At 43.9% G+C, this 120627-nt stretch overlaps 2 protein-coding genes across 4 annotated transcripts; both read right to left on the bottom strand.

The window, feature by feature from the left end:
• Nucleotides 1-9447: 9447 nt before the first annotated feature.
• LOC109253957 (adhesion G protein-coupled receptor E1) lies at nucleotides 9448-96840 on the bottom strand. 3 transcript variants are annotated; one of them, XM_053897429.1, is made up of 28 exons: nucleotides 96702-96840; nucleotides 94289-94438; nucleotides 78994-79149; nucleotides 78764-78883; nucleotides 76965-77111; nucleotides 74542-74691; nucleotides 59241-59396; nucleotides 59011-59130; nucleotides 57209-57355; nucleotides 54795-54944; nucleotides 39319-39474; nucleotides 39089-39208; nucleotides 37287-37433; nucleotides 32600-32740; nucleotides 32377-32514; nucleotides 30669-30757; nucleotides 28960-29043; nucleotides 25557-25734; nucleotides 24621-24740; nucleotides 23211-23422; nucleotides 22305-22475; nucleotides 20626-20820; nucleotides 19124-19359; nucleotides 16035-16101; nucleotides 14705-14796; nucleotides 11816-11984; nucleotides 11602-11706; nucleotides 9448-9808 (listed from the first exon to the last, which is right to left on the bottom strand). In XM_053897429.1, the coding sequence occupies exons 1-28, from the start codon at nucleotides 96733-96735 to the stop codon at nucleotides 9803-9805; spliced, it is 3756 nt and encodes a 1251-aa protein (XP_053753404.1). In that variant the 5' UTR covers nucleotides 96736-96840; the 3' UTR covers nucleotides 9448-9802. The 3 variants fall into 3 exon arrangements, with proteins under 3 accessions (XP_053753404.1, XP_053753405.1, XP_053753406.1); XM_053897430.1 differs by lacking the exon at nucleotides 37287-37433; XM_053897431.1 differs by lacking the exons at nucleotides 59011-59130; nucleotides 59241-59396.
• A 685-nt stretch (nucleotides 96841-97525) lies between these two features.
• LOC128775651 (adhesion G protein-coupled receptor E1-like) lies at nucleotides 97526-114934 on the bottom strand. Its single transcript, XM_053898060.1, has 6 exons — nucleotides 114825-114934; nucleotides 112643-112696; nucleotides 101101-101247; nucleotides 98727-98882; nucleotides 98501-98620; nucleotides 97526-97572 (listed from the first exon to the last, which is right to left on the bottom strand). The coding sequence occupies exons 1-6, from the start codon at nucleotides 114853-114855 to the stop codon at nucleotides 97526-97528; spliced, it is 555 nt and encodes a 184-aa protein (XP_053754035.1). The 5' UTR covers nucleotides 114856-114934.
• Between the last annotated feature and the right edge of the window lie 5693 nt (nucleotides 114935-120627).

Below are 120627 nucleotides of genomic sequence, written 5' to 3'. Positions count from 1 at the left end.
GCTTCTCTTGTGCTCTGTCTCCAACCTAGTTTGACCAATGGTAGCAGTGGAAGGAGAGAATAAGGCTGGAAGAGAGAGAGATGGGAATCTTTATTTTCCAAGCTCCTCCTCTCCTGCAGAGATTGCTCATTAGGGCAATGATTAGATTCTTCTGTCACAGGGTGAGGCATTTTCCAGATTCTCCATCCCCTTGCCCATTTAAGCCAAGGACTGAAAAGACTTCCCTCCTATTGCTAGCAACTTCTCCCCCCAATCCTTTGTTGGTTTCCTTTAGCTCTGCTGTGACATTGTGATTTGTAATAAGAAATACATATTTGGGCTTCATCCTGTTTCTGGCACAGAGCTCCTAAAACCCTTGGAATTTCCTGAGCAGTAAAAGCAATGGGAACATCTTTTGTTATATTCGTAGACACTGAAATGGGTGTCTTGTTATTCATAACAAGAACCTTGTCACCACAACTGGGTTTAAGCTAATGAGGTGACTTTTGAAAAGCACCTAAGGATGGGGGCTGGTTGCCAGGGGGAACCCACCAAAATAGAGGGTTGGAATTTTCAGTCCCATCCCCCAACCTATTGGGAGGAGAGAGGGGCTGGAGATTGCATTCAACCACCAGCCCGCAACGATTTGATCAAGCATGCTTGTGTAATGAAGCCCTTATAAAAACCCAAAAGGATGGGGTACAGGGAGCTTCCAAGTTGGTGAACACGTGGGGATTTGGGGAGCTTGGTGGTGCACCTGCAGAAGGTGGGGAACCCCTTCCCCACATCTCACCCTGTGCGTCTCTTCCGTCCAGATGCTCCTGAGTTATATCCTTTCTTTTAAAAAAAATTTTAATGTTTATTTTTGATAGAAATTAACAGTGCAAGCAAGGCAAGGGAGGGGCAGAGAGTGAGGGAGACACAGAATCTGGAGCGGGCTCCAGGCTCTGAGATGTCAGTACAGAGCCTGATGCAGGGGAGGGTGGGGGGGCTTGAACTCATGGACCATGAGACTATGACCTGAGCAGAAGTTGGATGCTTAACCAACTGAGCCACCCGGGGGCCCCTATATCCTCTCATAATGAGCTGGTGATCTAGCAAATACAATGGCTCTACTCATTCTAACCAGAAGCCAAGTCTTTCTTATTAACTGTCTTGCAAGGGGAAGCCACATTTCAAGAAAAGAAGGAAACATCATCCTTTACCAACATGTAGAGCTGAAGCACAAAACTTAATGCCACTTCCCCTTTTGCTGCCATTTAACCACTGCTAGTTTTGTAAAGTCTTTGTTTATTTTATTTATTTTTTTTCATTTAAGCAGTTTTTTAAAGTTTATTTTTGAGGAGAGAGAGAGAGCAAGCAGGGGAGGGGCAGAGAGAGCGGGAGAGAGAGAGCACCCCAGCAGGGTCCACACTGTCAGCACAGAGCCTGATGTGGGGCTCAAACCCACTCACCCATGATATCATGACCTGAGCAGAAATCAAGAGTTGGACCCTTAACTGGCTGAGCCACCCAGGCATCCTGTTTTTTTTTTTTTTTAAAGTTTAATTAGCTAACATACAGTGCAATATTGGTTTTAGGAGTAGAAATCAGCAATTCATCACTTATATATACCACCCAGTGCTCTTTAATTTTTTTTTGTTTTTAACTAGGCTCCATGCCCAAGGTGGGGCTTGAACTCATGACCCTGAGATTAACAGTCACATGTTCTTTTGACGGAGCTAGCCAGGCACCCCTTTGTGCCCGTCATTTTAAAACAGTTGTTTCTCTGCAAACTTCCCATACTTTGAAATGGTGGTAGTCCATAGGAGCATTGACTGGAAATACAAAACATGGTGAGGCCCTCCACCCTGCAGGAACAGGACACAAGAACCAAGCAGAGCCCAGTGTTTGTGCCGCATCAGAACAGCAGCCTGGACTTAATGCTGAAACAGTTCTGGTCAGCACCTGGTTCCCTGGAAAGCAACCGAACCTTGCCCTTGGAATACACAGTCGACCTTGGAAACAACATGGCTTTGAACCGCGTGGGTCCATTTACACGCAGATTTTTTTTCTAGATATAAATACAGTACGATACTGTAAATGTATTCTCCTTATGACTTTCTTAATGTTTTCTTTTCTCTAGCTCACTTTATGGTAGGAATGTGGTCTATAATGTATATAACATACAGAATATATGGTAATTGATTATTTATGTTATCAGGAAGGCTTCCGGTCAACAATAGGCTGTTAATAGTCATGACTTTGAGGAGTCAGAAGATATACACAGATTTTCGGCTGCATGGGGGTCGGTGCCCCTAAACCCTGTGTCGAAACTACTGTCACTTTTGTTTCAAACAAACCTGTCATGCCCAATGTGCTTGTCACCAGACACGGTTTAACGTGGCCCTGCAGGGTGGCAGTGACACATTTTGACTGTCGTAAAAGCCCTTGAACTATACGCTTTAAACACAGTTGAAATGTGAATTTTATGTTATGTGATTTTAATCTCAATAAAAAATGAAGAAAGGAAGAAATTACTGGTCCCATTCAAGTTTAAACAGGGAACCTGGTTGAACGTGTTTGGATTCTGGCAAAATCATATTCCTACCCATGGATTTGTTGGACCTCAGTTTCCATAAAATCCAGACAACACTGGCCTTTTGTCTTATCTTTATGGTGATCGTGTGGTGATCACAGTGTGTGGGGAAAGCAGGATGTGCAAAGATGAATATTAATTCCCTAAATTTCATAACTGAAGCTTTCTAAATTCTTTTATTTTATGTGGAAATAAAATCACAGGATAGGCTTTGGAGGCTTCAGAATTACACATGTAAAGCTTTTGAGAAAATTTAAGCATGGACATGGAGTAAGAAATTGTGATTGATGAGACTTAGTGTACCAGCTCATGGAGCTCTGTTCTTCATTCAAGGGACAGACAGCCCATGGTGACCCGCAGGAAAAGAGCTAAGAGAACAAATACTCTGACCTCACTCTCCTCCCTTTTCCTGATATCTGTTGGTGTTTCCCATTGGCTAAAACCAATAGGAAGCCAGTAGCCAAGGAAGTTTATCATTATTCTCCAAAGGCGTCAGCATTCTAGGCAGACAACTGGATGTATTTGGAGGGATCAACAGAAGACATCCAGCCCACTCAGAAAAATAAAAACTAAAAAATTTGATGCGTTGAAAAGATGTCTGCAGTGTGACAAGTGAAAAAATAAAGATTTCAAATATTTCACTTTCTCATTTGTTGAATCTCTCCCTGCCATCAGAATGTAAATTCCATGAAAGGAAAGGCAATGTTCGTCTTGCTTAGTATCATAGCCCCAGTCTCTAGAGAGTGGAGACTTAATATTTGTAAGATGAATAAATGACATTGCACAAATTGCTTAACATCTCCAAGACTCCTGAGTTTTCTTATCTATGACTTCTTGGGTGTTTGGGCTGGACAAGACGTAGAATTTAGATGCTTTTGGCAAACAATTGGGATATACCATAACAATACCTCCACAACACCTACCTGCGTGAATGGACACGCATGGAGGTTTTGAGAAGAATCCTCTGGGAGGCAAAAAGAGAGAAGACACAAAGGTGGAGAGTACTGTGTGTCCAGCAGACCTATGTGGGTACTTGGAGGTCCTTTAAGTGAAGAGATAGAATGAGGCGGCTAGATGGTGCCATGTTTATGGGTCAGAAGTGACTCTGTGCCCAAGTAGAACAGCTCTGGGGCCCAGGAGACAATGACAGCCCCAAGCCGGGGAGAGAATATATGCTTCCTACAGCACAGGTCAGGATGAATCTCAGCATTCTGTGGACTGCACCTGGCACGGGGGTGGATCGCTGTGACAGGCCAAAACAGATACTTGGGTAAAGCCTATGAGGAACTTGGACGAGGAGGTCAAAGTAGAGAAAGATGGGAGAAAAACATCCCGAGCAGAGACCAGAAGTCACTTTAGCAGCACCCATAAACTCCCGAGGAGGAATTTTCTGAGAAATGGGGAAGAGGAAGAAAGACGATCTGTGGTCAAAAAGCTAGATATGTAAACCGAGCCAGCCTATGTTTATAGTACAGGCAGATGCTGCTTGAGAATTTCAAACCGCACAGTTTTATCACAGTTGGAAATTACTTATGAAATAAGGTCATGGAAATGAGACATAACCAAGACTGGGTACTGATTATAAAGTGAGGTAATATTCAGGGAGGAAAGTCTCTCATGCTGTACGTTACAGGATTTCAGAGAGAAAGCGTCCCCCCTCCCCGGATAAGCAGTAGAAATGTCTTCTTCTAAAGCTTTTCTTATTTTTTTTTAAAGATGAAAGCACTTGATATGTTTTGGTATATTTGGAAATGTAGACACGATTAAATTCTAGGCTCAATAAAGCCAAATGACAATGGTAAATTGTGAAGGAAGACACATTTTTAGTGATCTTTTAGTAAGTGGAAAGTTTTACCAGAAAGTCTAAGGAGCTGCAGCATCATTTGAAACAAACCTTTTGAAATGCAGTTCAAAATCTCATTAAAATGAGCTTTGAGCAAGTATCGAAGTGATTAATCCAACTTTCTTTTTTATATTTGTTGGTCATGGGGTTGGGGGGAAGTAGTCGATATTGTTGATGTCTGTCCTTAATCTCCTTTTTTAGGCCAGCTGTCCTTTCTCCACATTGGCCTGAGCCAAACAGGAGCTATAACGCACCTTCCCCCCCACGAGGAGAGCAGCACACAGCCAGTGACTGACAGACACAGGGGCATGAAAGGCTGGGCAACTTGCCTCAAAGGGGGGGCAACCCTGAGGTGCAATACAGGCATCAGAGCTCAATGTGGGATTGGGCTGAACCCAGGTCCCTCTCCTACCACATCCTGCTTCCCTCCCTTTCTCTCTTCTCAGAGCACTCCCTCAATAAATCATGGACACCAAAATCCTTGTCTCAGGCTCTGCTTTTAGGAAACCTTCCCTAAGTCACCTATTGTCATTTTAGAAATAGTGCTCGTAATGGAATTAGCATGGAATTGTTACTGGAAGCATAAAAGGGTCCTGTTTTAGTTGTTGGGCAAGAGCAGGAAATGATTTGGAAAACCCAGAGAACTTGTCCTTCAGAGGCCAGAATATCAGAACACTGTCCTGTTACTGTGGAGCAGCACACTCTCCTGGTGCATTCACTCAACAAACATTGTAGATTTGATCTGTGAGCCCAATCTTCTGCTGGGTCATAGGCATACAGAGATAAATCAGACAAGGGACTCATAGGATAGTCAGAGACAAAACACGTGAACATCTGATTATAACAGACCAAAGTTGGTAGCCTTAGCACAATAGAATGGAAAGGTTAAGGCAGGGAGGTGACCAGATGACTCAGAAATGATGACAGAAAGCTTCTCTATGGGTACACCCTAAGTAAACTTCAAATTACTGTGTTTTTAATGGCTTTTTTGATGGTATGGGAAAGTTTTTATGGTTTTGGGACAGTTATGTTTGTTTGTTTTTTTCAACCAGACATTAAGGAAGACATACAAGCTTCTTTCCACGCACAACCTCCTAGTAACCCTTAAAAGCACTTAAGTAGTAGACCATTTTAAATTTAGCTCAAAGACCTTCCTTAAAGCATTGTTTATACTGAAAACTTGGAGATGACAGAGCTCAGATCAAATACATGATGACACATGTATACCACAGATAACCATACAACCATCAACACAAAAGCCTTTTAAAAAGGCTTGATGAATTGAAAAGATGTTAACAATGTGACAAGTGCAAAATAAATAATAAATAAATATTTCACAATAGCATAGGCATACCTGTTCTAGGTCACCCTGGGGTAGGCATGAGACAGCTGTCATGGTCACATTATGGCTTTCCCTTTACATACAGGCAGGTGTGACTAACAGAGTATTATTAATAATCAAGCGTTTTTAAGCAAAACGTGCCAAAGATATCCCATTTCTTGAGAAACTAGCTATAAATCTCGCCCCCAAATGGTCAGGTCACAGTCAGGGCCAGCACAAACGTGAGGAGAAGACAGCACTCAGCACAGTTTTGAAGAAGGGAATCCCTTCAGGAATCGAGAGAAATACTACAACGCAACATTTCAAAACAGCAAGAGTCAGTGCAAGAAAACCCATGATAAGCATCCAGAATACCCAGTACTGTGCCTGGTCATAATGGAACCAGAGGCCAAAGAGAAAAATGTGTGCCCTTACATACACTTTCTTGATGTACTTTTTATTTACTTATTTAAAAATTTTCTTCAAATGTTTTATTTTATTTTTGAGAGAGAGAGAAAAAAATGTGAGCGGGGGAGGGGCAGAGAGAGAGAGAGAGAGAGAGAGAGAGAGACAGAGACAGATAATCTGAAGCAGGCTCTGTGCTGATGCGGGGCTCGAACCCACGAACCGTGAGAGCATAACCTGGGCCGAAGTCAGAGACTCCACTGACTGAGCCACCTACCCCCCCCTCCCCCTTTAGTGTACTTTGATTTTTGGAAATATTATTGAGTTTACTTCCCTTAAAACTAAGAAAGTAAAATTTTAATAAATTCTGGTTTGGGCAAAATTAAAATGTTTAAACTGTTTTCAGCTCCAATACCCTTAACTTTTCAGTTTTTCAATCGTTTTTCACCTACTTTAATGTTCTGGGGGGAGCACACTGTAGATGGTCAACAAATATTTCTTGAATGATGGGATTTTATGTTTATGGGATCTGAGGACTGTGCAGGTTTTGAGTCCCTTTTGTCCCTCTAGTGGAGGTACATGAAGTTGCAGGGGGCAAAGGATTGTACCAAATGTAGCTTGATACGGAAGAAAAATTCTTCCCGTGAAAGCCACAGCTTTTACTTTAGAAATATAGGGTTCCTTAAGGTGACTGTATTTTAGAGCAACATGTAACACTGTCGTAATGACAAAGCTTTGTGCAAGTCTTGTATCAGAAAGAACTTTAAGCATCACAAATGTATAGGTCCTGATAGCGAAGAGGAAATGAAGACCCAAATCCTTCTTCTCGTAGGTTCCAAATTGTTGCAGTTAAATACAAAATGTTGATGATCCATTGGTTACTGTATTTGCAGTGTGATTACTACAAATAACACTTCAGAGCAAACCACATGTGAAACTCCATGCCTTAAAGCAATGATACTTGCTTGCTACTCCTGAGTCTATGGGTTGGCTGAACAGCTCTGCTAATCTTAGCTGGGCTCACTCACGTGGTTACAAGTCAGCCAGCTGGCTGACTGAGGACAGCTCCAGCTGGTATAACGGGATGATGTGGCTCTCCTCCATGTCTCTCACACCCCTCCAGCAGGTGAGTGGGGTATGTTCTCAGGGCGGAGGCAGGGATGCAAGAACAAATAAAACTAATCATGTCGAGAGCAAGAAGGAATGCACACCCAATTTCAAAACCCTCTGTCTTTGATCATTCTCTTGACCAAAGCAGGTGTTAAGGCCAAGCCAGAGTGAGAGCAGAAAGAGGTTACAAAGTAACGGGGAAGGGGTGTGAAGAGATACAGGCCACCTCTTGAGGCCATGGGTGTGATCAACCTACCACAAGTGGTGTTGGGTAGGAGTCCTGCCATCTCTTGCTTCAACACCCCTTAGAACTGTCGCCTCTGTATTGAACACTATGGACAAGCCAAGCCATGAAGACCAACCTACCTTAGATGAACTCATGTATCAGCTTCCTTCTCAAACTGTGACTGCCATAAATAATAAAGACTGAGCCTCCGGGCACCTGGGTGGCTCAGTCGGTTGAACATCTGACTTCGGCTCAGGTCATGAGCTCACGGTTCATGAGTTTGAGCGCTGCGTCGGGCACTGTGCTGATGGCTTGGAGCCTGGAGCCTGCTTTGGATTCTGTGTCTCCCTCTCTCTCTGCCCCACCCCCAATAGCACTCTGTCTCTGCCTCAAAAATAAAATAAACGTTAAAAAATTAAAAAAAATGAAAACATTAAAATTTTTTTAATGTTTGTTTATTTTTGACAGAGAGAGAGAGAGAGAGACAGAGCATGAATGGGGGAGAGAGAGAGGGAGAACCAGAATTCGAAGCAGGCTCCAGGCTCTGCGCTGTCAGCACAGAGCCCGACACACGGCCGGAACTCACGGACTGCGAGATCATGACCTGAGCCAAAGTCGGATGCTCAGCAGACGGAGCCACCCAGGCGCCCCAAAATAAACTTTTTAAAAAAAGACTGAGACTCCATCTACCAAGTTTAATGTTATCAAATTGTCCAACACATGATCATTACTAAGTTAACTGAATCTTAGGTGGTAACTTGATCCAAAGTAAATATCTAGTCTTTCCTCTGTATCCTCAAACTAAAAATTTCTGGGGTCAAAGGAAGAGAAGGAGAGGAACAAGGAGTCTGGAAGAGGAGCTCTGTGGTCAAGAGCTCACAGCCTAGCTCAGCCACCTGAGGCTGTGTGATGTTGAGAAAGTTATTTAACCTCTCTGAACCTCAGTTTCCTTACCCTCAAAATAGAGAGTAATCATTCATTTGCTCATTCATTCAACATACTTAAGGAGAATCTACTAGAATAATTCCCTGTAATTATAGAGCTCACTTTAAGCTGGAGATGCTGGAGAGAAAGAGAAATTTTAATACAGGGCTAGAAAGCATGAAGCCCTCAGGACACACAGAGAGGCACATCTAATCCTACTTCAGAAGATTCATAGAATGCTCCTTCATGGAGTTGATGACTGAGGCTCAAGAAAAAGTAGAAATTAGCCAGATTTTGAGGAAAGGTGTCCTAGGAAGAAGGAATGGCAGATGCAAAGTCCAAAAGCCAAGAAGATACTTGGCTTCTGGTTCTAAGGACAAGCTCTGCTATCATTATGGCAAACTGAAGAATATTCCAGAATATTCTAGAACATTCATTCATTTATGTATACAACACAAATCCCCTGGGGCGTTCATTAAAATGCAAGTTCTGGTTCAGCCAATATGAGGTGGGTCCTGAGATCCTACTTTTCTAACAAGGTGATGCTGATGTATCTGGTCCACAGACCACACTTTGAGTCGGGAGGTATTAGAGTGGTCATGGAAGGGGGGACTCTACATTTCATTGGTCCAATTTTAGTATATGTGCAGCCAAAGCGAGCACAGAGGACACCTACATTTAAAACTTTCATCTCCCTCTTCTCCCTCTGGCAATCAGGACTTTACGGAGGATGGAGGCCAAGGTGGGATGGTAATAACTTTGTGAGCAGTGTGAATCCTAGACGAGTTCCAAGGAAGTTCCTGGAAGGAAGAGAGATGTTGGTTCCCTGAAAGGTTCCAGGAAACCAAAACACTTTCCAAAGGGTGTTGCCATCAAGCACTGCAGCCCTCCATGAAACACTGGGGTCCTGCCCCATCCAGAGCTCCTACTCACCAATAGAGCTCTTGGAAGCGTTTGTGCAAAAGTAGTCTATAGGTCTAAGTGTTTTATTCATACCCTGGGCCACCATTACTGTGACACTGTTTCTTTAAAAGCAGCAGGAATCTTTGTCAAAGGCTAAGTCAGTCAGTCATATGAGAAATAATTTATTGAGGGCTGCTCTGTGTCAGGCACATGATAGGTGCAGGAGAAGTACACTTGGAGCCATACAACAATGAATTTAGAAGAAACCAAAATGGTAGCCAGGTAATCTTGGTCATGCCGTTGCACTGGGATCTGTTGCTTCCACAAAACTCTGGGAACTCAAAGAGCAGAACTGATAATCTGAAACAGAAATTCTTGCTTCCCAGAGAGTTCTGGGGCTGGCAGGATCCCACATCTGCACATTAAGCTGGGAAGAGATTTCAGAGAAGGCTCCGGTAGGTATCTGCTTTCCTCAAATGTTGCTTCATAGCATACTGGCAGTAAGAAAGATCTTTAGCCCTGTGAGAGAGAGATCAGAATTAGAATCAGCAGCAGGACGAGTACAATGTGAGTCTAAGGGTTTTAGAAATACTTGGGTCTTATAAATACAGAGAGAGAAATATGGAAACAAACACTAGAAAGATAAACATTAAAACTTTAACAGGGCAGTCTCTAGCGTGGCAGGCACTGATGGCAAACTCTAAAGCTATTCTCAACCTCTTCACCATGAATAGCTTCCACTCTAGAAGAAAGCCAAATACTTGCTTTGTCAAATTTCTTTAAAACTATGTATGGTCAGGTGATACAGTTCTGACCAATTAGTAGAAGGGAAGCCCAATGAGGGGTTTCTGGGAAAGATTTTATTTCCTGTGGAAGGAGAGTTTGTGGCTTCTCCCTACCCCTCTTCTTGCCTTCAATGTGGTTGTGATGTCCGGAGCTATGGAAACCATCTTACAACAATGAAAATCCTTTGATGAAAAGTCAACAAGCTCATAGTGGAATGCAAAAGTAGAGAAAACCTAGATCCTTTCCAACACCCCTGAGCAACATAACCAATATCAGCAACACCTAACTCTGGGCTTCTATTCTTGCAAAAAAAAAAAAAAAAAAGAGTTTTTTTCCTATTTAATTAAGCCACTGAATCTTAGTTACTTGTTCTTGGAATAAATCAGTGAAAAAAGTAAAAAATTGTAATGGGGGATAGGAGAGCTATTGTGTAAAGTGTAATTTTACAACTCTGTAGATTTTAAATCAATGATAGCAATGCAAAATCGTGGAATTATGTGTAAAAATCAGTCTTGCTTCCATTTGCACATTCATTTCAATGTTTCTGAAATTAAATATGTGTAGTGTAAGTCATGTAATCCATACATTTAAATAATTTGCTTTCATACTATATAATAAGAAATTTTATATATTGTATATCACTGTATAATTATATAATATATAACTTTATAATTATATGTATAATCCTATTTATATTTGTGTTATATATAAAATTATCTTTTTTAAAAATTTTTTTATTTTTAATTTTTTTTTATTTTTTAATTTTTTTTTAACACTTTATTTTTGAGACAGGGAGAGACAGAGCATGAACAGGAGAGGGTCAGAGAGAGGGAGACACAGAATCTGAAGCAGGCTCCAGGCTGGCAGCACAGAGCCTGACGCGGGGCTCGAACTCACGGACCGAGATCATGACCTGAGCCGAAGTCGGCCGCTTAACCGACTGAGCCACCCAGGCGCCCCTATAAAATTATCAACAAGATGTTATAACTGATTCAAAAAAGAATGCAAGGAACAGACCTATGTCTGTTTTATGTAATACATATATATATATATATATATATATATTACATTATATATACGTATATGTATTACGTAAATATATATAATGTATACTATCTATAATGTATGCAATATATAAGATATATATGATACCTCTTACATAATACATAATATACATTACATCATATGTATGTATGTTCTGTGAATTTTCTTTTGAGCCAGTTTAACATCTGCCTCACTTCCTCACTGATTAATGAGTAGAATAAAATCCTTAATGTATTCTCATCTTATATCTATATAAGTCATTTTATCTTCTTTAGTTCACACAGCTACCATGGGGCAAAGCTGGGATTTAAGCCCAGGCTGCCTGGCTCCTGGACCCCAACTCTTGAACCCCACGCTTTGTCGAATGTGCAAATATACGTGGACACACAGCTCACAGCAGGTTCTCCGTGCACAGCACTGGTACTGCTAAGAAGTGGCAATTCCATTTGAATGGAAGCTGCATAGAGCACACTGTCTCTCACCGATTTAGAGGTGGAGGGGACAGAGGACAGTAACATCCCTGAGGTCTGGGACTCAGGGCTACGTTTGGTCTTCCTGGTAATGCACTTCCTGTATTCTTCCCGCACCTGGAGGAAGAGACAGGTCACAAGGAGATGAGTGATTCCTAGATGCAGGCACGTGGCTGACACAGGTGTGTTCCCCAGAAGGACGGGGTCAGGAAGGGCAGTGCTGTACCTGGCGGTTGAGCAGACAGTGAATGATGAAGATAAAGGTCCCCTGCAGGCTGTTGATGATGGTGAACAGGTAGGCCATGATACTGGCCATGGATCCAATCTGGAAAATGCCCAACACCCAGGAGCACCCCAGGATGAAGAGCTGGGCAAACGCCTTGAACGTCAGTAACCTGGGGGGAGAGATTTGCAGAGGATAAGGTTCCTGGAAGTGGCTGTTGTCCTCATGGACCAGGCTGCCACCATATCACCCGCCACCTGGGTGGGAACAAACGTGGGGTAGAGTCTGCAAGCCCAGAGGCAGGGAAATCGAATCCTATTGGTATTTAAAAGGCAGCTGGCCTACAGATACACAATGCACAAAGATGTGTGGATGTATATATAATGCAATATTGTTTAGAGCGATCAAATGCTTGGAGGACCCGCAGGTCCAATAACTGGGGAATGGTGACGCCATAAGTATGAAATACGATGACATTTTTCTTGGAGAAAAACTCACATAACATAAAATGCACTATTTTAACCATTTAAAGTGTGCGATTCAGTGGCATTCGGCACATTCACAGTGCTGTACAAACATCATCACCTCCCAGTTCTAAGACAGTTTTATTGCCCCGAAAAGAAACCTACACCTATGAAGCATTCGTTCCCCACCCCACTCTTCCCCCAACTAAAGCAACCCAAAGGTTCATCTGATGATGAATGGATAAAGCAAAACATGGTCCGTCCATACAGTACAATATTAGCCATAAGAAGGAATGACGGCTGATAACCTGCTACAATGTGGACGAAACTTGAAGACATTATGCTCAGTGAAAGAAGTCAGACGTAGAAGGACACAGAGTATATGCTTCCATTTGTAGGAAATATCCAGACTAGGCAAATCTATAGAGACTAAAAGCAAATTATAGAATCATTTTTTTAAATGAGATGAGAGTGACCATATACTATAGGGGGTAAGGGTACAGGCTCTGAACACCTGTGGATTTGTGCCTCAGTTTCTTCAAGTTGGTATAGAGATAATAATACAATACCTACAGGGTGGTATTAATTGTTCTACAGATTAAATGAGATGGTAAGTCTCTAAGGATGCTTACAGCAGTGTCTGGCAAAAAAACCATTTTTGTTAGTTTTTAACCACAAGTATTGAGATGAAATCAGCTACCTATTATGTAGGGGAAAAAAAAGTTCAGAATGATATGTATACTATCCTATCATTTATGTAATCAGAATGTGGATGTGTAAGCATAGAATATTCTAGAAGGAAGCTCAATTCAAGTGATAATGGCTGCTTAGGGTGGGAGAGATCTGGGAAGAGAGAATTATTTCCCATGTATTCTCTTTTGTACTGATTAATTTTTCTTACCATCGCATGTATTAATTTTGTTTTCAACTTTCTGTATCAACTTTTAAATATTTAAAATTTAAAATTTAAAAATATTTAAATATTCAAATTTTAAGATGGATGAGGGACTGGACACCGATAGGAAAACAAGCAAAGGACATCATATGGTTCCTGACAGTAAAACCTAGACAATGTCTGACTTTGGTAAGTTCTTTTTTTTTAATGTTTATTTATTTCTGACACAGAGAGAGAGTGCATACAAGCTGGGGAGGGGCAGAGAGAGGGGGAGACAGGATCCAAAGCAGGCTCTGCACTGAGAGCAGAGAGCCAAATGTGGGGCTCAAACTCCTGAACCCTGAGACGAAGATCATGAGATCATGACCTGAGACGAAGTCAGACACTTAACTGACTGAGCCACCCAGATGCTCCTGACTTTGGTAGGTTCTTAAAGTGAAGATTAGTTGAGTGATGAAGTTAAAAACACAAATAGTCTATAAGAATATGAAAATGTCCCACATCTGTAATATAGACAAAACTAAAATAATAGGATAGTATATTTCACTATTATATCAGCAAAACATCACAACAAAAATGATAAACCCCAGTGTTGGCTAAGCTGTAGGTAAGCAAGCACAATCCAACCTGTCCTTTAACTCAGGCAATTTCACGCCTACTGTTATGATCAAATAACCACAGATGTGGAAAAAGATCTATCTACAAGGGTATTTGAGACCACACTGCTTATAATAGCCCTCCCCTTCCCCCCTAAAAAAAAAAACAGTAACAACTTGAATGTCCATGAATAAGGCATGATTTAAATAAGTTGTGCTGCATTATTACATTGAAATGCTTTACAAAAAATGAGAAAGATGTTGTCAAAGAATTTTTTTTTTAATTTTTTTTAACGTTTATTTATTTTTGAGACAGAGAGAGACAAAGCATGAACGGGGGAGGGGCAGAGAGAGAGGGAGACACAGAATCGGAAGCAGGCTCCAGGCTCTGAGCCATCAGCCCAGAGCCCGACGTGGGGCTCGAACTCACAGACTGCGAGATCGTGACCTGAGCTGAAGTCGGATGCTCAACCGACTGAGCCACCCAGGCGCCCCAAAGAATTTTTAAATAGAAAAAATATTCATGACATTAAGAGAAAAAATGGCCCTAAAAATTGAGTAGATAGTATGCTTCTATTTTTGTAAATATACACATATAGTTATGTGCAGTAAATGAATTAGAAAATGTATTAATGGTTACAATATATGAAATACTCACCCTTCCTAGTAACTGTATTAATTAATGCTTCATAAGCCACAGTAAGTGGGCAATGTTAATATCCCCAGTATACAGATAAGGAAACAGTTTCAGAGAGGTTGTGTAACTTGCCTAAGGCCACACAGCTTGTAAATGGCAGACCTGGTGTCTGAGACCCCAGATCTAGAAACTGTGCTGTTCTGTCCTGGGCACAGGACTAAGCACACAAAAGGTACTCAGGGAATGTTTGTGGGAAGAATGAAGGAGACTGAGAGAGAGGAGGGGAAGGAAGGACTGTACCTGGTGTCTTTGAGCGTGGAGACCTCAGCATTGACACTGGAAAGCTTCTGCCTCAGGATACACAATGTGCAAGTCAGGAGGATGGAATTGATCTACAGAGTCAAGCAGAAAGGACTGAGATGTTGGGTGTGTACAAATGGGCAATGGCCAGACCACCCGCCAAAAACCCATAGTGTGCGGCTATCACTCCAGGAAGCCAAGTAATAAGCCCTACGGCAATCAACCCTAAACAGCCAGCTGTTGATTGTTGGCTCACAGCCTCCCTAACTTCTGCCCTCATTTCCAACATAGGACCCAAAGGAAAAAGCAGAATGTGATCTTATTTGGAGATAGGGTCTTTACCAGAGGTGATCAAATTAAAATAAGCTCATTAGAGCAGACCCTAATCCCACATAACCTTATAAAACAGGCAGATTTGGACACAGAGGCAGACATGCACAGAGAAAGCCAAACATCTATAAGCCAAGGGACTCCTGAGTCTACCAGTCTCTTGGTTAGAAGACTGGAATGGAGGGGCACCTGGGTGGCTCAGTTGGTTGAGCTACTGACTCTTGATTTAGGCTGAGGTCGTGATCCCAGGGTCGTGGGATTGAGCCCCACATCAGGCTCTATGTTGAGTGTGGAGCCTGCTTGGGATTCTCTCTCCCTCTGTCTCTCTCCACCCCCCGCCCTTCGCCTCTCCCCCTGCCCCCTGTCTCACACAAAATAAAAAATAAAGAAAATAAGACTGGAACAGATCCTTCTCCTGGGCTTCCAGAGGGGACATAGCCCTGCCAACCCATCGATGTTACACTTCCAGCCTCCAAAACTGGAGTGGGAAAGTTCACGGAAGTCTTCCTGGAGGATGCCAAATTCTGTTGTTCTAAGCCACCCGGTTTTGATACTGTGGATACTGTGTTTGTGATACACAATTTTTATTTGTCAGTTATACCTCAATAAAGCTGAAAAAAGCTGAAAAAAATCTCTAGGCTTCCCTTTCTTCCATCCCACTGTTTTCTTCTCACCCCCCCCCCCCACCAATTTCTCTCCATTCCTTCCTTTTCTCTCACTCAACATCTATCCCCAGAAGACATCAACAGACCCATTCTTACTGAAACACAAAAGACAGATAAGATTGTGTTCCCCTCCAGGAAATTTGCATGTTGGCAGAGGAAAGAAAAAAAAAATCACAAGTCAAAGAAATTGCACTCTAATTTGGAAATCTCAAGAACCAGGGATCAGAAGGGAGAATGTTTGGCCTCAGCTATAGGCAACATTCACTGGCACTTCTTGGTTCCTTGGGTTTCCTTGTTTCTGCTCCCGAACACCCTGCACCAAGCAATTTGCTTACCAGGATGATGGTGCAGACTGGTCCCAGGAAGCTCCAGACGAACCCTGTCTCTGTGTTCAGCCAACAGCTACCAAGAGAAACAGGAGTTGGTGCCTGTTTAGTTCTTGACCCTACAGTTACTCAGGCCCCAACAAATCCACTAATGGAGGATATTATAGGCAGCCGACCCTGAGATGCTCTCATGACGGGGCGGGTGACAGTTCAGTTTTCTTTGGCCCACATCTGCTGTCAGACCTTCTTCCTGGGCAAACGTTCCTGAAGTGTTCACACGGTGTCCAGAGTAGAGCTCGCCCTCAGCCCGTAACCTTTGCAACCTCTTCCCTTCTGTTCAGACCTCTTTACTGGCCCACCTGGTCATTCAAATCTCAGCTCTAATGTCATCTCCTCTGAAAAGCCGCTTGGGACCCTCCCTACCCCTCGTCTTTTTCTAGCAGAGCATAATGCTTTTCTTTTTTTATAGCATCTCTCGGTATCATAAATCATGGTGGTTTGTTTCCTTGAAAATTGTCCTTCTCCGCCTTTCCAGACTATGAGCTGTATGAGAATCTGGACCTCGAGCTTTTGTTTGTCTCCAAATACCCAGCACTCAGTGCAAAGCCTGGCATGGATGAGGCATTCCATAATTATTTCTTAAATGAAGGGAGGAAGGACTAGGAGGGAGAGAAGGCATTGCCTCTTTCCTTCAGGCCTCTGGTAGATTTTTGCTGTTTTTACCATCTGACAACCATTCCACCCGTGTTCAGGAACCGCACCCCAATATTCCTTCAGCGGAAGTGTGCCTTGCCCCCACAAGAGAAGGAAAATAATCAAGGTTGGCCAACCAGATGTTCTCTCCCCGGAATGTGAGTCTCCAAGTCGTAGCAATAAAAAAGGTGGAGATTGCACAGAAGAAGCCGTCTCTGCTGTTTCAGGAACAACAGCTTCAGTAAATAACAGCCAATTCCCTTATAAGCTTCTGCAACTCCTCCTGGAAGCATCAGACTGAAAACCCTGGAGAATTAGTTCTCCTGGGAGCAGCCCTCGACCAATGGCTGCTGCGACAGAGATGTATAAATATGCCCCCTGGGTGGGATTTTGGAGGCACACGCCCTACACAGTTTCCCAGGGATACCCGCTGGGATGGAGCCTGTTACCCACAGCTGCACCTGCTCAGAATGCACCCCATGTTTGCTCCTTCTCTCGCCCCACTCCCCGGTGCTTCTTCCTAAGGTCATCTCAAATCCTTCTCAATACTACTCCTGTCTTTCAAAACGTTCTGTGGTTCCCACCACCTGGAAGGTATTCTCCAAATTCCATGCCCCTCCCCCTCTCCCCCCCATCTTTCAGTCCTATCCATCTGCTCTCCAAACACACCTTAAGCCCTCCCTTGGGCAAGCTATTGCCCTCACCTATGTTGCCACGACCTTTCCTCTTTGCCTATGTACGTTTCAATAGAGCTTAAGGCTCATTCAAATTCCACATCCTCTAGGAAGCCTTCCATGAACCTTCCCACCCATATACCATCATCCTTCTCTGGCCTGTGTCAAGGCTTATGTTACCCACATCAACATCAGGCACTTCATCATGGTGGCCTTGCACTGTCACCACCATCCCCTGACAAGGCAGTCAGATCCGAACTCAGCTTGGACATTTATTAGCTGTGTGACCCTGGGCAAATGCGCTGAGCCTCTATTTCCTCTGAAGCTACCATTTATTAAGCTGTTACTTTATGTACCGCCATGTGCAACAGCACAGGTTGCACACTGCACAAATCTGGGGGACATTATTTACACCGTATGCAATGGAGACTCTTAGTCCTCGCACATAGGATTTCTGTTGAGAAGTACCAGAGATAATACCTGTTTGTAAAGCTTACAGGATTTAGATTTGATGAGTGCTCACTTACTATGAATTCCTTTCCCTCACCCCTTATCTCATGGCCTCACCTATAAACCATCAGTAGTAGGCAGGGAGGAAACCTGAATATTTAGTCCCCTAACCACAATTGAGCGATGCCTATAACACAGGGTGATGAGTGCGGGCCCTGGGATTGCAAAGACCTAGATTTGTGTCCTCACGCTGCCCTTTATCAGTGTAATGGCAAGAAAGCTTCACTTTCCTCATCTGTAAATTAGAACAGCACCGCTATCTCAAGGGTCTGTCATATGACGCAGTCACTTAGTCTCTGCCCTAGCCACATACCGCTTATCGTGTCATTTACCTGATTTTATTGTATTTATTTAAAAAAATTTTTTTTAACGTTTATTTATTTTTGAGATAGAGAGAGACAGAGCATGAATGGGGGAGGGTCAGAGAGAGAGGGAGACACAGGATCCGAAACAGGCTCCAGGCTCTGAGCTGTCAGCACAGAGCCCGACACGGGGCTCAAACTCACGGACCGTGAGATCATGACCTGAGCCGAAGTCGGACGCCTAACCGACTGAGCCACCCAGGCGCCCCTCATTTACCTGATTTTAAAAGTTGGTTCATTTTTTTAAAACTTACAAATGGGCTCATGTCTATATCATGAGTTTGGCTGGTATGCTGGCATTTTTTTCCCCTGATGTCCCATAAGATAAATACAAAAATATTTTTTGTATTATACTTACCAGCATACTACCCAAAATCATCTCGCATGCAGCCCTGTGACAAACACCGTTCTAAATGTTTTGCAGGTAATAACTCATTTAACCCTCACAACACTATGATGTAGGCGTTGCTGTTAGCTTCTATTGTATGGATGAGGAAATGGAAGCCTACAGAGGTTAAGTAACTCGCCCAAGGTAGCCCAGCTAGAAGGTGGTGGAACCAGGACTCAAACCCAAGCAGGTTGGCTCCAGAATCCATGATTTTTAAACTGTACAACCGAGTTTCATTGTTTACACCACCACCGTTCACCTGTTCTATAGTGCAAACAGTGGCTCCTGGATTTGTGCAGTGTGCAAGTTGTGCTACTGGACACGGCAGCCCTGAGACCCACAAAGCATAAAGAGCTCAATAAATGGTAGACACAATAACCAGTCATGTTACTGCTTTTCTTGTTGTTCGTGTAATCGTCATCGTGAACCATGACAGCAGGGTCTTCAGGGAGAGAGAAGGATATGACTTACCGATTACGCATCCCATAACCCTGTGGTTGCACACCGGCTGAGACAGCCACCACCAGCCCTGGGAGCCCGTAGCCAAAGGCACAGAGGTACCACATCTTGATGTTGCGAGAGCTGAAGTAATTCATCACCTTCAGGTTCCTGACCATAAGAAAGAGCATCACAGCCTCCACCAGCATCCAGAAGAAGCAGGCGAGGAAAAGGTAGTGCAGGAAGCCTGCAATGATGGCACAGCCTGTCTGGAGAAGAGAGGCACACCCACTCAGGACCCCCGCCCCCTCCAAGGAGCAGGTTCAGGTGACAGGGCGGGGGTGCTACTTTGATTGGAATTCCCAAGTACAGCCTACTCATTCATCCCTTTGGTAGGGTGGCCATTCATCCCTTTGGTAGGGTTTGCCCGGGACTGGTGTCTCCCAGGACATGGGACTTTTCAGTGTTAAAACCGGGAGAGTTTTGAGAACAGATAGCTGATCGCCCTACTTCAGAGGATGTTTGAAGATATTCAGTGTGGGGGTCAGCACACTATAGCCATCAGGCTGGCTGCCGGTTTTGTAAATAATGTTTCACTGGCACAAAGCCACATCCATTTCTGTATTTTCTATGGCAGTTTTCATGCTAAAACAGCAAAGTTGAGTGGCTGTGACAGAGACCCTAGGATCTGCAAAGCGAAAAATATTTATGCCTGCTTCTTTAAAACAGAAGAAGTTTGCTCGCTCCGGGTCAAGTGATGGGAGGGACGTGTGGTACTAGCATTGAGTTCTCAAGGGGTCTGGGACGCTAAACATGTGACAGTAAACTGCACAAAGAGTGATCACCCCAGCCAAAATGTCGATAGTGCTCCTTCTGGAAAAACCCTAAGAACCTACTATGTTTCTGGTATAGCTATAGGGAGTAAATTGGCCAAAGGTCTTGCTGTCATGGGGTTCACAGTCTACTGTGCGTGTGTTGAGGGGGGGAGGAATATACAGCAAGTAAATCAACAAATAATCAATATGGTTTCAAATAAAAGCTGGGAAAGAGAGCAAAATAGACTGATAAGGGACAGAGTTTCTCAGCTGTGGTATTGTTGACATTTGTAACACTATTGCCAGATTATTTTCTTTCATGGGGGCTGTTCTGTGGACTGTAGGGTGTTTGGAAGCATCCCTAGTCTCCACTGGATGTCAGTAGCACCCTCTCCCAGGGATAACCACCGATAATGTCTCTAGATATTGCTGAGTGTCCCCTAGGAGTAAGAATCATCCAAGGTAATAACCAGTTTAAAGAATAATAGGAGAGACCACCCCAATATATAACATGACCAGGGAAATGATTTTAAACTGACACCTATCACAAGAATGAGTAAACCAGGTAAAGAATTGGGGAACAAGTGTTATCAAAAGAGGGTCTAGCACGTGCAAAGGTCCTGAGGTGGGACCTAGCATAGAGATTATTGGGTAGGATGAGCAGGGGCAGATATGGAGATGGTGGGGCTGGGCGAGGACACAGCCTGAGGGATGTGAGACCTGGTTGTCAGTCTTGTCTACACCGGTGAGGAACAGAGTCTTGGCCAAGAAGAGGCACACGCAGAGGTGCAGGTGGAGGTAGGTGTTGTGGTTGTGAATGGCACGACACAGCAGGAAGGTGGCGATGGCCAAGATGAGACACACCAGGGAGATGATCAAACCCACGTGGCTAATGATGTGCAAGGGTAACTCCATCTGTCAGGAAGCAGATACATCATTCACAGAAGGGTCGACATCCCTCCAGGCAGAAAAAAAGAATTATCCAGACTCCTGACCAGGGCAGAAAGGGCTCGGGGACCTTTTCTCCTTCTGACACTCAGAGTGACCGAGATATTGTCCATCGTCATCCTTTGGCATCCATCAACACCCATTCCCACTCCTGTCCTGTGCCCCACCCCCTGTCACATTAGGGCAGGATGTCTATAAACTACATTTCCCATAATGTCCTGGGGGTAGGGTCCTGGATGTTCTTTAGGTTTTCCAATGAGATGTATGCATGAAAATTTTGGAAGGCAGAATGGAGGCAGACACCAGCCTTCTAGACAGGAGCAAGCTATGGCTGGACTCCATGTTCTAGTTGTCCCTTCTTCGATTGGGTGGAGGTGGGGTGATCCGACAGCAGCAATTTCTGACCTCTGGATTACAGCTGCAGAGGGCTGATCTTGAAGCTAAGCCCCAAGTGGCAACCCCTGACTTCAACGCCTCCAACCCTCCCTGTGATTTTGTGGGCATCCGGTTCCCTATTTGAAATACCTAGAGTGATTACCATTTCCTGCACTGAACCAGGCCTGCCATACAGGCGTTCTGAGATGCCCCAATTTCTGCGAGTAGACAGGGCAAGCCGGGTCCTTCCCCTGTGCCATTACACATGACTCATTTAAAAATGTTGAGTTCCTTCTGTGTTAAAGATGTGCCAAAGCACACCATCTCCCGAGCTAGTCCCTATGACTTTGTTACTTTGTTACTTTGTTTTGTGGTGGTTAAGAGAACGGACTGTACTTTTGGCAGCTGCTAGCTGTTCGAGCTTGGGAAAGACACGTGGCTGCTCTGTGCCTCAGCTCCCTCATCTGTTAAGAGAGGATACCAATGAATACGCTAAGCGATACTAAATGAAAATACTTCAAGTGCTCACAGCTATACAGGGAGCATACAAATGCCCTCTGTGTCCTCCCCCTCCACTGCGTCTGCCCACTCACCAAGGCTCACTTCATCCGTCCCCACCCTGACCTATTACCAGCTCTGATGGACACACTTCTGGATTCCTATAGCACAACTTCTCACACCATTTACTTGGTTTTGTGGAAGGAGACCGTCCTGGGTTCAGGTCTCATCCCCAGCCACTTAGATTTCTGAGTAAGTGGGCTAAGGAACCTCAGCCTCCATCCTGTAAAATGGCCTGAAAACATTTAACTGAAAATAAAGGGTCCAACACAGGATAGGCTCTGTAAATGGGATCTGTCATTATTAACCTGTTCAGGGTCATTTCTCCTTTCATATGTGAATGTCACGGCTTCCCAGCCAAACTATGAATTCTCCAAGGGCAGAGGCATTGCACACCCTGCCTGTCCCCCATGACGCCGTCCCACAACACCCAAGGCCATGGGAGACACGCAACGGGTGTTCGTTCAATATTTTCCCCTTGGATTTGGAGAGCCAGAACAAAGAGAATCGGTACTGACCGTGAGCTCCCCAGAAGCCATGATGACGGCCAGGTTCATCATGTGATAACAGCTGCACGTAGTATACATCTCAGAAACTTCATGGATCTCACAGCCAGAGGGTATCCACCTGCCACCCTCCATATCTGTGTCCCAGGAAACACAGATAGGACTCTCAAACATCTGCTTTGGCTGAAAACAAAAGGCTCTGGTCAAACGGATTCAGTATGACCAACTTGAAGAGTCATCTCAAGATGACCCACAAGAAGATGCGGGTAGGTCTGGGAGGGAATGGAGGGCGATGTAATATTTCAATATGCGAGGATGGAGAGAAAGGTTGTGGATACAAGAGATGCCTCTACAACCGAGTTGGTCATGGCCAAGGTAATAAAGTCCCTGTAAATGTTCCTGCATCAACATTCCTCAATCTGAGCCCAATCTTGCCCAGTGAGGAATGGGTGACTATAGGTACTGTATATAATATATGCTATGTAGGGGCTCCTGGGTGGCTCAGTTGGTGGAATTGAGGCTCAGGTCATGATCTCATGGTCTGTGAGTTCGAGCCCCGCGTCGGGCTCTGTGCTGACAGCTCGGAGCCTGGAGCCTGCTTCAGATTCTGTGTCTCCCTCTCTCTCTGCCCCTCCTTTGTTCGTGCTCTGTCTTTGTCTCAAAAATAAATAAACATGAAAATTTTTTTAATATGTGCTATATATATTAAATATACTATATGCTACTTATATATACTATATACATATAATATATATATACGAGAGCCCACTCCTCTGGAGGTGGATTTGGGGGACGGGCTTGACTTGCTAGAAGGTTGATGTCTTCATGGGTCTTTATCAGAAAGGAAAGTTAAGCTCACTGTGGGGTGAAGTGTTCTCAGTAGGTAGATGGGGGTTCGACAGGGACCACTTCACAAACCTCGATGTTCTCCAGCGTGTAAATGACTGGGTTAGAGAACCCATCTTGCTTCTCCCCAGTCATGATGCCCTGCACAACGTGAGAATTCATCTTTAGCCTCCTCTGGGAATTGGCCAAGGGGTTCTGAGGGTCTTGGAAGAAACTCTCATCTAAAAACAACTCCATCCTCGAAAAGGAGACAAAAGCTACCCCGATGGTCCCTGTGATATTCCCTAAGTGCAAACAAAAAAAGAAAAAGGAAAAGGAATAATTTGCTCAGTAGTGATTATCAATGACCCAAAAAGTACACACATATACAGACTCTAATACCCCACGCACCTCCGGACCTCCACGGGCCTGCTCTGAGCATGGCAACATTTGCCTACATTTAAAATTAATACAGGGGCACAGCTGGTTAAGCATCCAACTTTGGCTCAGGTCATGGTCTCACTGTGCGTGGGTTCGAGTCCCATGTCAGGCTCTGTGCTGACAGCTCAGATTCTGTGTCTTCCTCTCTCTCTCTGCCCCTCCTCCACTCATTCTCTCCCCCCCCCCCACTCAAAAATGAATAAACATTAAAATTTTTAAAAACAAATATGAATTTATATCTTTAAGGGATAATCAAACTGAGCAGTGAGGTACAAGTCCCCTCCCACACTGATGGTCAGTCTCGTTCATCTGTTTGGTAAGCTTCCCCTCTCCATGTTGGTGGCCTTGAGGGATGTCCCAGGCCTGCTCCCTGAGCCCTGCACACCAGAGAGTGGGAAACAGCAGCCCATAGGCCAATCTGGTCACTGCCTGTTTCGTGTAAATGAAACTTACTGTAGCACAGCTACGTCTATTCATTTACACGTCGTGTATGAACGTCTTTGTACTTTGAGACTCTTTTGCCCTCCATGCCTGAAATACTTAACTAATCCACCCTCTATAGGACAAGCCTGCCGATCCCTGATACAGATCAGCGCTGTCTGCTAGAATTATAACATGAACCACACAGGTAATTTAAAATTTTCAGGTAGCCAGATTTTACAAAAGTCAAAAACAGGTAAAATAAATTTTAATAATTAATTTTGCAACACATGCAAAATATCATCATTTCAGCCTAGAATCCATATAAGAAGTATGCATGAGATTTTCTCCACCATTTTTTTGTAGCAAGCCTTTGGATTCCGGTGTGTACTTTACCAGGTCATAAAGTACAGCCTGGCCACATTTCACGTGCTCAATCACAAAACATGGCTGGTGGCTGCCGTACCAGCCAGCCAAGGTCTTGGTCGTCCATTATTGGGAGTGTTTATATATTTAATATCTGGCTCCCTGAGGGCAGGGGCCTTACCTCACTGGTCTTGGAACCCAAGAGTTGACTGGTAAATGTTTGCCAATCGGATACACCGCAGCCCCCCTCCCTGGTTCTCAGGAGCAGCTCTGTACCTATGGATTTAGATTCCTTGATTGTAGAGCACCGGATTTTCATCTCATTCCCTTTGGCTTTGAAGTGAAGGATCATGTTCTCTTCAGCACATTCTCCCTGGATGATCTTGCTTTCAATTTCTAAAAGGAGATAGGGAGACTTTGCCCGAGGTCCCCCAGAAAGTGGGTCCTAAATTCGGTTTTCTGCCCCACAAAGTTATACCTACCTAGTTGCAAAGAATAAAAAAGGCCAGTTCATCATGGGAAAGACCTCGAGCCCCGTGGTGAGTGAGTGACGGGAGGATGATAGCCGCAAACAAATGAGAGAAACCCAGGTGGGGCTGCAGGGGTGAGCTCTCACACCTTAGGGGGTGCCTCAGGGAAAGCTGGGGTTGAGGCCAACAGTGATGGAAGGCAACAGAGTCCGGACCCTCTGGCTGCTCTAAATGTAGACAAGTTTTCCAAAGCCAGAGGAAGTAGGAAGGGGCTGGACGAACCCAGCAGAGTGGACAAGGGCTCAGAGGCTGCATTTGCTTCTGCCACTCACCAGCTGTGCAAACACAACCAATGACTTAACCTCTCTGAGTCTCAGGTCTCTCACCTGTGACATGGCACTAATTGCAAGGGTCCCCAGGACAACAAAATAGGCAATGGAACTGGAGGGAGCCCTTTAAAATGTAAGCCAGGTAATCAGTGGCACAATCTCTGTTTCATTTACTAGATCTTTGTTTACTGTGGGGCTCAGATAGTTGTTGAATGAATCAATGACACACACCCTTACCTCAAGGCCAGGCACTCAGTAAATGGGAGATGCTGTTACTATCCTGGGACTTGCTTTTCTGTGAGCTCTGAGGTTTGAAACAGTTGGGGGAAGTAGTGTACGGGAAGGCCATGGGGCATAGCATTGCCCATGGCCCCCCTCAAAAGCAGCACCCAGATGTAACCTTGCCACCTTACCCAAGTGTTCCGTCTGAACAGTCTGAGTGACATTGGCTGAGGGTTTCAGGAAAGCTGCCAGGGTGCTGCTTTTCACACTCTCCAGTATGACGGTGGCCAGGGCAGAGGTCTCCTCTTGGGAGAAGTTGGACCATGTGGATGTTTGTTCGAGCACAGAGGTAAGGCTCTCAGCCGCACTCTGCAAGGAAAGGTGTGTCTGTGCATGTGCACTCTCTTCCTCTTCCCCTGCCCCTGAGACAGCAGCTCTTCTCCCTCTCTCCCTTCTTCTCCCCCTTGTCTCCCTCTCCCTCCTTCTCTCCCTCTCCCTCTTGCTCTCCCCCCCTCTCTCCCCTCCTCCCCCTCTCCTTCTCTCTCTCCCCTTCTCAGCTCCCTCTCTCTCTCCTTCTCTCCTTCTTCCTCTCTCTCCCTCCCTCCCTCTGCCTCTCTCTCTCTCTCCCCTTCTCCTCCTTTCCCTCTCAAATTGGTGTAGCCTTTAAGTCAGCACCTGGAATAGCCCCGCTTATACCTAGCTCTGACCCAGAGGTTTCCCTTCCTGGAATTAGTCCTTCCAGAAATGCTTAAAAACTGTGCAAGGATCTTGTCCAGTGATGTTTATTTCAGTATGGTTTCTGACAACATGAAGTTGGAAAGTCTGAATGTCCAACAGATTGGCTAAATAAATGACTAAATCAAATCACAGAATAATACACAGCTATTAATAAAACAATGATCACACACACACATACACACACACACACACACACACAAACAAGCAAAAAGGTCAGTGAGCTGTTGTTAAGTTAAGCAAATTACAGGATAACATAGATATTATCTCATTTCTCTTAAAAAACAAGTATTTTCATTAACATTTTTGTATTTATGATAGTAATATTTCTGGCACACAGAGATAAAAGTAAGACTTTCTTGTGAGCCAAGTATTAAGTACCTTATGTATGTTAACTTCATTTTAGAAAGAAATCTATGAAGTAGAAACTATGATTTCCATTTTTGTGTGGGGAAACAGAACACGTATAGGAGGTGGGAGAAGCAAGATTTGAACCTTTGTTATCTAGCAGCAGAGGCGGAATCCCTCTAGTAAGTGCTCACTAAATGGCTTCTGTGTGTGTGTGTGTGTGTGTGTGTGTGTGTTTTAGACATACATTCACAAAGTGAAAGGATATGGTTATACATTCAAATGTTAACATTGATTATGTCAGAGGAATAGAGTTAAAGAAATAGCAATAATAATATTGACATTAATGTGAATACAATTCCTTTTATTGATTATTGTCAATAAACTGGCTTATGCAATGACTTTGACCCCAACAACAAAAAAATATGAAAAGGATCCACAACCTAATAAATACGAGGAAGAAAGTAATGGACTCCGGTCATATGGGGAAGGAAATTAACTGAAATCTGAGTAGGAATAACAATTTCTATTTATCCAAATTGGACAATAAAAACATGAAAAGAATTTCAGTAAAACATGGATGAGGGTATAACTTGAGATGTTTGTTCTGGAGAAACAGGACGTGACCATATGCCAGGTGAGTTTGGGGTCCGTCCCCACCGATGTACAGAAAAGTATCAGGTAGAATCATCCTGGGAAAATGTGGTCTTCAATTCTACGGCTGAGGAAATCTTAAAACTCCCTTTGAGGGGGGCCCGGGTGGCTCAGTCAGTTAAGCTTAAGTGTCCAACTTCGGCTCAGGTCATGATCTCATGGTTCGTGAGTTCAAGACCCGCATCCGGCTCTGTGCTGACAGCTCATAGCCTGGAGCCTGCTTTGGATTCTGTGTCTCCCTCTCTCTCTGCCCCTCCCCTGCTCATGCTCTGTCTCTCAAAAATAAATAAATAAATGTAAAAAAAATTTTTTTAAACCCTCCCTTCAAAATGTGAAATCTATTGTTGGCTGGGAAGGTGATTTCATTTCCTTGGGAAAGTAAAAAATTAGTAGGCAAACTAAAACTCCACAGGGTTACCACTTCTGTGCTTTATTTACAAAGTTTTTCCATCTTTGTCATACTCTGAGAAGGGGGTGTTGAAGGGGTTTGGAGCAGTTCCGTATGTTAGAGAAACTAACTGATTAACCACGAGAGTTCGCTGCCTAAAGCATTTAGATGTGAGATGAATATGTGTTTCATATGAACAATTTCAGAGAATGTGGCTGCTGATAAATGGTTTTGAACATTTAAAAATATGAATTATTATATTTATACATTTGGCTGATTGGATTTATAAATCCCTCGAGCGCATAATGACTTTGCTTCTTAGCTCTGTAAATATTCCTCATTAGGTATTCAAAATTTGGTGGGGGGGGGATAAGAATATTCATAAACACAGTATAAAATGAGAGAATTTAACCTAGTTTGTCAGAAGGTTTGTTGCTTATGGAAATTCAGTCTGAAAACCTTATGAATGAATGCACACTTAATGGACAACTATATTATACCCAATAAATTAATTTTAAATCAATCAAATTGCAAAGGAAAGTATCATTCTTGTTTTTGTACAAAAGCAACTGAATTTTTAAATAAAACAACAGCCATAAGTCATAAGCCATAAGCAACATAAAATCTTAAGCATAAGCCATAAGCAACATAAAATCTTAAGAAAAACTAAAATCTTAAGAAAATCTTTTAAAGTCTATCATTGTAAGGACTGAGTAATCCCACCTCTAAGTATTTACCCCATAGAAACAAAAAATCAGGGACACACACACACACACACACAAACTGTACATGAATGTTTATAGCAGAAAAAAACAAGAATTGAGACTACTGATCACAACCTTCATGAATCTCAAAGGCATTATGCTGAGTGAGAGAAGCCACATCCTGTGTGATTCCGTTTATATAACATTCTTGAAAAGACAAAACTCCAATGACAGAGAAGAGACAGGGATATACAGGAGTTGGTGGTGGAGAGAACATCTAACAATGCGGGGGAACCCCAAGAGAATGTTTCGGGAGGAAAAGGAACTGTTCTATATTCTGATTGTGGTGGTGGCTACCCAAATCCACTCAGCTGATAAGACTCATAAAACTGGGTGTCTCTGGGTGGCTCAGTTGGTTGAGTGTCCAACTCAGGGTTGTGGGATTAAGCCCTGCATCAGGCTCTGCACTAAGTGTGGAGCCTGCCGGAGATTCTCTCCCTCTCCCTCTGCCCCTCCCCCCGACAAGTAAAATAAAAATAAAAAAACTCACTAGACAGAGAAGGGAATTTTACTGTATGGTAAATTTTGAAATTTACTGTGTGGTAAATTTTGAAACAGGTTTCAAATTCTGTAAAAATACAGAATTTATTAATTTTGTAATAAATTAAATGTTAATCCATTTAAAGAGGACTTTCTGTGCCCAAAGTGTCCCCCCCACCAAGATGTTTGAAGCTCAAAACACAATTATGAAGACTTTGCTGTTACCTTCAGAGAAACCACGGTGGTTTTGTTTTCACAGGCATTGTCCAGAACACTGAAGGTGGTATTCATTAGTGTGCAGAAGGAACCCTGTGCCCCAGAAGAAGAACATGTGTGAGCACTGATCAATCCATTCCTCAGTGTGTAAAGTACAAATTGGCCATCTAGCCCACCATATGGTTGGTCTTAAACTCCCAAGTTTAAGAGCTGCTAGAAGCAGGCTTTAGAATTCTCAGGAAAATAGAAACTTGCCTTTTCAGCAGAACTGGGACCACAGCACCTTTCTCTTCTGTGAATAAAAGGAGCAAATGGAAAGAAACAGCAAAACTACTTTGTGGGGTCAAAGATGGGGGAAATGTGTGAGTAAACCCCAGTGGTCCAAAAGGAGTATTATTCGGCCACAAAAAGGAGTGAAGCATTGGCAGCTGCTACAATGTGGACGAACCTTGAAAACATCGTGCTCAGTGAGGGAAGCCGCACACAAAACCCCACGTATTCTGTGATTACATTTATATGAAATATCCAGAATGCAGAAACTGATGGACACAGAGAGCAGATTACTGTTTACCAAGACCTGGGCACAGGGGCAGCTGGAGAGCAATGTTGCTGGGGACAGGTTTCTTTTGAGGGGATAAAAATGTCTGAGAGACAGCAGTGGTGGCTGCACACCATTGTGAATATACTGAATGCCACTGACTTGTACACTTAAAAGTGGGTAGAATGGTCAATTTTTAGGTGTATTTCACCTAAATTTCTAAATCACCTAAATTCTTCCAAAAAATAACATTGGTCCAAAGTGCATGGGAATTTTGGGGCACCTGAGTGGCTCAGTAGGTTAAGTGTCGACTTTGGCTCAGGTCATCATGATCTTGCGGTTTCTGGGTTCAAGCCCCACGTCGGGCTCTGTGCTGACAGCTCAGAGCCTGGAGCCTGCTTCGGATTCTGTGGCTCCCTCTCTTTCTGCCCCTCCCCTGCTCGTGCTCTCTCTCTCTCTCTCTCTCTCTCTGTGTCTCTCTTTCTCTGTCTCAAAAATAAATAAACATTAAAAAAATTTTTTTAAAGTGCAGGGAAATTTGAAAGCTAATTTATAAGCTCATATTGAAAATTGTCACGTCAATTCCTGAAGATGCTCATGGAGGCTTTGACCACTGGAACAACTTCGTTAGAGAATCAGGATATCCAAATTCCTTTATGCCTGGCCCAGGGTTTGTGCATCTCCCCTCCCATATCACACAGACACAGCACCAGCACCTTCACTGGTAACGAGACTCCAACATCCCTTCTTCTATTTGGAAAAGAATTCCCAAGTTTTAGATAGACAAATGCCCTCCCTTCTCAGCTTTCCTTGAAGGTACACGTAAGCAGAAGTGATATGGGGTTATACCCTTAAAGAGAAGAACTATACGTTTCACCTCACCTTCCCCCCTGCCCACCATCTGGAATGCAGACGTGATGGCAGGGGCTGGAGCAGCCATCTTGGACCACAAAGTGGGAGGGCTGGTGTTGCTGATGGCAGAGCACTTGCAGAACCATCATATCAACTCTCCACACTGACACCCAGATTGTTACAGAGAGAGAAGGAAACTGCTATACGATTTAGGCCACTGTTATTTTGGCCTTTGTGAAAGCTGCAAAACAACATCCTACTTGAGTGACTTCTAGGCTAGAAGCTCTTCTAGGAACCTCAAGAGCTAGGAAGCCTCAAAAATACTTACATATTCAGCCATCACTGCTTCTCCCACTTGGCATTGCTGGACCCACTCGTTGTTGGGTATCACATCTTCTTTACACTTGAAGGGAATCCCTAGGAAGGAAATGAAAGCTACCAAGTCAGAGCTCAACCACAGCAAGCTGTGATTAAAAGACAAGTCTGATTTCATTATCCCCTGCCTAAAATCTATTCGTCACCATATTACATGACAGTGGAAATGAGCAAACCACAGCTACACGCAGAAACACCACGGACTCTGAGAAGCAGGATACTGAGTGAAAAGAGCAAGTCGGAAAAGACGACACAGAGCACGATGCTATCTTTATAGAGCTCCAAAGCAAACAAAACTAAACAAAGTATTGTTTAGGGATACGTACATGGAGGTCATTTTTTTTTTTAAAGTAGGGGAATTATGACTACAAAGTTCCAAGGAGTCCTCTCTGGGGAGGAGTAGGGAAGATGAAATAGGGAAGGAATATGCATGAAACACACGAAATTGAGGAGATTCTAGCTCTCATGTTGACATACTATTATTGTATAATATTATACATATTATACTTCATTGCCTCCATATAAACTACCTCTATCTTTAATGTATCAAGTAATCTACAATTAAAAAAATTAAGCTGTTGGGGCGCCTGGGTGGCTCAGTTGGTTGAGTGTCCAACTTCGGCTTGGGTCATGAACTCACGGTCTGTGAATTCGAGCCCCGCGTCGGGCTCTGTGCTGACAGCTCAGAGCCTGGAGCCTGCTTCAGATTCTGTGTCTCCCTCTCTCTCTGCCCCTCCCCCATGCACGTGCGTGCTCTCTCTCTGTCAAAAAAAAACAAACAGGGGCGCCTGGGTGGCTCAGTCGGTTAAGCGTCTGACTTCAGCTCAGGTCACGATCTCGCGGTCCGTGAGTTCGAGCCCCACGTCGGCCTCTGGGCTGATGGCTCAGAGCCTGGAGCCTGCTTCCCATTCTGTGTCTCCGTCTCTCTCTGTCCCTCCCCCATTCATGCTCTGTCTCTCTCTGCCTCAAAAATAAATAAACGTTAAAAAAATAAAAAAAAAATAAACATTAAAACATATTTTTTCAATAAAAAAATCAAGCTGTTCAGTTTCCCATTGTTCTCAGCAAAAAAAGAAAAAGAAAAAAAAGAAAGAAAAGAAAGAAAACAAACAAACAGAAAACCCCCCAAACCTTCAAAATTCTTCACGTGGCTCACCAGTTCCTGCAGGACCTGAACTCTGCCCACCTCCTTAGGTATACCTAATGCTTCAGGGCCTTTGCACATGCCACAACCTGGACCACTCAGGTCTCCACTCATCATCTGGATAATTCCTACTCTTGCTTCAAGCTTCAGCTTAAATATCACTTGCCCACAGCATATTAAATATCTCATTACTCATTCCAAAGTACACTATGATTGTTCAATTGCCACACTGATTGTGGTTATTACGTGATTATGTGTGTGTGCTCTACATACATCATCACATTCAGGATTGAATTCTCAGGACCTAGTGCAGGGGCCTGTTTGACTAATTAATAGATGCCCCCCCAATAATTTATCGAATGAGTGAATCAATCTGTGAGTGAATGAATAAATGAGAAAGAGAGGATTGAGGATGAGGCAAAGGTAAAAGGAGGATCCAGAGGTTGGGTGGATGGAGGGGTTTACAACCAAACCAGGATGCAGATTCGACTGCTGAGAGGCACAAGGAGATAATTACTTTTGCAGTTGAAGTTGAAGGAGCCTTCTGGATTGGGACGAAAGCCCTCAATGCAGCTACAGCTGTAGGAGCCCGGGGCATTGGTGCAGACAGAACTGGGGCCACATGGTGATGGGTCCTGGGAGCACTCATCGATATCTGCAAAGGACTCAAGAGTGTCAAACAACCCAGAAGAACGAGGACATACTTCTTTCCAGGGAGAGCCAGCAACCCCTCTTCTCACCTCTGCATTCCACGTCTTGGCCTGTGAAGTTCAGCTGTCCATTGCTTGGTGCAAAGCCAGGAGAGCAGGTGAAGAAGTAGCTCCCAGGGGTGTTGGTGCATGTTGCGTTGGAAAGGCTGATGTAAAGGCACTCATCAATATCTATAGGGTTGAGAATGGGCATGAGGCAGAGCTGGCTAGAAATCCTGCAAAAGTTATGCTTACAAAGCATAGAGTTGTCACCAAAAAAAAAAAAAAAAAAAAATGGTGACCCAACCAGGGACAACATTTCCCAGAACCTTCTGCATCTAGGTTGGGGCCATGTGACTAGTTTTCACTTATGGAATGTGAGCAAGTACATTTGCCACTTCTGGGCTGAGGTGGTTACAAAGTGGGTGTGCCTTCTCCCTCTTTCCCCACCACTGGCTGAACCAGGGATTCCAAAGCCACAAGGCATATAAGGACCAACGGATGTAAGGAAATGGATCCCTATATCACCACGTGGAGAAAGTCTGCCCACTGGCCAGGTGCATCTATATTGGATGGTTATGAAAGTCAGAAGTTGCTATTATATTTAGCTAGTGGTTCTCAACTGAGGGCAGTTTGCACCCCGACCCCCTCCAGGGGACATTGGGCAATGTCTGGAGACATCTTTGGTTGTCATGACTGAGCTGGGGGAGGGGGATGTATTACTATGATCTAGTGGGTAGAAGCCAAAGATATTGCCAAATATCCTGCAGCGCACAGGACAGCCCTCCACCACAAAGAGCCATCTGGCCCAGAATGTCAATAGTGCCAACATTGAGGAGCCCTGGCCAGCTTACTGTGGCAACACGGGATTACCTCTCCTTCTGGGGATCTCTGAGGATCTATGGAATAGAATGTCCTGGGGAAAAAAAATAATCAGGAAGGAGATAAAGGCAAAACTTCTCATATTCCTATGTCAGTTCACAAAACAGGAGGGGTAAACAGGCAGCATCCACTAGTGGCTTGCACAGGTATATGGTTGTTGCACTGGGCGCTACCATGGAGCGCTGGAATGGGAGGTCCTTGTGGGATGAATGCAGACTAACTTCGAGGTCTCGAAAGACAGGAAAATGACCCACGGTTGGGAGGTATGGGGAAGTGATTCTCCTCCTGGTATCACAGAAACGTCTCTGACCAAGGAGCGGGCTTCTAGTTGCAGACTCACTTAAGCATCAGGTAGGTGAACTCTTGTCAGAAACGACGCAAACAGTGGGGCGTCTGGCTGGCTCAGTTGTAAGCATCCAACTCTTGATTTCAGGTCAGGTCATGATCTCACAGTTTGTGAGTTAGAGCCCCGCATGGGGCTCTACGCTGACAGTGCAGAGCCTGCTTGGGATTCCCTCTCTCCCTCTCTGCCCTTCCCCCACTCATGCTTGCGCGCTCTCTCTCTCTCTCTCTCTTTCTCTAAAATAAATAAACTTTAAATGAATGAATAAATGCTTCTTAAAAACAGCATAAATGGAATTTATATTTTGCAAATGGAACCGGACTAGGCATATGATTTTCAAAACATTTTGGCTGAAGAAAGCTTTCACTTCCTGCAAAGTGAAACCTATTTAGGAGGTAAGACAAATAAGAGAGATGATAATCTGACCGAAACAGGGGCTCTGAAGAGATTCCGAAGAACCCACAGTGCTGTATTAATCTACCTCTAAGGTCCCTTTCAAATTTGCCTCACTATTGTTCTGCCTACAAGAATGTCAGAGCTGGTGAACATCAAGGTGAAAAGAAATACAACATGTGTAATGACAAGAAGCGTGCATTTCCCCAGGGGGTTGAAGAATATAAAATGTGCTCTGCAGTATGTTAGATCCTCCAAAGATGACCCCCACCAATTCTTTCATTTCCTGAGTGTACTTGTTGCTTGCCCAGTGATTTGGGGAGTCGATTTCCCCTTCATTTGCCTGTCGGCTGGCCCCATGACTGTGACCAGGAGAACAGAACAGAAGGAACATTCTGGCACTTCCAAGCCCACGCCTTACAAGAACCCACAGTTTCTGCTTTCTTCCTCTTGCAGCTTCCCTTCCTGCAAACCAGCTGCCATGTTCCCAGGAAGCCCAAGCAACCATGAGGAAGGGCCCCTGAGGGAAACCAAGGGGCCCAGCTGAGCTCCCACCCAGAGACCAGCACCAACTACCAGCCATGTAAGTGAGGTCATTTTGGACCTCCCAGCAATCCTATTGCCACCACCACCCCCCCCCTCAAACCATGCAGTCAACCCACAGAGTCATGAACAAGCAGAAAGATGAAAAAGAACCCAGGCAGGCAGGAGCAATGGTATTCCCCCAGGGTGTTGGTACACACTGAGCTGAGGCCACAAAGAGTTGAGTTCCTGGCACATTCGTCCACATCTAAGCAGAAAACTAGGCTGAGTCAAAAGGATAAAGGATGCTGAGGCCATGGCAGTGCACAGCCCCATCCTGACTGAAGCCAGCAGGTCTCCCTGGCTCTGCTCGCACCCTCTTAAACACTGCTGAAAGGAAGTGCAAAGAGCCAGGATTTGACCCACACAAATCTTTTGATGAGGCTCTCCACGCTTCGGGATAAAATCCAAACTCCTCTTTAGAACACATGAGACTCTGAGAGTTTGGACTCACCTAAGCTCACCTAACTCATCTTTCCTTGCTAACCCCTTAGTAATTCCTGATCCAGATTCACTGATTACCTGTAGGTCCAGGAAGGCTCACTGTTTGCTCCCTCAGCCTTGAACTCTCTGGCCCCTGTTCCTTGATACATCTCAATTCCTCCCCCTAAGAAATACTATGTTATCAGTAATAATAATAATGACTGAGAGGCATCCAAGTGGAGGGGTGCAAAGCGTGGACAGCCTGGGCTCAAAGCTTGGCTCTGGCCCTATAGACTGTGTGTTACTGGGTGCTGTGGACTGAAATATGTGCCCCAGATTGATACGTTACATCCCCCACACGGTGAGACGGTATCTGGACAAAAGGCGTTCACAAGATGATTAAGTTGATGAGGTCTTAAGATGGGATTCGTGCCCTGGAGCATCTGGGTGGCTCAGTCAATTAAGCATACAACTCTTGGTTTCTGTTCAGGTCATGATCTCACAGCTGGTGAGTTCAAGCCCTGCATCTGGCTCTGTATAGTCAGTGTGGAGCCTGCTTGGGATTCTCTCTCTCTCTCTCTCTCTCTCTCTCTCTCTCTCTCTCTCTCTCGCTCTCTCACCCACTCTCTCTCTCACTCTCTTACTCTCTCTCTCCCTCTCTGCTCCTACTGTGAGCTCTCTCTTTCTCTCAAAAACAACTAAATAAACTTTAAAAAAGATGGGATTAGTACGCATAAAAAGAGGGAGATAAATCAGAACTCATGTCCATGACCCCAGAATGAAGGCAGTCATCTGGAAGCAAGGAGGACAGCCCTCTTCAGAACCCAGCTGTGGTCTCAGACTTCCAGCCTCCACAATGGAGGGAAAATAGATCTCAATGTTGAAACCACCCTGTCTGCAGTGTTTTGTTCTGGTGGCCCTGAGCTGACAATGCACTGGGCAAGAGAGTTCACCTCTGTGTGTCTCAGTGCCCGCATCTGTCAGATAAGGATAATAATAGTTCTTCCCCCATAGGGTTGTTTGGAGCATTGAATAAGGTGTCATCTGTGAAGGACTCAGAGCAGAGTCTGGAGATTAACAAGTATGAGGTAAGTACTTGTTAGCTAAAATAAAAAATTAACTGCTAATATGTTGAGGTTTTTGTGACAGACACTGAGGAACATCCCTTACATGCACCTGCTCGAGGAATGCTCACGGCAGCCCTGTGAGGTGCACACTAACATTACTTCCACTTTTCTGATGAGGAAACTGAGGCATCACAATTGTGCAGAGTCACACAGCCTGTGAAAGGCACACCAGGATTTAAAATCAGGTTCAGTCTGGTTCTGGACTTCTTAGATGACAGCTTCCCAGGTGGTCTTGAGTCAGAGTCTGGAAATTTGGACTCAAGTCAATGATGGCCAGTTCAGATCCTGACTCCCCTACTTCCTAGCTATTTGACCATGGAAGAGTTGTTTTACCACGGTGGAGGCTCAGGTTCCTCATCTATGAAATGGGCATAAAACACCACTAATACCATCAGGTTGTTGGGCAGACAATGAGTACATGTCCGGAAGAGCTTAGCACCTTGGCTGCGATCCTGCCTCCAGACCTTTGTATCTGCGGTTCCCTCCTCCTGGAACACCCTTCCCCAGATACCCAATATCTCACTCCCTCATATCCTTCACATCTTTTCTCAAATATCAACTTTTCAGTGTGGCCTTTCCTTTCCACTCTCTCTACTAAAAGTTGACCCCTACTCCCAATGCTGCCTATGCACCTTTCCTGCCTTATTTATCTTTATTTCTTTCAGATACTCCTGGCACACATATGGCCATGCATTTATTTTGCTATCTATCTCCCTTAACCCTAGATGATGAGTTCTAGGAGAACAAATCGTTTTGCCTGTGTTATTTGGTGCTGTATCCACCAGCTCTAGAAGAGTGCCTGGCATATAGTAGGTGCTCAGGAAGTATTTGTTGAATGAGTGCATGAGTGAATGGATGAGCAATTTTTGGCATCAGCTTAGCAGATGAGGTCCTTGAGCTCAGCCCAGACATCCTGACCCCTCACCCACCACTGTTGTCTTTGCATGCAGACTTGGACCAAGTTCCCTAACAAACCCTTCCCACCGACCTTCACATATGTCTCCTGGGCCCTGCAAGCTCATGTTTCCACTGCTGGATTCAAATCCTAGGTTGCAGACACAAGAGTAGCTTCCAGGACTGTTGTGACAAGTTGCATGCTCCGGGCAAGTTGTGGGGTCAGCACATTCATCCACGTCTGGTCAGTGGAGATGAAAACCCAAGACAAAGCAGATGAAGACATGAGAATAGGAGACTGCAAACAGAGATTCACTGTGCATGTTCTCCCCTTACTCCTCATCTCCCTTACACTTAGGCTTGGCCACAAGAATAAATTCTGACCCAAAATATATAAGTGGAGGGTGGTGAATAGCTCCAAGACAGATGAACATAGAATGGCTGTGCTCCTTTACTCCTCCCTGCACCCACACCATGGGATGCAGATGGTGTGGTGCAGTGTGACTTTGCCACTCCTCCTCTATGATGGGAGCTTGTTTCCCCACACCTCGAATCCAGCTTGAATCTGGCCTATGACTTTCACTGGCCAAAAGAACACAGCAGAAATGATGTCGTGCCAGTTCCAAGTCTTAGATTTCTAGAGACTTATTTGCTTCTGCTCATTCTTTTAGCCCCTTGCTTCTGCCACATGAACAAGCCCTAGACTCCCCTAATGAAGAAGGAGAGACAAGGTGGAAGAGAGATGGATCATCCCACAGGAGCCCCCGACACGTGAGGCAGCCCAGCCGAGATGAGCAAGCTGACTCACAGCTGACCACAGACACACGAACAAGCCCAGTACAGACGCAAGCAAGTGAACAGCAGAGCCCAACCTGAATTTCCAATGCACAGAACAGAAACCACGTATATGGTGCTTGTCTCTAGCCACTGACTTTCAGGGTGATCTGTTTTTCAGCAATAGCTACTGCTACAAATGTATCAGAAAAATCAGAGAGGACCACAAATATCTCTGACTCCAAGCCCAGGGGATGTGATAAGGGCTGGATCACTCCATGCCTTGCTTGATGGTGTCACCTTCCTTACCAACGAGCATGGAGAACAATAGTTCTCAACCAGATGCAGGGAGATGGAGCCCTTGCTTCTTGTGAGCAAATTCTGGCTGCAGTTTGGAAGGATGGATTCGAGGGGACAAGAATGGAGGAAGGACAGGCCCAGGGAGGACATGGCTAAACTAATGATGAAGCCCGAACCAAGCATGAGGAAGAATGGAGAGATTCAAGACGTATTTAGCAGGTAAATTCCCCAAGCTATGATGACTGATTTAGTATGTAAGGCATGGGGTAGGGGTTGAGGGTAACCCTGAGGTCTTGAACCAAAAACATGATAGGAAATAGTTCTGAATTTTGAGTCTGAGCTCACCCTATCACGCAGTTTCTCTGTCCCAGAATTAAAGACATCTGGGACCAGATTATTTTTGGTTGTAGGGAAGCTGTTCTGTGCATTGTAAGGTGTTTAGCAGCATCTGTGGCCTCTCCTCACTAGACAAGAGGAGCCCATCGCCACCACCAGTTGTGACAATCAAAAATGTTTCCGGGAATTTCCAGCATCCCCCTTGAAAGTTATTGCTCATGGGACACAGCACCCCCCTGCCTCCCGCCATTGCGCTCAAGTATTGTCTGACCTACTGCTGCACTCAGAGTAGACCCTTGACTGGAGTTCCAATCCTGGCTCTTCTACTTAATAGCCGCGTATTTTGGGGGAAGTTACTTCAATGGTCTGAGCCTTAATTTTCTCACCCCCAAAATGAAGAATATAGTCTCTAACCTCACAGGATCATCAAGTGAGGTGGTTGTTAAAAACTGAGTAGCTACATAAAGAAAAGCAGGTCGTCTATACCTTCACAGATCGAGTTGTGAGAGATGAATCCAACCTGGCAGCTGCAATTGTAGCTTCCCAAGGAGTTGATACACTCAGCATGCTCTGGGCAGACCCCATCAGAGAGGCATTCATCGATGTCTGAGGAGCAGTGGAGGAGAGTGAGCAGACCAAAGATTGTGTGGCTAAGGTGAGAGACACTGCCCACTAGTGGTCACTATCCACCCAAGACCCATGCCTGAGAGCATTACCTGTGCATGAGAAATGACCCGGCTTTTCCGGGGTCCAGTCATTTCCAGTGGGAGAAGAGAAACCAGGCAAGCAGCTGCACTTGTATCTCCCCTGCAGGTTTTTGCAGACTGAGTTGGCACCACACGGTTGGGGGCTTTGAGAACATTCATCTATATCTGGACACAGAAAGAGTTTGCTTCATCTTGTGTAGCAGATTGTATTTTCAAAGATGGTGGAAACAACATCTTCCATGCCATATGGCCTTCATTCTATGTGAACTTGTACTCCTTCCAGCAAGCAGTGCCGTCTACATTCCCTTCTTGTGAATCTGAGCATGCTGGGACTCTGAGAGTGGTGGCACTATGTCATAAAGATACTTCGCACCCCTTCCGTAGTCTCTCGAGATGCACATGCTTGGAACTTAGCTGCCATATGTGAGGAAGCCCAACCAGCCATGAAAAAGCAGTTCACATGGAGAAGAACCAACACCTCCAGGCTGAATCCCTGGTGCAGCAATCAGCCCATGGCCAACAGCAGCTTGCCAGCATTGTGTGTATGCTCTCTTTCATGTGGATCTCTAGGGGTGCCTTGTTGGCTCAGTCACTTAAGTGTCTTCGTTTAATTTCAGCTCTGATCATGATCTCACATTTGTGAGATCAAGCCCCACCTTGGGCTCTTTCTGGGTGTGGAGTCTGCTTGGGATTCTCGCTCTCAAGAGTGGAGTTCAGATGGTGGAGTAGTATGGGGACCCTGAGCCTGTCTTGTCCCTGAAACACAGCTAGTTCAGCATCAAACCATTTGAACACCTAGGAAATTGATCTGAGGATTAACACGAAAATCTGCACAATTTGAGCAAAAGAACCTGAAAGGAATATGGTGTGGAGAGCTGCATTGGGGGTGAGAAAAGCCAAGGTTGTGCGGAGGGTAGGGAGATGATTTTATAGACAGAGGATAGAGAAAGAAAGAGAAAAGGGGAGTTTCGCACATTAGAGTCATGCAAGAAAAGCACTCCCCCTGAAAGTAGCTGGAGAGAATGTGAGAAAGAATGAAACCACTCACAGTGGACTGGATAAGAAATCTGTTCCTCAAAACCATTGATGGGAAAAAGGCAGAGGGTTGCAGTACTTCCAGTTTTCTATAAACAGTCTAGTGCAGAAACTGATGTTTCAGTGCTCAGTGCCTGGTGGTGCTCCAGGGAGGAAGCAAAGTAAATCCCTGAGAGAAGGCACCATGGTCTGAGGGACCTGTGTGCCATATGGGGAGAAGCAGTTTCCCTGGTTGGAGTGTGTATGGTAGTGGCAATCAGCCTCCCGTGGGCAAACGTCCCAGCGGGTCCCAGAGAGCTGCCATGTTTACTGATATTGGGCCAAAGAGAACAGCTGATTGCAGCAAAACCTGGCACCAGTTGTGTGTTGTGATTTACCGTAAACTCTGAGCCTCTGTCACTTTGCTACCATGCACACATTTTCTGGGACAAGTTGATACCTGGCCATTGCTCTGCAAGACCTTCCCCCATAAAATCAGCACAGGTCCAAGACCTGGGGTCTCTGAGTTGTGGGGTTTTGAAAACCAGACCCATTGGAGATAAGGAGGGAGGTGCCACCTGGCAGGCAGACAGCTTGGGCATGTACAGGGTAGAGGTGGGGAGTGGACAGAGGCCTGAGACAAAGGAAGTTGTGCTTGATCACATATCTGTGATGGTGCAAAATTCCCACGCCAGAGACAAGAGAGCAGGGTGAAGCCATTTTCACCTCTAGCACACTCACACTGATTCAGTCCAGTGAGCCAGGCAGTGCCACCAAGTGAAAAATGGAACTGTTACACGGACCATTACCCACCTGCGCCCTCCAGGCATATCCCCTAGAAGGCCAGTACAAATCCTTTCCACCCACTTACTCTACACAGTACGGTGTGCTTCAAAGTTTCAGTTCTAAGGGAAACCAGATCTAGCTTCACTTGGGTTTTATTTTGTTTCCTTGCTTATCTGTTTTTGTCTCTGCTTCTGTTTTACTTTATGTTATTTTCTTTTATCATTCTTTACGTTGTCTTTCTTGAATACAGAAAGAGCAAATTTTTTTATTCTATTCTACTTTACTCTATTTTATTATTTAAATTTAAACAAAATTTTAACTTCTTTTTCCTTCTCTATCAAGATTCTCTCAACAAGCAGATCAAAACACACTTAGAATCTAGCTTACTTTATTTGATTTTTTCTTTTGTTTTTAATTTTCAAATTTTTATTCTTTATTTTATTACTTTTTTTCTTCCTCCAAAATGACAAGATGGAGGAATTCACCCCAAAAGATAGAAGAAAGGACACGCAGGGATTTAATCAACACAGACATAAGTAAGAAATCTGAGTTAGAATTTAAAACCACGATTTAGCTAGGGTTGAAGAAAGCATAGAAGACACCAGAGAATCCCTTTCTGCAGAGATAAAATAACTAATATCTAGTCAGTTCAAAATGAAAAATGCTGTAACTGAGATGCAATTTCAAATGGATGCTATGATGGTGAGGATGGATGAAGCAGAACAGTGAATCAGGGATACAGAAGATAAAATTATGGAAACTCATGAAGCAAATAAAAAGAGGGAAACAGAGGAGGATCCAGGGTGGTGGAACAGCATGGAAGTTTTTTTGTGTCTCACACCCATGAAATACAGCCAGATCAACACTAAACCATCCTGCACACCTAGAAATCTTACTTGAGGATTAACACAACAATCTGCACAACCTGGACCACACAACTCAACAGGTACATGGCTCGGAGAGGTAAACTGGGGAGAGAGAAGACTTGGAGGGTAGGGCGCCATTTTTGCTTGCAGAGAGAGGACAGAGATGCGTGGATAGTATGGGAAAAGACACCCCCCCCCCCAAATAACTGGAGAGAAACTGGAAAAGGGGAAACAGCTGCAGGGACTGAACAAAAAAGGCAGAAAGGAGAAAGGAGAGGGTTTAAATCTCACTGAGACTCTATAAACAACAGGGCCATGGTGTGAAACTCTAGCTCAATACCTGGGTACTCTGGTGGGATGGGCGAATCCTTAGGAGCAGAGTGAAGTCCCCATGCCATACAAGGAGAGGTGGTTCCCCTCCTGGGAGAATATTTGGTAGAGTCCGTGTGGCCACCCCAGCAGACCCCAGAGGTCCCAGCAGACCCCAGAAAACAACTACATTCTTGGTGCTAGAACAAGGTCGTTAAGGGTAAAGCCTGGTGCCAGATGTGTGCTGTGATTTTCCATAATCCCTGAACGGCTGCTGCTACACGATCACGTGAACATTTTCTGGGGCAGGTTGCCACCCAGTCAGTCTCTGGGCATCAGCAGCAGCATGGTCCCGAGAACGTTCCTGGGTGTGGCCAGCACCCGGCCATTGCTCAATGAGTTCCTCCCACACAAAGTCTGACCAGGACAATGCCACAGTCTGTCAGAAGTAAGGGGTCAGGAAAAAACAGCTGCATCTGAGGTAAAACTCAGGAGGGAGGTGCCACCTGCAGCCTGATGGCTTGGTCACAGACAATGTAAAAGCAAGGAGCAGATGGAAGCCAGAGACAAAGGAAGGGTACACGATTGCTGGCTGCGGAGAAAAGAGTTCTGATACTAGAGACTGGGTACCTGGGTGATGCCATTTTCACCCCTGCTGTGCATGCGCATACACACCTACAAGCGCCACAACAATCCACACCAGTAAGCTAAGCAGCGCCACCTAGTGGAGAACAGAGCCATTACACCAAGCCCCACCCAACTGGGTCAACCTCACTCTTTAGGAACCACAAGTCTCTCCACCTGCTTAGTTTACACACTATAAAGTGCTTCGTAGTTTGACTTCTAGGGGAAAACGATGTAATTTCAATCGTATTACACTCTGTCTGCTGGTCCATCTATTCAATTTTCTTTTCTTTCTGTCTTTTTCTTGAATATAGGAAGAGAAAAAAATTTCTTTTATTTTCAATTTTATTAAAAATATTTTTCTTTAATTTTGTCCACTATATTTTTTAGTTTTGTATAAATTTTTCAAATTCTATTTTACTTTTATCATTTCATTTTATTCTATTTCATTGTTTTCATTTTCTCAAATTTTCAAACGTTTCCCTTTCTTTTTCCCTTTTTTCTCTCTAATCTATCAAGCCCCTTTCAATACCCAGACCACAAACACAACTAAATCTTGCATCATTTATTTGATTTTTATGTATGCGTGTGTGTTGTTTTTAATTTGTTTTAATTTAATTTTTTTAATTTTAAATTTTGTTTACCTCATTAATTTCTTTCTATCTTCAAAATGACAATGAAGGAATTCACCCCAACAGAAAGAGCAGGAAGAAATGACAGCCAGGGACTAAACCAACGCAGATACAAGCAAGATGTCAGAACAAGAATTTAGAATCACGATAATAATACTAGCTGGAGTCGAAAATAGATTAGAATTCCTTTCTGTGGAGATAAAAGAAGTAAATCTAGTCAGGAATAATTTAAAAATGCTATAACTGAGCTGCAATCTCCAATGCATGCCATGGCAGCAGGGATGGATGAAGCAGAGCAGCAAATCAGCAATATAGAGGAGAAACTTATGGAGAACAACGAAGCAGAAAAAAAGAGAGAGACTAAGGCAAAAGGGTACAATTTAAGAATTAGAGAAATCAGTGACTCACTAAAAAGGAACAACATCAGAATCATAGGGGTCCCAGAAGATGAAGAGAGAGAAACTTGGGTAGAAGAGTTTATGTGAACAAATCATAGAAGAAAACTTTCCTAACCTGGGAAAGACACAGACATCAAAATTCAGGAAGCACAGAGGACTCCAATTAGATTCAACAAAAACCAACCATCAACAACGTATATCACAGTCAAATTCACAAAACACTCAGGCAAGGAAAGAATCATGAAAGCAGCAAGGGACAAAAAGTCCTTAACCTACAAGGGAAGACAGATGAGGTTTGCAGCAGACCTATCCACAGAAACTTGGCAGGCCAGAAGGGAGCGGCAGGATACATTCAGTGTGCTGAATCAGAGAAATACGCAGCCAAGAATTCTTTATCCAGGAAGGCTGGCATTCAAATAGAAGGAGAGGTAAAAAGTTTCCCAGACAAACAAAAATTAAAGGAGTTCATGATCACTAAACTAGCCCTGCACGAAATTTGAAGGAGGACTCTCTGAGGGGAGAAAAGGTAGAAAAAATAATATCAATGAATGAATGAATGAATGAATAAATAAATAGAACCAAAAGCAACATTGACTAGAAAGGACCAGAGAACACCACCAAACACTCCACCTCTACAAGAAACATAATGGCAATAAATTCATATCTTTCAGGAATCACTCTAAACGTCAATGGACTAAATGCTCCAATCAAAAGACAATGGGTAACAGAATGGATAAAAAAACAAGACCCATATATATATATATGCTATTTACAAGAGACACACTTTAGACCTAAAGACACCTGCAGATTGAAAGTAAAGGCATGGAGAGCCATCTATCATGCTAATGGTCGCCAAAAGAAAGCCAGAGTAGCCATACATAAATCAGAGAATTTATATTTTAAAATAAAGGCTGTAACAAGAGATGAAGAAGGGCATTACATCATAATGAAGGGTTCTACCCACCAAGAATACCTAACAATTGTAAACATTTATGTTCCAAATGTGAAACACCCAAATGTATAAATCAATTAAACTCAAACATAAAGAAACTCATTGATAATAATACCATAATAGTAGGGGAACTCAACACCCCACTGACAACAATGGACAGATCGTCTAATCAGAAAATCAACAAGGAAACAATGACTTTGAATGACACTGGACCAGATGGATGTAACAAATATATTCAGAACATTCATCCTAAAGAAGCAGAATATACATTCTTCTCCAGTGCACATGGAATGTTCTCTAGAACAGATCACATACTGGGACACAAATCAGCCCTCAACAAGTACAAAATGATCGACATGATACCATGCATATTTTCAGACCACAACGCTATGAAACTTGAAATCAACCACAAGAAAATTTGGAAAGGTAACAAATATTTGGAGGCTAAAGAACATCCTACTAAAGAACGAATGGGCTAACCAAAAGTTAAAGAGGAAATTAAAAGTACATGGAAGCCAATGAAAATGATAACACCACAGCCCCAAACCTCTGGGACGCAGCAAAGGTGGTCATAGGAGGAAAGTATACAGCAATCCAGGCCTTTCTAAAGAGGGAAGAAGGGTCTCAGGCATACAACCTAAACTTACACCTTAAAGAGCTGGAAAAACCACAACAAATAAAACCAAAACACAGTAGTAAATGGGAAATAATAAAGGTTAGAGCAGAAAACAATGCTATTGGAGCCAAAAAAACAAAAACAAACAAACAAACAAAAAAACGGTAGAACAGATCAATGAAACCAGAAACTGGTGCTTTGAAAGAATTAACAAAATTGATAAACCACTAGCCACTTTGATCAAAAAGAAAAAGGACCCAAATAAATAAAATCAAGAAGGAAAAAAGACAGATCACAACCAATGCAGCAGAAATGCAAACAATAATAAGAGAATATTATGAGCAATTATATGCCAATAAAATGGGTACGCTGGAAGACATGGACAAATTCCTAGAAACATATAAATTACCAAAACTGAAACAGGAAGAAATAGAAAATTTGAACAGACCCATAACCAGCAAAGAAATCAAATTAGTAATACAAAAATCTCCCCCCAAAACAAGAGTCCAGGGTCAGATGGCTTTCCAGGGGAATTCTACCAAACATTTAAGGAAGAGTTAACACCTATTCTCTTGAAGCTGTTCCAAAAATTAGAAATGAAAGGAAAATTTCGAAACTCTTTCTATGAAGCCAGCATTACCTTGATTCCAAAACCAGACAAAGACCCCACAAAAAAGGAGAACTATTGACTAATTTTCCTGGTGAACATGGATGCAAAAATCCTCAACAAGATATTAGCCAACTGGATCCAACAACACGTTAAAAAAATTATTCACCACCACCAAGTGGGATTCATACCTGGGATGCAGGGCTCGTTCAATATCCACAAAACAATCAATGTGATTCATCACATCAATAAAAGAAAGAACAGGAGCCATATGATCCTCTCAATAGATGCAGAGAAAGCATTTGGCAAAATACAGCATGCTTTCTTGACAAGAACCCTCAAGATAGTAGGGATAGAAGGACCATACCTCCAGATCATAAAAGCCATATACAAAAGACCCAATGCTAATATCCTTAATGGTGAAAAACTGAGAGCTTACCCCCTAAGGTCAGGAAAAAGACAGGGATGTCCACTCTCACCACTGTTATTCAACACAGTATTGGAAGTCTTAGCCTCAGTAATCAGACAACACGAAGAAATAAAAGGCATCCAAATCAGCCAGGAGGAGATGAAACTTTCACTCTTCGCATATGATAGGATACTCTATATGGAAAACCCAAAAATTCCACCAAAAAACTGCTAGATCTGATCCATGAATTCAGCAAAGTTGCAGGACATAAAACCAATGCACAGAAATCCGTGGCATTCCTATTTACCAACAATGAGGCAACACAAAGAGAAATCAAGGAATCGATTCCATTTACGATTGCACCCAAACCCATAAAATATCTAGGAATAAATCTAACCAAGAGGTGAAAAATATATACACTGAACTATAGAAAATTTATGAAAGAAATTAAAGAAGACAGAAAAAAATGGAAAAATATTCCATGCTCCTGGATTGGAAGAACAAATATTGTTAAAAATCATTACTACCCAAAGCACCCTATGTATTCAATGCAATCCCTATCAAAATAACACCAGCATTCTTCACAGAGCTAGGACAAACCATCCTAAAATTTGTATGGAACCAGAAAGGACCCCGAATAGCCAAAGCAATCCTGAAAAAGAAAACCAAAGCAGGAGGCATCACAATCCCGGACTTCAAGCTGTATCACAAAGCTTTAATCATCAACACAGTATGGTACTGGCACAAAAACAGACACTCAGATCAATGGAACAGAATAGAGAACCCAAAAATGGACCCACAAACGTATGGCCAACTAACCTTTGACAAAGCAGGAAAGAATATCCAATGGAATAAAGACAGTCTCTTCAGTAAGTGGTGCTGGTAAAACTGGACAGCGACATGCAGAAGAATGAACCTGGACCACTTTTTTACACCATGCACAAAAATAAACTCAAAATGGGTGAAAGACCTAAATGTAAGACAAGAAGCCATCAAAATCCTCAAGGAGAAAAAAACCTCGAGGAGAAAGCAGGCAAAAACCTCTTTGACCTCGGCCACAGCAATTTCTTACTCAACACATCTCTGGAGGCAAGGGAAACAAAAGCAAAAATGAGCTATTGGGACCTCATCAAAATAAAAAAACTTCTGTGCAGTGAAGGAAACAATCAGCAAAACTAAAAGGCAACCAACGGAATGGGAGAAGATATTTGCAAATGACATATCAGATAAAGGGTTAGTATCCAAAATCTATAGAGAACTGATCAAACGCAACACCCCAAAAAACAAATAATCCAGTGAAGAAATGGGCAAAAGACATGAATAGACACTTCTCCAGAGAACACATCCAGATGGCCAACCGACACATGAAAACATGCTCAACATCACTCATCATCAGGGCAATACAAATCAAAACCACAATGAGATACCACCTCACACCTGCCAGAATGGCTAACATTAACAACTCTGGCAACAACAGATGTTGGCAAGGATGCAGAGAGAGAGGATCTCTTTTGAACTGCTGGTGGGAATGCAAGCTGGTGCAGCCACTCTGGAAAACAGTTAAAAATAGAACTACCCTATGGCCCAGAAATTGCACTACTAGGTATTTACCCGAGGGATACAGGTATGCTGTTTCGTAGGAGCACATTCACCCCAATGTTGATAGCAGCACTATCAATAATAGCCAAAGAGTGGAAAGAGCCTAAATGTCCGTCAATGGATGAATGGATAAAGAAGATGTGGTATATATGTGTGTGTATATATATATATATATATATATATATATATATACACACAAATACACATATACATGTATGTATATACATATATACATATGTATATGTATATACACAATTACATATATACATGTATGTATATACATATACATATATATATATATATATATATATATATACACACACATACATACACACACACACACACACACACACACAATGGAGTATTTCTCGACAATCAAAAAGAATGAAATCTTGCGATTTGCAACTATGTGGATGGAACTAGAGGGTATTATGCTAAGCGAAATTAGTCAGAGAAACACAAATATCATATGACTTCATTCATATGAGGACTTTAAGATACAAAACAGATGAACATAAGGGAAGGGAAGCAAAAATAATATAAAAACAGAGAGGGAGACAAAACGTAAGAGACTCTTAAATATGGAGAACAAACAGTGGGTTACTGGAGGGGTTGTAGGAGGGAGGATGGACTCAATGTAAGGGGCATTAAGGAATCTAGTCCTGAAATCATTGTGGCAGTATACGCTACTAACTTGGATGTAAATTTTAAAAATAAGAATAAAAGAAAAAAAGAAAGGGAAACAAAGGCAAAAGATTGCAATGCAAGACTTAGAAAACTCAGCAACTTACTCAAGAGGAATAACATTTGTAACAAGGAGTCCCAGAAGATGAAGAAAGAGAAAAAGGGGCAGAAGGTTTATGTGAGCAAATTATAGCTTAAAACTTCCCTAATCTGGGGAAGGACACAGACATCAAAGTCCAAGAAGCACAGAGAACTCCCATTAGATTCAACAAAACCCAACCATCACTAAGTCATGTCACAGTCAAATTCACAAAATACACAGACAAGGAAAGAATCATGGAACTAGCAAGAGTACAAAAGTCCTTAACTTACAAGGGAAGACAGATGAGGTTCACAGCAGATCTGTTCACAACAATCTGGCAGGCCAGAAAGCAGTGGCAGGATGTATTCAATGTGGGAAAAATATGCAGCTAAGAATTCTTTATCCAGCAAGGCTGTCATTCAGAATAGAAGGAGAGATAAAGACTTTCCCAGACAACCATAAACTAAAGGAGTTTGTGACCACTGAGCCAGCCCTGCAAGAAATTTTAAGAGGTACTCTTTGAGGGGAGAAAATCAAAACAAAAAGACCAAGAGCAACAAAGACTAGAAAGAGAGTATCACCAGAAACACCAACCGTAGGCAACACAATGGCACTAAGTTCATATCTTTCAATAATCCCTCTGAACGTAATGGTCTAAATGCTCCAATGAAAAGACAGTATCAGAATGGATAAGAAAAACAACATCCACCTATATGCTGCCTACAAGAGATTTATTTTAGACCCAAGAGCACGTGCAGATTGAAAGCGAGGGGATGGGTAACCATCTATCAAGCCGATAGATGTCAAAAGAAAGCTGGAGTAGCCATACGTACATCATACAAACTAGATTTTAAAATAAAGACTGTAACAAGAGATGAAGAAGGGCATTATGTCATAATGAAGGGGTCTATCCACCAATAAGATCTAACAATTGGGAAATTTTATGCCCCCAACTTGACAGCAGCCAGACATGTAAATCAATTAATCACACATATAAAGAAACTCATTGATAATAATACCATAATAGTAGGGGGCTTTAACACCCCACTTATGGCAATGGACACATCATCTAAGCAGAAAATTAGCAAGGAAACAATGCCTTTGAATGACACACTGGACCAGATGGACTTAACAGACGTATTTAGAACATTTTATCCTAAAGGTAGAATATACATTCTTCTCAAGTGTACATGGTACATTCTCCAGGATGGATCACAAATCAGCCATCTGCAAGTATGAAAAGATCGAGATCATACCACGTGTAGTTTCAGACCACAATGCTATGAAACCTGAAATCAACCATAAGAAAAAATGTGGAAAAACTACCAATACTTGGAGGTTAAAGAACATCCTATTAAAGAACGAATGGGTTAACCAAGAAATTAAAAAAGAAATTAAAAAGTATATGGAAACCAATGCAAATGAAAACACAACAGTCTAAAATGTCTGGGATGCAGTAAAGGTGGTCATAAGACAGAAGTATATAGCAATCCAGGCCTTCCTAAAGAAGGAAGAAAGGTCTCAAATACACAACCTAATCTCACACCTAAGGGGACTAGAAAAAGAACAGTAAATAAAGCCCAAAACCAGCAGATGAAGGAAAATAATAAAGATTAGAGCAGATATCAATTATATTGAAATTGAAAAAGCCGGTAGAACAGATTAATGAAACTAGGAGCTGGTTTTTTGAAACAGTTAACAAAACTGAAAAACCCCTAGCCAGGCTCATCAAAAAGAAAAAGGAAAGGACCCAAATAAATAAAATCACAAATGAAAGAAGAGAGACCACAACCAACACCGCAGAAATACAAACCATAATAAGAGAATATTATGAGATAGTGTATGCCAACAAATTGGGCAACCTAGAAGAAATGGATAAATTCCTAGAAACATATAAACTACCAAAACTGAAACAGGAGGAAATAGAAAATTTGAACAGACCCATAGTCAGTAAAGAAACTGAATCAGTAATCAAAAATCCGCCAATAAACAAGGTTCCAGGGCCAGATGGCTCCCCAGGAGAATTCTATCAAACATTTAAAGAAGAGTTAAATCTATTCTTTTGAAGCTATTCAAAAAAATAGAAATGGAAGAAAACTTCCAAACTCATTCTAGGAGGCCAGCATTTCCTTGATTCCAAAACCAGGTAAAGACCCACTGAAAAAGAGAATTACAGACCAGTTCCCCTGATGAACATGGATGTAAACATTCTCAACAAGATACTGGCGGATCAAATCCAACAATACATTAAAAGAATTATATACTGCGATAAAGTAGGATTTCCTCCTGGGCTGCAGGGCTGGTGCAATATCTGAAAATCATTCAACTTGATACATCACGTTAATAAAAGAAAGGATAAGAGCCACATGATCCTCTCAATAGATGCAGACAAAGCATTTGAGAAAACACAGCATCTTTTTTGATAAAAACCCTCCAGAAAGTCAGGATAGGAGGAACATAGCTCAACATCATAAAGGCTACATACAAGTGACCCACAGCTCATTTCCCTCATTTTCAATGGGGAAAAACTGAGAGCTTTCTGCCTAAGGTCAGGAATATGACAGGGATGTCCGCTCTCACCATTGTTGTTAAACATAACACTGGAATTCCTAGCCTCAACAATCAGACAGTACAAAGAAATCAAAGGCATACGAATTGACAAGGAGGAGGTCAAACTTTCATTCTTCACACATGACATGATACTTTATGCGGGAAACCCAAAAGACACCACCAAAAATCTGCTAGAGCTGATACAGGAACTCAGCAAATTCACAGAAGATGAGATCAGCATACAGAAATCATTAGCATTTCAATACACCGATAATGAAGCGGCAGAAAGAGAAATCAATGAATCAATCCCATTTGCAATTGCACCAAATATCATAAGATACCTAGGAATAAACGTAACCAAAGAGCTAAAAGATCTGTACGTTGGAAAGTATAGACAGCATATGAAAGAAAATGAAGAAGACACAAAGAAATGGAAAAGCATTCCATGCCCAAAGATAGGAAGAACAAATATTAAAATGTTGATGCTACCCAAAGCAATCTACACATGCAATGCAATCCCTGTCAAAATAACAAGAGTATTCTTCACAGAGCTAGAACAAACTATTCTAAAATTTGTATGGAAGCAGAAACGACTCCAAATAGTAAATATTTTGGAGGTTGCAAGCTGTGTGATCTCTGTTATGACCACTCAATACTCCAGTTGTAGTGCGAAAGCAGCCAAGGATGATACACAAATGAATAAATGTGTTTGTTGCAATAAAACTTTATTTATACCAACACGTGGTGGGCTGGATTTGGCCCATGAGCTCTAGTTCACTGGGTGCTGAATAAGGTTATTCATTTCTATTGTTATGGTATCCAGGAGACCTCAAATCCTTCTTTCTCTTTGAGTTACAGCTCATGGGTCATTTGGCAAGCTACAGTAGTCCTGATAGACCCCGGTTTTTCATTTTGGGTTGAAATCAATATTCCCCATCTAGAGGATAATGGATACTACAGCAAGGATTTCATCCCCTTTATGCCTTTGTCTCCGGTTTGGTGCCTAAGACATTGTGAGTATTCGATAGATATTTGTTGAACGAAGGAGCACATTACCTTATTCTTTATGTCAACTCTAGTTTTCATCATCAGTTATCAGTTGTTTCTAATGTTTTACTACCTCAAACAAAGGTGGAGTGAACATTCCTGTGTTCTGATCTTGATGTCCAGGGGCAGCTCCAGATTTCTGTCTAGAAGTACAGTTTTCTGGGAGGAGCTGTAAGAGACGTGCCTTGAGGTTGTGTTTGCATGACAAGTACATAGCAAGTGTTTAGGCGACGTGACCAGGGCTGGAGGAGACTTGAGCTGGGCCTCCCCATGGCACCAAGACAACTCAATTTTATGGGTCCCTCAACTCCTTTGCAAGTAATTCTTCATTATCTAGTCCTGGGGAGATACTCAACTACATCAAACTTAGACATCAAAACTGAATGTCTCAAAAGAATGACAGTCATTCATTTTGTTCATGAATGTATCTGCCATTTGAGTTGAGTTCAGTGAGTATGGCTGGTCTCTGTTCCGTACAGTCTCAGCTGAGTTGGCTTAAGTGGGGGCTAGAGGATCCACTTTAAAGGCAGCATACACACAAGGCTGGCATCTGCTGCTGGCCGTGGGCTGGCTGCTCCACCAGGGCTGTGGGCTGGAGGTCTTGGTTCTTCTCCAGGTCAGCTGCTTTTTCATGGCTGGTTGGGCTTCCTCACATATGACAGCTAAGCCCCAAGAATGAGCATCTCAAGAGAACAGGGAGGGGGTGCATGGTATCTTTATGACCTAGTACCACTCCCAGAGTCCCAGCAGGCTCAGATTCTAGAGAAGGGAACAAAGACACCACTGCTTGCTGGAAGAAGTACAAATTCATAAAATGAAGGGTATATAGCATGGAAGACGTTGTTTCCACCATCTTTGAAAATACAATCTGGTACACAAGATGAAGCAAATTAGTGGCTCCCTGGATACCATAACAATAGAAATGCATAACCTTATTCAGCACCCAGTGAACTAGAGCTCATGGGCCAAATCCAGCCCACCACGTGTTGGTATAAATAAAGTTTTATTGCAACAAACACATTCATTCATTTGTGTATCATCTTTGGCTGCTTTCGCACTACAACTGGAGTATTGAGTGGTCATGACAGAGATCACACAGCTTGCAACCTCCAAAATATTTACTATTTGGCCCTTTGCATTAAAAAGTTCAATGATCCCTGGTCTTAGGCAGAGGTACAATCAGATCTTGACTGTCAAGGGGAGAATTGGGATATAAACACAAGAATTAGAGACACAGAATGTCACTCATTCTGGGGATTATTTCCATTTACATTACATGTAAGTATTAGCTCTTGGGAGCATACATGTGCCTAGCACACTACGTACTTCATTGCACTTAATTTTCCCAACTGTCCTTGGAGGTCGGTACTCTTATACGCTCATTCGGCAGATGGAACCATTGAGGCCTAGAGAGGGTAAATACGTTTCCCCAACACGGCACAACTAGAGTGTGGCAAAGAGTTGACTTGGTTCAGAAACTGCTGTGAGAGTTGGAAAGACTTGGTTTGGAGGCCAGCCCAACCACACAGCCGTGAACAGCTCATTCCAGCACTCCAAGCCTCAGTGTCCTCATCTGTACAGTGGAGATCATCAGGATGCCTACACTCAATTTAATGTAAAAATGCACATAAATCCCTTCACTGGGGGCCTGGTGCTCAGCGAATGTTAAAAGTTCTTGTTTCCTTCATGGAGAGACAACCAAAAGATTTCCCAAAATGAAATCAGTGGTTAATTCTGGATATTGATTTTCACTCCTATTTTCATCTTTATGTCAGCTCCAAATGGTTAGAATTTTTAGTGAACAGGAATCATTGTCACTATGGAAAAAGAATGGAAAGAAGGCAGGGAAGGAGAGGGAGAGAAAATAACGTTTGGGACACAAAAAAGTACGTACATCCACTGCCCAGCCAGCTTCCACCTCATTATCCTACAAAATGGCGGAGGGTTTTGAGGGGGTGCGTACTCAACTTTTCATGTCACTCCTGGGTTCCTGAACTGCATCGGTCCATTGTTGGCCAGAAAGCCTCGATTGCAAGTGCAGTAGTAACCATCCAAAATTTTGGTGTGGACAGGCCCATGAGGAAAACTGAAGGGCCCAGCTGAGCTCACACCCAGAGCCAAGCACCAACTACAAGCCATATAAGTGAGGCCATTTTAGACCTCGTGCCATCATAGTGCCCACCCCCGCCTTCAAAAACCATGCAGTCAACCCACAGGATCATGAGCAAGCAGAAAGGGTTGTTTGTAAGCCACTCTCTTCAGGGTACGTTGACATCCATTAAAAGTCCTCAGCATGGCTGGGAGCATTACCTGTACATCTGAAATCCTCTGGTTTCTCAGGGGTCCACTCAACAGGTGAAAAGAACCCAGGCAGGCAGGAGCAATGGTATGCCCCCAGGGTGTTGGTACACACTGAGCTGAGGCCACAAAGAGTTGAGTTCCTGGCACATTCGTCCACATCTAAGCAGAAAACTAGGCTGAGTCAAAAGGATAAAGGATGCTGAGGCCATGGCAGTGCACAGCCCCATCCTGACTGAAGCCAGCAGGTCTCCCTGGCTCTGCTCGCACCCTCTTAAACACTGCTGAAAGGAAGTGCAAAGAGCCAGGATGTGACCCACACAAAACTTTTGATGAGGCTCTCCACGCTTCGGGATAAAATCCAAACTCCTCTTTAGAACACATGAGACTCTGAGAGTTTGGACCCACCTAAGCTCACCTAACTCAACTTTCCTTGCTAACCCCTTAGTAATTCCTGATCCAGATTCACTGATTACCTGTAGGTCCAGGAAGGCTCACTGTTTGCTCCCTCAGCCTTGAACTCCCTGGCCCCCGTTCCTTGATACATCTCAATTCCTCCCCCTAAGAAATACTATGTTATCAGTAATAATAATAATGACTGAGAGGCATCCAAGTGGAGGGGTGCAAAGCATGGACAGCCTGGGCTCAAAGCTTGGCTCTGGCCCTATAGACTGTGTGTTACTGGGTGCTGTGGACTGAAATATGTGCCCCAGATTGATACGTTACATCCCCCACACGGTGAGACGGTATCTGGACAAAAGGAGTTCACAAGATGATTAAGTTGATGAGGTCTTAAGATGGGATTCATGCCCTGGAGCATCTGGGTGGCTCAGTCAATTGAGCATACAACTCTTGGTTTCTGTTCAGGTCATGATCTCACAGCTGGTGAGTTCGAGCCCTGCTTAGGATTCTCTCTCTCTCCACTCTCTTCCTCTCTCTCTCCCTATCTCTCGACATCTTCTGCATGCTCACTCTCTCTCTCTCTCTCTCTCTCTCTCTCTCTAAAAATAAATAAACATATATAAATGGGACTGGTACCCTTAAGACAAAGAAAGAGACACCAGAGCTCACTGTCCATGAGGACCCAGAATGAAGGCAGTCATCTGGAAGCAAGGAGCACGGCCCTCTCCAGAACCCAGCTGTGGTCTCAGACTTCCAGCCTCCACAATGGAGGGAAAATAGATCTCAATGTTGAAACCACCCTGTCTGCAGTGTTTTGTTCTGGTGGCCCTGAGCTGACAATGCACTGGGCAAGAGAGTTCACCTCTGTGTGTCTCAGTGCCCGCATCTGTCAGATAAGGATAATAATAGTTCTTCCCCCATAGGGTTGTTTGGAGCATTGAATAAGGTGTCATCTGTGAAGGACTCAGAGCAGAGTCTGGAGAATAACAAGTATGAGGTAAGCACTTGTTAGCTAAAATAAAAAATTAACTGCTAATATGTTAAGATTTTTGTGACAGACACTGAGGAAGATCCCTTACATGCACCTGCTCGAGGAATGCTCACGGCAGCCCTGTGAGGTGCACACTAACATTACTTCCACTTTTCTGATGAGGAAACTGAGGCATCACAATTGTGCAGAGTCACACAGCCTGTGAAAGGCACACCAGGATTTAAAATCAGGTTCAGTCTGGTTCTGGACTTTTTAGATGACAGCTTCCCAGGTGGTCTTGAGTCAGAGTCTGGAAATTTGGACTCAAGTCAATGATGGCCAGTTCAGATCCTGACTCCCCTACTTCCTAGCTATTTGACCATGGAAGAGTTGTTTTACCGCGATGGAGGCTCAGGTTCCTCATCTATGAAATGGGCATAAAACACCACTAATACCATCAGGTTGTTGGGCAGACAATGAGTACATGTCCGGAAGAGCTTAGCACCTTGGCTGCGATCCTGCCTCCAGACCTTTGTATCTGCGGTTCCCTCCTCCTGGAACACCCTTCCCCAGATACCCAATATCTCACTCCCTCATATCCTTCACGTCTTTTCTCAAATATCAACTTTTTAGTGTGGCCTTTCCTTACTACTCACTCTACTAAAAGTTGACCCCTACTCCCAGTGCTGCCTATGCACCTTTCCTGCCTTATTTATCTTTATTTATTTCACATACTCCTGGCACACATATGGCCATGCATTTATTTTGCTATCTATCTCCCTTAACCCTAGATGATGAGTTCTAGGAGAACAAATCGTTTTGCCTATGTTATTTGGTGCTGTATCCACCAGCTCTAGAAGAGTGCCTGGCATATAGTAGGTGCTCAGGAAGTATTTGTTGAATGAGTGCATGAGTGAATGGATGAGCAATTTTTGGCATCAGCTTAGCAGATGAGGTCCTTGAGCTCAGCCCAGACATCCTGACCCCTCACCCACCACTGTTGTCTTTGCATGCAGACTTGGACCAGGTTCCCTAACAAACCCTTCCCACCGACCTTCACATATGTCTCCTGGGCCCTGCAAGCTCATGTTTCCACTGCTGGATTCAAATCCAAGGTTGCAGACACAAGAGTAGCTTCCAGGACTGTTGTGACATGTTGCGTGCTCCGGGCAAGTTGCGGGGTCAGCACATTCATCCACGTCTGGTCAGTGGAGATGAAAACCCAAGACAAAGCAGATGAAGAAATGAGAATAGGAGACTGCAAACAGAGATTCACTGTGCATGTTCTCCCCTTACTCCTCATCTCCCTTGCACTGAGGTTTGGCCATGAGAATAAGTTCTCGCCCAAAATAAAGAAGTGGAGGGCGATGAATAGCTCCAAGACAGATGAACATAGAATGGCTGTGCTCCTTTACTCCTCCCTGCACCCACACCATGGGATGCAGATGGTGTGGTGCAGTGTGACTTTGCCACTCCTCCTCTATGATGGGAGCTTGTTTCCCCACACCTCGAATCTAGCTTGAATCTGGCCTATGACTTTCACTGGCCAAAAGAACACAGCAGAAATGATGTCATGCCAGTTCCAAGTCTTAGATTTCTAGAGACTTATTTGCTTCTGCTCATTCTTTAAGCCCCTTGCTTCTGCCACATGAACAAGCCCTAGACTCCCCTAATGAAGAAGGAGAGACAAGGTGGAAGAGAGATGGATCATCCCACAGGAGCCCCTGACACGTGAGGCAGCCCAGCCGAGATGAGCAAGCTGACTCACAGCTGACCACAGACACACGAACAAGCCCAGTACAGACGCAAGCAAGTGACCAGCAGAGCCCAACCTAAATTTCCAATGCACAGAACACAAACCACGTATATTATGCTTGTCTCCAGCCACTGACTTTCAGGGTGATCTGTTTTTCAGCAATAGCTACTGCTACAAATGTATCAGAAAAATCAGAGAGGACCTCAAATATCTCTGACTCCAAGCCCAGGGGATGTGATAAGGGCTGGATCACTCCATGCCTTGCTTGATGGTGTCACCTTCCTTACCAACGAGCATGGAGAACAATAGTTCTCAACCAGATGCAGGGAGATGGAGCCCTTGCTTCTTGTGAGCAAATTCTGGCTGCAGTTTGGAAGGATGGATTCGAGGGGACAAGAATGGAGGAAGGACAAGCCCAGGGAGGACATGGCTAAACTAATGATGAAGCCCGAACCAAGCATGAGGAAGAATGGAGAGATTCAAGACGTATTTAGCAGGTAAATTCCCCAAGCTATGATGACTGATTTAGTATGTAAGGCATGGGGTAGGGGTTGAGGGTAACCCTGAGGTCTTGAACCAAAAACATGATAGGAAATAGTTCTGAATTTTGAGTCTGAGCTCACCCTATCCAGCAGTTTCTCTGTCCCAGAACTAAAGACATCTGGGACCAGATTATTTTTGGTTGTAGGGAAGCTGTTCTGTGCATTGTAAGGTGTTTAGCAGCATCTGTGGCCTCTCCTCACTAGACAAGAGGAGCCCATCACCACCACCAGTTGTGACAATCAAAAATGTTTCCGGGAATTTCCAGCATCCCCCTTGAAAGTTATTGCTCATGGGACACAGCACCCCCCTGCCTCCCGCCATTGCGCTCAAGTATTGTCTGACCTACTGCTGCACTCAGAGTAGACCCTTGACTGGAGTTCCAATCCTGGCTCTTCTACTTAATAGCCGCGTATTTTGGGGGAAGTTACTTCAATGGTCTGAGCCTTAATTTTCTCACCCCCAAAATGAAGAATATAGTCTCTAACCTCACAGGATCATCAAGTGAGGTGGTTGTTAAAAACTGAGTAGCTACATAAAGAAAAGCAGGTCGTCTATACCTTCACAGATCGAGTTGTGAGAGATGAATCCAACCTGGCAGCTGCAATTGTAGCTTCCCAAGGAGTTGATACACTCAGCATGCTCTGGGCAGACCCCATCAGAGAGGCATTCATCGATGTCTGAGGAGCAGTGGAGGAGAGTGAGCAGACCAAAGATTGTGTGGCTAAGGTGAGAGACACTGCCCACTAGTGGTCACTATCCACCCAAGACCCATGCCTGAGAGCATTACCTGTGCATGAGAAATGACCCGGCTTTTCCGGGGTCCAGTCATTTCCAGTGGGAGAAGAGAAACCAGGCAAGCAGCTGCACTTGTATCTCCCCTGCAGGTTTTTGCAGACTGAGTTGGCACCACACGGTTGGGGGCTTTGAGAACATTCATCTATATCTGGACACAGAAAGAGTTTGCTTCATCTTGTGTATCAGATTGTATTTTCAAAGATGGTGGAAACAACATCTTCCATGCCATATGGCCTTCATTCTATGTGAACTTGTACTCCTTCCAGCAAGCAGTGCCGTCTACATTCCCTTCTTGTGAATCTGAGCATGCTGGGACTCTGAGAGTGGTGGCACTATGTCATAAAGATACTTCACACCCCTTCCGTAGTCTCTCGAGATGCACATGCTTGGAACTTAGCTGCCATATGTGAGGAAGCCCAACCAGCCATGAAAAAGCAGTTCACATGGAGAAGAACCAACACCTCCAGGCTGAATCCCTGGTGCAGCAATCAGCCCATGGCCAACAGCAGCTTGCCAGCATTGTGTGTATGCTCTCTTTCATGTGGATCTCTAGGGGTGCCTTGTTGGCTCAGTCACTTAAGTGTCTTCATTTAATTTCAGCTCTGATCATGATCTCACATTTGTGAGATCAAGCCCCACCTTGGGCTCTTTCTGGGTGTGGAGTCTGCTTGGGATTCTCGCTCTCAAGAGTGGAGTTCAGATGGTGGAGTAGTATGGGGACCCTGAGCCTGTCTTGTCCCTGAAACACAGCTAGTTCAGCATCAAACCATTTGAACACCTAGGAAATTGATCTGAGGATTAACACGAAAATCTGCACAATTTGAGCAAAAGAACCTGAAAGGAATATGGTGTGGAGAGCTGCATTGGGGGTGAGAAAAGCCAAGGTTGTGCGGAGGGTAGGGAGATGATTTTATAGACAGAGGATAGAGAAAGAAAGAGAAAAGGGGAGTTTCGCACATTAGAGTCATGCAAGAAAAGCACTCCCCCTGAAAGTAGCTGGAGAGAATGTGAGAAAGAATGAAACCACTCACAGTGGACTGGATAAGAAATCTGTTCCTCAAAACCATTGATGGGAAAAAGGCAGAGGGTTGCAGTACTTCCAGTTTTCTATAAACAGTCTAGTGCAGAAACTGATGTTTCAGTGCTCAGTGCCTGGTGGTGCTCCAGGGAGGAAGCAAAGTAAATCCCTGAGAGAAGGCACCATGGTCTGAGGGACCTGTGTGCCATATGGGGAGAAGCAGTTTCCCTGGTTGGAGTGTGTATGGTAGTGGCAATCAGCCTCCCGTGGGCAAACGTCCCAGCGGGTCCCAGAGAGCTGCCATGTTTACTGATATTGGGCCAAAGAGAACAGCTGATTGCAGCAAAACCTGGCACCAGTTGTGTGTTGTGATTTACCGTAAACTCTGAGCCTCTGTCACTTTGCTACCATGCACACATTTTCTGGGACAAGTTGATACCTGGCCATTGCTCTGCAAGACCTTCCCCCATAAAATCAGCACAGGTCCAAGACCTGGGGTCTCTGAGTTGTGGGGTTTTGAAAACCAGACCCATTGGAGATAAGGAGGGAGGTGCCACCTGGCAGGCAGACAGCTTGGGCATGTACAGGGTAGAGGTGGGGAGTGGACAGAGGCCTGAGACAAAGGAAGTTGTGCTTGATCACATATCTGTGATGGTGCAAAATTCCCACGCCAGAGACAAGAGAGCAGGGTGAAGCCATTTTCACCTCTAGCACACTCACACTGATTCAGTCCAGTGAGCCAGGCAGTGCCACCAAGTGAAAAATGGAACTGTTACACGAACCATTACCCGCCTGCGCTCTCCAGGCATATCCCCTAGAAGGCCAGTACAAATCCTTTCCACCCACTTACTCTACACAGTACGGTGTGCTTCAAAGTTCCAGTTCTAAGGGAAACCGGATCTAGCTTCACTTGGGTTTCATTTTGTTTCCTTGTTTATCTGTTTTTGTCTCTGCTTCTGTTTTACTTTATGTTATTTTCTTTTATCATTCTTTACGTTGTCTTTCTTGAATACAGAAAGAGCAAATTTTTTTTTTCATTCTATTCTACTTTATTCTATTTTATTACTTAAATTTAAACAAAATTTTAACTTTTTTCCCCTTTTCTATCAAGATTCTCTCAACAAGCAGATCAAAACACACTTAGAATCTAGCTTACTTTATTTGATTTTTTCTTTTGTTTTTAATTTTCAAATTTTTATTCTTTTATTACTTTTTTTCTTCCTCCAAAATGACAAGATGGAGGAATTCACCCCAAAAGATAGAAGAAAGGACACACAGGGATTTAATCAACACAGACATAAGAAAGAAATCTGAGTTAGAATTTAAAACCACAATTTAGCTAGGGTTGAAGAAAGCATAGAAGACACCAGAGAATCCCTTTCTGCAGAGATAAAATAACTAATATCTAGTCAGTTCAAAATGAAAAATGCTATAAGTGAGATGCAATTTCAAATGGATGCTATGATGGTGAGGATGGATGAAGCAGAACAGTGAATCAGGGATACAGAAGATAAAATTATGGAAATTCATGAAGCACAAAAAAAGAGGAAAACAGAGGAGGATCCAGGGTGGTGGAACAGCATGGAAGTTTTTTTGTGTCTCACATCCATGAAATACAGCCAGATCAACACTAAACCATCCTGTACACTTAGAAATCTTACTTGAGGATTAACACAACAATCTGCACAACCTGGACCACACAACTCAACAGGTACACGGCTCGGAGAGGTAAACTGGGGAGAGAGAAGACTTGGAGGGTAGGGCGCCATTTTTGCTTGCAGAGAGAGGACAGAGATGCGTGGATAGTATGGGAAAAGACCCCCCCCCCCCAAATAACTGGAGAGAAACTGGAAAAGGGGAAACAGCTGCAGGGACTGAACAAAAAAGGCAGAAAGGAGAAAGGAGAGGGTTTAAATCTCACTGAGACTCTATAAACAACAGGGGCATGGTGTGAAACTCTAGCTCAATACCTGGGTACTCTGGTGGGATGGGCGAATCCTCAGGAGCAGAGTGAAGTCCCATGCCACACAAGGAGAGGTGGTTCCCCTGCTGGGAGAATATTTGGTAGAGTCCGTGTGGACACCCCAGCAGACCCCAGAGGTCCCAGCAGACCCCAGAAAACAACTACATTCCTGGTGCTAGAACAAGGTCGTTAAGGGTAAAGCCTGGTGCCAGATGTGTGCTGTGATTTTCCATAATCCCTGAACGGCTGCTGCTACACGATCACGTGAACATTTTCTGGGGCAGGTTGCCACCCAGTCAGTCTCTGGGCATCAGCAGCAGCATGGTCCCGAGAACGTTCCTGGGTGTGGCCAGCACCCAGCCATTCCTCAATGAGTTCCTCCCACACAAAATCTGAGCAGGACAATGCCAGTCTGTCAGAAGTAAGGGGTCAGGAAAAAACAGCTGCATCTGAGGTAAAACTCAGGAGGGAGGTGCCACCTGCAGCCTGATGGCTTGGTCACAGACAATGTAAAAGCAAGAGGCAGATGGAAGCCAGAGACAAAGGAAGGGTACACGATTGCTGGCTGCGGAGAAAAGAGTTCTGATACTAGAGACTGGGTACCTGGGTGATGCCATTTTCACCCCTGCTGTGCATGCGCATACACACCTACAAGCGCCACAACAATCCACACCAGTAAGCTAAGCAGCGCCACCTAGTGGAGAACAGAGCCATTACACCAAGCCCCACCCAACTGGGTCAACCTCACTCTTTAGGAACCATAAGTCTCTCCACCTGCTTAGTTTACACACTATAAAGTGCTTCGTAGTTTGACTTCTAGGGGAAAACGATGTAATTTCAATCGTATTACAGTCTGTTTGCTGGCCCATCTATTCAATTTTCTTTTCTTTTTGTCTTTTTCTTGAATATAGGAAGAGAAAAAAATTTCTTTTTATTTTCAATTTTATTAAAAATATTTTTCTTTAATTTTGTCCACTATATTTTTTAGTTTTGTATAAATTTTTCAAATTCTATTTTACTTTTATCATTTCATTTTATTCTATTTCATTGTTTTCATTTTCTCAAATTTTCAAACGTTTCCCTTTTTTTCTTTTTCCCTTTTTTCTCTCTAATCTATCAAGCCCCTTTCAATACCCAGACCAAAACACAACTAGATCTTGCATCATTTATTTGATTTTTATGTATGCGTGTGTGTTGTTTTTAATTTGTTTTAATTTAATTTTTTTAATTTTAAATTTTGTTTACCTCATTAATTTCTTTCTATCTTCAAAATGACAATGAAGGAATTCACCCCAACAGAAAGAGCAGGAAGAAATGACAGCCAGGGACTAAACCAACGCAGATACAAGCAAGATGTCAGAACAAGAATTTAGAATCACGATAATAATACTAGCTGGAGTCGAAAATAGATTAGAATTCCTTTCTGTGGAGATAAAAGAAGTAAATCTAGTCAGGAATAATTTAAAAATGCTATAACTGAGCTGCAATCTCCAATGCATGCCATGGCAGCAGGGATGGATGAAGCAGAGCAGCAAACCAGCAATATAGAGGAGAAACTTATGGAGAACAACGAAGCAGAAAAAAAGAGAGAGACTAAGGCAAAAGGGTACAATTTAAGAATTAGAGAAATCAGTGACTCACTAAAAAGGAACAACATCAGAATCATAGGGGTCCCAGAAGATGAAGAGAGAGAAACTTGGGTAGAAGAGTTTATGTGAACAAATCATAGAAGAAAACTTTCCTAACCTGGGAAAGACACAGACATCAAAATTCAGGAAGCACAGAGGACTCCAATTAGATTCAACAAAAACCAACCATCAACAACGTATATCACAGTCAAATTCACAAAACACTCAGGCAAGGAAAGAATCATGAAAGCAGCAAGGGACAAAAAGTCCTTAACCTACAAGGGAAGACAGATGAGGTTTGCAGCAGACCTATCCACAGAAACTTGGCAGGCCAGAAGGGAGCGGCAGGATACATTCAGTGTGCTGAATCAGAGAAATATGCAGCCAAGAATTCTTTATCCAGGAAAGCTGGCATTCAAATAGAAGGAGAGGTAAAAAGTTTCCCAGACAAACAAAAATTAAAGGAGTTCATGATCACTAAACTAGCCCTGCACGAAATTTGAAGGAGGACTCTCTGAGGGGAGAAAAGGTAGAAAAAATAATATCAATGAATGAATGAATGAATGAATGAATAAATAAATAAATAAATAAATAAATAAATAAATAAATAGAACCAAAAGCAACAATGACTAGAAAGGACCAGAGAACACCACCAAACACTCCACCTCCGCAAGAAACATAATGGCAATAAATTCATATCTTTCAGGAATCACTCTAAACGTCAATGGACTAAATGCTCCAATCAAAAGACAATGGGTAACAGAATGGATAAAAAAACAAGATCCATATATATATGCTATTTACAAGAGACACACTTTAGACCTAAAGACACCTGCAGATTGAAAGTAAAGGCATGGAGAGCCATCTATCATGCTAATGGTTGCCAAAAGAAAGCTAGAGTAGCCATACATATATCAGAGAATTTATATTTTAAAATAAAGGCTGTAACAAGAGATGAAGAAGGGCATTACATCATAATTAAGGGTTGTACCCACCAAGAATACCTAACAATTGTAAACATTTATGTTCCAAATGTGAAACACCCAAATATATAAATCAATTAAACTCAAACATAAAGAAACTCATTGATAATAATACCATAATAGTAGGGGAACTCAACACCCCACTGACAACAATGGACAGATCGTCTAATCAGAAAATCAACAAGGAAACAATGACTTTGAATGACACAGTGGACCAGATGGATGTAACAAGTATATTGAGAACATTCATCCTAAAGAAGCAGAATATACATTCTTCTCCAGTGCACATGGAATGTTCTCTAGAACAGATCACATACTGGGACACAAATCAGCCCTCAACAAGTACAAAATGATCGACATGATACCATGCATATTTTTCAGACCACAACGCTATGAAACTTGAAATCAACCACAAAAAAATTTGGAAAGGTAACAAATATTTGGAGGCTAAAGAACATCCTACTAAAGAACGAATGGGCTAACCAAAAGTTAAAGAGGAAATTAAAAGTACATGGAAGCCAATGAAAATGATAACACCACAGCCCCAAACCTCTGGGACGCAGCAAAGGTAGTCATAGGAGGAAAGTATACAGCAATCCAGGCCTTTCTAAAGAGGGAAGAAGGGTCTCAGGCATACAACCTAAACTTACACCTTGAAGAGCTGGAAAAACCACAACAAATAAAACCAAAACACAGTAGTAAATGGGAAATAATAAAGGTTAGAGCAGAAAACAATGCTATTGGAGCCAAAACAAAAAAAAAAAAACAACGGTAGAACAGATCAATGAAACCAGAAACTGGTTCTTTGAAAGAATTAACAAAATTGATAAACCACTAGCCACTTTGATCAAAAAGAAAAAGGACCCAAATAAATAAAATCAAGAAGGAAAAAAGACAGATCACAACCAATGCAGCAGAAATGCAAACAATAATAAGAGAATATTATGAGCAATTATATGCCAATAAAATGGGTACGCTGGAAGACATGGACAAATTCCTAGAAACATATAAATTACCAAAACTGAAACAGGAAGAAATAGAAAATTTGAACAGACCCATAACCAGCAAAGAAATCAAATTAGTAATACAAAAATCTCCCCCCAAAACAAGAGTCCAGGGTCAGATGGCTTTCCAGGGGAATTCTACCAAACATTTAAGGAAGAGTTAACACCTATTCTCTTGAAGCTGTTCCAAAAATTAGAAATGAAAGGAAAATTTCGAAACTCTTTCTATGAAGCCAGCATTACCTTGATTCCAAAACCAGACAAAGACCCCACAAAAAAGGAGAACTATTGACTAATTTTCCTGGTGAACATGGATGCAAAAATCCTCAACAAGATATTAGCCAACTGGATCCAACAACACGTTAAAAAAATTATTCACCACCACCAAGTGGGATTCATACCTGGGATGCAGGGCTCGTTCAATATCCACAAAACAATCAATGTGATTCATCACATCAATAAAAGAAAGAACAGGAGCCATATGATCCTCTCAATAGATGCAGAGAAAGCATTTGGCAAAATACAGCATGCTTTCTTGACAAGAACCCTCAAGATAGTAGGGATAGAAGGACCATACCTCCAGATCATAAAAGCCATATACAAAAGACCCAATGCTAATATCCTTAATGGTGAAAAACTGAGAGCTTACCCCCTAAGGTCAGGAAAAAGACAGGGATGTCCACTCTCACCACTGTTATTCAACACAGTATTGGAAGTCTTAGCCTCAGTAATCAGACAACACGAAGAAATAAAAGGCATCCAAATCAGCCAGGAGGAGATGAAACTTTCACTCTTCGCATATGATAGGATACTCTATATGGAAAACCCAAAAATTCCACCAAAAAACTGCTAGATCTGATCCATGAATTCAGCAAAGTTGCAGGACATAAAACCAATGCACAGAAATCCGTGGCATTCCTATTTACCAACAATGAGGCAACACAAAGAGAAATCAAGGAATCGATTCCATTTACGATTGCACCCAAACCCATAAAATATCTAGGAATAAATCTAACCAAGAGGTGAAAAATATATACACTGAACTATAGAAAATTTATGAAAGAAATTAAAGAAGACAGAAAAAAATGGAAAAATATTCCATGCTCCTGGATTGGAAGAACAAATATTGTTAAAAATCATTACTACCCAAAGCATCCTATGTATTCAATGCAATCCCTATCAAAATAACACCAGCATTCTTCACAGAGCTAGGACAAACCATCCTAAAATTTGTATGGAACCAGAAAGGACCCCGAATAGCCAAAGCAATCCTGAAAAAGAAAACCAAAGCAGGAGGCATCACAATCCCGGACTTCAAGCTGTATCACAAAGCTTTAATCATCAACACAGTATGGTACTGGCACAAAAACAGACTCTCAGATCAATGGAACAGAATAGAGAACCCAAAAATGGACCCACAAATGTATGGCTAACTAACCTTTGACAAAGCAGGAAAGAATATCCAATGGAATAAAGACAGTCTCTTCAGTAAGTGGTGCTGGTAAAACTGGACAGCGACATGCAGAAGAATGAACCTGGACCACTTTTTTACACCATGCACAAAAATAAACTCAAAATGGATGAAAGACCTAAATGTAAGACAAGAAGCCATCAAAATCCTCAAGGAGAAAAAAACCTCGAGGAGAAAGCAGGCAAAAACCTCTTTGACCTCGGCCACAGCAATTTCTTACTCAACACATCTCTGGAGGCAAGGGAAACAAAAGCAAAAATGAGCTATTGGGACCTCATCAAAATAAAAAAACTTCTGTGCAGTGAAGGAAACAATCAGCAAAACTAAAAGGCAACCAACGGAATGGGAGAAGATATTTGCAAATGACATATCAGATAAAGGGTTAGTATCCAAAATCTATAGAGAACTGATCAAACGCAACACCCCAAAAAACAAATAATCCAGTGAAGAAATGGGCAAAAGACATGAATAGACACTTCTCCAGAGAACACATCCAGATGGCCAAACGACACATGAAAACATGCTCAACATCACTCATCATCAGGGCAATACAAATCAAAACCACAATGAGATACCACCTCACACCTGCCAGAATGGCTAACATTAACAACTCTGGCAACAACAGATGTTGGCAAGGATGCAGAGAGAGAGGATCTCTTTTGAACTGCTGGTGGGAATGCAAGCTGGTGCAGCCACTCTGGAAAACAATTAAAAATAGAACTACCCTATGGCTCAGAAATTGCACTACTAGGTATTTATCCAAGGGATACAGGTATGCTGTTTCGTAGGGGCACATTCACCCCAATGTTGATAGCAGCACTATCAATAATAGCCAAAGAGTGGAAAGAGCGTAAATGTCCATCAATGGATGAATGGATAAAGAAGATGTGGTGTATACACACACACACAATGGAGTATTTCTCGACAATCAAAAAGAATAAAATCTTGCCATTTGCAACTATGTGGATGGAACTAGAGGGTATTATGCTAAGCGAAATTAGTCAGAGAAACACAAATATCATATGACTTCATTCATATGAGGACTTTAAGATACAAAACAGATGAACATAAGGGAAGGGAAGCAAAAATAATATAAAAACAGAGAGGGAGACAAAACGTAAGAGACTCTCAAATATGGAGAACAATCAGTGGGTTACTGGAGGGGTTGTAGGAGGGAGGATGGACTCAATGTAAGGGGCATTAAGGAATCTAGTCCTGAGATCATTGTGGCACTATACGCTACAACGTGGATGTAAATTTTAAAAATAAGAATAAAAGAAAAAAAGAAAGGGAAACAAAGGCAAAAGATTGCAATGCAAGACTTAGAAAACTCAGCAACTTACTCAAGAGGAATAACATTTGTAACAAGGAGTCCCAGAAGATGAAGAAAGAGAAAAGGGGGCAGAAGGTTTATGTGAGCAAATTATAGCTTAAAACTTCCCTAATCTGGGGAAGGACACAGACATCAAAGTCCAAGAAGCACAGAGAACTCCCATTAGATTCAACAAAACCCAACCATCACTAAGTCATGTCACAGTCAAATTCACAAAATACACAGACAAGGAAAGAATCATGGAACTAGCAAGAGTACAAAAGTCCTTAACTTACAAGGGAAGACAGATGAGGTTCACAGCAGATCTGTTCACAACAATCTGGCAGGCCAGAAAGCAGTGGCAGGATGTATTCAATGTGGGAAAAATATGCAGCTAAGAATTCTTTATCCAGCAAGGCTGTCATTCAGAATAGAAGGAGAGATAAAGACTTTCCCAGACAACCATAAACTAAAGGAGTTTGTGACCACTGAGCCAGCCCTGCAAGAAATTTTAAGAGGTACTCTTTGAGGGGAGAAAATCAAAACAAAAAGACCAAGAGCAACAAAGACTAGAAAGAGAGTATCACCAGAAACACCAACCGTAGGCAACACAATGGCACTAAGTTCATATCTTTCAATAATCCCTCTGAACGTAATGGTCTAAATGCTCCAATGAAAAGACAGTATCAGAATGGATAAGAAAAACAACATCCACCTATATGCTGCCTACAAGAGATTTATTTTAGACCCAAGAGCACGTGCAGATTGAAAGCGAGGGGATGGGTAACCATCTATCAAGCTGATAGATGTCAAAAGAAAGCTGGAGTAGCCATACGTACATCATACAAACTAGATTTTAAAATAAAGACTGTAACAAGAGATGAAGAAGGGCATTATATCATAATGAAGGGGTCTATCCACCAATAAGATCTAACAATTGGGAAATTTTATGCCCCCAACTTGACAGCAGCCAGACATGTAAATCAATTAATCACACATATAAAGAAACTCACTGATAATAATACCATAATAGTAAGGGGCTTTACACCCCACTTATGGCAATGGACACATCATCTAAGCAGAAAATTAGCAAGGAAACAATGCCTTTGAATGACACACTGGACCAGATGGACTTAACAGACGTATTTAGAACATTTTATCCTAAAGGTAGAATATACATTCTTCTCAAGTGTACATGGTACATTCTCCAGGATGGATCACAAATCAGCCATCTGCAAGTATGAAAAGATCGAGATCATACCACGTGTAGTTTCAGACCACAATGCTATGAAACCTGAAATCAACCATAAGAAAAAATGTGGAAAAACTACCAATACTTGGAGGTTAAAGAACATCCTATTAAAGAACGAATGGGTTAACCAAGAAATTAAAAAAGAAATTAAAAAGTATATGGAAACCAATGCAAATGAAAACACAACAGTCTAAAATGTCTGGGATGCAGTAAAGGTGGTCATAAGACAGAAGTATATAGCAATCCAGGCCTTCCTAAAGAAGGAAGAAAGGTCTCAAATACACAACCTAATCTCACACCTAAGGGGACTAGAAAAAGAACAGTAAATAAAGCCCAAAACCAGCAGATGAAGGAAAATAATAAAGATTAGAGCAGATATCAATTATATTGAAATTGAAAAAGCCGGTAGAACAGATTAATGAAACTAGGAGCTGGTTTTTTGAAACAGTTAACAAAACTGAAAAACCCCTAGCCAGACTCATCAAAAAGAAAAAGGAAAGGACCCAAATAAATAAAATCACAAATGAAAGAAGAGAGACCACAACCAACACCGCAGAAATACAAACCATAATAAGAGAATATTATGAGATAGTGTATGCCAACAAATTGGGCAACCTAGAAGAAATGGATAAATTCCTAGAAACATATAAACTACCAAAACTGAAACAGGAGGAAATAGAAAATTTGAACAGACCCATAGTCAGTAAAGAAACTGAATCAGTAATCAAAAATCCGCCAATAAACAAGGTTCCAGGGCCAGATGGCTCCCCAGGAGAATTCTATCAAACATTTAAAGAAGAGTTAAATCTATTCTTTTGAAGCTATTCAAAAAAATAGAAATGGAAGAAAACTTCCAAACTCATTCTAGGAGACCAGCATTTCCTTGATTCCAAAACCAGGTAAAGACCCACTGAAAAAGAGAATTACAGACCAGTTCCCCTGATGAACATGGATGTAAACATTCTCAACAAGATACTGGCGGATCAAATCCAACAATACATTAAAAGAATTATATACTGCGATAAAGTAGGATTTCCTCCTGGGCTGCAGGGCTGGTGCAATATCTGAAAATCATTCAACTTGATACATCACGTTAATAAAAGAAAGGATAAGAGCCACATGATCCTCTCAATAGATGCAGACAAAGCATTTGAGAAAATACAGCATCTTTTTTGATAAAAACCCTCCAGAAAGTCAGGATAGGAGGAACATAGCTCAACATCATAAAGGCTACATACAAGTGACCCAGAGCTCATTTCCCTCATTTTCAATGGGGAAAAACTGAGAGCTTTCTGCCTAAGGTCAGGAATATGACAGGGATGTCCGCTCTCACCATTGTTGTTAAACATAACACTGGGATTCCTAGCCTCAACAATCAGACAGTACAAAGAAATCAAAGGCATACGAATTGACAAGGAGGAGGTCAAACTTTCATTCTTCACACATGACATGATACTTTATGCGGGAAACCCAAAAGACACCACCAAAAATCTGCTAGAGCTGATACAGGAACTCAGCAAATTCACAGAAGATGAGATCAGCATACAGAAATCATTAGCATTTCAATACACCGATAATGAAGCGGCAGAAAGAGAAATCAATGAATCAATCCCATTTGCAATTGCACCAAATATCATAAGATACCTAGGAATAAACGTAACCAAAGAGCTAAAAGATCTGTACGTTGGAAAGTATAGACAGCATATGAAAGAAAATGAAGAAGACACAAAGAAATGGAAAAGCATTCCATGCCCAAAGATAGGAAGAACAAATATTAAAATGTTGATGCTACCCAAAGCAATCTACACATGCAATGAAATCCCTGTCAAAATAACAAGAGTATTCTTCACAGAGCTAGAACAAACTATTCTAAAATTTGTATGGAAGCAGAAACGACTCCAAATAGTAAATATTTTGGAGGTTGCAAGCTGTGTGATCTCTGTCATGACCACTCAATACTCCAGTTGTAGTGCGAAAGCAGCCAAAGATGATACACAAATGAATAAATGTGTTTGTTGCAATAAAACTTTATTTATACCAACACGTGGTGGGTGGGATTTGGCCCATGAGCTCTAGTTCACTGGGTGCTGAATAAGGTTATTCATTTCTATTGTTATGGTATCCAGGAGACCTCAAATCCTTCTTTCTCTTTGAGTTACAGCTCAGGGGTCATTTGGCAAGCTACAGTAGTCCTGATAGACCCCGGTTTTTCATTTTGGGTTGAAATCAATATTCCCCATCTAGAGGATAATGGATACTACAGCAAGGATTTCATCCCCTTTATGCCTTTGTCTCCGGTTTGGTGCCTAAGACATTGTGAGTATTCGATAGATATTTGTTGAACGAAGGAGCACATTACCTTATTCTTTATGTCAACTCTAGTTTTCATCATCAGTTATCAGTTGTTTCTAATGTTTTACTACCTCAAACAAAGGTGGAGTGAACATTCCTGTGTTCTGATCTTGATGTCCAGGGGCAGCTCCAGATTTCTGTCTAGAAGTACAGTTTTCTGGGAGGAGCTGTAAGAGACGTGCCTTGAGGTTGTGTTTGCATGACAAGTACATAGCAAGTGTTTAGGCGACGTGACCAGGGCTGGAGGAGACTTGAGCTGGGCCTCCCCATGGCACCAAGACAACTCAATTTTATGGGTCCCTCAACTCCTTTGCAAGTAATTCTTCATTATCTAGTCCTGGGGAGATACTCAACTACATCAAACTTAGACATCAAAACTGAATGTCTCAAAAGAATGACAGTCATTCATTTTGTTCATGAATGTATCTGCCATTTGAGTTGAGTTCAGTGAGTATGGCTGGTCTCTGTTCCGTGCAGTCTCAGCTGAGTTGGCTTAAGTGGGGGCTAGAGGATCCACATTAAAGGCAGCATACGCACAAGGCTGGCATCTGCTGCTGGCCGTGGGCTGGCTGCTCCACCAGGGCTGTGGGCTGGAGGTCTTGGTTCTTCTCCAGGTCAGCTGCTTTTTCATGGCTGGTTGGGCTTCCTCACATATGGCAGCTAAGCCCCAAGAATGAGCATCTCAAGAGAACAGGGAGGGGGTGCATGGTATCTTTATGACCTAGTACCACTCCCAGAGTCCCAGCAGGCTCAGATTCTAGAGAAGGGAACAAAGACACCACTGCTTGCTGGAAGAAGTACAAATTCATAAAATGAAGGGTATATAGCATGGAAGACGTTGTTTCCACCATCTTTGAAAATACAATCTGGTACACAAGATGAAGCAAATTAGTGGCTCCCTGGATACCATAACAATAGAAATGAATAACCTTATTCAGCACCCAGTGAACTAGAGCTCATGGGCCAAATCCAGCCCACCACGTGTTGGTATAAATAAAGTTTTATTGCAACAAACACATTCATTCATTTGTGTATCATCTTTGGCTGCTTTCGCACTACAACTGGAGTATTGAGTGGTCATGACAGAGATCACACAGCTTGCAACCTCCAAAATATTTACTATTTGGCCCTTTGCATTAAAAAGTTCAATGATCCCTGGTCTTAGGCAGAGGTACAATCAGATCTTGACTGTCAAGGGGAGAATTGGGATATAAACACAAGAATTAGAGACACAGAATGTCACTCATTCTGGGGATTATTTCAATTTACATTACATATGTAGGCAGTAGCTCTTGGGAGCATACATGTGCCTAGCACACTACGTACTTCATTGCACTTAATTTTCCCAACTGTCCTTGGAGGTCGGTACTCTTATACGCTCATTCGGCAGATGGAACCATTGAGGCCTAGAGAGGGTAAATACGTTTCCCCAACACGGCACAACTAGAGTGTGGCAAAGAGTTGACTTGGTTCAGAAACTGCTGTGAGAGTTGGAAAGACTTGGTTTGGAGGCCAGCCCAACCACACAGCCGTGAACAGCTCATTCCAGCACTCCAAGCCTCAGTGTCCTCATCTGTACAGTGGAGATCATCAGGATGCCTACACTCAATTTAATGTAAAAATGCACATAAATCCCTTCACTGGGGGCCTGGTGCTCAGCGAATGTTAAAAGTTCTTGTTTCCTTCATGGAGAGACAACCAAAAGATTTCCCAAAATGAAATCAGTGGTTAATTCTGGATATTGATTTTCACTCCTATTTTCATCTTAATGTCAGCTCCAAATGGTTAGAATTTTTAGTGAACAGGAATCATTGTCACTATGGAAAAAGAATGGAAAGAAGGCAGGGAAGGAGAGGGAGAGAAAATAACGTTTGGGACACAAAAAAGTACGTACATCCACTGCCCAGCCAGCTTCCACCTGATTATCCTACAAAATGGCGGAGGGTCTTGAGGGGGTGCGTACTCAACTTTTCATGTCACTCCTGGGTTCCTGAACTGCATCGGTCCATTGTTGGCCAGAAAGCCTCGATTGCAAGTGCAGTAGTAACCATCCAAAATTTTGGTGTGGACAGGCCCATGAGGAAAACTGAAGGGCCTATCTGAGCTCCCACCCAGAGCCAAGCACCAACTACAAGCCATATAAGTGAGGCCATTTTAGACCTCGTGCCATCATAGTGCCCACCCCCGCCTTCAAAAACCATGCAGTCAACCCACAGGATCATGAGCAAGCAGAAAGGGTTGTTTGTAAGCCACTCTCTTCAGGGTACGTTGACATCCATTAAAAGTCCTCAGCATGGCTGGGAGCATTACCTGTACATCTGAAATCCTCTGGTTTCTCAGGGGTCCACTCAACAGGTGAAAAGAACCCAGGCAGGCAGGAGCAATGGTATTCCCCCAGGGTGTTGGTACACACTGAGCTGAGGCCACAAAGAGTTGAGTTCCTGGCACATTCGTCCACATCTAAGCAGAAAACTAGGCTGAGTCAAAAGGATAAAGGACGCTGAGGCCATGGCAGTGCACAGCCCCATCCTGACTGAAGCCAGCAGGTCTCCCTGGCTCTGCTCGCACCCTTTTAAACACTGCTGAAAGGAAGTGCAAAGAGCCAGGATGTGACCCACACAAATCTTTTGATGAGGCTCTCCACACTTCGGGATAAAATCCAAACTCCTCTTTAGAACACATGAGACTCTGAGAGTTTGGACCCACCTAAGCTCACCTAACTCAACTTTCCTTGCTAACCCCTTAGTAATTCCTGATCCAGATTCACTGATTACCTGTAGGTCCAGGAAGGCTCACTGTTTGCTCCCTCAGCCTTGAACTCCCTGGCCCCCGTTCCTTGATACATCTCAATTCCTCCCCCTAAGAAATACTATGTTATCAGTAATAATAATAATGACTGAGAGGCATCCAAGTGGAGGGGTGCAAAGCATGGACAGCCTGGGCTCAAAGCTTGGCTCTGGCCCTATAGACTGTGTGTTACTGGGTGCTGTGGACTGAAATATGTGCCCCAGATTGATACGTTACATCCCCCACACGGTGAGACGGTATCTGGACAAAAGGAGTTCACAAGATGATTAAGTTGATGAGGTCTTAAGATGGGATTCATGCCCTGGAGCATCTGGGTGGCTCAGTCAATTGAGCATACAACTCTTGGTTTCTGTTCAGGTCATGATCTCACAGCTGGTGAGTTCGAGCCCTGCTTAGGATTCTCTCTCTCTCCACTCTCTTCCTCTCTCTCTCCCTATCTCTCTACATCTTCTGCATTCTCTCTCTCTCTCTCTCTCTCTCTCTCTCTCTCTCTCTCTCTCAAAATAAATAAACATATATAAATGGGACTGGTACCCTTAAAACAAAGAAAGAGACACCAGAGCTCACTGTCCATGAGGACCCAGAATGAAGGCAGTCATCTGGAAGCAAGGAGCACGGCCCTCTCCAGAACCCAGCTGTGGTCTCAGACTTCCAGCCTCCACAATGGAGGGAAAATAGATCTCAATGTTGAAACCACCCTGTCTGCAGTGTTTTGTTCTGGTGGCCCTGAGCTGACAATGCACTGGGCAAGAGAGTTCACCTCTGTGTGTCTCAGTGCCCGCATCTGTCAGATAAGGATAATAATAGTTCTTCCCCCATAGGGTTGTTTGGAGCATTGAATAAGGTGTCATCTGTGAAGGACTCAGAGCAGAGTCTGGAGATTAACAAGTATGAGGTAAGTACTTGTTAGCTAAAATAAAAAATTTACTGCTAATATGTTGAGTTTTTGTGACAGACACTGAGGAAGATCCCTTACATGCACCTGCTCGAGGAATGCTCACGGCAGCCCTGTGAGGTGCACACTAACATTACTTCCACTTTTCTGATGAGGAAACTGAGGCATCACAATTGTGCAGAGTCACACAGCCTGTGAAAGGCACACCAGGATTTAAAATCAGGTTCAGTCTGGTTCTGGACTTTTTAGATGACAGCTTCCCAGGTGGTCTTGAGTCAGAGTCTGGAAATTTGGACTCAAGTCAATGATGGCCAGTTCAGATCCTGACTCCCCTACTTCCTAGCTATTTGACCATGGAAGAGTTGTTTTACCGCGATGGAGGCTCAGGTTCCTCATCTATGAAATGGGCATAAAACACCACCAATACCATCAGGTTGTTGGGCAGACAATGAGTACATGTCCGGAAGAGCTTAGTTAGCACCTTGGCTGGGATCCTGCCTCCAGACCTTTGTATCTGCGGTTCCCACCTCCTGGAACACCCTTCCCCAGATACCCAATATCTCACTCCCTCATATCCTTCTCGTCTTTTCTCAAATATCAACTTTTCAGTGTGGCCTTTCCTTTCCACTCTCTCTACTAAAAGTTGACCCCTACTCCCAGTGCTGCCTATGCACCTTTCCTGCCTTATTTATCTTTATTTATTTCACATACTCCTGGCACACATATGGCCATGCATTTATTTTGCTATCTATCTCCCTTAACCCTAGATGATGAGTTCTAGGAGAACAAATCGTTTTGCCTATGTTATTTGGTGCTGTATCCACCAGCTCTAGAAGAGTGCCTGGCATATAGTAGGTGCTCAGGAAGTATTTGTTGAATGAGTGCATGAGTGAATGGATGAGCAATTTTTGGCATCAGCTTAGCAGATGAGGTCCTTGAGCTCAGCCCAGACATCCTGACCCCTCACCCACCACTGTTGTCTTTGCATGCAGACTTGGACCAGGTTCCCTAACAAACCCTTCCCACCGACCTTCACATATGTCTCCTGGGCCCTGCAAGCTCATGTTTCCACTGCTGGATTCAAATCCTAGGTTGCAGACACAAGAGTAGCTTCCAGGACTGTTGTGACATGTTGCGTGCTCTGGGCAAGTTGTGGGGTCAGCACATTCATCCACGTCTGGTCAGTGGAGATGAAAACCCAAGACAAAGCAGATGAAGAAATGAGAATAGGAGACTGCAAACAGAGACTCACTGTGCATGTTCAACTTACTCCTCATCTCCCTTACACTTAGGCTTGGCCACGAGAATAAATTCTGACCCAAAATATATAAGTGGAGGGCGGTGAATAGCTCCAAGACAGATGAACATAGAATGGCTGTGCTCCTTTACTCCTCCCTGCACCCACACCATGGGATGCAGATGGTGCGGTGCAGTGTGACTTTGCCACTCCTCCTCTATGATGGGAGCTTGTTTCCCCACACCTCGAATCCAGCTTGAATCTGGCCTATGACTTTCACTGGCCAAAAGAACATAGCAGAAATGATGTCGTGCCAGTTCCAAGTCTTAGATTTCTAGAGACTTATTTGCTTCTGCTCATTCTTTAAGCCCCTTGCTTCTGCCACATGAACAAACCCTAGACTCCCCTAATGAAGAAGGAGAGACAAGGTGGAAGAGAGATGGATCATCCCACAGGAGCCCCCGACACGTGAGGCAGCCCAGCCGAGATGAGCAAGCTGACTCACAGCTGACCACAGACACACGAACAAGCCCAGTACAGACGCAAGCAAGTGAACAGCAGAGCCCAACCTGAATTTCCAATGCACAGAACAGAAACCACGTATATGGTGCTTGTCTCTAGCCACTGACTTTCAGGGTGATCTGTTTTTCAGCAATAGCTACTGCTACAAATGTATCAGAAAAATCAGAGAGGACCTCAAATATCTCTGACTCTAAGCCCAGGGGATGTGATAAGGGCTGGATCACTCCATGCCTTGCTTGATGGTGTCACCTTCCCTACAAATGAGCATGGAGAACAATAGTTCTCAACCAGATACAGGGAGATGGAGCCCTTGCTTCCTGTGAGCAAATTCTGGCTGCAGTTTGGAAGGATGGATTCGAGGGGACAAGAATGGAGGAAGGACAAGCCCAGGGAGGACATGGCTAAACTAATGATGAAGCCCGAACCAAGCATGAGGAAGAATGGAGAGATTCAAGACGTATTTAGCAGGTAAATTCCCCAAGCTATGATGACTGATTTAGTATGTAAGGCATGGGGTAGGGGTTGAGGGTAACCCTGAGGTCTTGAACCAAATACATTATAGGAAAAAGTTCTGAAGTTTGAGTCTGAGCTCACCCTATCACACAGTTTCTCTGTCTCAGAACTAAAGACATGTGGGGCCAGATTATTTTTGGTTGTAGGGAAGCTGTTCTGTGCATTGTAAGGTTTTAGCAGCATCTGTGGCCTCTCCTCACTAGACAAGAGGAACCCATCACCACCACCAGTTGTGACAATCAAAAATGTTTCCAGGAATTTCCAGGATCCCCCTTGAAAGTTATTGCTCATGGGACACAGAAGCCCCAACCCCCTCCCCGCCATTACCCTCAAGTATTGTCTGACCCACTGCTGCACTCAGAGTAGACCCTTGACTGGAGTTCCAATCCTGACTCTTCTACTTAATAGATGTACATTTTGGGGGAAGTTACTTCAATGGTCTGAGCCTAAATTTTCTCACCCCCAAAATGGAGAATATAGTCTCTAACCTCACAGGATCATCAAGTGAGGTGGTTGTTAATTGAGTAGATACATAAAGAAAAGCAGGTCCTCTATACCTTCACAGATCGAGTTGTGAGAGATGAATCCAACCTGGCAGCTGCAATTGTAGCTTCCCAAGGAGTTGATACACTCAGCATGCTCTGGGCAGACCCCATCGGAGAGGCATTCATCGATGTCTGAGGAGCAGTGGAGGAGAGTGAGCAGACCAAAGATTGTGTGGCTAAGGTGAGAGACACTGCCCACTAGTGGTCACTGTCCACCCAAGACCCATGCCTGAGAGCATTACCTGTGCATGAGAAATGACCCGGCTTTTCCGGGGTCCAGTCATTTCCAGTGGGAGAAGAGAAACCAGGCAAGCAGCTGCACTTGTATCTCCCCTGCAGGTTTTTGCAGACTGAGTTGGCACCACACGGTTGGGGGCTTTGAGAACATTCATCTATATCTGGACACAGAAAGAGTTTGCTTCATCTTGTGTATCAGATTGTATTTTCAAAGATGGTGGAAACAACATCTTCCATGCCATATGGCCTTCATTCTATGTGAACTTGTACTCCTTCCAGCAAGCAGTGCCGTCTACATTCCCTTCTTGTGAATCTGAGCATGCTGGGACTCTGAGAGTGGTGGCACTATGTCATAAAGATACTTCGCACCCCTTCCGTAGTCTCTCGAGATGCACATGCTTGGAACTTAGCTGCCATATGTGAGGAAGCCCAACCAGCCATGAAAAAGCAGTTCACATGGAGAAGAACCAACACCTCCAGGCTGAATCCCTGGTGCAGCAATCAGCCCATGGCCAACAGCAGCTTGCCAGCATTGTGTGTATGCTCTCTTTCATGTGGATCTCTAGGGGTGCCTTGTTGGCTCAGTCACTTAAGTGTCTTTGTTTAATTTCAGCTCTGATCATGATCTCACATTTGTGAGATCAAGCCCCACCTTGGGCTCTTTCTGGGTGTGGAGTCTGCTTGGGATTCTCGCTCTCAAGAGTGGAGTTCAGATGGTGGAGTAGTATGGGGACCCTGAGCCTGTCTTGTCCCTGAAACACAGCTAGTTCAGCATCAATCCATTTGAACACCTAGGAAATTGATCTGAGGATTAACACGAAAATCTGCACAATTTGAGCAAAAGAACCTGAAAGGAATATGGTGTGGAGAGCTGCATTGGGGGTGAGAAAAGCCAAGGTTGTGCGGAGGGTAGGGAGATGATTTTATAGACAGAGGATAGAGAAAGAAAGAGAAAAGGGGAGTTTCGCACATTAGAGTCATGCAAGAAAAGCACTCCCCCTGAAAGTAGCTGGAGAGAATGTGAGAAAGAATGAAACCACTCACAGTGGACTGGATAAGAAATCTGTTCCTCAAAACCATTGATGGGAAAAAGGCAGAGGGTTGCAGTACTTCCAGTTTTCTATAAACAGTCTAGTGCAGAAACTGATGTTTCAGTGCTCAGTGCCTGGTGGTGCTCCAGGGAGGAAGCAAAGTAAATCCCTGAGAGAAGGCACCATGGTCTGAGGGACCTGTGTGCCATATGGGGAGAAGCAGTTTCCCTGGTTGGAGTGTGTATGGTAGTGGCAATCAGCCTCCCGTGGGCAAACGTCCCAGCGGGTCCCAGAGAGCTGCCATGTTTACTGATATTGGGCCAAAGAGAACAGCTGATTGCAGCAAAACCTGGCACCAGTTGTGTGTTGTGATTTACCGTAAACTCTGAGCCTCTGTCACTTTGCTACCATGCACACATTTTCTGGGACAAGTTGATACCTGGCCATTGCTCTGCAAGACCTTCCCCCATAAAATCAGCACAGGTCCAAGACCTGGGGTCTCTGAGTTGTGGGGTTTTGAAAACCAGACCCATTGGAGATAAGGAGGGAGGTGCCACCTGGCAGGCAGACAGCTTGGGCATGTACAGGGTAGAGGTGGGGAGTGGACAGAGGCCTGAGACAAAGGAAGTTGTGCTTGATCACATATCTGTGATGGTGCAAAATTCCCACGCCAGAGACAAGAGAGCAGGGTGAAGCCATTTTCACCTCTAGCACACTCACACTGATTCAGTCCAGTGAGCCAGGCAGTGCCACCAAGTGAAAAATGGAACTGTTACACGGACCATTACCCACCTGCGCCCTCCAGGCATATCCCCTAGAAGGCCAGTACAAATCCTTTCCACCCACTTACTCTACACAGTACGGTGTGCTTCAAAGTTTCAGTTCTAAGGGAAACCAGATCTAGCTTCACTTGGGTTTTATTTTGTTTCCTTGCTTATCTGTTTTTGTCTCTGCTTCTGTTTTACTTTATGTTATTTTCTTTTATCATTCTTTACGTTGTCTTTCTTGAATACAGAAAGAGCAAATTTTTTTATTCTATTCTACTTTACTCTATTTTATTATTTAAATTTAAACAAAATTTTAACTTCTTTTTCCTTCTCTATCAAGATTCTCTCAACAAGCAGATCAAAACACACTTAGAATCTAGCTTACTTTATTTGATTTTTTCTTTTGTTTTTAATTTTCAAATTTTTATTCTTTATTTTATTACTTTTTTTCTTCCTCCAAAATGACAAGATGGAGGAATTCACCCCAAAAGATAGAAGAAAGGACACGCAGGGATTTAATCAACACAGACATAAGTAAGAAATCTGAGTTAGAATTTAAAACCACGATTTAGCTAGGGTTGAAGAAAGCATAGAAGACACCAGAGAATCCCTTTCTGCAGAGATAAAATAACTAATATCTAGTCAGTTCAAAATGAAAAATGCTGTAACTGAGATGCAGTTTCAAATGGATGCTATGATGGTGAGGATGGATGAAGCAGAACAGTGAATCAGGGATACAGAAGATAAAATTATGGAAACTCATGAAGCAAATAAAAAGAGGGAAACAGAGGAGGATCCAGGGTGGTGGAACAGCATGGAAGTTTTTTTGTGTCTCACACCCATGAAATACAGCCAGATCAACACTAAACCATCCTGCACACCTAGAAATCTTACTTGAGGATTAACACAACAATCTGCACAACCTGGACCACACAACTCAACAGGTACATGGCTCGGAGAGGTAAACTGGGGAGAGAGAAGACTTGGAGGGTAGGGCGCCATTTTTGCTTGCAGAGAGAGGACAGAGATGCGTGGATAGTATGGGAAAAGACACCCCCCCCCCCAAATAACTGGAGAGAAACTGGAAAAGGGGAAACAGCTGCAGGGACTGAACAAAAAAGGCAGAAAGGAGAAAGGAGAGGGTTTAAATCTCACTGAGACTCTATAAACAACAGGGCCATGGTGTGAAACTCTAGCTCAATACCTGGGTACTCTGGTGGGATGGGCGAATCCTCAGGAGCAGAGTGAAGTCCCCATGCCATACAAGGAGAGGTGGTTCCCCTCCTGGGAGAATATTTGGTAGAGTCCGTGTGGCCACCCCAGCAGACCCCAGAGGTCCCAGCAGACCCCAGAAAACAACTACATTCTTGGTGCTAGAACAAGGTCGTTAAGGGTAAAGCCTGGTGCCAGATGTGTGCTGTGATTTTCCATAATCCCTGAACGGCTGCTGCTACACGATCACGTGAACATTTTCTGGGGCAGGTTGCCACCCAGTCAGTCTCTGGGCATCAGCAGCAGCATGGTCCCGAGAACGTTCCTGGGTGTGGCCAGCACCCGGCCATTGCTCAATGAGTTCCTCCCACACAAAGTCTGACCAGGACAATGCCACAGTCTGTCAGAAGTAAGGGGTCAGGAAAAAACAGCTGCATCTGAGGTAAAACTCAGGAGGGAGGTGCCACCTGCAGCCTGATGGCTTGGTCACAGACAATGTAAAAGCAAGGAGCAGATGGAAGCCAGAGACAAAGGAAGGGTACACGATTGCTGGCTGCGGAGAAAAGAGTTCTGATACTAGAGACTGGGTACCTGGGTGATGCCATTTTCACCCCTGCTGTGCATGCGCATACACACCTACAAGCGCCACAACAATCCACACCAGTAAGCTAAGCAGCGCCACCTAGTGGAGAACAGAGCCATTACACCAAGCCCCACCCAACTGGGTCAACCTCACTCTTTAGGAACCATAAGTCTCTCCACCTGCTTAGTTTACACACTATAAAGTGCTTCGTAGTTTGACTTCTAGGGGAAAACGATGTAATTTCAATCATATTACACTCTGTCTGCTGGTCCATCTATTCAATTTTCTTTTCTTTCTGTCGTTTTCTTGAATATAGGAAGAGAAAAAAATTTCTTTTTATTTTCAATTTTATTAAAAATATTTTTCTTTAATTTTGTCTACTATATTTTTTAGTTTTGTATAAATTTTTCAAATTCTATTTTACTTTTATCATTTCATTTTATTCTATTTCATTGTTTTCATTTTCTCAAATTTTCAAACGTTTCCCTTTCTTTTTCCCTTTTTTCTCTCTAATCTATCAAGCCCCTTTCAATACCCAGACCACAAACACAACTAGATCTTGCATCATTTATTTGATTTTTATGTATGCGTGTGTGTTGTTTTTAATGTGTTTTAATTTAATTTTTTTAATTTTAAATTTTGTTTACCTCATTAATTTCTTTCTATCTTCAAAATGACAATGAAGGAATTCACCCCAACAGAAAGAGCAGGAAGAAATGACAGCCAGGGACTAAACCAACGCAGATACAAGCAAGATGTCAGAACAAGAATTTAGAATCACGATAATAATACTAGCTGGAGTCGAAAATAGATTAGAATTCCTTTCTGTGGAGATAAAAGAAGTAAATCTAGTCAGGAATAATTAAAAAATGCTATAACTGAGCTGCAATCTCCAATGCATGCCATGGCAGCAGGGATGGATGAAGCAGAGCAGCAAATCAGCAATATAGAGGAGAAACTTATGGAGAACAATGAAGCAGAAAAAAAGAGAGAGACTAAGGCAAAAGGGTACAATTTAAGAATTAGAGAAATCAGTGACTCACTAAAAAGGAACAACATCAGAATCATAGGGGTCCCAGAAGATGAAGAGAGAGAAACTTGGGTAGAAGAGTTTATGTGAACAAATCATAGAAGAAAACTTTCCTCACCTGGGAAAGACACAGACATCAAAATTCAGGAAGCACAGAGGACTCCAATTAGATTCAACAAAAACCAACCATCAACAACGTATATCACAGTCAAATTCACAAAACACTCAGGCAAGGAAAGAATCATGAAAGCAGCAAGGGACAAAAAGTCCTTAACCTACAAGGGAAGACAGATCAGGTTTGCAGCACACCTATCCACAGAAACTTGGCAGGCCAGAAGGGAGCGGCAGGATACATTCAGTGTGCTGAATCAGAGAAATACGCAGCCAAGAATTCTTTATCCAGGAAGGCTGGCATTCAAATAGAAGGAGAGGTAAAAAGTTTCCCAGACAAACAAAAATTAAAGGAGTTCATGATCACTAAACTAGCCCTGCACGAAATTTGAAGGAGGACTCTCTGAGGGGAGAAAAGGTAGAAAAAATAATATCAATGAATGAATGAATGAATGAATGAATGAATAAATAAATAGAACCAAAAGCAACATTGACTAGAAAGGACCAGAGAACACCACCAAACACTCCACCTCTACAAGAAACATAATGGCAATAAATTCATATCTTTCAGGAATCACTCTAAACGTCAATGGACTAAATGCTCCAATCAAAAGACAATGGGTAACAGAATGGATAAAAAAACAAGACCCATATATATATATATGCTATTTACAAGAGACACACTTTAGACCTAAAGACACCTGCAGATTGAAAGTAAAGGCATGGAGAGCCATCTATCATGCTAATGGTCGCCAAAAGAAAGCCAGAGTAGCCATACATAAATCAGAGAATTTATATTTTAAAATAAAGGCTGTAACAAGAGATGAAGAAGGGCATTACATCATAATGAAGGGTTCTACCCACCAAGAATACCTAACAATTGTAAACATTTATGTTCCAAATGTGAAACACCCAAATGTATAAATCAATTAAACTCAAACATAAAGAAACTCATTGATAATAATACCATAATAGTAGGGGAACTCAACACCCCACTGACAACAATGGACAGATCGTCTAATCAGAAAATCAACAAGGAAACAATGACTTTGAATGACACTGGACCAGATGGATGTAACAAATATATTCAGAACATTCATCCTAAAGAAGCAGAATATACATTCTTCTCCAGTGCACATGGAATGTTCTCTAGAACAGATCACATACTGGGACACAAATCAGCCCTCAACAAGTACAAAATGATCGACATGATACCATGCATATTTTCAGACCACAACGCTATGAAACTTGAAATCAACCACAAGAAAATTTGGAAAGGTAACAAATATTTGGAGGCTAAAGAACATCCTACTAAAGAACGAATGGGCTAACCAACAGTTAAAGAGGAAATTAAAAGTACATGGAAGCCAATGAAAATGATAACACCACAGCCCCAAACCTCTGGGACGCAGCAAAGGTGGTCATAGGAGGAAAGTATACAGCAATCCAGGCCTTTCTAAAGAGGGAAGAAGGGTCTCAGGCATACAACCTAAACTTACACCTTAAAGAGCTGGAAAAACCACAACAAATAAAACCAAAACACAGTAGTAAATGGGAAATAATAAAGGTTAGAGCAGAAAACAATGCTATTGGAGCCAAAAAAACAAAAACAAACAAACAAACAAAAAAACGGTAGAACAGATCAATGAAACCAGAAACTGGTGCTTTGAAAGAATTAACAAAATTGATAAACCACTAGCCACTTTGATCAAAAAGAAAAAGGACCCAAATAAATAAAATCAAGAAGGAAAAAAGACAGATCACAACCAATGCAGCAGAAATGCAAACAATAATAAGAGAATATTATGAGCAATTATATGCCAATAAAATGGGTACGCTGGAAGACATGGACAAATTCCTAGAAACATATAAATTACCAAAACTGAAACAGGAAGAAATAGAAAATTTGAACAGACCCATAACCAGCAAAGAAATCAAATTAGTAATACAAAAATCTCCCCCCAAAACAAGAGTCCAGGGTCAGATGGCTTTCCAGGGGAATTCTACCAAACATTTAAGGAAGAGTTAACACCTATTCTCTTGAAGCTGTTCCAAAAATTAGAAATGAAAGGAAAATTTCGAAACTCTTTCTATGAAGCCAGCATTACCTTGATTCCAAAACCAGACAAAGACCCCACAAAAAAGGAGAACTATTGACTAATTTTCCTGGTGAACATGGATGCAAAAATCCTCAACAAGATATTAGCCAACTGGATCCAACAACACGTTAAAAAAATTATTCACCACCACCAAGTGGGATTCATACCTGGGATGCAGGGCTCGTTCAATATCCACAAAACAATCAATGTGATTCATCACATCAATAAAAGAAAGAACAGGAGCCATATGATCCTCTCAATAGATGCAGAGAAAGCATTTGGCAAAATACAGCATGCTTTCTTGACAAGAACCCTCAAGATAGTAGGGATAGAAGGACCATACCTCCAGATCATAAAAGCCATATACAAAAGACCCAATGCTAATATCCTTAATGGTGAAAAACTGAGAGCTTACCCCCTAAGGTCAGGAAAAAGACAGGGATGTCCACTCTCGCCACTGTTATTCAACACAGTATTGGAAGTCTTAGCCTCAGTAATCAGACAACACGAAGAAATAAAAGGCATCCAAATCAGCCAGGAGGAGATGAAACTTTCACTCTTCGCATATGATAGGATACTCTATATGGAAAACCCAAAAATTCCACCAAAAAACTGCTAGATCTGGTCCATGAATTCAGCAAAGTTGCAGGACATAAAACCAATGCACAGAAATCCGTGGCATTCCTATTTACCAACAATGAGGCAACACAAAGAGAAATCAAGGAATCGATTCCATTTACGATTGCACCTACACCCATAAAATATCTAGGAATAAATCTAACCAAGAGGTGAAAAATATATACACTGAACTATAGAAAATTTATGAAAGAAATTAAAGAAGACAGAAAAAAATGGAAAAATATTCCATGCTCCTGGATTGGAAGAACAAATATTGTTAAAAATCATTACTACCCAAAGCAACCTATGTATTCAATGCAATCCCTATCAAAATAACACCAGCATTCTTCACAGAGCTAGGACAAACCATCCTAAAATTTGTATGGAACCAGAAAGGACCCCGAATAGCCAAAGCAATCCTGAAAAAGAAAACCAAAGCAGGAGGCATCACAATCCCGGACTTCAAGCTGTATCACAAAGCTTTAATCATCAACACAGTATGGTACTGGCACAAAAACAGACTCTCAGATCAATGGAACAGAATAGAGAACCCAAAAATGGACCCACAAACGTATGGCTAACTAACCTTTGACAAAGCAGGAAAGAATATCCAATGGAATAAAGACAGTCTCTTCACTAAGTGGTGCTGGGAAAACTGGACAGCGACATGCAGAAGAATGAACCTGGACCACTTTTTTACACCATGCACAAAAATAAACTCAAAATGGATGAAAGACCTAAATGTAAGACAAGAAGCCATCAAAATCCTCAAGGAGAAAAAAACCTCGAGGAGAAAGCAGGCAAAAACCTCTTTGACCTCGGCCACAGCAATTTCTTACTCAACACATCTCTGGAGGCAAGGGAAACAAAAGCAAAAATGAGCTATTGGGACCTCATCAAAATAAAAAAAAACTTCTGTGCAGCGAAGGAAACAATCAGCAAAACTAAAAGGCAACCAACGGAATGGGAGAAGATATTTGCAAATGACATATCAGATAAAGGGTTAGTATCCAAAATCTATAGAGAACTGATCAAACGCAACACCCCAAAAAACAAATAATCCAGTGAAGAAATGGGCAAAAGACATGAATAGACACTTCTCCAGAGAACACATCCAGATGGCCAACCGACACATGAAAACATGTTCAACATCACTCATCATCAGGGCAATACAAATCAAAACCACAATGAGATACCACCTCACACCTGCCAGAATGGCTAACATTAACAACTCTGGCAACAACAGATGTTGGCAAGGATGCAGAGAGAGAGGATCTCTTTTGAACTGCTGGTGGGAATGCAAGCTGGTGCAGCCACTCTGGAAAACAATTAAAAATAGAACTACCCTATGGCTCAGAAATTGCACTACTAGGTATTTATCCAAGGGATACAGGTATGCTGTTTTGTAGGGGCACATTCACCCCAATGTTGATAGCAGCACTATCAATAATAGCCAAAGAGTGGAAAGAGCGTAAATGTCCATCAATGGATGAATGGATAAAGAAGATGTGGTGTATACACACACACACAATGGAGTATTTCTCGACAATCAAAAAGAATAAAATCTTGCCATTTGCAACTATGTGGATGGAACTAGAGGGTATTATGCTAAGCGAAATTAGTCAGAGAAACACAAATATCATATGACTTCATTCATATGAGGACTTTAAGATACAAAACAGATGAACATAAGGGAAGGGAAGCAAAAATAATATAAAAACAGAGAGGGAGACAAAACGTAAGAGACTCTCAAATATGGAGAACAATCAGTGGGTTACTGGAGGGGTTGTAGGAGGGAGGATGGACTCAATGTAAGGGGCATTAAGGAATCTAGTCCTGAGATCATTGTGGCACTATACGCTACAACGTGGATGTAAATTTTAAAAATAAGAATAAAAGAAAAAAAGAAAGGGAAACAAAGGCAAAAGATTGCAATGCAAGACTTAGAAAACTCAGCAACTTACTCAAGAGGAATAACATTTGTAACAAGGAGTCCCAGAAGATGAAGAAAGAGAAAAGGGGGCAGAAGGTTTATGTGAGCAAATTATAGCTTAAAACTTCCCTAATCTGGGGAAGGACACAGACATCAAAGTCCAAGAAGCACAGAGAACTCCCATTAGATTCAACAAAACCCAACCATCACTAAGTCATGTCACAGTCAAATTCACAAAATACACAGACAAGGAAAGAATCATGGAACTAGCAAGAGTACAAAAGTCCTTAACTTACAAGGGAAGACAGATGAGGTTCACAGCAGATCTGTTCACAACAATCTGGCAGGCCAGAAAGCAGTGGCAGGATGTATTCAATGTGGGAAAAATATGCAGCTAAGAATTCTTTATCCAGCAAGGCTGTCATTCAGAATAGAAGGAGAGATAAAGACTTTCCCAGACAACCATAAACTAAAGGAGTTTGTGACCACTGAGCCAGCCCTGCAAGAAATTTTAAGAGGTACTCTTTGAGGGGAGAAAATCAAAACAAAAAGACCAAGAGCAACAAAGACTAGAAAGAGAGTATCACCAGAAACACCAACCGTAGGCAACACAATGGCACTAAGTTCATATCTTTCAATAATCCCTCTGAACGTAATGGTCTAAATGCTCCAATGAAAAGACAGTATCAGAATGGATAAGAAAAACAACATCCACCTATATGCTGCCTACAAGAGATTTATTTTAGACCCAAGAGCACGTGCAGATTGAAAGCGAGGGGATGGGTAACCATCTATCAAGCTGATAGATGTCAAAAGAAAGCTGGAGTAGCCATACGTACATCATACAAACTAGATTTTAAAATAAAGACTGTAACAAGAGATGAAGAAGGGCATTATATCATAATGAAGGGGTCTATCCACCAATAAGATCTAACAATTGGGAAATTTTATGCCCCCAACTTGACAGCAGCCAGACATGTAAATCAATTAATCACACATATAAAGAAACTCACTGATAATAATACCATAATAGTAAGGGGCTTTAACACCCCACTTATGGCAATGGACACATCATCTAAGCAGAAAATTAGCAAGGAAACAATGCCTTTGAATGACACACTGGACCAGATGGACTTAACAGACGTATTTAGAACATTTTATCCTAAAGGTAGAATATACATTCTTCTCAAGTGTACATGGTACATTCTCCAGGATGGATCACAAATCAGCCATCTGCAAGTATGAAAAGATCGAGATCATACCACGTGTAGTTTCAGACCACAATGCTATGAAACCTGAAATCAACCATAAGAAAAAATGTGGAAAAACTACCAATACTTGGAGGTTAAAGAACATCCTATTAAAGAACGAATGGGTTAACCAAGAAATTAAAAAAGAAATTAAAAAGTATATGGAAACCAATGCAAATGAAAACACAACAGTCTAAAATGTCTGGGATGCAGTAAAGGTGGTCATAAGACAGAAGTATATAGCAATCCAGGCCTTCCTAAAGAAGGAAGAAAGGTCTCAAATACACAACCTAATCTCACACCTAAGGGGACTAGAAAAAGAACAGTAAATAAAGCCCAAAACCAGCAGATGAAGGAAAATAATAAAGATTAGAGCAGATATCAATTATATTGAAATTGAAAAAGCCGGTAGAACAGATTAATGAAACTAGGAGCTGGTTTTTTGAAACAGTTAACAAAACTGAAAAACCCCTAGCCAGACTCATCAAAAAGAAAAAGGAAAGGACCCAAATAAATAAAATCACAAATGAAAGAAGAGAGACCACAACCAACACCGCAGAAATACAAACCATAATAAGAGAATATTATGAGATAGTGTATGCCAACAAATTGGGCAACCTAGAAGAAATGGATAAATTCCTAGAAACATATAAACTACCAAAACTGAAACAGGAGGAAATAGAAAATTTGAACAGACCCATAGTCAGTAAAGAAACTGAATCAGTAATCAAAAATCCGCCAATAAACAAGGTTCCAGGGCCAGATGGCTTCCCAGGAGAATTCTATCAAACATTTAAAGAAGAGTTAAATCTATTCTTTTGAAGCTATTCAAAAAAATAGAAATGGAAGAAAACTTCCAAACTCATTCTAGGAGGCCAGCATTTCCTTGATTCCAAAACCAGGTAAAGACCCACTGAAAAAGAGAATTACAGACCAGTTCCCCTGATGAACATGGATGTAAACATTCTCAACAAGATACTGGCGGATCAAATCCAACAATACATTAAAAGAATTATATACTGCGATAAAGTAGGATTTCCTCCTGGGCTGCAGGGCTGGTGCAATATCTGAAAATCATTCAACTTGATACATCACGTTAATAAAAGAAAGGATAAGAGCCACATGATCCTCTCAATAGATGCAGACAAAGCATTTGAGAAAATACAGCATCTTTTTTGATAAAAACCCTCCAGAAAGTCAGGATAGGAGGAACATAGCTCAACATCATAAAGGCTACATACAAATGACCCACAGCTCATTTCCCTCATTTTCAATGGGGAAAAACTGAGAGCTTTCTGCCTAAGGTCAGGAATATGACAGGGATGTCCACACTCACCATTGTTGTTAAACATAACACTGGAATTCCTAGCCTCAACAATCAGACAGTACAAAGAAATCAAAGGCATACGAATTGACAAGGAGGAGGTCAAACTTTCATTCTTCACACATGACATGATACTTTATGCGGGAAACCCAAAAGACACCACCAAAAATCTGCTAGAGCTGATACAGGAACTCAGCAAATTCACAGAAGATGAGATCAGCATACAGAAATCATTAGCATTTCAATACACCGATAATGAAGCGGCAGAAAGAGAAATCAATGAATCAATCCCATTTGCAATTGCACCAAATATCATAAGATACCTAGGAATAAACGTAACCAAAGAGCTAAAAGATCTGTACGTTGGAAAGTATAGACAGCATATGAAAGAAAATGAAGAAGACACAAAGAAATGGAAAAGCATTCCATGCCCAAAGATAGGAAGAACAAATATTAAAATGTTGATGCTACCCAAAGAAATCTACACATGCAATGCAATCCCTGTCAAAATAACATGAGTATTCTTCACAGAGCTAGAACAAACTATTCTCAAATTTGTATGGAAGCAGAAACGACTCCAAATAGTAAATATTTTGGAGGTTGCAAGCTGTGTGATCTCTGTTATGACCACTCAATACTCCAGTTGTAGTGCGAAAGCAGCCAAAGATGATACACAAATGAATAAATGTGTTTGTTGCAATAAAACTTTATTTATACCAACACGTGGTGGGCTGGATTTGGCCCATGAGCTCTAGTTCACTGGGTGCTGAATAAGGTTATTCATTTCTATTGTTATGGTATCCAGGAGACCTCAAATCCTTCTTTCTCTTTGAGTTACAGCTCATGGGTCATTTGGCAAGCTACAGTAGTCCTGATAGACCCCGGTTTTTCATTTTGGGTTGAAATCAATATTCCCCATCTAGAGGATAATGGATACTACAGCAAGGATTTCATCCCCTTTATGCCTTTGTCTCCGGTTTGGTGCCTAAGACATTGTGAGTATTCGATAGATATTTGTTGAACGAAGGAGCACATTACCTTATTCTTTATGTCAACTCCAGTTTTCATCATCAGTTATCAGTTGTTTCTAATGTTTTACTACCTCAAACAAAGGTGGAGTGAACATTCCTGTGATCTGATCTTGATGTCCAGGAGCAGCTCCAGATTTCTGTCTAGAAGTACAGTTTTCTGGGAGGAGCTGTAAGAGACGTGCCTTGAGGTTGTGTTTGCATGACAAGTACATAGCAAGTGTTTAGGCGACGTGACCAGGGCTGGAGGAGACTTGAGCTGGGCCTCCCCATGGCACCAAGACAACTCAATTTTATGGGTCCCTCAACTCCTTTGCAAGTAATTCTTCATTATCTAGTCCTGGGGAGATACTCAACTACATCAAACTTAGACATCAAAACTGAATGTCTCAAAAGAATGACAGTCATTCATTTTGTTCATGAATGTATCTGCCATTTGAGTTGAGTTCAGTGAGTATGGCTGGTCTCTGTTCCGTGCAGTCTCAGCTGAGTTGGCTTAAGTGGGGGCTAGAGGATCCACTTTAAAGGCAGCATACGCACAAGGCTGGCATCTGCTGCTGGCCGTGGGCTGGCTGCTCCACCAGGGCTGTGGGCTGGAGGTCTTGGTTCTTCTCCAGGTCAGCTGCTTTTTCATGGCTGGTTGGGCTTCCTCACATATGGCAGCTAAGCCCCAAGAATGAGCATCTCAAGAGAACAGGGAGGGGGTGCATGGTATCTTTATGACCTAGTACCACTCCCAGAGTCCCAGCAGGCTCAGATTCTAGAGAAGGGAACAAAGACACCACTGCTTGCTGGAAGAAGTACAAATTCATAAAATGAAGGGTATATAGCATGGAAGACGTTGTTTCCACCATCTTTGAAAATACAATCTGGTACACAAGATGAAGCAAATTAGTGGCTCCCTGGATACCATAACAATAGAAATGAATAACCTTATTCAGCACCCAGTGAACTAGAGCTCATGGGCCAAATCCAGCCCACCACGTGTTGGTATAAATAAAGTTTTATTGCAACAAACACATTCATTCATTTGTGTATCATCTTTGGCTGCTTTCGCACTACAACTGGAGTATTGAGTGGTCATGACAGAGATCACACAGCTTGCAACCTCCAAAATATTTACTATTTGGCCCTTTGCATTAAAAAGTTCAATGATCCCTGGTCTTAGGCAGAGGTACAATCAGATCTTGACTGTCAAGGGGAGAATTGGGATATAAACACAAGAATTAGAGACACAGAATGTCACTCATTCTGGGGATTATTTCAATTTACATTACATATGTAGGCAGTAGCTCTTGGGAGCATACATGTGCCTAGCACACTACGTACTTCATTGCACTTAATTTTCCCAACTGTCCTTGGAGGTCGGTACTCTTATACGCTCATTCGGCAGATGGAACCATTGAGGCCTAGAGAGGGTAAATACGTTTCCCCAACACGGCACAACTAGAGTGTGGCAAAGAGTTGACTTGGTTCAGAAACTGCTGTGAGAGTTGGAAAGACTTGGTTTGGAGGCCAGCCCAACCACACAGCCGTGAACAGCTCATTCCAGCACTCCAAGCCTCAGTGTCCTCATCTGTACAGTGGAGATCATCAGGATGCCTACACTCAATTTAATGTAAAAATGCACATAAATCCCTTCACTGGGGGCCTGGTGCTCAGCGAATGTTAAAAGTTCTTGTTTCCTTCATGGAGGGACAACCAAAAGATTTCCCAAAATGAAATCAGTGGTTTATTTCTGGATATTGATTTTCACTCCTATTTTCATCTTAATGTCAGCTCCAAATGGTTAGAATTTTTAGTGAACAGGAATCATTGTCACTATGGAAAAAGAATGGAAAGAAGGCAGGGAAGGAGAGGGAGAGAAAATAACGTTTGGGACACAAAAAAGTACGTACATCCACTGCCCAGCCAGCTTCCACCTGATTATCCTACAAAATGGCGGAGGGTCTTGAGGGGGTGCGTACTCAACTTTTCATGTCACTCCTGGGTTCCTGAACTGCATCGGTCCATTGTTGGCCAGAAAGCCTCGATTGCAAGTGCAGTAGTAACCATCCAAAATTTTGGTGTGGACAGGCCCATGAGGAAAACTGAAGGGCCTATCTGAGCTCCCACCCAGAGCCAAGCACCAACTACAAGCCATATAAGTGAGGCCATTTTAGACCTCGTGCCATCATAGTGCCCACCCCCGCCTTCAAAAACCATGCAGTCAACCCACAGGATCATGAGCAAGCAGAAAGGGTTGTTTGTAAGCCACTCTCTTCAGGGTACGTTGACATCCATTAAAAGTCCTCAGCATGGCTGGGAGCATTACCTGTACATCTGAAATCCTCTGGTTTCTCAGGGGTCCACTCAACAGGTGAAAAGAACCCAGGCAGGCAGGAGCAATGGTATTCCCCCAGGGTGTTGGTACACACTGAGCTGAGGCCACAAAGAGTTGAGTTCCTGGCACATTCGTCCACATCTAAGCAGAAAACTAGGCTGAGTCAAAAGGATAAAGGACGCTGAGGCCATGGCAGTGCACAGCCCCATCCTGACTGAAGCCAGCAGGTCTCCCTGGCTCTGCTCGCACCCTCTTAAACACTGCTGAAAGGAAGTGCAAAGAGCCAGGATGTGACCCACACAAATCTTTTGATGAGGCTCTCCACACTTCGGGATAAAATCCAAACTCCTCTTTAGAACACATGAGACTCTGAGAGTTTGGACCCACCTAAGCTCACCTAACTCAACTTTCCTTGCTAACCCCTTAGTAATTCCTGATCCAGATTCACTGATTACCTGTAGGTCCAGGAAGGCTCACTGTTTGCTCCCTCAGCCTTGAACTCCCTGGCCCCCGTTCCTTGATACATCTCAATTCCTCCCCCTAAGAAATACTATGTTATCAGTAATAATAATAATGACTGAGAGGCATCCAAGTGGAGGGGTGCAAAGCATGGACAGCCTGGGCTCAAAGCTTGGCTCTGGCCCTATAGACTGTGTGTTACTGGGTGCTGTGGACTGAAATATGTGCCCCAGATTGATACGTTACATCCCCCACACGGTGAGACGGTATCTGGACAAAAGGAGTTCACAAGATGATTAAGTTGATGAGGTCTTAAGATGGGATTCATGCCCTGGAGCATCTGGGTGGCTCAGTCAATTGAGCATACAACTCTTGGTTTCTGTTCAGGTCATGATCTCACAGCTGGTGAGTTCGAGCCCTGCTTAGGATTCTCTCTCTCTCCACTCTCTTCCTCTCTCTCTCCCTATCTCTCTACATCTTCTGCATTCTCTCTCTCTCTCTCTCTCTCTCTCTCTCTCTCAAAAAAAATAAACATATATAAATGGGACTGGTACCCTTAAAACAAAGAAAGAGACACCAGAGCTCACTGTCCATGAGGACCCAGAATGAAGGCAGTCATCTGGAAGCAAGGAGCACGGCCCTCTCCAGAACCCAGCTGTGGTCTCAGACTTCCAGCCTCCACAATGGAGGGAAAATAGATCTCAATGTTGAAACCACCCTGTCTGCAGTGTTTTGTTCTGGTGGCCCTGAGCTGACAATGCACTGGGCAAGAGAGTTCACCTCTGTGTGTCTCAGTGCCCGCATCTGTCAGATAAGGATAATAATAGTTCTTCCCCCATAGGGTTGTTTGGAGCATTGAATAAGGTGTCATCTGTGAAGGACTCAGAGCAGAGTCTGGAGATTAACAAGTATGAGGTAAGTACTTGTTAGCTAAAATAAAAAATTTACTGCTAATATGTTGAGTTTTTGTGACAGACACTGAGGAAGATCCCTTACATGCACCTGCTCGAGGAATGCTCACGGCAGCCCTGTGAGGTGCACACTAACATTACTTCCACTTTTCTGATGAGGAAACTGAGGCATCACAATTGTGCAGAGTCACACAGCCTGTGAAAGGCACACCAGGATTTAAAATCAGGTTCAGTCTGGTTCTGGACTTCTTAGATGACAGCTTCCCAGGTGGTCTTGAGTCAGAGTCTGGAAATTTGGACTCAAGTCAATGATGGCCAGTTCAGATCCTGACTCCCCTACTTCCTAGCTATTTGACCATGGAAGAGTTGTTTTACCGCGATGGAGGCTCAGGTTCCTCATCTATGAAATGGGCATAAAACACCACCAATACCATCAGGTTGTTGGGCAGACAATGAGTACATGTCCGGAAGAGCTTAGTTAGCACCTTGGCTGGGATCCTGCCTCCAGACCTTTGTATCTGCGGTTCCCACCTCCTGGAACACCCTTCCCCAGATACCCAATATCTCACTCCCTCATATCCTTCACGTCTTTTCTCAAATATCAACTTTTCAGTGTGGCCTTTCCTTTCCACTCTCTCTACTAAAAGTTGACCCCTACTCCCAGTGCTGCCTATGCACCTTTCCTGCCTTATTTATCTTTATTTATTTCACATACTCCTGGCACACATATGGCCATGCATTTATTTTGCTATCTATCTCCCTTAACCCTAGATGATGAGTTCTAGGAGAACAAATCGTTTTGCCTATGTTATTTGGTGCTGTATCCACCAGCTCTAGAAGAGTGCCTGGCATATAGTAGGTGCTCAGGAAGTATTTGTTGAATGAGTGCATGAGTGAATGGATGAGCAATTTTTGGCATCAGCTTAGCAGATGAGGTCCTTGAGCTCAGCCCAGACATCCTGACCCCTCACCCACCACTGTTGTCTTTGCATGCAGACTTGGACCAGGTTCCCTAACAAACCCTTCCCACCGACCTTCACATATGTCTCCTGGGCCCTGCAAGCTCATGTTTCCACTGCTGGATTCAAATCCTAGGTTGCAGACACAAGAGTAGCTTCCAGGACTGTTGTGACATGTTGCGTGCTCTGGGCAAGTTGTGGGGTCAGCACATTCATCCACATCTGGTCAGTGGAGATGAAAACCCAAGACAAAGCAGATGAAGAAATGAGAATAGGAGACTGCAAACAGAGACTCACTGTGCATGTTCAACTTACTCCTCATCTCCCTTACACTTAGGCTTGGCCACGAGAATAAATTCTGACCCAAAATATATAAGTGGAGGGCGGTGAATAGCTCCAAGACAGATGAACATAGAATGGCTGTGCTCCTTTACTCCTCCCTGCACCCACACCATGGGATGCAGATGGTGCGGTGCAGTGTGACTTTGCCACTCCTCCTCTATGATGGGAGCTTGTTTCCCCACACCTCGAATCCAGCTTGAATCTGGCCTATGACTTTCACTGGCCAAAAGAACATAGCAGAAATGATGTCGTGCCAGTTCCAAGTCTTAGATTTCTAGAGACTTATTTGCTTCTGCTCATTCTTTAAGCCCCTTGCTTCTGCCACATGAACAAACCCTAGACTCACCTAATGAAGAAGGAGAGACAAGGTGGAAGAGAGATGGATCATCCCACAGGAGCCCCCGACACGTGAGGCAGCCCAGCCGAGATGAGCAAGCTGACTCACAGCTGACCACAGACACACGAACAAGCCCAGTACAGACGCAAGCAAGTGACCAGCAAAGCCCAACCTAAATTTCCAATGCACAGAACACAAACCATGTATATGGTGCTTGTCTCTAGCCACTGACTTTCAGGGTGATCTGTTTTTCAGCAATAGCTACTGCTACAAATGTATCAGAAAAATCAGAGAGGACCTCAAATATCTCTGACTCCAAGCCCAGGGGATGTGATAAGGGCTGGATCACTCCATGCCTTGCTTGATGGTGTCACCTTCCCTACAAATGAGCATGGAGAACAATAGTTCTCAACCAGATACAGGGAGATGGAGCCCTTGCTTCTTGTGAGCAAATTCTGGCTGCAGTTTGGAAGGATGGATTCGAGGGGACAAGAATGGAGGAAGGACAGGCCCAGGGAGGACATGGCTAAACTAATGATGAAGCCCGAACCAAGCATGAGGAAGAATGGAGAGATTCAAGACGTATTTAGCAGGTAAATTCCCCAAGCTATGATGACTGATTTAGTATGTAAGGCATGGGGTAGGGGTTGAGGGTAACCCTGAGGTCTTGAACCAAATACATTACAGGAAAAAGTTCTGAAGTTTGAGTCTGAGCTCACCCTATCACACAGTTTCTCTGTCTCAGAACTAAAGACATGTGGGGCCAGATTATTTTTGGTTGTAGGGAAGCTGTTCTGTGCATTGTAAGGTGTTTAGCAGCATCTGTGGCCTCTCCTCACTAGACAAGAGGAATCCATCACCACCACCAGTGTGACAATCAAAAATGTTTCCAGGAATTTCCAGGATCCCCCTTGAAAGTTATTGCTCATGGGACACAGAAGCCCCAACCCCCTCCCCGCCATTACTCTCAAGTATTGTCTGACCCACTGCTGCACTCAGAGTAGACCCTTGACTGGAGTTCCAATCCTGGCTCTTCTACTTAATAGCTGTACATTTTGGGGGAAGTTACTTCAATGGTCTGAGCCTAAATTTTCTCACCCCCAAAATGGAGAATATAGTCTCTAACCTCACAGGATCATCAAGTGAGGTGGTTGTTAATTGAGTAGATACATAAAGAAAAGCAGGTCCTCTATACCTTCACAGATCGAGTTGTGAGAGATGAATCCAACCTGGCAGCTGCAATTGTAGCTTCCCAAGGAGTTGACACACTCAGCATGCTCTGGGCAGACCCCATCAGAGAGGCATTCATCGATGTCTGAGGAGCAGTGGAGGAGAGTGAGCAGACCAAAGACTGTGGCTCAGGTGAGACACCGCCCACTAGTGGTCGCTGTCCACCCAAGACCCATGCCTGAGAGCATTACCTGTGCATGAGAAATGACCCGGCTTTTCCGGGGTCCAGTCATTTCCAGTGGGAGAAGAGAAACCAGGCAAGCAGCTGCACTTGTATCTCCCCTGCAGGTTTTTGCAGACTGAGTTGGCACCACACGGTTGGGGGCTTTGAGAACATTCATCTATATCTGGACACAGAAAGAGTTTGCTAATTTGCTTCATCTTGTGTAGCAGATTGTATTTTCAAAGATGGTGGAAACAACGTCTTCCATGCCATATGGCCTTCATTCTATGTGAACCTGTACTCCTTCCAGCAAGCAGTGCCGTCTACATTCCCTTCTCGTGAATCTGAGCCTGCTGGGACTCTGGGAGTGGTACTAGGTCATAAAGATACCATGCACCCCCTCCCTGTTCTCTTGAGATGCTCATTCTTGGGGCTTAGCTGCCATATGTGAGGAAGCCCAACCAGCCATGAAAAAGCAGCTGACCTGCAGAAGAACCAAGACCTCCAGCCTACAGCCCTGGCCAGCCCATGGCCAGCAGCAGATGCCAGCCTTGTGCGTATGCTGCCTTTAAAGTGGATCCTCTAGCCCCCACTTAAGCCAACGCAGCTGAGACTGCACAGAACAGAGGCCAGCCATACTCACTGAACTCAACTCAAATGGCAGATACATTCATGAACAAGATAAATGACTGTCATTCTTTTTGACACATTCAGTTTTGATGTCTAAGTTTGATGTAGTTAAGTATCTCCCCAGGAATAGATAATGAAGAATTACTTGCAAAGGAGTTGAGGGACCCATAAAATTGAGTTGTCATGGTGCCATGGGGAGGCCCAGCTCAAGTCTCCTCCAGCCCTGGTCACGTCGCCTAAACTCTTGCTATGTACTTGTCATGCAAACACAACCTCAAGGCACGTCTCTTACAGCTCCTCCCAGAAAACTGTACTTCTAGACAGAAATCTGGAGCTGCTCCTGGACATCAAGATCAGATCACAGGAATGTTCACTCCACCTTTGTTTGAGGTAGTAAAACATTAGAAACAACTGATAACTGATGATGAAAACTGGAGTTGACATAAAGAATAAGGTAATGTGCTCCTTCGTTCAACAAATATCTATCGAATACTCACAATGTCTTAGGCACCAAACCGGAGACAAAGGCATAAAGGGGATGAAATCCTTGCTGTAGTATCCATTATCCTCTAGATGGGGAATATTGATTTCAACCCAAAATGAAAAACCGGGGTCTATCAGGACTACTGTAGCTTGCCAAATGACCCATGAGCTGTAACTCAAAGACAAAGAAGGATTTGAGGGCTCCCTGGATACCATAACAATAGAAATGAATAACCTTATTCAGCACCCAGTGAACTAGAGCTCATGGGCCAAATCCCACCCACCACGTGTTGGTATAAATAAAGTTTTATTGGAACAAACACATCCAATCATTTGTGTATCATCTTTGACTGATTTCACAGTACAACTGGAGTATTGAGTAGTCATGCCAGAGATCACACAGCTTGCAACCTCCAAAATATTTACTCTTGGCCTTTTGCATTAAAAAGTTCAATGATCCCTGGTCTTAGGCAGAGGTACAATCAGATCTTGACTGTCAAGGGGAGAATTGGGATTAAACACAAGAAATAGAGACACAGAATGTCACTCACTCTGGGGATTATTTCAATTTACATTACATATGTAGGCAGTAGCTCTTGGGAGCATACATGTGCCTAGCACACTACGTACTTCATTGCACTTAATTTTCCCAACTGTCCTTGGAGGTCGGTACTCTTATACGCTCATTCGGCAGATGGAACCATTGAGGCCTAGAGAGGGTAAATACGTTTCCCCAACATGGCACAACTAGAGTGTGGCAAAGAGTTGACTTGGTTCAGAAACTGCTGTGAGAGTTGGAAAGACTTGGTTTGGAGGCCAGTCCAACTACACAGCCGTGAACAGCTCATTCCAGCACTCCAAGCTTCAGTGTCCTCATCTGTACAGTGGAGATCATCAGGATGCCTACACTCAATTTAATGTAAAAATGCACATAAATCCCTTCACTGGGGGCCTGGTACTGAGCGAATGTTAAAAGTTCTTGTTTCCTTCATGGAGAGACAACCAAAAGATTTCCCAAAATGAAATCAGTGGTTCATTCTGGATATTGACAAATGGCACGATGTTTACTTTTATTTTCATCCTTATGCTCGTTCCAAATGGTTGGGATTTTTAGTGAGTAGGAATCCTCGTCGTCATAGAAAAAGAAAGATAAATAGAGGCAGGGCAGGAGAGAGGGGGAGAACAATGTTTGGGACACAGAAAACGTGCCTACATCCATTCCCCAGCCAGCCAGCTTCCTCCTGACTATCCTGCAAAATGGCGGAGGGTTTTAAGGAGGGGGTGCTCACCTTTGCATGTTACTCCTGGGCCCCGGAACCGCATCAGTCCATTGCTTGACAGAAAGCCTCCTTTGCAAGTGCAGTAGTAGCTGTCCAAAGTGTTGGTGCAGGTTGCATAAGCTGGGCACACGGTGGTATCGTCACATTCATTCACACCTGGGCAGCGCAGAAGGAAGGGTGTGGGTTAGAGCCCTGGGGCGGGCATCAGGGACAGCCAGCATGAAAGGGTGAAGGGGACTGTTGTGGGCTGACATGTACCCTCCCTCCCCCCAAAAAAATGTGCTGAAGCCCTAAATCCTGGTCCCTGAGAATGTGACCTTATTTGGAGATAGGGTCTCTGAAAATGTAATTAAGACCCAAGAGAGCGTGAGATCCTATTGGAGCTGGGTGGTCTGTAATCTGATAGGATTGGTGTACTTACAAGAAGAGGAGAAGAGAGGCACAGACAGGCTCAGGGAAAACACGACGTGGCAACAGAGGCAGACACTGGAGTGATCTGCCTTCAAACTAAGCAATACCAAGGATTGCGAGCCACCCCAGAAGCTGGGAAAGAGGCACAGAACAAACTCTCCCTTAGAGCCTTCAGAGAAAGCATGGCTCCATGGACACCTTGATTCAGACTTCTGGCCCCCAGAATGGTGAGACAATAGATTTCTGTTGTTTTGAGCCCCCTGGTTTGTGGTAACCTGTTACAGCAGTCCTGAGAAACTACTCAGCATGTCAAGGACCTTGTAGACCCTAGACTCCTCCTGTTCCAAGTGTAGTTCCCGGGCCAGGAGCATCAACACTGCCTGGGAGTTTGATGGAAATGCAGCATCTCGGGCCCCTGCCCCAAAACTGATGAACCAGAACCTGCATTTTAGCAAGACCCCTGGGCCATCTGGGTGCACGTGAGAGTGTGAGAAGCACCGGTGTTGACACTTGGCTACTCCATGTGTGGTCCTCGGACCAAGAGCAGCTGCCTCACCTACATCCTGGATCTGGAAAAAGAAGATGCTGATTCTGCAGGTCTAGGAAGGAACCCGAGAGTTTGTACTTTTCACAAGCCCCTGAATGATGCTGATGCTGCTGGTCCAGCAGCACCAGGAGCATCAGGGCTCTAGACAGAAGTGTTTGAGAGTCAAAATTTCAGCCTTTGGAGCACAGAAGACCTGGGTAAAGCTCCAGCAGTGAACCTCCAAGTGGAGAATGGCAGCTTTTAGTAACACAACCATCCTGTTAAAGATTGCATTCCCAGGGTCTCCTGCAGCTCATGTGACTCAGTTCTGCCCATGGGCATGTGCGTGGAAGTGATATGTGCATCATTTTGGCCATGTTCTTGAGAAGAATAAACACGTTGGGGCGCCTTGGTGGCTCAGTTGGTTGAGGGTCCAACTTCAGCTCAGATCATGATCTTACAGCTCTGTGCTAACAGCTCAGAGCCTGGAGCCTGCTTCAGATTCTGTGTCTCCCTCTCTCTGCCCCTCCCCTGCTTGTGCTCTGCTTCTTTCTCTCTCACTCTCTCGAAAATAAACGTAAAAAAAAAAAAAAAGAAGAAGCAGGCTGTCCCCTTCCCCTTGGGCAGGAACATGGGCAGAGTGGGCTGATCTGCCCTTAACCCTGAGGATGATGGTTTGGGAAACCACCACGCCAAGGAATGGAGAGGCAACAAGGTGGAATGATCTCCTAGACCAGGCAGCCTGGTCACTCCGTCCCATCTATAAGTTAGAGATCTACAAGAAGAATGAACTTCTAAGAGATAAATGTCTAAGTTGTTGTTTGGTTACTATGGAAGCAGTCAAAACTACACCCTAGCCAGTCCAGCTCTGGGACAAGTGATTTCACCTCTCTGTACCTCAGTTTACCTGTTTAGCCCTCACCCTCACCTTCAGTGGGTCCCCAAGCCCTGTTGGTTCTCTATCCAAATAGCATCTGATACGCACCCACTTTTCTCCATCGCCACAGCTGTTCTCGGTACAGATCCTCCTCTGGCTTCTACATCCCTTTGTCCTCTGTTGTCCCCTGCAATCTCTTCTCCACATAGTAGTCACCTCTGAATGCAGATTTGATTATCTACCCCCACCTCTGCCTACAGTGCTCCCTGTTGCACTCAGAATTAAAGTCCAAATCACTTAAACAGGACCCACAGAACCCCAGTGACCACACCCAACCACATCTTTAAACCACATGTTGTGTTACTCTCCATTTCTAGACTTCCCACCACAGGGCCTTTGCACATTCTATACCCTTTGCCTCTGCTTTGCCTGGCCAGCTCCTACTCATTCTTCATGTCTTGCTTAAGTGTCATTTCCCCCAAAAAAGCCTCCACTGTCCTCTGTGCTCCCACAATGCTTCTCGTGCTCCTTCTTTATGACACACGTCATAATCATAGTTGCTTATTTGTATGGTTAGTTTTCTAGTAGTCATTTCCCCCACCACACTGTGAGCTCCAGAACAACAAGCCAGAGGTGGAGGCAGGCTTCTAGGAGATTGTGAAGAAACTTATTCGATAGTGTCATTCCTGTGGTCAGCAGAATAATGGCCCCTCTAAAGATGACCACATCCCTTTTTTTTAATTTAATTTAATTTTTTTTTAATATACATCCAAGTTAGTTAGCATCTAGTGCAACAATGATTTCAGGAGTAGATTCCTTAATGCCCTTTACCTATTTAACCCATATCCCCTCCCACAACCCCTCCAGCAACCCTCTGTTTGTTCTCCATATTTAAGTCTCTTATGTTTTGGCCCCCTCCCTGTTTTTATGTTATTCTTGCTTCCCTTCCCTTATGTTCATCTGCTTTGTATCTTTAAGTCCTCATGAGTGAAGTCCTATGATATTTGTCTTTCTCTGACTAATTTTGCTTAGCATAATACCCTCTAGTTCCATCCACATAGTTGCAAATGGCAAGCTTTCATTCTTTTTGATTGCCGAGTAATACTCCATTGTGTATATATACCACATCTACTTTATCCATTCATCTGTCAATGGACATTTGCGCTCTTTCCGTAATTTGACTATTATTGATAGTGCTGCTATCAATATTGGGGTGCATGTGCCCTGACCACATCCTTTTTTTAAATGCTTATTGTCAGGATGTCCCTGGAACCACAGTGGAGGGCACGGCCATCTTGCCAGTGGAAAATTCCCAACAGAAAGCCCTGGGCAGCGCGCCAGAATGAATTGAAGGTCAACCAGTCACCGAGTGACAGCACAACCTGGCGTGAAAAAGGCCCACCCGGACCTAAACCCGGAAGTGCTGCAGCTTAAAAACCCTACCCCACCCCACCCGGGTGCGACTTCCCTTACTCCTCTCTCTCTCTCCCTGAGTCACGGAACCTCGCCCAAGACCTTAGTTCCCAAATAAAGCCTTTGACTGCTAAATTTTTTTAGCTTCTGACTCATATATTTACCCTGCCCTACGCCTGACCTTAACATTTATTTACTATTTTTAAGAGAGAGAGAGAAAGAGAGTGAGAGCAGAGGAAGGGTATAGAGAGAGGGAGACAGAGGATCTGAAGCAGGCTCGACACTGACAGCAGAGAGCCTGATGTGGGGCTCAAACTAATGAACCGTGACATCATGACCTAAGCTGAAGTTGGACATCCAACCAACTCACACAGTGGGTCACAGAGGCGCCCTCAGAGATGACCATGTCTTAATCCCCAGAACCTATGCTATGTGGCAAGAGAGAACTAAGGATTCCAATGGAATTAGCTGATCCTGAGATGAAGAGGAAACTCTGGATTATCCAGATGGGGTCAATGTAATCACCAAGGTCCTTAAAACGGAAAGATGAAGCCAAGAGAGGCAGAGAAAGACTTGGCCAGTCATTGCCAGCTTTGAAGATGGAGGAAGAGGGACCCAAGCCAAGGAATCCAAGTGGCCTCCAGAAGCTGGAAAAGGCAAAAAGACACAGTCTCCTCTAGAACCCCCAGAATGGAACTCATCCCTGCTCACACCTTGATCTTAGCCAACTGGGACCCATTTTGGACTTCTGACCTCCAGATCTGTAAGATAAAGTTTGTGGTAATTTGTCATAGCTGCCATAGGAAACTAATACAATTCCCATTATACAGATGTGGAAAACTGAGTCTCAGTGAGGTTAAGTAACTTGTTCAAGGACACACCGCTGGTGACTGGCATCCCTGGGCCTGTCAAAACCTGAAGTGAGTGATTTTCACTGCTGCCACCCAAGAAGAGGTAGATCTGGCTGGAAATGGAATCAATGTTCAGGCAATTTCTACGACCATTCTTTGAAAAAAAACCTTTGTAATTGGTTCTTTTAAATCCGTTTCCCTGATGGACTTTGAGCTCCTGGAAGGCAGGGATTTATGTCTGTCTCCTTCACTGCCGTGTGCTGAGTGACTACAACAGCGCCTGGCACACAGTCGGTGCTCAACAACGAAGAAAGTAACACTGGAACAAAGGCCAGGGGGAGGTGAGTAAGATACGTACGAAGGTGCTTAGGGCAGAGGAAACCGCAAATGCATGAAGGACCCAGGGGCAGGACCACAGCTGGTGATTTTGTGGAATTGCAGGGAGGTCGGCGTGGTTTGAGCAGAGTGCACAGGGGGAAAGGGGAGGCGTGGACACAGCCAGGTCGGCTAAGATGGGCTAGACGACTGTCACACCCCAGCTTTCTATCAGAGAGCGACGGGAGCCATGGCGGAGTCTGAGCACAGACAGCACATGGCACGACTGAGGTTTTAACAGGATCCTCTGGTCGGAAGATGAACGGTAGAGGGGCAGAGGCAGGATGGCCAGGGAGGAGTCACCGCGCCTGTCCAGGTGAGCGAGGGTGGTGGGTGCAACCCGGCTGAGAGCAGAAGCAGCATGAGATTTGGGGTTTGCTCAGAGGTGATGTCAGCAGGACTTGCCAGTGCGTTGGATGCAGGATGTGAAAGAGAGGAGTGGAAGGTAATGCCAACACCGATTGATCTGTAGGGTGGGGAAACGCTTTGTAAAGGGCCCCCCCAACTTCGAGCGATGGTTCAGTCAGGCTCTTCGCTTCCTGCAACGTGCCTTGTTTACGCCCCTTCCCTGCACGGCCCCTCAATTGTATCTCTTTTCTTACTAACAGCTTCCTCTTTCATCTGTAGAGGCAGCATTGTCCTTTGCAGACTTCCGGGGCATTATCACTTGCGGTCTCTGCAACGTGCCTTGTTTACGCCCCTTCCCTGCACAGCCCCTCAATTGTATCTCTTTTCTTACTAACAGCTTCCTCTTTCATCTGTAGAGGCAGCATTGTCCTTTGCAGACTTCCGGCGCATTATCACTTGCGGTCTCTCATCTGAACTTCCCATTACCCTCTTCCTCTGGCTCAATTGCTCACAACGCAAACCCGCCCTAAACCAGAATCACAGCCCAGGTGACTGGGCATCTGGCAGCCTCCCCAGCTCATCTCCTGCCTTGTCCCGTCAGCCGTGCTCACCTTTGCTCAGCTTCCCAAATGTTCTCCGGGCTCGGGACTTGTGCACATCACCCCGAAGGTTGTGGGACTTGCCAGCCTCCCTAGTCGCATGAACCAATTCCTTATAATGGATCTTTACCTATCTGCATCCATCATATTGTTTCTGCTTCTCTGGACAACTCTGACAAATGCAAGCCACCTGCTGTATGTCAGGCACTATTCTAGGCATTATGTATTAAGCCTTTGTGTGGGACAAGACGCACAAAATTCCTCACCTGCCACTGAGCTGATCATCTGGAGAGGTGAGGGCAAGGGATACGATGTCAAAACTAGGGTAGTCACTGAGAAGATGACACATGAGCTGAAAATAGAGAAGGGAGGGAGGGAACCATGTGTTTATGTAGGGCAAGAACATCCCAAACAGAGGGCACAGCTCATGCAAAGGTCCTGGGGCAGGACTGGGCCTGGGGTATTGGAGGAACAGTCAGGAGGTGTGTATGGCTGGAGGGGAGCGAGTGAGGGGGAGTGAGGGATGAGGGCAGGGCAGGGTGGGAACGAGGAAGGTCCTACAGTGACTTGGGGGCCTCAGGGAGGACTTGGGCTTTTATCCCAGGGAGGTGAGAGCGTTGGAGGGCTGTGGGCAGAGGAGGGCAGGACCTGACTCGGGTCCTCTGCTGGCCTCTGCAAAGCCAAGAAGCCAGGAGACCAGAGAAGAGGCCCCTCCAAAAATCCACCTGAGACAGATATGTGCTCCTCAGTCATGAACACAACAACTTAACAGATGATCACTTAATCGACCCAAGCGTGAAATGAGACTCCAAGCGGCAAAAAGACTTTCAAAAATATAACTAGAGCTTTCGTTTCCTTGGTGCCTCCCGAGCACCAGGCCCCTTCCGTGCATTTTCTGCAGACCCCACGATACTCCTTCCAGGTGGGGGAACTTTCCTGCTGTTAGCGCTCAAAGTCCAGAGTCCCAGGAACCCCTTTCCTGGTCTGAGGCAAGCCAGGACAGTTGGTCGCCCTACCTGAAGGTACACATTAGGACTCCATTCTACAGATGTGCAAACTGATGCCCAAAAGAATTTGTGTAGCCTCCCCTGGGTCACAGAAGGCAAAAAAAGAATAGGTAGAACAAATTGAAAGAAGTTTGACAGTGTGTCCAGGGATCCTGGTCGTTGCCCTGACTGTGCCTCTGCTCACTGTCTACCAGCTTTGGCCCAGCCAGTCAGAACCAGATAATTCGTGTTTCCCTGAGAAGAGGGAGGGCTGACATAGTTCAGCACCTGCTATGTTCCAGGTACCAATTAACACTCATCGAAACCCAGTCGTATTCACCACCCCCCAGCCCCGTTTTCATGGAAACTGAAGTCTCAGGGGATTTACTGCGATACCCGAGTGCCGGAACCAAGACTCGATCCCAGGAAATGTGACCCCAGAACCTACCTCTTAACGATCGCGCATGGAGCTGAACCCTCACAACCATCCCATTACATTGGGTGAGGGTCGTCGCCATACCCATTCATCAAATGACAAAACTGAGACCTGGCGGTGCTTGCCCAAGGTCTAATTGCCTTCCGTCTGGGGGAGTCTCTTACAACACGCGTGCCCTGCCACCCAGCCTGCAGGCAGAGGAACAAGAAGCCATCGGCTCCCTTTGAAAGTGGCCGTGAGCCAGCCAGTGTCTGTATTTCTGTGAATGACAGTGATTCAGAGGCAAGTTACAAAAGCAGCAGTAGGTACGTGAAGGGGAAAACCCAGTCTCCTCCTGGGCATTCACCTACATCAGCACGTGACTTCTTCCTATCTTGCCAGGTCAGGAGGGCGTAGGACAGTGGCCGCTCTTGGAACCCCCCCCATCTGCATTACTGGGTTGGCATACCTATCCCCCAGCTGTTTCACTGGCTCGGAGGCAATGACCGGCAGACAGATGCTGGAGTGTGACAGCAAGCCTCCCCTGTGCCTCTGAACAGGTGACCCTCTGGGGTGCACTTCACCCTGCAGGGCTGCCTGTGGGAGCAGGCTGTGGCCAAGGCACTCCCAAAACACCTTCCGTGTGGCTCTGGCTCTGCTCTGCCCTGCTTCCCTCGCTGCCCTGCAAGTGTCTCCAGACAGCCCTCCTTCAAGAAATCACTCACACAAGAATCCTCTCATCAGGCTCTGCTTCTACAGACACTGGCCAAAAGAGACGGCAACCCTAATTTTGGTACATTTTTGTTTTGTTTACATCTTTTTCTAAGAAGGCAATAATTGCTTGCAAAGGAAAACCTTGGGGCGCCTGGGTGGCTCAGTCAGTTAAGCGTCCAACCTCAGCTCAGGTCATGATCATCTCACAGTTCATGGGGACAATGCTGTTGTATGATTACTTGCTTTTTCGCTTAGGGTAGGTCTCGCAAACCAAGAGAAGCAAGATTTGTCACGTACGGGAGCTGGGTGATGGGTACGTGGGGGTTTGTTTTACTATTTCCCCTACCTTTGAAGCTTTAAATGTTTCTATAATAAAAATTGGGAGAAGAATATGTTGGGGTCAACTTTCCAAGTCAGTCCATACAGACCCGACTCATGCTTTTGAACAGCTGTGTATTTTGCACTGTGTCCATGGGCTGTAACTGCGCCACAGGTGGCTTGGTGGCTAAACATCAAGCAGATGCTCCACACTCTCCTTTCCAAGGTACGGAACTGTCACTGCAGTGACAGCGGCCCAACCACCAACTACATTTCCCAGCTCACCTCGTGTCCAGGCATCGTCATATGACCGTGAACAAATATAGTATGCATCATTGCCAGAGCTGGGTTTTTATAAAGTGGGTGTGCATTTCCATTGTTCCTTTTTGCTCCTTCCACAGTCTGCAAAAGACTCTAAGACCTTAGTGTGGCTGAGCCACAAGGCAGAAGGAGTCTGGGTCTCTGAATTACAGCTTGGAGGAAAGCCACCCACTGACCAGAAATATTTGCACTGGATTCTTTAAAAAAAAATTTTTTTATGTTTATTTATTTTTAAAGGAGAGAGAGACAGAGCATGAGCAGGGGAGGGGCAAGGAGAGGGAGACACAGAATCCGAAGCAGGTTCCAGGCTCTGAGCTGTCAGCACAGAGCCTGACGCAGGGCTCGAACCCACGAACCATGAGATCATGACCTGAGCCAGAGTCGGAGGCTTAATCCACTGAGGCACCCAGGTGCCCCATATTGGATTCTTAAACAAACAAAAATTAAATTTCTTTGTATTAAGCCACGGACAGTTTTGGGTTTGTTACAGTAGCTAGGGTTACTCTAACAAACACAACATTGTATCCAACTAGTCCCCTTGTGTAAACATTGTTTATTCCAAGTTGTTACCAGAAGAGCATAAGTGCACATCCCAGAGTCTATGGTGAGGTATCTCTGTACGTTGTATGAATATCTCTTTGGAATAAATTTCTGGATTAGGAACTGCTGTGTCAAAGTGTATATGCATTTAAAGTTTTTTAATGTTTATTTTTGAGAGAGAGAGAGACAGAGACAGAGAGAGAGAGAGAGAGAGAGAGAGAGACACAGAGACAGAGAGAATGTGAGTGAGTGAGGGGCAGAGAGAGAGGGAGACACAGAATCTGAAGCAGACTCCAGGCTCTGAGCTGCCAGCACGGAGCCCGATGTGGAGCTCGAACTCCCAAACCGTGAGATCATGACCTGAGCCAAAGTCAGACGTTTAACCAACTGAGCCACCCAGGCACCCCAAAGTGTATATGCATTTTTATAATGTTTTATCAAGTATGATAGGAGAAAAGCACAAATATCATAAGTGTGTGCTCTGATGAACTATCACAAAATTAACATCCCTGTGTTTATGCATTTTTAATCTCAACAGTGCCTAGTTTTCTCAAATATTAGGCCTTTTGAATTCCCACTTACAAATTCCTTGTACATGCCTCGACTATAACATCTCTCACATTCTCTATGTGGGGCACACATTCATTCTTTTATTTATCTACCCAACTTGCCTGCACTGTATCGAGCCTGGGCTAGGTCCCCAAGCTGTGGAGATTAATACAATGACTTCCTCACTAGCCAAGGGCTTTCTGGAATCAATAATAATGATGATTTTTTTTAATTAATGTGACCCTTTTGGAAATATATTTCCACTTACACGGATGTGAACCCACTCCCCCAACACATTCTGCCAAAGGATTTCATCTTGTTCAGGAAAAAGTTAAGGTGTCTTAGCAGCAGACACACACTGAAAGCAAAACAGTAACGTTCAGGTTTTAATTACCAAACTGGATGTTCGGGTTCCCCACAAGACAATAGTCTTGAAAGAAAACCGTATAAGATGAATGAGTTTGGGGATCTCCTATATGGTATGGTGACTCTAGGTAACAATACTGTATTACAGGGGCACCTGGGTGATTCTGTCAGATAAGCAAGTGTCCAGCTTCATCTCAGATGTGGGTTCATGAGTCTGAGTCTGAGCCCCGTATCCATCTCTCTGCTGACAGCACAGAGCCCACCTTGGATCCTCTCTCTCTGCCCCTCCCCTGCTCACACACACACGTGTCCACACTCTCCCAAAAATAAATGAGCATTTAAAAACAAAACAATACCAACAATGCCTGGTTAGCTGCTACGAGTACGTCTTAAATACCTTCACACAAAAAGGAATGGTAATTATGTGAGGTGCAAAGATGTTAGTGGATACTATGGCGGTAATCACTTCTCAATATATGTGGTTATCAAGCCAACACGTGTGCACCTTAAACTCGCACAGATTGCTATATGTCGATCATAACTCAATAAAAATATTTGGCAGTAGTCGGGTTTGGAGGGCTGGGAGGTAGTGTTTTCATTAAGCCGTGGTGTAAGGCAAATACCTATCACAAGGGAAGAGAAAAAACTATGGGAAGCTCATAAAGAGAGGAGTTGAGAAGGACCCACCAGGAGCCCTTCTCCTCTTGCCACCTCACCTCAGAAGATTCTACATAGGAATGGTGGATTTAGGACTATCAAGGCTAGGGGCTGACTTCTCCCAACAAGAGCTGGGTGGAGTTTCCCAGTCGAAAAGAGAAGCTTGCTTTCTGCGGCTGTCACATCCAACAAGGCATGAGAGCCAAAGATTAGAAGCTGCAGAGGGAAGTAGGTGGTAGGTTGTTCTAAGAAAAATCTTCTTGTGTCCTGTAGCCTGAACACAGGAAGCAGAAGCTCTTGCACGGACCCCTGGGGAATGCAAAGCTGTTGAGAGGGCTACTAGGCAAGCAAGATGGGGCCATCCTCTACCAGTAGACCAAACACCCCGTCCAGAGTCCACCCTTGACAGCCACAAGATCCTACAAGTTGCCCCTATACCAACACCCAGCTGCCATGTTGGGAGGACCAAGAGAAGGGTAGGACATTTGCAAGATTAGCTATTTGTACAACATAGACTGAGTTTCCCAAATAAGGCAGAGCCAGGAAACTGAGACACTGAGGACACTACGAACTGGCAATATTTGTCCTCTCCATCCAGCAGGAGCTTCGGTGGAAGAAGGGGAGACTTAACACATTTTAAAAATGCATTCTCAGGGCGCCTGGGTGGCTCAGTCTGTTGAGCGTCTGACTTTGGTTCAGGTCATGATCTCGCAGTTCATGGGTTCAAGCCCCGCATGGGGCTCTGTGCTGACAGCTTGGAGCCTGGAACCTGCTCCAGATTCTGTGTCTCCCTCTCTCTCTGCCCCTCCCTCGCTCATGCTCTGTCTCTCTTTCTCTCTCAAAAATAAATAAACATTCAAAAAAATTATTTAAAAAATGCATTCCCACCACACCACCATTTATGAAGCTCTTCTCACACGTACCAGGTGGTTAACTGAGCTTCACTTAATTTAAAGCTTAAAAGTGATTTAAGCTTCACTTTTGATTTAAGCTTCACAATATCCCTGTAGACAGGAACCCTTGCTATCTGTATTTCACAGCTGAGGAACATGACAATCAGAGAGGTTTTGTGTGTTATCTGAAGTCACACAGTGAATGCATGGCCACATAGGTAAGAGCCTAGAGCAGGATCCAGGAGACCTGGGTATTATTTACCTGTTTCTCTGCCACTAAGTAGCTCCCAGCAAGTGTTAGCTGCAGCTCAAACTCCTGAGACAGGAGGTTCTCCTCCCCAGAAAACACCCCCCCACACATTGAGCATATGGATTCTCTTCGACCAACTCACCAATTGTCGCGGATTTTTTTGAGAGAATACACGAGCTGTATAAACCACAACACCCTATAAACAAAGAAAAGAAGAATACCATGAACCATCAAGAAGCAATGTAGGCTCAACCTGAAAAAGTACTACAGGTTTGATGAGCCTAGATGAGAGATCCACCTGCGTGACAAACATACAATATTTCATATAACGTTCACAGAAGCAATTCCTGCTTTTTTGCACTTTATGGTTTTTATTTTGTTTGTATCGTCTTAATTTTCTTTTCTTTTTTTAAAAAATTTTACATTTATTTATTTTTGAGAGACAGAGAGAGACAGAGCACAAGCGGGGGAGGGACAGAGAGAGAGGAAGACACATAATCTGAAGCAGGCTCCAGGCTCTGAGCTGTCAGCACAGAGCCAGACGCAGGGCTCGAACTCACAGACCGTGAGATCTTGACCTCACAAAGTCGGAAGCTCAACTGACTGAGCCGAAGTCGGAAGCTCAACTGACTGAGCCACCCAGGCACCCCTGAATTTTCTTATCAATGACAAAAAAAAGTTCCAGCTGATTTTCAAAAACATACACTAAGATATGTATTCTCAAACAAAAAAAATGACATCTCTTCCCACCCACCCCCACCCCTGCCAAGTAGGCAAAACTTAGTTCTTGGGGAGAGATGGGGAAAAAATCTTATTTTTTTGGCATAAGACATATATAGAAATGATACATATAATACATAAATATATGTACAGTATATCTATAGCATTAAAATGGCATGGGTGGTCAGGTGGTTAGTTTTTTAAAAATTACCTGGAGGCACCTGGATAGCTCAGTCAGTTGAATGTCCGACTCTCGATTTCAGCTCAGGTCATGATCTCAAGGGTTGTGAGTTTGAGCCCTGTGTCGGGCTCTGTGCTGACAGTGTAGAGCCTGCTTAGGATTCTCTCTCTCTGCCCCTCCCCTGTGCTCTCTCTCTCTCAAAAATAAATAAACTTAAAAAAATTAGCTAAAAGGCAGTGCAGCCTCACAGCACTTAGCTCTTTTCCAACATTACAACCCCCACGACCATCACTCTCTCAACCCACTACCACTAACAGGGCCGACAGGCCAAAGCAACAACTTGGCATTCCTGCATTTGGGGCCCACGAGTTACCTGCTCCTTCTAATGAAGCCTGTCAGTCAACAGGTCCCACAGCCCCCAAATCCCAACATTCCCGTTCGTTATCACCAGTAGAAATTCTCTTGCTTGTTAATTATTTTAGAGGCAACAGAGCATCATTTTTCAGCATGCAAACTCTGGAGTTAAAATACTTGGGCTTAACAATCTGGCTTCACCAGTTACTGACTGCATGGCCTTAGGAAAGTTGTTTAGTCTCTTTGGGCCTGAGTTTTCTCTTCCGCAAATAGATGCACTGGACCCCAGCTGAGGAAGCCCACACCTGTTGCTCAAAACACTGTCCCGCATTCATAGATTTGAACCAGTGACCAACACTTGAAAGACAGGAAAACAAACAAACAAACACAACAGAGACAATAAACAAGACCAATATGAACTGACGCCTGAAGAAAGGGAAATAAGAGACAGGAAGGCTCCACCTCATGGCTCAGGGCTCAGCACAAAAATCACCCCCTCTGAGAGGCCTTCCCTGACTTCCCCCTTCAACATAACCCCCAGTCACTCTCTTCTTGCATAGCACTATCACTGCCTGAAATGCTTTTGTGTAGTTATTATTTGGGACAGCATAGCATAGTGATAAGGGATAAAGTGTAGTACTTATTAGCTAAGTAGTCCTGGGAAAGTCATGTAATCTCTTTTACCTCAGTTTCCTCCTTTGTAAAATGGGGCTATTAGGGACCCAATATTGGAGGAGTTTGGTGAAGACATTTGATGAGCTTACAACGGTGCTAGGCGGGTGGTTGCTGTTACTGTAAGTAGCTTCTTTTCTGCCTGCCCTTCCTACTATGATATCAGACTCACGACTGCAAGAAATACATGCCAAATGAATGACTATAAAGAAAGTCTACCTGGAGAGAGGGAATTTCCTATGCTGAGTGATTTTTTTCCTACAAAGAAGGTGCTGATAGTGTTCAGCCTAGAATTGGGGTCTCTGGCTGGTTGCCCCGTGGCCTTCCCTTTCCCCTGGTTCTATTTCCAATGCAGGCTTCCCCCAGCCCTCCCACCACCATTCAGCCCCACACTCACCCCAGAAGAGGAGCAAGCTGAAGCTCCACATGGTCCCGTGTTTCTGTCATTAAAGAAGGGAACCTTGCCTTCGTTCTCCGCGTTTTCAGTAACAGAGGGTATGGGGAGAGGGGAGGGGTGGAGCCAGAATTGCTCAATACTGCCAGAGCAAGACAGCCCTTTTTGCTGAATTGCTGCTAGATGAGGACAGTGTGGCAACCCCCTAATTTTCTTTCCGCCACAGTGAAGAGAAGTTATACTAGCTGGTGTATAGTATATACACCTTCTCTCTCCTTCCCCCCAACTCTTGCTTTTCCTTCCCCACCAGCGCCTACCTCTCAGCCTTCTTCCACTGCACCTATAAGTGAGCTACCACCACCTGTCCCCAGGCAAGCAAAGCCCAGACTCAAAGGTCTCTTCCCAGCAGGCCCCACGCAGACAGCCATCACGGGCATCGTGGACCAGGTGCCGCTCTAGACACATCGCCAACGAAATTCACTTTCATCCTCACGTCCACATCATCGAGCAGAGATTCTGACCCCCCAGCCATTTTACAACAACAACAAAAATTAAAATTAAAAAGGAAAGCGAGGCATGGAGAAGCATTGCGACTTGTCCAAGGTTACTTAGAGTCAAGATTTGAATCCAGGATCCTCTGGCTCCAAGCCCTAGCTCTCGAACCACTCCATATGCCTCTAGCTCTCCTACATTTTACCCCAGCACAGCAGCACCCCCACCCCATTCCCAGCCCTAACACACCTGCGTGCACGAGCTCACACACTCAGAGGGCTGATAATGCCTCAGCCAGGGTCCCCAGAAGCAGATGCTGAGACTGGGATTCTAGTGAAAGTAGTTTATCAGGGAGGTGACCCGAGGAAATGCCAGCTGGGGAAGGGAGCTGGGAGATGGGGACAGGAAAGGGTCCCCAGTGGCCGTGCATTCTAGCAAGTTGCACAGTGAGAAACTGAGCTTGATTCCACGAGGACCTCTGAAACGCAGCCCAGAGCAGTCTTCAGTTACCCCAACTGAGAGGCAAGGGAGCTGGGGTATTTATCCACTGGCTACTGCCAGGCACAGATTGAGGCTGGTGTCTACCCACAACACCTTGGGCCTGGCCTCCAAACACACAGAATGGGCATAACCCGAGTGCAACCCTGTGGACTGACAAATGTGAGTCTTGTGTGCCCTGAGGGGCTCAGGGTCATGGGTGTGGGTAGGCACCAAAAACACTTACCACAGGCTAAAAATGAGGCACAAAATCCAACCCCAAGTTCCTGGGAAGAAAAGTCCCCACGTGCTTCTGCATTCTCCCTTTTGCTCCACGCACTGCAAAATACCCACCTTGGAGTTATGATCACTGAAGAAGATACATCAGTGGCCCCCTGTGTGCGCATCAGGGGGCGCTGCCCAGCGAGGCTGCACTTAGGAGCAGCACAGAAACACAGCAAATGCCACCAAGTAAGAGGAAAACAACCGCTGTGTCTGTCACGGATAAGCGCTGGAGGACAAGCAGACTCTAGAACCAGATCCCCAGGAGTCCGAATCCCATCTCCCCTGCATGCTAGTCATGTTCTTAATCTCTCTGTGCCTCAACATTCCCGTGTGTAAAATGGGCCCAACGATAATAGGCTCCACTTCGTGGTGCTGATGTGTATCTGAGGAGTGGGCACTCCTGACATGTCCAGAACAAATCCTGGCATGCGGGAAAAACTCCCAGTGTTGGTTGTGATAGAGAATCAGACCTAGGATCAAATCCTGACTCCAGTGTGTTCTCAAAGTGCCCTTGGCAAGTGGCTTGCCTCTCTGGGTCTCAGGTTTTTCGTGTGGAGAACGAGGGTGACGAGAGGCCATGTCCCAAAGGATCGCTGTGGGGGGCATGCCGTAACGTAGGGTAATACTACCAGCTGGGAACAATTTCCAGGACTTGCACGTTCTTCTGTAATCCTTGTCCGGTGCATCCAGAGTCTGGACACTAGAGGCAGACAGACAAATGCAGTGGCTTTACCTTACATTCACAAATCCTTGCGCACTCTTCCCTTCAAGAGGGAGCGCTCTCCTTGGGCGTGCGCTGAATTTAGTCAACAGGAAAAACAGCATGTGACTCTGGCATCTGAGGCATCTGAGGTGAGAGGGTCACTGTGGCTTCCTGCTCACTCTCTCCTGGGATCATTCCCCAAGGGGAAGCCAGTCGCCATGTGGTGAGGACACCCCACAGCACTGTGGAGAAGCTCACAGGAGGAGGAAATGAGGTTTGTGGCCAGCGGCTTGACTGTGACCTCATGGGGGGGACCCTGATCCAGAACCACCCAGATGAGCCACCTCCAGATTCCCTGAGCCTCAGAAACTATAAGAAAATACAACCTTATTCTCTAAAACTTCCAATTTTGGAGGGGGGGGTGGGTGGCCATGCAGCAAGAGACAACTGGTCTACCTAGAAGCAATTTTCTCCATCAGCAAAATAAGGACAATACCAATTTCCCAGGGTTTGAGGTTTAATGTAATAAAATCACAAACTCCTGCTTGGCACAGATTAAATGCTCAGTAAAACTCTCTATTGTTACCATTATTATTCTCTTGCTATACTAGATTGTTGTGGCTGCTCATACGAGCACTAATACCAGCAAATGTCTGAACAGGAGAAGTCAGCAAAGATCATTTCATGCAACGCTTTCTAATGTGGGTGAGTTTGGACTTGATCCTCAGGGCGTCAGAAGGAATTTCAGCAAGGTAGTGAAGGGCAGACTGGGGTTTTGCAACAGCCATGCCCTGGACCCAGGCAGGAGCGCCCTCCCCTGGGAAGGCTGGGGCTGCATCCCGGAGAGAGAAAAGTGAGGTGGTCTGGTCTAGGGCAGGGGCTGTGGAGACAGAGAGGAATTTAAGAAGCAGGAACAGCAGAACAGGGGAAATGTCTAGTAATCAGGGGAGTCTGAAAAAGGAATAGTTGACATTGAGAATGAGGATGGGCAGGGATGAGGCCATGTGACTTCCTTGCCCCGCCCCCATCCCCACCATAGCAAAGCACCACAAACAGCCGTTCGAAATGACACAGATAAATTACATTACAGGTCTGGAAGCCAGAGTCCCAAGGGAGTCTTAGGGGATTGAAATCAAGATGTCACCAGAGCTGCATATGGCTTCTGGAGGAAGTCCATTCCTTCTCCTTTCCAGCTTCTGGAGTTTGCCCACATTCCTTGGCTCATGGTCCCTTCCTCTGTCTTCACAGCCAGCAGTATGACATCTTCCAGCCTCCCTCCCTCTCTCCCTCAAACTCCCTCTTTCATTCTCTGACACTCCTGCCTCCCTCTTAAAAGGACCCTTGTGATTACATTATACCCACTCAGACGATCCAGAATAATCTCCCCCATCTCAAGATCCTCAATCCCAACTGCAAAGCCCAACTGTGTAAGGTCACAGATTCATAGAATCAAAGGATTTGGATGTGGACAAATTGGCAGGCAGGGAGGAGATGGTGGGGGAGCTTCGTTATTCTACCAACAGATGGGGTCTGGGATCCTGGTCAGGGACAGAAGAACAAAGGATGCTTTATTAAACCCCAAACAGTTGACCGAGGCTATAAAATCTGCACTTCAGAGATCCTACAGGTCTGGGGACAGCCATAGAGGGAGAAGAGGAAGGATGGGGTAGAGGAAATACAGTTTCTAGCCACATGACTTGTGTAAGCCTGACCCCATAGGTCTTTCCCAGCAAAGGGGAAAAGAAGGGACATTCAAGACTGAAGAAATCAGCCTGGTGATGCCCAGAGGCATCACTCCTGCTAACACTGAATGTGTTACCTTCTGGATGTGGTGGGGCTACTCTAGGATAGCCCCACCCAACTTGTCCTTGTTCCTCCTATAGTCTAAATCCTCCCAGGGCTCCCTATGATCTTCAGGATGAACTCCAAGCTCACTAATATGGCACCCAAGACCCTACCTAGTCCTACACTGGTATCCCCCACTGGCCTCATTTCTCCCTTTCCCTCCAAAACCTAGTCATCCTAGACCAACTAAAGCCCTCATAGTGGACGCTGTTGATGCTCTAAAACCTCCCTTTAGTAGCTGAAACACCCATCCCCCAGCTGCTGTGAGCATTGCCTGTTAACAGCTCACTGCTTCCCCTTCCCCGGTGTCTGCCCAAAGCCTCAGACGCAGCCCAGCTGGTCAACAGAGTTGCAAAAGCCCAGCCCCATGGTGAGATCAACACAGGGCATTCCTTAGGCTCCAGATTCCCCATGGGATCAGGCTGAGGTTAGATTCCACCTGAGACCACCTCCTTATAATGAGGCAAAAAAAAAAAAAAAAAAAAAAAAAAAAAAGGCAAGAGAAATGTAGCCTAAATTAAATGTCCTTAAAGCTCGTCAGCCCGCACCTGAAACATGTAGCGTGGGACCTTCCTAGAGGAACTCATGGCTGCCTTACTGCCTTCATGTTTTTATTAAAGACTAAAATAAGCTTATCTCAGCAGCGAGGTCCAAGAAGCCTTGCTTCCAAATTCCTTAGAGACTTAAGCTATCCTTAAGCCCCACTAACTTAAAAGTGTATATAATCAGTCACCCCTCACAACCCCAGTACTGCTCTTTCTGCCCGCAGGTCCTGTCCCCGTGCTATAATTAAATCACCTTTTTGCACCAAAAATGTCTCAAGAATTCTTCCTTAGCCATTTGTTCACATGCCCTGCTTCATAATTTTATCATTTTGGTGCCCTTACCTGGGGCTGAGAGTCTTTGCATCTGGACTCTGAGCTTCTTGCAAACTTGGTGAGTATGTTCTCTTCTCCTCCTTTACTCTCATCTCAGGGGCCTTTCGAGGAGTATGGTCTTCTTGGAACACTTTCATGCCATGCCGACTGCTTGGGCTGCAAGCCTCTAGCCCGTGGCTACTCTATGGGGAGGAGAAAAGGCAGGAAGTTAGTACCCTGGCCAGAATGGTAATAAGATCCAGAAACCTGATGCCTTCTCTTTATTCCTGTCCTTGTACAAAGTTGTCTGTCTTGGGCACAGGACAGCCACCTAAGTCCCCAGGACGGCTGCCAAGCCTAAGACTCCCATGGGAGGTTTCCTCCTCATTGGTCTAATGCGATCCCCTCCACATCTCTGGTCCAGCTGCTTCTGGCCGTGAGACCTCTGCTCAGAGCCGGGGGAAACCAGCACCTGATTGAATTAGAACCCACCTCCTAGGGAAGTCAGCTGTAAGGACTACACGTGTCGGAACATTGCTTAGACCATGATGGATTTCTATCTTTACTCTTTTTCATTAGTGTCCCCTGACTGACTACGGAAGTTCTCTCTTCTGCAGGAAACATAATAAACAGATCCATCCCTGAATTGCCCTAAATCAGGACCCCAATCTAGGGGCCTCGTGTAGAAGTGTGTTTGGCCACTAGTCAGGCTGATAAACTCCCTCCTGATATATTGGATGATTATCTAAACAGGCCTCCTCCTTAAGGAGCCCCTCCCCCTGCCCCCAGGTCACAGGAGTCTTCCTTCTGTTTCGCCCTAATACACTTGGTACCTGTGCTGCCCTTAACCTTGTTTTTTGGTTCCACTCTTCAGCTCTGTCAGAACACCATCCTGGGTTTAAAAAAAAAACAAAACAAACAAACAAACAAACAAAACAACGGTTACACTTGCTCAGCTCTTTCCCTCCTACCAGGCTACCCTCCCTCACCTCCGCTAAACGTCCTCCCCAGCAAACCCCCCATGCCTGAGAGTCCTCATGGGAGGGCCCAAGCTCCCAGACTCCAAACAAGGGCCAACTATGTGAACATTTTTCTGAACAGGCGCGTTAGAAAATGGAGGAGGGTCAGTAATATCTCCTCCAGACCG

This window comes from Panthera pardus, unplaced genomic scaffold (assembly GCF_024362965.1).
Source record: "Panthera pardus isolate Hobbes unplaced genomic scaffold, ASM2436296v1 HiC_scaffold_8, whole genome shotgun sequence".
Lineage (NCBI taxonomy): Eukaryota > Metazoa > Chordata > Mammalia > Carnivora > Felidae > Panthera > Panthera pardus.
Note: the sequence above shows the minus strand (reverse complement) of the source record. Positions and strands in the feature narration are given on the sequence as shown.

What these genes read in the sequence shown, in the direction of transcription:
- LOC109253957 (XM_053897429.1), bottom strand. Translation starts at nt 96,735, where the DNA reads ATGAGCTTGCAGGGCCCAGGAGACATATGTGAAG. An exon ending in TGTTCAGACGGAACACTTGG is followed by an intron (nt 24,741 to 25,556) that starts GTAAGGTGGCAA and finishes ATCTCCTTTTAG; the next exon opens with AAATTGAAAGCAAGATCATC. An exon ending in TAGACAAGACTGACAACCAG is followed by an intron (nt 19,360 to 20,625) that starts GTCTCACATCCC and finishes TCTCTTCTCCAG; the next exon opens with ACAGGCTGTGCCATCATTGC.
- LOC128775651 (XM_053898060.1), bottom strand. Translation starts at nt 114,855, where the DNA reads ATGTGGAGCTTCAGCTTGCTCCTCTTCTGGG. An exon ending in CAGCTTGCTCCTCTTCTGGG is followed by an intron (nt 112,697 to 114,824) that starts GTGAGTGTGGGG and finishes CTTTGTTTATAG; the next exon opens with GGTGTTGTGGTTTATACAGC. An exon ending in AAAAAAATCCGCGACAATTG is followed by an intron (nt 101,248 to 112,642) that starts GTGAGTTGGTCG and finishes TGCGCTGCCCAG; the next exon opens with GTGTGAATGAATGTGACGAT.